The 144,179-nt window shown below is 41.2% G+C and overlaps 2 protein-coding genes and 1 long non-coding RNA gene across 10 annotated transcripts in view; 2 read left to right on the top strand and 1 right to left on the bottom strand.

Annotated features, from left to right (window-relative positions):
* Nucleotides 1-14,139, top strand: part of LOC111848089 (SH2 domain-containing adapter protein F) — a 111,224-nt gene extending 97,085 nt beyond the window's left edge. For 3 of the 4 annotated variants that reach the window (XM_023819832.2, XM_023819831.2, XM_023819833.2), the window contains one exon: nt 11,954-14,139. In XM_023819832.2, the coding sequence (XP_023675600.1) occupies nt 11,954-12,140 (187 nt within the window). In that variant the 3' untranslated portion in view covers nt 12,141-14,139. The remainder of the gene's footprint in view (nt 1-11,953) is intronic. The other variant, XM_023819834.2, reaches the window with a different exon arrangement.
* A 29,010-nt stretch (nt 14,140-43,149) lies between these two features.
* Nucleotides 43,150-113,270, top strand: LOC111848102 (CD276 antigen-like). Of its 5 annotated transcripts, none has more exons than XM_023819852.2 (8): nt 43,150-43,472; nt 44,995-45,041; nt 45,385-45,419; nt 49,571-49,656; nt 61,763-62,113; nt 62,446-62,742; nt 79,832-80,013; nt 110,354-113,270. In XM_023819852.2, the coding sequence occupies exons 4-7, from the start codon at nt 49,608-49,610 to the stop codon at nt 80,011-80,013; spliced, it is 879 nt and encodes a 292-aa protein (XP_023675620.1). In that variant the 5' UTR covers nt 43,150-43,472; nt 44,995-45,041; nt 45,385-45,419; nt 49,571-49,607; the 3' UTR covers nt 110,354-113,270. The 5 variants fall into 5 exon arrangements, with proteins under 5 accessions (XP_023675620.1, XP_023675622.1, XP_023675621.1 ...); XM_023819854.2 differs by having other exon boundaries at nt 45,390-45,419; XM_023819853.2 differs by lacking the exon at nt 45,385-45,419.
* On the bottom strand, nt 45,466-73,265 carry LOC111848103 (uncharacterized). Its single transcript, XR_002839215.2, has 4 exons — nt 73,060-73,265; nt 55,073-55,218; nt 51,419-51,597; nt 45,466-45,603 (listed from the first exon to the last, which is right to left on the bottom strand). It is a non-coding gene; the product is annotated as an uncharacterized lncRNA (long non-coding RNA).
* Nucleotides 113,271-144,179: the final 30,909 nt, after the last annotated feature.

The following is a 144,179-nucleotide window of genomic DNA, read 5'->3' on the forward strand; positions in this document are numbered from 1 at the left end:
ACTGCTGAAACTAGCACAAAAACAAGTAATGCGCAAAATGGGCAGCTTACTTCTAAGAACATTCTTCGAGCGCTACATCTGCATACTGCCTGCTAATAAGCCACCACTGCTTAGCTTGACAAAAGGTTGAAGGTCATGGAGGGCCTGTATACAGCACGTTTTTCTGGCTCTTCACATGTTCAACATGCTTAGCTTATTTTTATTTTTTGGAAACCTTCATTCCAGAGGCCCATCAGGAAGATCTGCCTGGAATGCTAAAACACTAATGGTGTCTTTAAATCACATTTCTGCTCTGCATGCAAAATAAGCCTGCCAATCGGCTCAGACTTTCAGCCCCGCTCTCCTCATGGGGAGAGATCTTTTATGTCCCACAGATAAACACCCTTTCTGGTCTTTAAACCTGTTTTAGCCTTTCATGAGCCCTTTTAAACCATTGCTGCTTCAGGGAGGGGCTTTCTCAGAGCTACGTGACTGAGGTAGAAAAGTATACGTTTGATGGAAGAACTGATTTCCGTTAAAATTTAGGCAACAAAAGTTCATTGAGATGGAGCTGTGGAAATGTGAATAGACTTTTTATATATGTGGAATTGGACCTCTCTGAGTCCACATTAAGACAGCAGTTAAATTTTATTGTGCTCATGTGTGTTTACTGTGTGAGATGTGCAGATGTGTTGTAGTGCTGATAGGAAAGGACATATTTAATAGGTTTTCTGTCAGATCGTGCTGCTAATATTTCTTCTTTATTATTAGTGCCTGTGTAGTGCTGATGATTGGTCAGAACACCTGAAAGAATACAAAGGTGCACTCACCCACTCTTGCATTCACATTCAACTTCTGACAGATATACAGTGACTTCTCTCTCTGTACGATTATTAAAATTACTTGGTCATTATTTTTTATAAATGAATGAATAGTAAAGCCTGTGCCTTTTAATGATCCATATGTTTACCGTAATAAACAAGGCAATTTGACGTACTCCATAAAGCCATAGAAAATATTTCTGCCACAGTAGATTTAATTTTATTATTTATTACCAGAAAACACTTGCTTTGAACATGATCAAATTGCAGATATTCTGTTTTAGTGGGTTTTGCAGCTGTTGTTCTGTTGGTGTCATTAAAACTGTGCTAGTATTATATAATTATATATAAGGTAAGTGTTTTACAAACCATTACCTCCATTGCAAGTGTTTAGCAGCTCTGCCGTAGTCTGTTGGAGGATGGAGGGGAAAAAAGCACTTTATAAAAAAATTGTGAATCAAATCAAGGAAATTCATTTAAAATTTTAATTGTAATCCATAAATCAAAGAGTGTGAATTGTAATCCGTAAATCAAAGAGTGTGTTTTTTCTATCTCCTGTGCCAGGAAGACATCTTTGGAAAAAATGATCTGTTAGTCACAGAACACATCAGTAAGCACGGATAGGGGTCGAGCCAGCTGTCCCCTCACCTGAATACTAATGAGCTGTTGTGGTCTCTGATTGCATGCCTCTACTCCATATTACACCATATTACAACTTAAGCCCTCTGCATGCTTGCCTTGTTGTGAAGTTGCGTCTCATTTTTGAGTTACAGTCTCAGCGTGGGTGTTGGCATTGGATTTCTCTGATGTTTGACCTCTTGCTTTACTTCTTTTTTGACTTCAGATTGTCCAGCATATTCTGTTTGTCCCTGGTCTACTGCAGCCCTGAAATCAGATAATGGCTTTTGGAATTAATCTCTGCACCTGGATCCTAACCTACATGTGTCTCTGTGACAGCAGAATTAGTTTTGGGACTGATGTCATTTGTAGTCGAGGGACCAATTAAAAAGTATTAGGCCCAATCCCAATTCTATTTTCTACCCCTTTGCCTACCCCTCACCCCTTCCCCTTGCCCCTTGAAATGAAGTGGAAAGGGGTAGGGTTAAAAAATTTCCCCTAAGAAATGGGACACCACTACTACACTGTTATACGTCATCATCCATTGTCACTACCTCCTAACGTTACGTCAGAGGACATGCTCCGATGTTTATCACAAATTCCAAGATGTCGCCGTCAGCATCGTAGCATGTAAAGATTACTCACTCCCAAAGTTTTTTTGCGCCGTATTTGGACTTTAAAAACAGATGTTCGTTTTCACCTTGAAAACGTATGAGCCTTCGGGTTTCCTCAGCTGTCCCTATACAGAATATAATTTACAAAAATGTTGTCATGTTGCAATAAGTACGAATAGTGTAAGCACCGTTCATTTACATGTACACATATGGCCGTAAGCAAAACAAAACAACGCGTTACAACATGCAGTCAGTTACCAGGTAATGTTATATGACATAAAAATATATTTCCTAATCAGTGCTATCCGCAAGCAAACTTTAGCGATTTTTTTTTCAAACGTTTCTTTACAGAACATCACCGTAAACACAAACACAAGATTGATGGTAATATACATGTAATGAAAAAATGTCATAAAAATCCTTATTAATGGCAAAAATTACTTAACATTTATGGGTCTGCTTGCTCGAGTGGGCAGCCATGTTGTAAATTTCTCTTAGCCCTTCGTTTGAAGTGAGGTCCTGAAAAATCTTCGTTTCGAGGGCTATCTAGCCCTTCCCCTCCAATCAAAAGAGAAGGGGTAAGTGTAGGGGTAAAGGGTAGAATTGGGATTGGGCCTAAGTGTACTTGCTGGAAACTAGGTTGTTTCGTATTGTTTGACATTGTATTTTTCTATAAATACTTGAAAAAGAAAACAGTACAATATATGGTAACATTTTTCTTCAGGGGGCACAAAAAACTTACTCAGTTACTACTCAACAAGAAATCATGAACTTAGGAAATATACTTCTTGCTTGAAATACATGAACCGGCATGATTGATTAATGATGAATGAACATGGGATCAGTACATAAATTAACACTTTGTTACTGGTTAATTAATGCATTAAGTAAGTGTATACTACTACATTATTTGTGCCCCCTCAATATTCAATATTGTAAACAACAATAATAATAATAATAATAATAATAATAATTGATACTTTATTGATCCCTGTGGGGAAATTGTCTTTACGCCTCCCTCAACTTGCTCTGTTTCATAGAGTAAATTGTCTGTGAAGGGCAGCCACCCGTAGCGGTGCCCAGGGAGCTGGGGGTCCTTGAGCAAGGCCATGTCTTTGGGGGGGGGGGTTCAGGTAGGTTACCAAATTGCCTGTAAGTGTGTTTGTGTGTGTGTGTGTGTGTGTGTGTGTGTGTGTCCTGTGATGGGTTGGCGCCCCATCCTGGGCTGTTTCCGAAGCCTCTGGCATAGGCTCTGGACTGAACAGGCAGTTACAGAAAATGGATGGATGGACAAAAGGTGAAACTTTATGGTGACTTCGATATTCAGCTGGGATTCAGATTGAAACAGGACACACTGTATTTGGACAGAAGCACTGAGAAGGGACCTTGGGAATGCCCATATTGATATTTGAGGTCTTTAAGTGAAGGCTCAAGTGCTGGCAACAAAGATCAGGTATCATTCACTGATAATAGCAGAAGCAGTAACTAGCAACAACTGTTACCATTTTTTTTTACTTTTCACAGCAACATAAAAAACTTGTACATTTTATTTAAGTTGACATTTTGTCAGGGGACACAAAATTTATATATACAGTACTGTGCAAAAGTCTTAGGCAGACAAAGAAAATGATGTTTAAATTATCCTCGTGTTGGTGTAAAACTATGATATTATTCCTGTCAAATTGTGTCAGCGTAGCCATTTCAGAACCTCTGCTAAGTATTTGCAGCAACCATCCAGTGCAGCCATGTATTTTTTGACTTGGCCACTAGCACACCCCATGCAACTAGTCAATCTGTCACTGACTTTTTAAACCAATTTATTTAATTATTTAATTGAGCTGTTGGTGAAATTTAACAAAATCATGGAATAGCTGAGGTGCCCCTGAGGAGAGGTTTGGGTGGAAGCGGTGTTCATCTAGCCATCCAACTAGATATCAGTAACTTTTTAGAAAACAGAAGAAATTATTACTAGTTTTAGTGTTAGTTTAGTGTTACTCTTAATTTCCATGTTCTAATGTTAAATTGTGTTTTTTTGTTTTAAGCCAAAGTACACTTGCTACCCAGATAAACAGCTTTAAACATTTCTTTGGATTGCCTAAGACTTTTGCACAGTACTGTAACTTTTTAGCTGGTATCTTAATGAATGTATTTAGACAGAAAACAACATAAGAATTTTCAAAACCAGCTACATTTCACTTTGCATATTTTCATTTGATGTGCTCTATTGAAATTTCACGTGTGTGTAATATAGGGTTGGGGCCTTTCCGGAATGCATTCATCAATTCCAGTCCAATCCAAAAAAAAAATCTATGGGGAACAGATTTGGAATTGAATTTGATTTTCAGGGAGATTTAAATTCCAACTCTGGTTACATTTCCTGATTTGGATTGGAATTGATGAATGCATTCTGGTCCCCAACCCTGGTAATAGTACATGTGGCTAGTACATTTCAGTGGTAAATTGTCAGCTCATCCAGAGGACACAACTTTACATCTGTATTTAACCTTCCGAAAGAAAACAATGCCCTGCTCAAATGTGAAGTCTTCTTTGCCAAGAACTTAGGGTGCTTTTCCACCGCACAAAGTACGCTACTTTCGCTTTTCCATTGACTTCCGGTCGAGTACCAGTACCGAAATCTCGAGTACCGAAAGTGCCAAACCAGTTGGGGTACTTCTTTGGTACTTCGGTACTTTGGGGTGGGACTTGCAAACGTATTTGCTGTCGATTGGTTATGCAAATAGCCTGCCGCTGAAACACAAAATACAACCGCCATCTTTTGAAATACACAGCGAGAAACAAAATAAAAAGCAGTAGAAACAAAAATATAAAAAAAGTAAAATGGAAGGATGGGCAAACGAGGAAACACAGGCTTTAATCGCCATATGGTCGGATGAACAGATCCAGTGGGATTTGGATGGCACGACTCGAAATAAAAAAGTTTTTGCCGTTCCGAGCAGTTCAGTTTCCCTATGTTTCCCCTGTCGCGCGCTGATTTGTACATGGTTTCGCTGTTGTTTTCATGTCTTTTTACGAGGTAAACAAGCCATATATTAATTTTATAACATCTCATTCCTTTTGTATGTTTTTTGTTTTTACAGATAATAAATGAAATGACTTAATTCGCTGGATAGAGGTGTTTCTTGATGAAAACGGTATAGTATTGCTTATAAGACTATATTATGTGTGACGATCTACTGTATTCACATGTAATAATGTACCGGAGTGATTTTCAGACATTTCACATACCTCTTTGCTTTAATATTAGGGGAAACATTATTTCCCGATAGACAGGAGAAATATAGGGAAACTGAATTGCCCGGAACACCGTAATACCAAGCCGCTTGAAAGAAATGGGGCACACGCGAAACACCGAACAATGCCGCTTGAAAATCAAAAAACATAATTAAATAATTTGTTTGCTTTCAAAAGACTGAATTAGCAGTAAGCTAATTCTTACTGCTTTGATCGGCTTAGCCAAAGTAAGTGTACCTACGTAAACGTAATTGATGGCAGCATGATTTGGATTTTACTGAATCTTATACTGTGATAGAAGCTGACATAACAATAAACCACATTTTCCAGCCTCAACTGTTAGTTTTAATTTTGGGCTGTCAGTCAGGGGCGATCACTGATGATGTCATTTGGCGCCGGTACCATTTTTTACGCCAGTGGAAAACCGACATGAAAGAAGTACCAAACTTTCGGCACTTTATGGAAGTACCGAAAGTACGGTACCTGGTGCGGTTTGAAAAACGCCCTTAGTGTGTCATTATCTTCAATACATCTAGGTTATGACTATGGCCCTTGACATCTTTCACCAGTTTGTATGCTAATTTAGCATAGCTTCTCCCAGAATTCAGTATGTCTCGGGTATCTCCTGGCCTCATCTCTGCTATGGTCTTGGATCCAACCTCTCAGCCCTTTGAAGGGCTGTCCATTGGTTATTCACAACTAAGTCCTGATAGTAACACAATGGCTGAGGCTTGATGAAGAGTATCACTTTGCCTGTTATACTCAGAGCACTGAGTACCTAGAGACCAGTCACACATTTTCTCATCAGCTTGCTCGCAGAGTACTATTCGTTGACTCCAGCATAACAGCTTGTGTTTTATGTGCAGATTTACTAGATTTTCAATGTTCTTCTGCACGTGTAATTATCAGGTTGTCACACCATGTTTCAACAGTTTGTTGACACCTCTCCCTGTGTGTACCCCATAGTACACATTAATTAGATAATCAACAGGCACATGAGTAATTTATAAAACTGATTAATTATACTGTCTAAAAATAGAATGTGTAATAAAAAGAACAAAACAACTTTTATACTCCAGGGATTTGTATTTATTTATTCCCCATACATTAGAATGTAATTCATTTTTTCACCTATCATATAAATGATAAGGTGATCATTAGCTTGAATAACCCACATGCACTCAAACACATATGGAGCCATGGCTGTATTCAAACCGATAACCTTGGCGGTTTTAGATGACAGTGTAATATCATGATCGTTATAGAGCAGGGCAGTTATCTAGGGCTTCAGCAGATCTGTTCCAAGTTAAACATGAACAAGCCTTCTGTGCACTTCATAAAATTATAAGGCACAATGTGGATTTGTTTCTTCATGAAGTACAAATTGATTGCCAACATTGCTGGACTCTGCAGAGTTCCATGCCTTCATTACTGTCTGTAAGGAACTGTCTGTGCATCACTCCTGTTCATCCACCCTCAACCTAGACTTGGATTTAACCTATCACATGAGCACATTATTATATTTCTACCAATATTGCAACCCTCTAAACTTTCTATTGCTAACATTGCTATTCCATCCTGTACTGTCATCCCATGGTCTCTATGTACCTTGGTCAGAATGTGTGGTACAGTTACATAGGTTGCCTATGTCGAATAAAGCTTTTTGCCAATCCAGTTACACAAAGATCTCCACAAACTATGTATACCTCCCAAAATCCTTAAGAATACTGTCCCTCTGAATCATAATTCCCACCAACTTCAACAAAATCAACTTATAGCAAAATCATTTTGTGGATATCAATCAATTATGTGTTTAAGTTCTTCAGATGGTATTTGGCACCATATCTTAAAAAGGACATTGCGGCCTTAGAAAAGGTGCAGCGTAGGGCCACCAGAATGATTCCTGGTCTTAGAGGAATGTCATACGAGGAAAGGTTAGTTGAGCTAAATCTGTTCAGCCTCAAGCAAAGGAGACTGAGGGGGGACATGATCCAGGTCTATAAGATTCTAACAGGTTTGGATGCTGTTCAACCGAATAGTTACTTTAGCATTAGTTCAAATACAAGAACTCGTGGCCATAGGTGGAAATTAGCGGGAGAACATTTCAAACTGGATTTAAGGAAGCACTTTTTTACACAGCGTGTAGTCAGAGTATGGAATAGTCTTCCTGATAATGTAGTGCAAGCTGAATCCTTGGGTTACTTTAAATCAGAGCTAGATAAGATTTTAACAACTCTGAGCTATTAGTCAAGTTCTCCCCAAGCGAGCTCGATGGGCCGAATGGCCTCCTCTTGTTTGTATAGTTCTTATGTTCTAGATCCTATTGCACAATAATATGGCTGTATGTTGTGGAAACAGAGATTATACAAATATCTAGAATATACCACATTCTAAGACAAACATTTATTTTTGATCCATTCTAAACCCAAGCTTACAGTCACACTTGTAGTTCCCCAAATGTATTAATGCAAATTTGGTTGACGTGCGAGGTGGTTTTTTTCATCCCATGTGGTCTGTAGAGCCCTGGCATTGTTCCAAGGAAGTTATCCCACTTATGGCACCGATGTGGCTGGTTACATTGTTGTTCCTGCACTGGACATATGCTTTTCCTTTGCTGTGTATGATGCATCTGTCCCCCTTGATCATTTCATCTGTTGTGCTGTGGTTTTCAGTGAGACTTGGCGTATGTAACCTGAAAAACATCAAGTGCATCATTCATTCTTATGTCAGGTTAACATCTTACATTCTGAATCAGTCTGTATTGGTCACCATGGAACCACTTCATTACTGGTCCATTCCTCTCTTTGATTCTAAGCTTAAGATTGCCCTCCCCACAGGTGTCCACAGCTTCATGTGGCCCTGTCCAATTTGCATTCCAAAGCCCTTTCTGGAGGCAATTTTTGACCAATACTTGTTCCCCTTTTGTAAATTTGGCAATGTTGTGTTTTACATCATCATCCCATTGACTTTTGTTCCGCTGGTAGGTATTTCCTATGGTGTGATTTTCAGACAGAAAATCATCTTCTAGAATTCTCTGGACATTTTTTGAGAACATGTCATGTTCTGCCCAATCTTGGATGAGTTGTGAAGTGCTTTGCTGTGTTTCAGTGACTGCAGGGCCCGTGTCTGCTAGCCACTTGACACAGTAGCCCCGAAGTGTAATTTCAACACTGGGTCTGGCAAAATCATCTGGTTTCACATCATCCAATTTTTTAACAGATGCCAGGTGCCCCTGTGACTTCAAATAAGCATTCCCCTTGCATTTGATACACGAATCAGTCTGAGTAGCACGCTAATGTGCTACCACTTCTTTAATTTCATGTAATCATTTGTTCATATCTTCATTAGTCATTGCTGGTACTGATGGGGTTGGTTCTTTCTTACATCTAGATTCCCCATCTCTTTGTATCCTTGGCCTGTGTCCTGCTGCACCTCCACCCTTTGACCAACAATCCTTCCTAAAATGACCTATCTTACCACAATTGTGACAAGCATCTTTCCTAGCAGATTTAAGCCTATCTTCCTTAGTGAGTACTGCTGAAACCTTTTTCACCTTTCCTAAGGGACTTCGGCTCGTCTCGTTCCAGCTACTGAGGAGATGACAGATGTAGGCAAAGGTCAAAGTACCTTCCTTTTGTTTCAAGTTCAACATTGGTCTTGCAGCATCATTTATTATTGGATCATACTGCTGCATGACCAATGCTAGGAATGCTGGGTCATTCCTCTGTGGGTTTGGAATTCCAGAATTCCTAGTGTATCACTTAAATAAGTGATTCACATAGGCCACAGGATTTCCCCCTCTCTCTGGCTTAGTCTCCAGAATTCTCCCCCAGTTTGACTGTGGATTGCCAATCATGGCTAATAATGCTGCCTCTCTCTGCTGTGCATTTGCCTATTCACCATCAACAGCTATTATGAGATTATCTGGGAGTGACTCCACTAGGTCTGCAGGTATGGTTAGCTGTATTTGGCAGCAGTCTTGATTGTCTAGACCATTTGCCCTGGCTTGTCTCTCTAACTCAGACAAATATGGCCGAGGATCAGACGCACCATCCCATTTACCTACATTTCTGCATAAATTATCCCAGCTCAGATGTAGATAGTAGGATATGCTTGTGTATCTCCTGATATTCATACTGTGCAGTGGCAGGCTGCCCGTCAACCTTGGCAGCTGCCCTTCTGCATGTCCTGCGCTCTCTCACATGAAATGGTGCAACTTTAACTGGGCTCACATTAGCTCCCTCATCGAAAGTGTCACTATCACTGTCACTATCACTGTCAGAATCCACCGGCAGACTAATGCCCAAAGGTGCAACATGTCCCTTAACCCGTTCTAATTTGCTCTTTAGAACAGTATCCTCATCCCCAGCATGCTTTTTATGCACTTCTGGGTTTTTAATGCTTCTGGACCAAAGTGCCTCATAAGCATTCTGACAGATCTCCAGTTCCTTTTGGAGGAATGCATTAGCTTCCTTAGCCGCTTCCAGGCCCTGCCTAAGAGAAGCTACTAGTTGCCTCAGTTCAATGCTGTTTTCTGCGGCTAGCCGACGCTCTGCTCGACTAGCAGAGTTCTGTTCGAGACTCTCTATTCTGTTCCTCAATTCACCGATTGTACTCCTATGCTGAGTACACTCAGACTGCGAACTTGCCAGTCTGCCCTTAATTTCTTGCTGTCCTTCCAGCAAGGCCTGTAACACATTGGCATGCCTCTGCTTTTTCTTGGAACATTTCATATTCCTCTCCCTGTATGCCTCCTCTAGCCATTCTAGAGGGTCTAGCTTATCTATGAGAGATCCATATGATCCCTCCTTGCAATGCTTTGCAACATATCCAATGACCCACTCCATCATTGTAGGTTCTGAGTATAAATTTAAACTCTCACAGTATAAACTTACACAATATACCTACAGTGGTGGTTTACCTCAAGGACACAGGGTTACAATGTGGGGAACCCTGCTGGTGCTTTCTTACCAAAGGCCAGTTCCTCTACAAACACACCTCCTATTTACTCTCTATTACTAATAAACAGGTCAAACCAGGAGAATTCTCATGCCTAAATCTTGAATTACTCCCTATTTCCTATATTACTTTACTGTTCGTCTCAGCGTATGTCTGATATCGCAAACCAGTTATACTCACAAGCGTGATTCTTTCTGGGTCCTTCGGTTTGCAGAAGAAGGTGGCGCGTCTGGAATGAAGCTTTCTGGTCAGTCTTCTCTCTTAGGTGAAGAAATCTTCTCTCTTCTTGAGGAAAATATCAGCCAAAAGGTTCCCAGATGACTCTTCCAGTTGTTAGCCCCTTCTCCTGGCTGGCTCGCCAATAAGATGTAAGGAATCCACTTGCAGAGTCTCCGCAGTTTCAGCAAAATGGTGGTTTATTGAACAGTAAAAATAATATAATGTGATACAGTGTAGACATACACCGGGTACTGAAAGGCAGCTCAAATACAAATTAAGGACAGTTCTTCGCCCTCCTTTATACTCCAAAAGACCCTCCCCAACAAGGTATTGTGTGTAGGTGTTGTGAGTGAATTTACATATAAAGAGTGACCCCCTGGAGTGTGAGGATCCTGAGACAGGGACGGGACAGGACAGGACGGAGATTTCCCGTGAGAGCAAATGGTAGCTCAGCCACTTCTCTGGCCACTGTCAATTGAATTATCTTCCTTATCACCCTAGTGGTGCCAAATGGAACCCCTTATTCTCTCCCTGACTTCCCCCATGCTCATAACTTGCTAACATTGTCTGTATTCAAATAAATCAACCAAGAACCTTGGGGCATCTTTGCTGCTTTTCCTTACACTGTCAAACCACCGATGTGATAAAGGCCTACCTCACCCTTTCCTTTCCAGATCTGTCAGTCAAAATTTCTGTTTCCCCAATTGCCCAAAGTGACTTTAGGGCAGCAGGTGTAATTAAAAGATAAATAAAAACCATTGCATCTTCTCACTTAAGATTTTCAGCTACTAGTGGTGTTTGGAGATGACAGTGGGCACATACATAAAAAAGATTTGTTTTAGATATTTTGTGTTTCTGATGACTGGACAAGGTCACATCTTTCACCTGAAAGTTAGAGTCTCCAGCCATCTTTATAAATGCATCTGGCTAATAAATGCTCACTCCCCTGATACCATTTTTCACTCACTATAAGATTGGCATCATCTTCTGTCTGACTATAGACAGGTTTTGGTTCTTTGTAGACTTGTCTTGATAGGTTTGTCAGTGAGCCGTGAGTAATAAGTGAAACTACAGCAGAATTGCAAATGCTTTGAATCCTCCAGCCAAAAACACATTGGCCATGTTAGGAGCTTGTAATTTTCTGTGCTAATGCAGCATATGATAAAGCCTAAAAATGTATTGCATTAGTCTTAACAATGTATTCTGTTCAAATGATAGCTGTCTGTACTGCTTGGATATTTGGAGGAAAGCTTCAGAGGATTCATTATAGTGATACCTGTAATACGGCTATCATCAGCAAGAAGATATTTGTTTTTTTTTCAGTAAAAAAATCGTATTGAAATATTAGTTTACCAATTGAATCACAATCCACTGAAAAATACTAAATTATTATCAAAGTGCTTTGCCTGTCGTCGTGAATCAATTCACTTGTTACATACATCCTTTTTTAATTTCATCACTCACTGTAACACTCTAATTCTGTTTCGCCAGGAGCAGCCAGGGGTTCATGCACATGAAGCTGTCCCGAACCAAAGAGAACAAGTTCGTCCTGGGCCAGAACAGCTGCCCCTTCGACAGTGTTCCCGAGATCATCCACTTCTACTCAAGCCGCAAACTGCCCATCAAAGGGGCAGAGCACATGTCCCTGCTGTACCCTGTGGCCATCAGAACGCTATAGTGCAGGTCCAGTCCAGTGATCGACTGGGCCAAATGTCCCCAATATCATTCTTTTTCCCTTCTTTTTTTTTCACGGCTGAACTACATCATCAGAAAACCAGGAAGGGGCCAGGACAGAATTCAAGATGGTCTGATAATCACGTCATCAAGTCGGGGCTCAAATCCAGCTTCTTGTTAGATCAACATGGGACCACGAATTTCTGCTTTGACTCATTCCACGATATGATGAACACAATGGTCCCTTCTCTGACCTAAGCTGTGCCAACCGTCTAAAGACTTTACTGACATGTTACATCACTGACCTTAGACCTGCACTGTTAAACCTAAAGGAGTGAGGTTAGATAAGTATCTGCTGTGAGAGCGCCATCTCCTGGACCTTCCCACTTTCTCTTCTTCTGTCTTGCAAAGCAAAGAATTCCATAACGGAGAGAACAGAAGCAGGGACTTGTAAAGTCAATCTGACTGCCTGCATCTTAGGTATTCTGTTTTCTATGACTTACATGAATGTCAGTGATTGTGAAGAACAGAGCAGCTTTAGATGATGATCCTCCTCACGCTGCCTGTGTAGGCTGGGCCAACAGGGGCCCTATCACCTATTATGAATTTATTACATTTGTTGTTTCAACAAATGTTTAATTTCCGCTAATTGCCTTTTGTCATGTGCGCACATAATGAAATATACATTTCATTTTTAAAAGAAAGGCATGACATTGAAATAACTTATGTTCCCTTTGGTTAGCTAGAATTTGTGGCCCAGAAGAAGATCCCCAATGCAGTCATGTATTTTACCAGAGCATACGTGCGGTTCTTTTTAGTTTACAGTTAATACCTTCAGCTAAAGATACTCCGCTGTACTGCAATAGGGTTTATGTAAGGCTTCATGGGAACCTGTGTCCAGCATCTGCCCAACCAGCCTTGTAATTTCCCTATCGGGCTGTCTCCCCACCTCTGTCTTGTGCTTCATTCTCAAGCTATGAAGCTCACGGTGGCACAGATAGCAACCTTTCCTGTCTATAATCAGTTTACTTTAAATATTCCTAAAATAGGTCAGTTTGAAGTAAGAGGGTGGCATTTTCTTGCATTGTCTACCTCAAAAAAAAAAAATTACCCCTTTTGATCAACAGGTATCACAAGGTTTCAAGAATTGACTTTCTAACCTTTTGTAATTGTAAATTAATCGAATTAACTTTATCTACTGGCATTGCTCTATGTAGTCAGTCCTGAAAACTTCTATGCCAGTAATAATAACATTGCATGGGTAAAATTACTATAATATATTCACAGATTTGAGTTTTCTGTGTGTGAGAACTTCTGGCTATTACATCACAGAGGCCACCTCTGCCGTCTCACTGTACTGTACTTTGCCATGATTTTTAGAAAGAGCTTGAAAGCCTTACCCACATCCATTTTACAGCCTTTCAATTTCCCTCCCTTCTTAGTGTCCTGTCTTTAATCCTCTTTGACTCTAGACATAACCTCCTGCTGACTGGATTATCTCAGAATCACATATGCACCACTTATCTCACTAAAACACTTGCTCTCTGACCTACATTTGAGTTCTTGCCCGCTAACTCGTCTCTAGTGGATCTCTGATAGCCTTATTCACTTGATATCAACCGTAACACCCTCTCACCTACACAGCAAACTTATTTTTTCTTTATTACTGCAAAATTACCCTATTTCAGTGACATGGCTCAATGCCAGTGAGCCTTTTCCTTGACAGTATAATTTACTTTGCCTTTTTTTTGCCCTGAGCGCGCTCTCTCTCCCCCTCTCCCCCCTTCCCGGTGTCTCAAAGCTAAACTATCCAACCTCAGCTACTAAAGATACAGAGGGGCCTCAGTGAACTTAAGACTTTTCACATGATTAGATGATCACAAGCTCCAAAGTATTTTCAGGGAATGTATTTTGACTTGGCATACTGTGTCTGTAGACAGCTACTGAGGGACTAGGCACTAATTTTCTGGGCATTCTGAGGTACTCTTTTTTTTTTTCCCCCCCCCCCCCCCCCCCCCCCAGATTTCAGAAAGAAATTTAGGACAAGAAACTGGAATAATGCTAACGAGTGCTGTCCTGACCAGATCTGAACTGAAACTGTACTTAACCTCGGATGTTTTTCTGCCTGTGAGTCCATTGCTCCATAATGTGTTTTAAAAATGCTGAATGTGGTATGATGGGTGCGGACTGAAATGTATTTGTGAAGCGGGACACACAGTGCCACTTCAGGAAGGGGACGACTGTCATTCAGAATCTGTCCTGTTCCTAGAAAACCATCCATGCGTTACGTGAAGTATTGTTGGTAGGGTACCCTCCTTGCTTCCAAACCATGTGCCCCTTACTGCTTGCTTGTTTGTGTGTAATGCCCTCCTACACATGTGCACTAATGTAACACATCCATGTGTCCCACCTCGCCAAATGTATATAACTGAATGTATTGTAATGGGTTCATGGCAAGATGCAATGATTATGGAAAATAAAATATAGATTATGAATCAAAGATGAGTCCCTTCCTTTTTGCTGCAATGCTGTTCAGGGACTTATGTTTCCATAATTATTTTGTCAAGGCCCTCTGATATTTGTCATGTGATGTTTGTATAACAATTCTGTGACTGTTTATATATGAGCCTGACAATGGGTGTTTTTTTTTTAACCTATGTGACATCATATTGGCTAAAGTCATTATGGGACTTTTATAGTTTAAATACAAATTAAAAACTTATAAAATTGTCAGTGTACAGTGCATGTGCTACATGAGTCATGCAAAGAAAAAGAGATAGAAAAGTCGAATAATAGCAGCTGTCTGTAAAATCTTACAGTGTCCATAAAAGACCTCAACAAACATTCAGAGGAGTACCGGTTTCCATGGTGAATCTTTAGCTGACAGTAAGCACGAGGCACTGGGGAGAGAATGAGAACTCAGGGACAGCCCTAGACACACTGATGCTTTAAAAGAAAAAAAGGCAGGTGTTCAGGGTTCAGTTCTCAGGAGGAATAGATTTCATCCCTCTGCAGAACAGAAGAAAGGGTACAGTATAGGACTGTCAGAAAAGACGCTGAAATATTCCTCTGCAACATGTACATCTAAAATCAAATTGGCACTGTTTGTTTCCCTCTGCCTTCAATCATCAGTGGCACTTTCTGTCACCCTCCACTCCAGCAATACAGATAAGGGCTGATGGTTACTTTTACCATACGTTACATTCTTCATCGGAGATCACTGAGTTGATTGTGCCAGATCCATACTGGAAAAGCTGCCTAAATGCTGTAAGGAGCTGACCTCCTTCAATTAGCTTTTAAAGAGCACACAATTAAATCATTAGTGAAGAGAACAATATGGAAATGAGCACAATAGTTCTGCACATGTCTACATCTGTAGTGAACTCCAACACAGGGTGCAGGTCACCCTAATTATCAGCAGGCAAAAGGAAGGTAGAGACGATACCCTGAATGAAGATGTGGTACTTCTCTCCTAGAATGCAAGCTGCTTGACTGCAGACATCTCCACCTCTTTAACCCTTACCCCCAACAGAGGACCGGTGACACCATGGCTGTCTCCGAATCCAGGAGCTGCACCCTTCTAAGGCTGCATTCTAAGACCGAATGCGTCAGAGCAGCGCGACAAGGCTGTCCCATTAGGAAGGCTAAACATGCGTCCATCTTTTGCTGAGTAATGAAGGATCCACCCGATGGGTCCTTCATAGCTCAACATTACCAATTCGCAATGATTCTTGGGATAAGTGGGCATGTCCTGACTAGTCGATAGGAGCGGCACTTTGTAACTCAATGGTAAGAATGGGATCAGAACGACCAGACGATGCCATTTGACAACGTTTTCAACTCAACCTTCAAAGAATGCAGCCTACAAAGGCTATGCCTTCTTAGTAAGCGTCCTTCAAATGATGCAGCCCCTGAATTCGATCACAGTCCATGAAAAGCAGATTTCCCTGATATGATTTCCTAGCATTAAATGCCAAGCAATGATACACCATTTTTAACGTCCGGGCAGTAGGAAACATAACCCTTCTATAATGGGTGCAGGCTTTTCACATCAGTACCCCCTTTGATTTCAAAGGATTCCATATACATTAATAAATCAGACCTACATATATTGTGAAAGGTTATGCCCATGGTAGGTATGAAATGATACAAAATGGGAGCAATGGTATGACAAAAGTAATGAAGCAAGTCTGGAACATTGCAGTTAAATAGAAATATATTTCAGTAAAAAGTTGACAGAAGCATTCAAACTTGACTGACAATCAAATAAAGAATACCCAGAACTGTCAGCCACAATGGTGGCAAAGGGACACAGATATGACATATGAGAGTGTAGCAGATGTTGGCATGAAGCCAGACATCAGCTTGAACAGCCTGCTTCCCACGAGGAGGATGCATTTGGCAGATATTCTGTAGGGAGGATAGATCAAATGAGCTTTTTTCCAAAAAGGAAAAACAACTTTAGGAATTTGTGTGGAAACCCTGGTGAGGTCTCCAGAGGTGAGATGATCTGAGGAGAGAGTGGGATTTAGCAGAGACTCTGGTGGATTAGTGTCCTGCGAGCAGATGGTGGCTTTTAATGGATAGAGGATAAGCATGTGCTGCAGTACAGTGGCAAAAAGTATGTGGATTCTTTGGAATTACCTGGTTTTCTGCATTAATTTCTTGTAAAATATATGATCTTCACAAATAAGTCACAAATACAGACAAACACAATGTACTTAAGCTAATAACACCGACAATTATAATCTTTCATGCCCTTATTAATTACAACCACTAAACATTTCAAGTGCTGTGGAGAATAGTAAGTGAACCCATGGATTTCATAAGTGGCAGAACCTCCTTTAGCAGCAATAACTTCAACCAACCACTTCCAGTAGCTGTGACTCGTATATGCACATTGTTCATGAGTTTTGAACCATTTACCTTACAGAACTGCTTCAGCTCAGCCATATTTTTAGGATGTTTGCTGTGCACCTCTCTATTGATGTCATTTTTCAACATCTCTATTTCGTTAAGGTCTGGGTTCTAATTGGGCCACTCCAAAAGGCAGATTTTCTTTTCTTTTGAAGCCATTGTGTAGTACAGAGGTTCCCAAATTGGGGGTGCATCCGCTAGGGGTAACATGAATTTACCTGGGGGGGTTGTCCTGATCCTGATGGCTGGACCAATGTTAATTTTGGTGACAAAACTATGACAAATTTTATTTGTCAACAAAAACTTGTCACTGATGGAAATGAAGCGATACTGAAATACAAATTAATATATGATGCCAAAAAACTATGAAGAATTCTACTTTCAGAAACCATGCAGTTTTGTCTGTGAAGTTTGTCTGTAAATTATTTTGCCATTATGTCTATGCCACTGTTTGCTTTGGACAGGAAAAAATGTACAAACATATGGAGAAGTTTCACCTTTGATGTGTAACAAAACAAACCTCAATACAAACCATGTGGGGGTATGTTTCCCAAACCCTCCCATTAGTAACTTACATAGCTGGAACCATTCGGTTGTATGGTTGCAACAATGCTTTTGGGAAACATACCCTGGAGTGGGAGTAAGGGTTAGAAACACCACAAACAGCAAAGTACTTTTTTCAAATGAACATTTCCTTTAATGTGAAAAGTTTCCTACTGAAATTCACTGCCACAAAATTAATTAAATGTAGAAATAAGCACAACACAGTTGGTTTTCACTAGTCTGTTACCTGAGAAAACACTTCTTTTCTTTATTCAAGTTCTATGCCCTGGCATTTTTTCATTTACAGTTTTTCTCAGTTGCTTTGGTACATTTTTCAGATCAGAAAATGAAATTCTCATAACTACCTATCCAACCTCCACATCATTGAATCACTTGTGCGTATCATAAATGCAAATTTTCATTCATTTGGTAAGATTGCAAATGCTTTGGCAAAGTCAAGCAAATGATTTTATACAGTAAAGTGCTGATTCCTACATTTTCACGTGTTTATGACATGTGAGTCAAAATTTATTATACTGGTGAATAGTCTTATCCCCCAAAACATTCATTGTATAAGTCATTACAAGCAAAATGGTTGAACCAGTTTTCATAATCAGTCAAGCATAATCTCCCTATTTTTTTGGACAGGGTAAACAGCCAGAAAGAAGAAGAGGAGTAGGGCTGTATGGTGGAAGGGTAGGGAGACAAAACAAAGGAAGAAGTAGAAGAGGCCAAGAACAGAGGCACGTTCCTTCATCAATGGCTGAGGCTGGTCAAAGGGTGCAGCTGAATGCTAGGAGAACAACAGTGTCCTCAATCATTCAGACGTTTGATAGAGACAACAGCTATGTAATCCAACAATGTGTACTGTCACTTTTGTAATACTGTATACTTACTACAGTGCTACAGTTACATGCTGGACATACACTCACCTAAAGGATTATTAAGAACACCATACTAATACGGTGTTTGACCCCCTTTCGCCTTCAGAACTGCCTTAATTCTACGTGGCATTGATTCAACAAGGTGCTGAAAGCATTCTTTAGAAATGTTGGCCCATATTGATAGGATAGCATCTTGCAGTTGATGGAGATTTGTGGGATGCACATCCAGGGCACGAAGCTCCCGTTCCACCACATCCCAAAGATGCTCTATTGGGTTGAGATCTGGTGACTGTGGGGGCCATTTTAGTACAGTGAACTCATTGTCATGTTCAAGAAACCAATTTGAAATGATTCGAGCTTTGTGACATGGTGCATTATCCTGCTGGAAGTAGCCATCAGAGGATGGGTACATGGTGGTCATAAAGGGATGGACATGGTCAGAAACAATGCTCAGGTAGGCCGTGGCATTTAAACGATGCCCAATTGGCACTAAGATGCCTAAAGTGTGCCAAGAAAACATCCCCCACACCATTACACCACCACCACCAGCCTGCACAGTGGTAACAAGGCATGATGGATCCATGTTCTCATTCTGTTTACGCCAAATTCTGACTCTACCATTTGAATGTCTCAACAGAAATCGAGACTCATCAGACCAGGCAACATTTTTCCAGTCTTCAACTGTCCAATTTTGGTGAGCTCGTGCAAATTGTAGCCTCTTTTTCCTATTTGTAGTGGAGATGAGTGGTACCCGGTGGGGTCTTCTGCTGTTGTAGCCCATCTGCCTCAAGGTTGTGCGTGTTGTGGCTTCACAAATGCTTTGCTGCATGCCTCGGTTGTAACGAGTGGTTATTTCAGTCAAAGTTGCTCTTCTATCAGCTTGAATCAGTCGGCCCATTCTCCTCTGACCTCTAGCATCAACAAGGCATTTTCGCCCACAGGACTGCCGCATACTGGATGTTTTTCCCTTTGCACACCATTCTTTGTAAACCCTAGAAATGGTTGTGCGTGAAAATCCCAGTAACTGAGCAGATTGTGAAATACTCAGACCGGCCCGTCTGGCACCAACAACCATGCCACGCTCAAAATTGCTTAAATCACCTTTCTTTCCCATTCTGACATTCAGTTTGGAGTTCAGGAGATTGTCTTGACCAGGACCACACCCCTAGATGCATTGAAGCAACTGCCATGTGATTGGTTGATTAGATAATTGCATTAATGAGAAATTGAACAGGTGTTCCTAATAATCCTTTAGGTGAGTGTATACTGTAGCACACACACATATATATTTACAGTGTATTCATATGTATTAATATGTGTTTGTATGTTGCAGTATGTGTACAGTATGTACAACCTTATATGGTTGAAACTGATATGTCATACAACAAAAGTACAACTTTGTGCATTTTCAGTCATTGTCATCAAAACCTTAGCCCTAGTTTACGTTGGAAAATACTTACCCAGTACACTGTTCTACTGACAACATGGCTAAGCATTTTGACCATTTTGATCGACGCAACACAAGGACTTGTCATTCTGGTGCAACTGACAAATTCATTGACATAAATATTTACTTTTGGTTTTAATTATATTTAACTTAATTATACAGTTCATATAAAGCCATTTTAGAATTTGCGCAATGCTTCATACTACAGCCTTTACAATAATTCATACTAAATAATATGTACTGTTCGTGAGACACCTGAACGCGGATAAGAACATAAGAACATAAGAAATTTACAAACAAGAGGAGGCTATTCGGCCCATCAAGCTCGTTTGGGGAGAACTTAACTAACAGCTCAGAGTTGTTAAAATCTTATCTAGTTCTGATTTAGCTTGCACTACACTAGCAGGAAGACTATTCCATACTCTAACTACACGCTGTGTAAAGAAGTGCTTCCTCAAATTCGTTTTAAAATGTTCTCCCACTAATTTCCACTTATGGCCACGAGTTCTATTATTTAAACTAATATTGAAATAGCCATTTGGCTGAACAGCATCCAGACCCATTAGAATCTTATAGACCTGAATCATATCCCCCCTTAGTCTCATTTGCTTGAGGCTAAACAGATTCAGCTCAGCTAACCTCTCCCCATAAGACATTCCTCTAAGACCAGGAATCATTCTCATGGCCGTCCGTTGCACCTTTTCTAAGGCAGCAATGCCCTTCTTAAGGTATGGTGACCAAACCTGCACACAATATTCAAGGTGGGGTCTTACCAAGGAATTATATAATTGTAGCATCACCTCCCTTGACTTAAACTCCACACACCTAGAGATATAACCCAACATTCTATTGGCCTTTTTTTATTGCTTCCCCACACTGGTGAGAGTGGGACATGGAAGCATCAACATACACACCAAGATCTTTCTCGTAATCAGGTACCTTTATTTCAGTGGAACACATAAAGTATCTGTACTTTATATTTCTGCTCCGTGCATGGATTACTTTACATTTATCTATGTTAAATTTCATCTGCCAAGTATCAACCCAGTCGCTAATTAAATCCAGATCCCATTGTAGCCTCTCTGCTGCTAGATCAGTATCTGCTGCACCACCCACCTTGGTGTCGTCTGCAAATTTAACCAGTTTACTGTATGTATTGGTGTCAATATCATTAATGTAAATTAGAAACAATAGTGGTTCTAAAATTGAACCCTGCGGTACCCCACTATGAACGCAGGCCCACAGCGACATTGTGCCTCTAATAACTACTCGCTGCTTCCTGTCAGTTAACCAGTTTTCAATCCAAGCTGCTACAGTTGCTAAAATCCCTGCAGCTTTGAGCTTAAGCAAAAGCCGTTTGTGGGGGACAACATGTGGAGGACAATTTCACTTGTAGCTTCCTCAAAGAACTGAAGTAGATTCATTAAACAGGATCTACCTCTCTTAAATCCATGTTGGCTATCCCTCAGAATGTTATTTGCATCCAGGTAATCTAACATTTTCACTTGGATTATAGCTTCTATTATTTTTCCAGTAATACTAGTTAAATTGATTGGTCTATAGTTTGCTGGATTACCTCTATCCCATTTTTTTTTAATATGGGTGCTATATTAGCATGCTTCCAATCTCAAGGTACCACACCCGCAGATAACGATTTCTGGAATATTAAAGTTAAAGGTTGGCTAATAATATCCCTCATCTATTTTAAAACTATAGATGAGATGCCATCAGGGCCCTGCGATTTATTTATTTTTAGCTTAGCTAGGCTTAGTATCACATCAACCTCAGTTATACATATATTGGTCATAGACAACGCTGTATTCGTACTAAATGGTGGTAAGTTACTCATGTTCTCTACTTTGAACACCCATGTAAAATAATCATTAAACTCATTTACTATATCAATTTCATTTTCAATTATAAGGCCCTTAACATCCTGCAAATTAGTGATTTCAGCTTTTAGAGCTCTTTTGGAGTTAAAATATTGGAAGAAACTTTTATTGTCATAATTTTTCTTTCTACATTCCTCTTGGAGAGTTTGATGTTATTTTTTAACTCAACCTGTAGACTTAGATACTCCTGCTTAATTTTGAAATCATTAGTTATTTTCCATTTGTGGAACAGAGCCCTTTTCCTCCTTACTTTATATTTAATTTCCTTAGTAAACCACCTTGGTTGTAATTTCCTAGATTTAGTTTTACTGGAAATAGGTATGAAGTTCTCTTGCACTTGCAACAATGTGCTTTTAAAAAATTCCCATGCCTTTTCAACCATTTTGCTCCATCCAGTTTACAGTTTTTAGTTTCAGTCTCATACCATTAAAGTTAGCCTTCCTAACAGTGTATACTTTATTTTGGACTTTGCTCTTCGGACACGGATGTAGTAGGACGTTAGCGAATGTATCTTTTAGTCTAACAGGTGTAGGAGAATGGGCAGCACTGCCTAAATATAACTTGTAATACAGTACACATAATGAACACAGTAATGTTTATGTGTTGGACCGCTACAATAAGCAGATACGATACAGATGCAGTACCTGCACCATTTCATTACATATACTTACTGTAGTGTACAATAAAATATTTTTCCGCAGGTTCAGTTGCCATCTTCTTTCTCAGCCCCTACTGTTCACTACAGTGCACATATTTTGATTTTCCAGTGTAATTTGTGCTTTTTGTGAGATTTAAGTGCAATATCTTTTTATCATAAGACATTGTGATATTTACATTATCATCATGCTATAGAATACTGTATGTATATTACAGTGCTATACTTAATGTCTTCTCTTCCCTGTTACTATGCCCAAACTGACTTGCGTCTGGTGGTCCCAGTGCCAAATGCGAAAACATGTCGAAGAATACCTGTATTCAGTATGCTCAAGAGCAATGCTATCATTTGTGTGGTATTTTTTGTTTATTATTGTACCTTAGATGAAGATCACCCATGTTCTAATACAAGTTTATACAGAAATGCATTTCATTCAAAGGGCCTTCAGCATCAGCTGGTAGCTTCACTACTGGGAATAAATGGAAAAGCAAAAGATTAAACTAAATATATTGAAACGATCAGCCTAGTAGGGCAATGGAGACAAAGTCTTTTTAAAATCATATTTTACACACTGATGCATTTTGCTTCCGTACAGTCGTTTTATGAATTTGCCCCAAACGGTATGAAATAAATTTGGAATACATAACTGTGGTTCTTAATGTATGTGCAAATTGCAGCTTTTCAAGTATGTCCTCATTGCTCACATCAGGATCATCTTCTCTAAAGGGGATTATATAACCTGGGTTAAAAAACACAGAGTGAAATAGGTAAAGGTATTCTGCCCCAACAATGGAGAGGAGACGGATTGGAGGAGAGCAGCAGCAACAAAAAATGACTCAAGTTAGGACCAGCTAATGCATCCCATTGGAGGGATGGAGGGTGGTAGTCAGGCCCACTAGCGGCTCACATTCCTCTTATAGCTTGCTGCTGTCGCTATAGGCGAATTCTGTAGAGTCGTGATGAACACCACGAAAAGCAATGGCCTTCGGCTGCGTCCAGTGAAGAAAAAGCTGCCAGAAAGAAGTGCAGTTGCAGATCTTTTTCTTAGATCCCAATAAAGGGCTACGGTTGATTGGGAATGATTTAAGATTTAATGATTAAAGGCCATCCTAAACACATGCAGAGGAGGAGTAGAGATAACAGTCAGGCTGCTAGCTCTGTTGAGGATTAATTCTGTCAGTGCTGTAATATAACTGCAGCGGGAGTTTGTAATTGGAGCAACACTATGTGGTGAATGACAGAAATGCTACATCATTTACGACTTATTTGTTTCCTTCTTCCTTTCCTACTACCAGTTTTTACAGCCTGAAGTCATGTTACAGTTAATATCATTCATTGTTGTTTTCATCATCTTCCGGTCTCATATTCTTCTCATCTGTGATGTTTCTATTGTGCTCATACTACTCTCCTGTCTGGTCTTAGGCTCTTTGTAGCCTTCCCCGCACAAGGAGTCATCTCACATCACAGTCCTGGGCCTTGGCCGCATTTTGACAGGCAATTTCAAATGAAACCAGAAGGGAGACAGGATTGCCAAAATCCATCAACACTTATCAGGCAGAAAGATATGTTTCTAACAGTTGCATTTATTTTGTAAAGCATGGTGAATGAACCAAACTTTTCCTTTTATTTTAGTGTAAGAAAGAAAACTAGATTCATACATTGCAATATTTATGCATATAAGCATGGATAGATATTACGTGTATTCTTTGACAAATATAAATATTTTGAAAATCTTGTTGTATACACCAGAAAATATGTCACCATAGCAACTTTTTGTTAAGGTAGTTGTGATAAATTCCATTGTAGCTCTTTTGTAAGAATAGAAATGTATAATATTGAGAGCTGAAGAACAACCCAGGATCTCCAGATGAAAAGGAAGATAGGAATAGGAAGCACCCATAACCTCGATGGTTGGATGGATGGATGGTGCAAGGTATGTTAATGTGCTAAGTCTAAGATGAAACACTACAAATAATTCCAACAATATTCTTTTAAGTGCACAGTGTAACAGGATCGCAGAGCATCTGGACTGAAAACTGGATATAATCACCAAAAATAGTGATTTATGTTAAAGCTTTTGATATGTATGTTCATGAACCACCAGCTCCACCAAGAATGGAGGAGGTTGATGACCAGTATAACAGAGAGGGGGCAGCAATCACAAGGTAGGCCCCTTTGGGGTAAAGAGGCATCACTCCACTGCCAAAGCCTGATCTGGAAAACCCATGAATGAGACTTAACAAGATACTTTAGCCACAATATGATGGAAGCGACTGGTACAAGTCTGTCCCCCAGTGGAACCTAGAACAACCTCAGTGCCAGGAAAACACATATAGATGGCAAGGAAGAGCATTGACTGGGAACTACAACCTGTAGATCCAGATTGGTAGCAATCCTGGAGGGAAACTTCAGCTATGCAGCAGTGATTCTGGGCCAACAGAATACTAAAACTCAGAGAGCAGTTCTGTCATTTGGGATCAGCAACAAAGAACAAAATCCATGGAAGACTTCAATCAAGCAACTACAAAAGATGTTCCAAAAAGTAAAGGAGGCAAAGGAACCTACCATCAGGAAAAACATGCCTCACATCCTGCAACTGAATCAAGAGGACTCTGACACGACAACAGACAAGATGCAACAAACACAGCCAGAAGAATGCTGTACCTCTGGATGCAGCATTTAAACTAAAAGTTCCCAAAAGCCCAAGCAACTAACAATTCTACCTCACAGAGGACCAAATTATTTGACAAAGGCCAAACATTCATACCCACAACTGGAATAGCAAAAAAGTAAAAAGAGCAGGTGAGAGGGGAATTGCAGGTCTACCACTAAAGGCTAAAGCTAGCATGCTTCTTTGAAGGAGAGGAACAACGCACAGAAACTCCAATCATGCTGAAATTACCCTGGGAACTGCAGGACAACCAGATCCCCAGGGAGGTGATGGACCTGATTAAAGAGGACAGAAGACTCATAAACCCAAGCTCACAAATGCACAGAGACACAAACAATGTCACAGCGGGGTAAAATACTGCTCTAAATGACTGGCAAAAAACAATCACATAGTCATCAAAACAGCAGATAAATACAGTGCAATAGTCATAATGGACCGCCACCAATACACCGAAGCAGAAAGAATTAAATAACCCTGAACACTACAAAAAACAAATAAATAATAATAAATCCAATTTATTTACACTCAGCAAAAGAAATTCAAAAAATCATAAAATCTCTACTGGAACAAAAGATAATCTCAAAAAAAGCAGAACTTCTAACTGAAAGGTACAGATACCCCCAGGAGGAGAACCTATTTATTACTAAAAATACACAAACACCCCTACTCATGGACCATTCAGTATGAAGTTACAGCGGGGAGACCCTTAGTATTGTACTGAAACTCTGAGTCCTATAAATCAGTAGAATATATTGATTATTTCCTAACCCCCCTCTCCACTAAACACAAAAGCTACATCAAAGACATATATGACTTTGTGGGCAAAATTGTACACACCATAGTTGAAAAATCAGCATTCTGTCACATCGGGACCTGGACCACGCCCCACAGCGGACGCAACTTGGAAGGGAACCGACCCTCCTAGTTAAAAGGACGGTCCTGGACCAGCATACCTCGCGAAGTATTGTTGCCATTGTTTAGATGTGCCTTGCTGAGCGATTGATAGTCTATTGTCTCTTTCTCCTGTCCCTCATATCCTGCCTGTCCTGTTTTCCTCACCTGCCCCACCTGCCCGTCCCAGACCTCCTGTCATCCTGCCTCCTGCCTGTTCCTGCCTCCTGTCCTGCCCTGCCCGTGTCCTGTGTGATCGTGTAGGACTGATCCCCTTGGCTCATGACCCTTCTGCTCCATCCCCGACTACGTCTCCAGTGCTGCCCTTTGGATTTGTTTGCTATCGGTTTAGTAATAAACCTAGTGTCTCCCGCATTCTGGGTCCCGACTCTGGTGTCCTGCCTGATCGTGACACATTCTTCTTCACAATAGACATCGATAGCCTTTACACAAACATAGATACCCCAGCAGGATTAAAGGCAATAAAAAATGGATGGAAAATATCCAGACAGTTGGAGACCAGACAAGGAACTGCTCCAGTTCTTGGAAAATAGCCTCACAAAAAATGACTTTGAATTTGACGGACAGACACACCTGCAAATTAAGGGCAGAGCAATGGATGGAAACATTTGCACCTTGTTATGCAAATATTTACATGGTGGATTGGGGAGGAATCTGTCTTTCAGAAGTGTGAAAAACTACCATTACACTATTTCAGATACGTGGATGACATTTGGGACACCTGGACACGTGGCTTAGAGGAGTTTCAAAAATCAATAGACGTCACAAATCTGTCACAGTTACATATAACATCCACAACACACACACAGGCTTCCTAGATACAACAATTTACATGGGGGCCACCTGTAACCTTACAAAGAAATTAAACACAAAAGGATACTTCGAGGACACAGACACACACTCATTGCTCCACAAGAAGAGTCTCCATCCCAGGCACACATTCAGAGGTCTAATAAAATCTCAGCTCCTTTGATTCCACAGAATCTGTAGAGAGAAAGATTCTGAGAAGGCAACAACCACACTGTGTCAGGTATGGAGCAGACACTCTCCACGAGGGGACATGAGATCTTTACTCAGAAATGCAAGGAAAATTTTCCTCAATCAAAAAGAAATGAGTAAGAGGCAAATAATCCTTATAATAACAAGCTACTCAGAACTAGGTCAGACTGAATTCAGAAATGAATGACAAATTCAGCAAAAAAACTAAAGGAAAGACACATATTAAACTACTGGGTCATATTAGCTAACAAGACTACAAAACTAAATTATACTCGAAAACAACGACTTGAACGTAAAAAGAAAACACTAAAAAACAAAAATACTAAATTAACATGCATAATCAAACAAAAACTAACAGAAAACACAACTGTTGGCATATATGCGATACAATGTGAAAAATATGAGGTCACATGCATTGGAAAAACATGGAAGGAAATAAAAACCAGATTAGCACAACACTTCAACAACATTAGAAATCAAAGACACAAATGCTGAGCTGGTGGGACATATAGACTGGACCTTCTCCAGATCACAGGAGTGGAATCCAAACAGAACAAAGTAGAAAAGAAAAATAATGGATTAAAAAAAATAAATTACATTTTTCAAACAGCCTTAGCTAAAAGCTTTGAAAATACTGATAACCTTAAATGCACCCCCTGACCCTAACCCTAAAGGCAACCCCCTAACTTTAGCTCTACTCCTTAAGGCAATCCTAACTCTCAGTCTAAACCTTAAAAGATCCCCATGCTAGCTCTAAGCCTTAAGGCAACCCTAACTCTAAGGATGAAAACATATAAAGCAGTTGTGCATTTATTATATAAAAGAAAAAACAGTGTTCAGTATGAAACTCTGGGTTTACGTTGAAGTTCAAACTGTGGCTTCACATTGCCATCTACTGGATACATTCAAACTCCCAGAATTTAATGCCTTGGATTTCAAATTTAACATGCTTTGCTTTAAAAGAAAAAACTTCACGTCATACCTCAACATACTTTTGTTACAGTTACGTTAAACTGAATGTACTTATAAACTTTAACCTTCACTGTACAGATACCCCCTGTATCCTTAGACTGGGCATGTTGTGGCAGACAGGTCTTCATTTCAAGGCAAATGCTCAAATTCCAGTTCCAAAATCAATGGTTGCTGCACATCAGAGGCCCAGCATGGGAGCTCGGGCAGTCACACCCAAGGACATCGGAAGGACATTGACATCAGGGGGGACCGAATTTGCTCCAACAGAGTATGAACAAAAGTACTGGGACACCTGGCTGTTATACCTACAGGAACTTTTATGACATCCATCAATCTATCCATTATCTTCTGCCTATCCGAAATCGGGTCCCGTGGGGCAGCAGTCTCAGCAGGGATACCCAGACTTCCCTCTCCCCGGCCACTTCATCCAGCTCCTCTGGGGAAATCCCGAGGCGTTCCCAGGCCAGCCAAGAGACATAGTCCCTCCAGCGTGTCCTGGGTCTTCCCCGGGGCCTCCTCCCAGTGGGACATGCCCGGAACACCTCACCAGGGAGGTGTCCAGTGTAATGTTTCTGTCGCCGTCACTCTTAGTGTCTAGCACCAAAAAACTTCGTCCCAGGCAGCAGGTTAAACCAACGTCTTTATTCCTCCGACCTCCATATTCCCATACGGCTAATCCTATACGCATGTTACGTCACCCGTACGTGCCTCTCGGATATTACATCTCCCTTCTTAAAACAAATGACAATACCTGACAGTGCCATCTAACATTCAAGGATTAGTAGAACATGTAACCAGTGGATGATATGGCAATTTCCTGGCTTGGCGGTTTGGACAGCACGTTCTGCCAGCCCATTACTTTGTGGGTATGACGGACTGGTCGTGACATGGGAGAAACCCCATGTCTGAGAAAAAACTGAAAACTCACATGAGCTGTAGCTATGGGGCGCCGTTTGTAAAGTTACGAAACATTTTTGTACTTGCCACTTTTTCAACATTTAGTGCAATTTTCTGACATTTAGCAAGAAGTCAATGGTGTTGTGGATCATCATATTTTTTGCTGTGTAGATTATTTGCACAATTGTTCATCATATGTAAATATAAATGGTATGTCTATATATAAATATTAAATGTAAATGTCAAATATAAATGTTAAATGTAAACGTAAATATAAAAGTTAAATGTAAATATTAAAGTTAAATGTAAATATAAATGTTAAATATAAATGTTAAATGTTAACTTATATCTAAATGTTAAATGTAAAAGTTAAATGTAAATATAAATCTAAATGTTAAATGTAAAAGTTAAATGTAAATCTAAATCTAAATGTTAAATGTAAATGTTAAATATAAATGTTAACATATCTAAATGTTAAATGTAAATCTAAATGTTAAATGTAAATGTTAAATGTAGACTCTAAATGTTGAGAACATATGCAAATTCGCCACGCCCATCTGCATAGAAATGGGCGGTAACGACTAAATTAGCCTGCTAAGTGGTTCGCTTGCAAAACGGCAGGTCCAATCGCGAGGACCGTAATCCATTGAGAATATCGTCACTGCTACGCGTCGACCGTTCGCATGTCGGTAAATACTGACGCGCGATATGTTTCATGTGATGCATGTTTTCACTTTTAAGGAAAGTGAAACTGTAAGGTGTGTCCCCCCCCCTTCGAATGACTTTTCCAGGGTGGGGGGTGCTTCTTCATTACATATGGTGTCCAGACAGGTATGCAGCTGGACACACTAAATGAGGGATCATACTTAAAAGAAATCTGACCCTCACAAATGAATTTGAATTCTTGTCCAGCTCAGAGAGGAAGGGGGTCATGATGGTTACACATACAGCAGGCCAGATGGGGTAACACGTCTTTCACACATTTCTTATGGTCTGTATGAACCCACAGTGTATCATCACAGGCAACACTTGCAAGGTCTTCAGCATATAACCAGAACTCAGCTAGCAAGAGCTAAAAATCACTGAGCAGCTCAGCAGAATGTGCCAAACCAGCCCCGTTATAGCTTGTTGGGTTATTAACTGAACGGGTAGAACAAAAAACAGTACAGGTCCTTCTCAAAAAATTAGCATATTGTGATAAAGTTCATTATTTTCTGTAATGGACTGATAAACATTAGACTTTCATATATGTTAGATTCATTACACACAACTGAAGTAGTTCAAGCCTTTTATTGTTTTAATATTGATGATTTTGGCATACAGCTCATGAAAACCCAAAATTCCTATCTCAAAAAATTAGCATATCATGAAAAGGTTCTCTAAACGAGCTATTAACCTAATCATCTGAATCAACTAATTAACTCTAAACACCTGCAAAAGATTCCTGAGGCTTTTAAAAACTCCCAGCCTGGTTCATTACTCAAAACCGCAATCATGGGTAAGACTGCCGACCTGACTGCTGTCCAGAAGGCCATCATTGACACCGTCAAGCAAGAGGGTAAGACACAGAAAGAAATTGCTGAACGAATAGGCTGTTCCCAGAGTGCTGTATCAAGGCACCTCAGTGGGAAGTCTGTGGGAAGGGAAAAGTGTGGCAGAAAACGCTGCACAACGAGAAGAGGTGACCGGACCCTGAGGAAGATTGTGGAGAAGGACCGATTCCAGACCTTGGGGGACCTGCGGAAGCAGTGGACTGAGTCTGGAGTAGAAACATCCAGAGCCACCGTGTACAGGCGTGTGCAGGAAATGGGCTACAGGTGCCGCATTCCCCAGGTCAAGCCACTTTTGAACCAGAAACAGCGGCAGAAGCGCCTGACCTGGGCTACAGAGAAGCAGCACTGGACTGTTGCTCAGTGGTCCAAAGTACTTTTTTCGGATGAAAGCAAATTTTGCATGTCATTCGGAAATCAAGGTGCCAGAGTCTGGAGGAAGACTGGGGAGAGGGAAATGCCAAAATGCCTGAAGTCCAGTGTCAAGTACCCACAGTCAGTGATGGTCTGGAGTGCCATGTCAGCTGCTGGTGTTGGTCCACTGTGTTTTATCAAGGGCAGGGTCAATGCAGCTAGCTATCAGGAGATTTTGGAGCACTTCATGCTTCCATCTGCTGAAAAGCTTTATGGAGATGAAGATTTCATTTTTCAGCACGACCTGGCACCTGCTCACAGTGCCAAAACCACTGGTAAATGGTTTACTGACCATGGTATTACTGTGCTCAATTGGCCTGCCAACTCTCCTGACCTGAACCCCATAGAGAATCTGTGGGATATTGTGAAGAGAAAGTTGAGAGACGCAAGACCCAACACTCTGGATGAGCTTAAGGCCGCTATCGAAGCATCCTGGGCCTCCATAACACCTCAGCAGTGCCAGAGGCTGATTGCCTCCATGCCACGCCGCATTGAAGCAGTCATTTCTGCAAAAGGATTCCCGACCAAGTATTGAGTGCATAACTGAACATAATTATTTGAAGGTTGACTTTTTTTGTATTAAAAACACTTTCCTTTTATTGGTCGGATGAAATATGCTAATTTTTTGAGATAGGAATTTTGGGTTTTCATGAGCTGTATGCCAAAATCATCAATATTAAAACAATAAAAGGCTTGAACTACTTCAGTTGTGTGTAATGAATCTAACATATATGAAAGTCTAATGTTTATCAGTCCATTACAGAAAATAATGAACTTTATCACAATATGCTAATTTTTTGAGAAGGACCTGTATATTTCCTTGCTGCTTACGTCCGTTTTCTGTTTGCCAGATGAACATCATTAAACACATAACATGAAACATATCGCACGTTCGCGCGTCAGTATTTACCGACATGCGAAAGAGCGACGCGTAGCAGTGACGATAATCTCAATGGATTACGATCCTCGCGATTGGACCTGCCGTTTTGCAAGCGATTTCTTGCCATTTCCGAACAAAATGTTCAGCAGCAGCATCTTACGAAATATTTAAGGCCAATTTATACGATACTACTGATCCCCTTCTCGGCCCATTAAACATTCATAATTTATCGATGTTACAGTGGAAAGTGCAGATGATGTTGCTCCCGGCTGTGAAGCAACGCCATGTAATGCAGCGTTCTATAGCATCTAAGTGAGCCGAATTCGCCATATTGTCCTCAATCGCCCCTAACCTGCAACCACTTAGCGGGCTAATTGTCGTTACCGCCCATTTCTATGGAGATGGGCGTGGCGAATTTGCATATGTTCTCAACATTTAGAGTCTACATTTAACATTTACTTTTAACATTTACTTTTAACATTTAGATTTACATTTACATTTAACATTTAGATATGTTAACATTTATATTTATATTTAACATTTACATTTAACATTTAGATTTAGATTTACATTTAACTTTTACATTTAACATTTAGATTTATATTTACATTTAACTTTTACATTTAACATTTAGATATAAGTTAACATTTAACATTTATATTTAACATTTATATTTACATTTAACTTTAATATTTACATTTAACTTTTATATTTACGTTTACATTTAACATTTATATTTGACATTTACATTTAATATTTATATATAGACATACCATTTATATTTACATATGATGAACAATTGTGCAAATAATCTACACAGCAAAAAATATGATGATCCACAACACCATTGACTTCTAGCTAAATGTCAGAAAATTGCACTAAATGTTGAAAAAGTGGCAAGTACAAAAATGTTTCGTAACTTTACAAACGGCGCCCCATATGTAGCAGGGCCCATTGTCACTTATAATAGTTTCGGGTATCCCAAATCGCACGAACATGGCTTTGCGCTTTGTGATGACTTCTGCAGACATCTGACTTGCTAACTTTTCCACCTCAAAAAAACGGCTATAGTAGTCCACGGCTACTATGTAGTCTGCACCATTCCAAATGAACAGGTCTGTGCCAATTGTCTGCCATGGCCTCTCAGTAACAGGGTGTGCGATCATAGGCTCTTTGGGGTTAGCATTACGCCACTCCAAACATATGCTACATGTCCTCACTAATTCTTCTATCTGTCTGCTCATTCCCGGCCAAAATAAAATGTCCCTGGCCCGCTGCTTACTCTTTTCCATGCCCAGGTGACCCGCGTTTAAGCGAGAAAGCATCTCTGCTCTAAGCAAATGCGGAATGATTATTTTCTCACCTTTAAGAAGGATGCTGTCTACCTCCGTGATCTCGTCCCGGTGGTTCCTGTACTCTGCTATCAAAGGGGGGCATTGCTTTCTTGATAAGGCCTAGCCTCGGTGGATGGTTTGTTGCAGTGCAGAGAGTTGCGTGTCCTGGGCAGTGGCAGCTCTTATCTCAGCCATTTTGCGGTCACTTACAGGTGCATTACTGATCACTGTATGGATCTGTGAGTCCATTGCATCGCTGACAGAAACATCACAGCATACAACTGATTTCCTGGACAATGCATCAGCAACTGGGATGTCTTTCCCAGGCCTATACCTGACGTTGATGTCATATTTTTGGAGTTGCAGCATCATACGCTGTAGACGGGGTGGAGCTGCTGCCAGCGGCTTGTGGTCCGATTCAACGATTACAGGTCGCCCATAAATATATTGATGGAAGCGCTTGCATCCGAAGAGTACTGCATAGAGCTCTTTCTCAATTTGGGCATCATTTTGCTCTGTGTCATTTAGGGCTTTTGAGGCATATGCTACTGGTCTTTCCTCCTGCAGTATCACGGCTCCTAAACCATTCATGGAGGCATCAACTTGGAGTGTCACTTTCTTAACAGGATCAAAGTAGGTGAGGATGCAACCTGGCTCCTGAGTGATGAGGTCTTTAACCTGCTGGAAGGCAGCATCATGGTTGGAGTCCCATACAATCTCAGCGTTGTCTTTCAGCAGCTGACGAAGTGGGGAAGTCGTGTCAGAAAGCCTGGGTGCAAACCTAGAAAGGTATGTGACCAACCCAAGGAAGGTCTGGAGCTCTGCCTTGCTGTGGGGTGGATCCATGTCCTTGATCCTTTTCTTGGGTCGGGTTTGAGTCCATCCTTTGTCAACTTGTGTCCGAAGTAGCACACTTCCTGCACACAGATGGTGCTTTTCTCCGGGTTAAGCTTTATGCCTCTTTCTCTGGTCCTCTGCAACATGGCTCGCAGGTTGGCATCATGCTCCTCCCTACTGCGGCCATATACCAGAATGTCATCAACAATGGCAGACACACCCTGGACCCCTTCATATGTTTCGTCAATGCACCTCTGGAATTCATCTTGGGCTGATATTATCCCAAATGTGAGCCTAAGGAAACGGTACCTCCCAAAGACAGTGTTAAACGTTGTTAACATCGACGACTCATGGCTCAATTTAATCGCGCAGTATCCAGACCTTGCATCCAGTACACTGAAGTACTGTGCTCCTGTTAATTTTGCTGTGATATCTTCTAATACTGGCAGTGGATAGTGTGGACGTTGGATGGCCTTATTAAGATCACGTGGGTCGAGGCATATTCTAAGCTTACCTGTCCTGGGTTTTTCTACAATCGCCAATGCATTTACCCAGTCTGTTGGCTCTGAGACTTTGCAGATAATAGCTGACCTTTCCATCTCGTTGAGTTCATCTTTGAGTCGGCTGCGGAGTGCATGTGGAGTGTGCCTGGGTGGGTATGCCACTGGTACTGCCGAGGGTTTAAGGCAAAAACTGCACTCACCAGGGAACAGCCCGATTCCTTTGAACACGTCAGCAAACTCGTCCATAATGCTCTCAGGTTTCTTTGGCTGCGCATTTATAACATGGACCAACTTGACCATGTTCAGGTCTAGGCATGCTCTCAAGCCTGGAACAGGGGGGGCCTTCGTGTAGACTATGTCAAAGTCCAGCATCACTGTGCTCCCTTTATATCTGCAGGTCAGCCTGCAGGATCCCTTTACATTGAGGATGTGCCCATCATATCCAAAGAGCGTGCTAGACGGTGGGCCTAAATTTACAGTGCCATACATTTGGTAAAATGTGCTTGCGGGAATTATATTAGCTTGTGCACCTGTGTCTATTTTAAATCTGAGTTTATGATTCTTTTGTCCCACCAGCACCTCAGCAAAAGCTTGTTTCAATCGCTTTTTCCAGAGTCAAGTCGGGGCCGTGGCTTAGCAGCTTCTCACGTACTTTTGGTGAATTTGTTGCAAAAATTATTCTGTCTCTGACCATCTCGTCGCTATTCCGGTAATCACAGTCTTTCACTAAGAGTTTTAATTCCGTCACAAACTGGTCAAAGGTTTCAGTTGGACCTTGCATTTTTTCATGGAACTTATAACGAGCGAAAATCGGGTTTGCTTTAGGCATTACATAGCCCTCAAATTTATCATAATAAGTTTTCAAAATTATCGCTTGTTCTTCAGCCAGCGACCATGTATTAAAAACAACCCTACTTTTCTCTCCAATCCATAGCATTAAATAACTACATTTCTCCTCTTCAGATTTCACATGGAGAGGACCGCTGAACATTAATTTGGTGTGTTGCCGAAACTTTCGCCATGCGTTGGGGAGGTTAGAAGAGTCCCAGTCCATTCGCAGTGTAGGTACTCCTAGGGATTCCATCCTCGCACCCAAATGCCGGTCTCTACCCTTCTTTTTTTTTTTTTTTTACAAACCAAGCCTTTCTGACACCATGTAATGTTTCTGTCGCCGTCACTCTTAGTGTCTAGCACCAAAAAACTTCGTCCCAGGCAGCAGGTTAAACCAACGTCTTTATTCCTCCGACCTCCATATTCCCATACGGCTAATCCTATACGCACGTTACGTCACCCGTACGTGCCTCTTGGATATTACATGGGAAAACTCCCACGAACCTTCCAAGTCCCTGCTGAGAGTATAGAGCTGGTTCACCGTTCCACGGCCAGGGTGAAAACCACACTGCTCCTCCTGAATCCGAGGTTCGACAATCCAGCGGACCCTCCTCTCCAGAACCCCCCAATAGACCTTACCAAGGAGGCTGAGGAGTGTGATCCCCCTATAGTTGGAGCACACCCTCCAGTCCCCCTTCTTAAAGAGGGGGACCACCACCCCGGTCTGCCAGTCCAGAGGCACTGCCCCCGATGTCCACGTGATGCTGCAGATGCGTGTCAACCAGGACAGCCCCACAGCATCCAGAGCCTTAAGGAACTCCGAGCGGATCTCATCCACCCCCGGGGCCCAGCCACCGAGGAGCTTTTTGATTGAGGAGGTCCTCGAAGTATTCCCTCCACCGACCCAAAACGTCCCGAGTTCAGCAGCGCCCCATCCCCACCATAAACAGTATTGATGTTGCACCGCCTTCTCGCCCTGAGACGCTGGATGGTGGACCAGAATCTCCTCAACGCTGTCCAAAAGTCGTTTTCCATGGCCTTGCCAAACTCCTCCCACACCTGCTTAGCCTGTCGGTATCTGCCGGTACCTGTCAGCTGCCTCTGGAGTCCCACGGGCCAAAAAGGCCCAATAGGACTCCTTCTTCAGATTGACGGCATCCCTCACCACCGGTGTCCACCAGCGGGTTCGGGGATTGCCGCTGCAACAGACACCGACCACCTTACAGCCACAGCTCCAGTCAGCTGCCTCCACAATGGAGGCATGGAACAAGGCCCATTCAGACTCAATGTCCCCCGCCTCCCCCAGGACATGGGAGAATCTCTGCCAGAGGTAGGAGTTGAAGCTCCTCCTGACATGGGATTCCGGCAGACGTTCCCAGCAGACCCTCTCTATACGCTTGGGCCTGCCATCCCATTCTAAAACCACAGGCACCACTATGGAGTTGGTCCTCCCTTGCCAGCTGTAACAGCTGCCACTCTTCTGGGAAGGCTTTCCACAAGATTTTAGAGTGTGTTTGTAGGAATTTTTGCCCAACCATCCAGAATTTGTGAGGTCAGGCACTCTGGCTCGCTGTGAAGGCTTGGTTCTCAGTCTCAATATAAGTTCATCCCAAAGGTGTTTGATGGGGTTCTGTGTCTTTATGCACTGGGGCACAATCATGCTGGAACAGAAAAGGGCCTTCCCCAAACTGTTCCCACAAAGCTGGAAGCATAAAATTGTCCAAAATATCTTGGTTTGCTTCACTGGAACTAAAGGGCCTAGACCAGCCCCTGAAAAACAACCCCATACCATTATCCCTCCACCAAACTTTACAGCTGGCACAATGCAGTCAGGCAGGTAACATTCTCCTGGCATCTGCCAAGCCCAGACACGTCCATCAGTCTGCCAGACAAATAAGCGTGATTCGTCACTCCATAGAATACATTTCCACTGCTCCAGAGTCAAGTGGCAGCATGCTATACACAAGTTCATTTGGCACTGGGCATTGAGCTTGGTGATGTGAGGCTTGCATGCAGCTGCTCAACCATGAAGCTCCCAGCACACAGTTTTTGTGCTGGGGTTAATGCCAGAGAAAGTTTGGAAGTCTGCAGTTACTGAATCAACAGAGCGTTGGCGACTTTTACACACTATGTGCCTCAGCACTCAGTGACCCCGTTCTGTTATTTTATGTGGTTTGCCACTTTGTGGCTGAGCTTCTGTTCTTTGCAATAATACCACTTACGCCTGTGAAATATCTAGCAAGGAAGAAATTTCACAGACTTACTTATTGCAAAGGTGACCGTACCAAATCGTACCGTACTATAACAGTACCGAGCTTGAATTCACTGAGCTCTTCAGAATGATCCATGTTTGTAAACCTGACTGTATGGCTATAGGTGCTTCATTTTATACACCTGTTGCAATGGGTCTGAATGAAACACCTGAATTCAGTGATTAAGAGATGTGTCCCGATGCTTTTGTTCTTATAGTGTATATTGCAACATCACAATTGGCACACATGCAATAGTTACATCATGAAAGAATGCGACGTGAGAGAGATTTTAAATAATTAAGGTCTCATCATTTAAAATATGACTAACAGTTTCACGGGGGGGGGGGGGGTTGGGTATCTGCTGACATTAGGGGGGGGGTGTCCCCGCTCACCCACTTAAGCTCAGTGCTGGTAGGCCAAATCTGAGCTCTCCTGATGTGGTGAATAATAAGGGGACTTACCAAGAGCTGACCCCAAAAATTCCCAGCTTTGTACATCAAGAGTTCACTTGACTAAAAATAGCCTTAGAGAACATTTTGTCTACTTACATCATGATCAGCTTTAAGCATCACGTTCTCAGAGATCACCTTTAAAAAAGCACATTGTTGACTTGAACAGCAATACTCTCCAACCAATCACAGATAGAATGGAGGCCCGTTTACATTTTATTTATTTAGCAGATGCTGTTCTACAAACAAACCTACAGTACCAGTCAAAAGTCTGGACACACCTGCTTTTAATGTATTTGTCTCTAGCTGTGTCTCCTTGTGTCCGTCAAAGCTATGGATTCCCCATTAGCAATGACACCCTTCATCACACTACTGACCCACTCTCCCTCACTATCCAGTCTCATTCCTCATCTTCTAACAGTCCCAGCATGCACTGGTCCTCGCAGACCCCTTACTCTGCACGTGCAACTAGGGGCGTGTGATTTGACAATATCAAAATGAACAACTAAAACATCTCCACAATCAGGCTTTGCGGAGAGATTGTTAGTATCGTGCTACAGTTAGGGTTACCACCTAATCCAAGTCAGAAAGCACACTTTGAGTTAGGACAGGATTTGAAGACTTCCATTTCAATGAAAAGGACTTGGATTTCACTGAAGCACCAAGTTCTTGCAGTGTACTGAATGGTCAGTTTTCTATAATCATGCATGCTCACCCAACCTGCCCACGCCTGGTCTCCTCAGTGTCAGCACTTCTGTCTCCATGTCCCCATGCACTCTACAGTCAAAAGTTAACTAGAGAGCCACACCAAAAATACCATCCGAGTATTGGGACCGCCACACATGTTGGCTGCCTTCGCCATATTGTGTCTCATTTTCATTGCATATTTTCCTCCTTACGCCAGTGATCTAAGGACCTATGGCAGACACTACTCCCAATGAGACACCCCCACCTGCACTCGATGATGGGGGTTCTGTTATATTTTGTGTACTATATTCATGTCTTCGGTCGTACTGAATTTAATAACGCAGACACCGCATTCTTTACAAAACGCCACTCATTACTTCTTCTTCTGAGTCACCTTAAACATGTTCCCCCACACTTTACCTGTTCAACATATGGTTCCTCTTAAAGTAACATCATACAATTCAGTACATGACAGGTTCCTCTGCTTGCCAAGTCTGGGTTCTCCTCAAAAACAGATGCCGGCCTTGGGGACATATGGAGTACCTTGCTGACTGGGAGGTGTATGGCCCGGAGGAGTGGTGGTGTCTTTTAACCAGAAAGCCTGCACTTAAACATGCTCAGAGCAGGTTAGCCGTGTACTGTAGCAATACACCCAGTTTAAAAGCGAACTACGATTCGTAATACCCAGGACTCGGGAGTAATGGTGCGTTCCATTTGTCTTCGGAAGCCTCAAGAAACCTCGCTAACGTAGTAAACCTTTGTAATGCACCCCTCAGGGCTGTGCCTGGTGATTTGGTTCTGTTTTATAACTTGATTAAAGGTGCCATAGAATGAAGATATGACTTTATTTCGGAATAGCTGAATCTCAAACACTGTTGTTCCCTCTTTCAAATATAATTCCTTGAATATGTAAAAGAAGGAAGTGAAACGGATTGTTTCGAAATTCCTACAGTTACACTGTTAGTCTTAACCACGTGGCTTTTCTCCAAACATGTCGGTTTTGATTGTGACCAAATAATTCTATGTTGGACTCGTCTGTCCAGAGAATAGTCTTCCAGAAGGCCTCTGGTTTGTCCAAGTGCTCTCTGGGCAAAGTTGAAACGGGCAGCTTTGTTCTTTTTTGAGAGCAGAGGCTTCCTTCTAGCAACCCTCCCATGGATGTCATGGCTTTTCAATTTTAGTCTGATTGTAGACGCATGCACATTTGTCCCAGATGCTGCCAGAGAGGTCTGCAACTCTCTAGAGGTGATGTGTGGGTTGGCCTTTACTTGATTTATTGTTTTTCTGGTGCTTCTGGGTGATATTTTTTATGGGCGTCCACTTCTAGGCAAAGTTACTGTCATGTTGAAGGCCCTCCATTTGTAAATTATCTGTCTTACAGTGGAGGGATGGACCTGGAATCTTTTGGAGATGGTCTTATAGCCCTCCCCAGACTGATGGGCTGTCACTGCCCTTTTCTTCATGTCCTCGGATATCTCCTATGCTCTTGGCATTGTTGATTTGTATGGGAACACAGTGGTTTGGTTGGTTTCCTCTCTCTTTTAATTAGTGCAGGCCAAACCCTTTCCCAAGGATGTCTCATTTCATTGGTCTGCTTAAATGATTAATTAAGCACCCAAATGTGTTTCACCTGAGTCTGTTACCTGCTTGACTTTTGCACATACACTAATTCCATGTTTCATGTAGTTTTTGGGCTACTTAAACAAGTCCCACTAAACAAGTACATGCAATTCTCTGAGCTATTAGTTAAGTTCTCCCCAGGCGAGCTCGATGGGCCGAATGGCCTCCTCTCGTTTGTATAGTTCTTATGTTCTTAATTGATAAACATATATCTGACATTTCATACATAAAAACTGATGATAAAATAAGAAAATCACAGTAAAACAACAGAAACATCTAAACTGCTCAAAAGATTCACATACTTTCAAGCAGCACTGTATGTATACCTTTTTTCAATAATTTTATTTGACATTTTATTTATTTTTGCATTCAAGAAAGTGTTTTCTTTAAAAAAAAACAAAACAAATATGTACATAAATGCATTAAAAGAGTTTAGTTCTTTTGTCAGTTGTTGTATGGAGTTCAATCATTAAAAATGTTCCTAAAAAGGAAACACATGAGTTGTTCATTTTAAGAGACCTGTCTATTTTTTTTCTTTTTTGAATAGTTACTATTGGTCTTTAATAAAACAAAAGTATTTCTTATCCGAATACTCAATTACTAAAATAATCGATAGCTGCAGCCCTAATTCACAGACACACTATGAGGAAAAGGAAAGAGACACTTTTTTGATGGTAAAAGAAGAGTAAGTAGGAAATGTTATTGTTAAAAGCTACAGAACATTACTCTAGAAGTATAGGTGCAGTTTTGCAAACTTAATGTGTATGAAGGAAAGTGGTGGTCAGCAGAAGGCTGGAGAGGCATAGGAGCAGGAAGATGGCAGGATGAGGACAGCGCCCAGGCAACAGGGAGATGGCAGGATCAGGACAGTGAGCAAGCAGCAGGAAGATGGCATGACTGTGTGTTGCATACATGTTAGTAAACACCCCTCGTGCATCTTGCACTCTTAACATTGATCATGGTGGCGACTATTCGTGTTGATGCAGTAGCGGACCATAATGGTCATACTGTAGAAGTGTTATGAAGGCAGTACTCCCCAATTATGGAGGGGTAATTCGCACTCTGATTCTATGGCACATTTAAGCCACCTACCATTTCATGCTGTCTCCTCGCTGGACCCGTGCACGTCATGACACAGCTAAATGTTTTGTCAATAGTTTCATAAATAAAATTCATAAATTAAATATGTAGTGAAAATGAAAGTGCCAAATCTTCAGGTAAGGATGTGTCCCAATAGCCATGTCTCAAAACCCGCTAAAGATAATGACTTAAATTTTTTGTGTATAGTATGAAAATATAACATTCTGACTCATGAAATCTAACCTGGGCCAATTATCAAATGATCATTTATTTATTTATTTATTTTAACTTTTGTCCTGTCTGGCAGCTTTAGCAAGCAGAATCATGGTCTGAATGCACTGCTGTGCCAAACATGTTTGCTTTACCATGAGGGGCTCTATAAACTCTGTATAGGCCCCTCATGCTGATCGATTTATTTTTACTTTGTTTATTTAATTTTTAGCACGTAAAATACTGCAGTGGCTGAGCTGGCCAAAGAGGAGTGACAGATTAGGAGGGGGAAGTAAAAGAAATGAAAGAAAAGAACAAAAAAAAAGAGAAAAAACGATATGAGTAAAGTAGAAAACATAATTCACAATCTCCAATTGCTGCACCTGTAAAGGAAAGGGAAGAAAAAGAAAAGGTAAAAGATCAACAGCATCTGAAAGAATTGCAAAAATTGATAAATTCATGAACACAAACAAAAATATAGAATAAAGAAAGTAACACAGTTATACAAACATACAAAATTGTGTGTGCATGGAGGAGTGCGTGCAAGTGTATGTACATGCATGCTCAATTGTGTAGGCGAGACGTGCGGGCTTCTGTGCGTGTGTTTTCAACATGGAACGTACTAAATAGCGAGGGTGGGAGGCCACAACCATACCCATAAGAGCCAGAGGTCGGCAGAGACAGGCCCAGGACAACCGCAGCCCCCAAAGAGCACAGAAGAGCCGGGGACCCATGTCCCAATGACAGCTGCGCCCCCACTACAGCTGGGGGAGGAGGGAGGTCCCAGACGCAGCCCCTGCAGCCAAAAGGGCATGAGCCCCAGAGAACCGGGGGTAACAGGCAGCTGCTCCTGTATGAGCCAAGGCCAGGGTCCCTAGGACCCCAATTTTTACCTACCCTTGTCTACTAATACTCCGCAACCTAGCTGTATGGAAAGATGTTAGGTGGGTCATTTAAAAATTAATTAAAAAAAAATTATGTAAAACTAAAAACAAAACTGAAAAAATAGATGATTACAAAAATAGACGATTGTAAATAGATGGATGGAGTTCTCTTGAACCGGGGGTGAGAGGTGATTATGATCAAAGTTGTCGACGGTGGGGAAGGGGAGTGGGTGGTGATGGTAACTTGTCGATCGTCATTTGTTTGATTTCGTCGAATGACAACCCATGATATTTGCGTCTCACATCCGTGAGATTGCAGAGTAGGCTCAAAAACGCAACAGCAAGGGATGCTACCTGGGAAAAATGTCACTGATATTCTATGGATTCCAATGACTATGTTTAATACATGTTAAAGTTTCTTAAAAGATTAGTACATTCAGCCAGTAAGACATAGTCATAGGAATTTTGACCAAAATTACAATATTTCGGAATATTTTTAGACTATTGTAATGTGATATTTCAATTCATCAAGCCAATGCAATATAAAACCGATGGGAGAATTCTGTATTATTTCGTATAATCTGTTTTAATGCATGTTTTAGATGTGTAACTTCGTATGCCTTTGAAGTGTCAGGAATATTTCCTTCCCGTTTTAGGGAGTGGCATCATCCTGCGTGTAGCCTACGTGGATGGATTTAAAAAGCAGTGAGATTGTGGAAGCTTATTCTTCCGATGCCCCTTCCGCTCTCCGTGACATCACATGGGACAAAGAGCCCCACGCTTCACCGCAGGGCGGTTCATTTTGCTGAGTCGTGAGAGTTAGAGATTGTCTAGAAGAGAAGCATATCTCTTTAAAAGTATGAAAATGAACAGAATTTAAGAACTGCATCTGCATCTGCACATCCAGAAGGATAATGATTTCCGCAATGCTAAATCTGAAATTATTTAATCTCTGAATACAGCCTCCGTCTAACTGGTGGTTTGCGGGTGGAGGAAAAGTCTGTTTTCCTGGCACGGTAAGTATACATATATAAGTTTATATTTAAAATAAAAGAAGTGATAGTTTTCTCCGCGAAACTGGAAGATTGGGGCCTTAAGCTGGTAAAACGAAAGTGTTGCTATAAAACGGGACATTCCTCGGTATCGCCTTTGTAAAGTATAACGGGACCGGCCGGGTAACGAAATTACAATCTAAGCTAACTGAAAATAAGGTGTAACGGAAAATACAGCAGTATGATCTTAAGATCCGCTCGGGAAGACTTTATTTATATACTTTTTGACCGTTTATCACGAAAATGTTCGCTGAAGTTTTAAATATTAGCTAGTAAAATATCACATTATACAGTATATCAAACTGCAATGCAAGGACTATTAACGCCCAGCTGTTCAAGTGGATTAGGTTTGCGGACAAAAATAAATAGGTATACATGCTCTGAATAAAAGGCGTCGGCTATGCTCCTGGCTAATGTAGCTATTTAGGACTGACTCGGTAAGAGAAGCAGAAGCTGGGGTCAGCAGGAATGGCAGGATTCGTAGCACGAACCAAGGTAGAGACGGCACATTTATTACTATTGTGTCTATATGCAAGCAGGCATTCATATAAAAGTTTTCAAGTAAAAGTGAGCATGGGTGTTCTGTGAATCTCTCCACACATCAGTTATGTCTCATGAATGAAAGATGTTAGCGCGGTGCTTGCAACATCCTTTTTCTTTAGGGCGTATCAGCCATAAGTCAAGTGTAAGGATCGGCTGTCGTTCTCTTTCATTCACGCAACCATGTTTTGACAGTTCTTTTGTGTACATTTTCTTGCATTAATTGTTTGTTTCTCCCTTGACATATACAGACCTGTAGTTAGACTGTTGGTTTGAGATCACCTGTTCATATGGGATTGAGTTGGCCTCATGAAAATTTCTCAGGGTGATGTTATGTGATAAGTGTGTGTGTGTGTGTGTGCGTGTGTGATTGAGTTACTTTGTTTTTCCCAGCAAGGGTTTCCTAGTATGTACTAATCTTTGTACTAACCTTTGATAAAGATCATTATTAACAAACAAAATGGTTAAGGTTTGTTTAAAACTTGATCAGCAGATGCTACACATCTTTCAAAATCATAGAAAATTAAGCTGTTTGAATGCTTTTTGTGTATGTTTGGTTTATCTTTAATGCCTGATCGCAAAACCATGTCCATCACTGCCTTTAAAAGCTGTGGTCTGTAAAACAACATCATCATGTAAAATAAGGTTTAAAATGGGTTTGTAATTGCTTTGTAGTTTTAGTTGAGATTAATATGTTTTGTTGCAGTGTTAGAGCTTTTTAAAGAACCACTTTTCTTTTGTGGTTGATTACTAGCTGCTACAAAAATAGACTGTTTTAACACTGACATTTGACAGACCAGTAATATAACAATGAATAAATTAGAAGTAAATAACTATCGTGTTGATTTACAATTTTAGAGTCAGATGCAAGAAGTTGTATGATAACCTAGTGTCTGTAATATTGGTGCCATATTGATGTCCTAATTGCCTCTTTGAAATTTAACAGGTCTGTGAGCTTGGGAAGAATCACTGGGAAGGAATCAGAATTTCAAGGTAAACAAAATAATGTTATTCTTAATTCAAATTTTTATGAATGTCAAAGTGCAGGGGTAGTATTACTGTTTTTTTTTCCCCCATTGTTGTAGTTGCTTAGAGATACGTTAATTTAACTTGAAGGTAACACTTAAGGCCATGTTTTTAGTAAATTCATATCAAATAGTTATGTGCACACAAAACATAAAAATTATCAAAAGACGACATATAGCCATGTGTATTATGCATTATGAATGCTTTACGAAGTTTTCATCTATAATGCTCATGCGCCATGTACTCATGATGTGATATCATGCAGCCCTATTAATGAACCTTTCCTTGTCATCCTTTGTTTGTTGTGAAGGTCAGAAGATAGATACTGACGCAGATCAGCTTCGGGTAAAGGTTCCCGGGGGGCAGAGCCGAAGACTGTGGTCGGTAATCCCAGCAGGGGTCGGGCGATCGGCATCGGTTCCAGGGGGGTTGAGGCAAAAGTCGAGGTCTGTGTTCCAGGCAAGGGTCTTCAGGTAAGGATGTGTCACGATCGGTGTCAGTACTGAGAGGGATGGGTGGAACACGGAATCTAGGAGGCGAAGCAGGAGTCGGAACATAGGTAACAGGACACAGGGAAAATTGCTCAAACTCAGGGCACACCATGAAGATCTCGCGTAGATCAACAAACCGGGTCACCAGAAATAGAGAACTGAACAAGAGAAACAGCTGGGATAGGTATGTCTTAAGAACATAAGAACATAAGAACTATACAAACGAGAGGAGGCCATTCGGCCCATCAAGCTCGCTTGGGGAGAACTTAACTAATAGCTCAGAGTTGTTAAAATCTTATCTAGCTCTGATTTAAAGGAACCCAAGGATTCAGCTTGCACTACGTTATCAGGAAGACTATTCCATACTCTGACTACACGCTGTGTAAAGAAGTGCTTCCTTAAATCCAGTTTGAAATGTTCTCCTGCTAATTTCCACCTATGAATATGAGTTTACTAATGCTGAAGTAACTATTTGGTTGAACAGCATCCAAACCTGTTAGAATCTTATAGACCTGGATCATGTCCCCCCTCAGTCTCCTTTGCTTGAGGCTGAACAGATTTAGCTCAACTAACCTTTCCTCGTATGACATTCCTCTAACACCAGGAATCATTCTAGTGTCCCTACGCTGCACCTTTTCTAAGGCTGCAATGTCCTTTTTAAGATATGGTTACCAAACCTGCACACAATATTCTAGGTTGGGTCTCACCAAGGAATGTATAATCTTAGCATCACCTCCCTTGACTTAAACTCCACACACCTGGAGATATACCCCAACATCCTATTGGCCTTTTTTATTGCTTCCCCACACTGGCGAGAATGGGACATGGAAGCATCAACATACACACCAAGGTCTTTCTCATAATCAGCTACCTTTATTTCAGTAGGACCCATAAAATACCTGTACTTTATATTTCTGCTCCCTACATGGAGTACCTTACATTTGTCTATGTTAAATTTCATCTGCCAGGTATCGGCCCAATCACTAATTAAATCAAGATCCCACTGTAGCTGCTGAGCCACTAGTTCAGTATCTGCTACACCACCCACCTTGGTGTCATCTGCAAATTTCACCAGTTTACTGTATATATTGGTGTCTATATCATTTATGTAAATTAGGAACAAAAGTGGTCCTAAAATTGCACCCTGCGGTACCCCACTATGAACGCAGGCCCACTGTGACATTGTGCCTCTTATAACTACTTGCTGCTTCCTATCTGTTAACCAGTTATCAATCCAGGTCGCTACTAGAGTTGAGCCGGATACTCGGCTGAAACGAGTATCCGGTACGGATAAAGCACTTTTGACGAGTACGAGTATCATACGAGTAATACAAGTCAATATCTGTGCTCGGATTGAATAAATATTCTCATTGGGTAGCTGACTGTGTCTGCGTTCTGTGATAGACTAGTCACAGCGCCCCTCCCCTACACACATACAGATTTATTGTGTTGCTGTGTCCCGCTCTGCTCACTCACACACAGAACACTGGGAAGAGAAGAGAACAGCGCTCTCTCTCTCTCTGTCGCTCCCTCAGTCACTCAGGATCGCGGGTTTTTTTCCGTTAACGTTTAGGGTTTCTTCAGCTTCAGGTTTGTTTGTAGAATGCGACTCGCGTCTCTGCCTGTCGGAGTTTTTTTTTTCTTTTTTAAACCGTCAGCTGGCTCTAGCCAGTTTTTTTTTTACTTCACGCACTGAGTGTCTGACACTTTCTTGCTGTATTTTATAAAAAAAAATAAAGGTAGTTGTGGTATAATTAATATTACAAATTAAGCTACACACACAAACACACACACACACACACACACTCCCCCCCCCTCTCTCTTTCTCTCTCTCTCTGTCTCTCTCTTACTCACTCACTCACTCACTCACACACACTCACACATACCTGGTGTGGAAATAAAAAAAATAAAAAAGAACCAAAAAAAAAAGAAATCACACTGATCATAAAAAAAATAAAAGTTAAAAAAAGAAAGTTATGTTGAGATGAAAACTCTTGTTCATTACATTTTACTTCATAATTGCAACCGCATGTGTTGTATTCATTGTTGCAAAACTTGTTCTGTATATAGTTCGTTTGTTATCGTGATCAAAACCACTGATCTGAAGCTCAATGCTGATGCTGTCATGTAAATAGTTTTCTAATCAGCAATAAATATAACAATTTCTGATCAACCCATATCAATTGCATGCTTAAAATAACATACCGGTTAAAGCCCCACCCATTTAAAGACAACCCGACCCACTTCCAGGTCAAACTCCGCCCACTTCCGGGTTAGGCCCCGCCCATTCCTAGTACAGATACAGATACAGATAATTCATATGGTTAACAGATACGGATACAGATACAGATAATGCTGTACTCGCTCATCCCTAGTCGCTACAGTTCCTGAAATACCTGTCGCTTTGAGTTTAAGTAGGAGCCTCTTGTGGGGGACAACATCAAAAGCCTTTTGGAAATCTAAGTAGATGACACCATAGGCCTTCTTATCATCAACTCCCTGAGTAGCTTCCTCAAAAAACTCCCAACAGATTTGTTAAATAGGATCTACCTCTCCTAAATTCATGCTGACTATCCCTCAAAATGTTATTTGAGTCCAGGTAATCTACCATTTTCTCTTTGATTATAGCCTCCATAACTTTGCCAGTTATACAAGTTAGACTGATGGGCCTATAGTTTGACAAATTACTTCTATCCCCCTTTTTTAAGCCGGAGCAACTGGTAAAACCAGAAAACGGGGCGATAGGGCTTCCCTGAGGTGACAAGCCCTATCGGTCGGAATCCCCGGAGGGCGTGGCTGGGATAACCATAAGGATTCCCCGGGGCGATTCATGACAATCTTTTGGGAATTCAGATCAGTTCTGATGTCACAGATCCATGCACCTTAATAATAGATTCATCCTTACATCAGCAGCATGCTGCAAGCAACATATTCAGTGAAGTGAAATTTATAGTAAACCTGCTTTCAGGTTTATGATGTTATATATCAGGATACAACAAAAAATTGTTCCTTTCAGCATCATAATATTATATGACTAGTCTCATTCTACTGTGTCATTATTTTATTTAAAAAAGGCCAAAACACTGAAGCCATGTCTCAGTACACCATGATTCATTAACTTGTAGCTTCTTTCCTCCCATGGCTACTCCTGATTGGCTTGTATTTTGTTGAGTAATGACCAGGGGTGGAATAAATATCGATGTTATGATTAGTTGCAGTGTTAGTTTTGAATAAACGCAAGCATATACACGCAAGCATAATAGGCAAACATTGTCGTCATTTCTATGGCATGCTTTTTGGGTGATATACACTCAATGCCACTTTATTACATACATCAACATAAACATGAATGTATACAGCATGCAGACAAAGTTAATAGGTTTAGTTAGTGTGCTGCAGAGCAGAGGTTTATGAACTAAGTGACAGTAAATGAGGTACGATTGCTAGTGTCAGACACGGTGTTTCCAGCATGTCATAAATGATCATCCACTTCAGATTATTACATACTACAGAAGGTAGTTCACAAAAAGACATCCAGTTAGCCTGCTGAAAACAACTCGTTGAGGAGAAAGGTCAGAGGAGCATGACCAGAATTGTTGAAGATAACCAGAACAGCACAAGAGCGTGCTGAAAGCAATCTCCAAACACACAGCTTGTCAACCTGTGAAGCTGTTCTGTAGATGCAAGGTCCTAACTACACTGGTACTATATAGTGGTACCTAATGAAATACCCATTGAGTAAAGTATTCTAAGTTGTCTGTATTTTGTTTGCTAAGTGGCTTATACACGTGCCCTTGGCAAACTTACCAGTACTTTATAGGTATTATAGGGAGAGTGAAACATACAAGAAATACAATTAATAATTTTAAAATCTGAATAACTTTTAGACTTGAATAAATTTGATTTTCTTTTTTTTTCTTGGTCAGTATATCATCAGTGTATTTTGATATCCTGACATTTTGCATGTGGATTAAACTACAAAGATTGTTTGTTTTTCTTTTTCAGTGCTAAACCTGAGGAGAGTTTTCCTGCGGTCTTCAGAATGACAACGCTGGTGCCTTTGATAGCTGTGCTGGTCATCAGTGCTGTTGGTGAGTACTGTCAACCTTGGTACAGCCGCTGAGGAGGGCCGTCACCGTCTGTTCATGTCAGTAGTTTTGATCTCAAGCTTGTGAAACATGAAAATATCCCCTCTGTGTTGACAGGCCTCAGTTGGTCTCATTGAGTTCACATTCCCATTGGTTCTGCCCTTTGCCCTCCTTTCCAGTGGTAGCATTGCTGCTACCAGCTTTCTCAGTTGGTCACTGTAGCGAATGATTCAATCGCACCCTTTTTGTTTTGGTGCAGCATGCCACTGAATAGTTGTCCTAATTTGCATATCCTGGTTTTTGTATTGATGTAAGACTGACAGTGACTCAAGACTTGACATACCGCCTTCACATTAGTGTGGTTAGGGGTGTCAGATCTCCACAGATGTGACAATTTGCAAACAATACTTTAATTATAAATAAAAGCAACCCTAACCACTACCCATAACAGCCTGCTAGCCTGAACGAAAACATGTCTGCTTATTACCAGTTTCTAAACAAACAGTACTGCACATGTTGCATGTCAAATAACTTTTTCTATTAAGGCATTTGTATATACACACCATCTAAATTATGCCCCTGTATGTATGAGTTACTACTGTGTGCACTGGAAGCACTATATTTTGGACTCATTATTAAAAATGTCAAATTAACATCAAAGAAAAGTTAAGAAGTTACTGTGAAAAATGCGAGATTCCATGGTCACAAAGACAGCTATGTGAATGAGGCAGGTTACCGAGACAGATGCATGAAGTACCCAAGCCAAGACTTTTAGTATGCCCTTAAACAAACAAATATTATGCATTACTAATATTTATATATTATATGATTTTATGCAACCCAAATCATTTTCAACATTGTTTTTATCTATTGTTTTTCGGCAAGCTCCAAAAATATCCCTGTTTAATTTGCCAACTCCCAAATAACTGAATCACATGAATGTCAAATGTGTGGATGTGACACACTGAACCACTGAACCAGGAAAAAAGAAAAAAAAATGTTCAAATCACAATTCATTAACACAGTACCCGTGCAGGAGCAAAACATCCTAACGATTACACTGGTAAACAAAGATTTTGTCCCATAATAGAGAAAGAGAAATCTAAAAACATATCTGAAATCAGCACAACAAATACTACTGGGGTCACCTATTCTGCATTTTGGGACCAAAGGTCAGACAAATTTTGTTAAACAGTGTTATCATACACCGGCACAGATCTGATCAAGTGAAATTTTAACTTTCAGATTGCACATTTTTCCTAAATTCTTGGTGAGAGTCTTTATTACAGTTATTATGTTTTTTTCCCATTGTCTTTATTATTATTATTATTACAATAAAGTTGACTTTTACTTTGAATTTGACAAAAACACTCAATAGAAGTTTGCATGTGTGACCATTTTGGTCGCCGTCTAGAGCCTTATATGTGTCTTTGTAGCAATTGATTTTTAGTGGCATGCTGCCTGACTATTGGGAATAAAGGTTCAGGTTCCCATGTTGTATGGAATTGATAACGTATAAGCAGTAATGGATTTAGTTACCTCAAGCAGCGACATCTGCTTTAACATTTATTCTGCAATTACCAGACAAAATGTCTGACAGAGGTATTCAGAATGCTTAGAAGTGGAAGTATTAGCCTAGCTGTAGACACAAATGATGGCCCTTTGGTCAGCAGGATATATAACTTTCATAATCGCCTTTGTATTACTCAGAGGCGGTGTTGGTTCAGGTTTTAATTTCACCCTAAGCTCTGGTTCTTTGTTTTACCTTAAATCTAACTCTCCGGCTTCTGCCAGGCCTCTCCAGACGGACTCTCTGTTCCGGCAATTGTGATGCCCTTATCACTTAAGCCCCTTAGCACCTTGTTTCTTATCCGGCCACTGGAGTGTATTACCAGGTTTGTGACTTGATATGAGACAGCAGGCCTCCCAGATAATGACCTTTTTCTGCAGAGAGAGGGAGCAGAGAGGAAGACAGTGAGAAAGCCAAGAAAAGCAAAAGTAGGTTGGGTGACATAAATATGCATTGTACTGATTTATCATGCTTCTGAAAATGGAAATCCTCAGACTTCTGTCACATTCCTTTTTGCATTCAATAAATTCGGAGAAAGTTCAGGAGTAGGTGCAGCCTGACAGGAGTGATTTTATTAATGAAGTGCGGCACTAGTGACATATTCAAAGTGTGACCTAGCACCGTAGTAATGTGGTTTACCAGTGGGGGTCGGAGCGTGGCTCTGCAGATTAGTGCCTATGATCGGAAGGTCATTGGGTCAAATCCTGTGTGGTAGAGTGATGATATGATTGAACCCTTGAGCATGGTCCCTTAACCTGAATTGCTTGAGGAATACTGACCTTCTTCTCTCGTGTCTATCATTCTCTACAAATAAGCTTTTGATAAATAAATTTGAACCTTCAGGTATTTAGGAAGTGTGACCTGATAACTAAGTGCCTGACCTCAGGTATATGTAAAGAGTGACCCGTTAATAAGGCATCTGAGGTGGCTTAGCAGAAGTGTAGCATCTGATCTTCCAAACTGCATGTATTAGAGGCCATCATGCGACAGGAAGGATTCAAAGTGTTATGTAGTAATGATATATGCATTTTGAGTTATGATTATAAGAATTGTTCTGGTCAGGACAGCAAACAAAACCATATAACAACTATGAGACAGAGAAGGGGGAGTTTATAAGGGAGAGAATTCCAGTGACAAGGCAGGAATAGGGTTAATACACAACGAAAAGTGAAGGAAAATTACATTTTAAAAGCTTATCTTGAGAATGGGCATTATGGAAAAGAATCATTGTCACATGAAAAATGATTGTCATTGGGATTTCGGCCATCTGATGCCATCCCTGTCACCTGACACCATCTTGCCAACTAGTTAGTTGCATCAGTCATTTAATTAGACTTTATGAAAACCAGGGAACGCTCTACTTGCAAGGTCCCAGAGTTGCGCCCACATGAACTGCAATGATACATTACAACCAGGTGGTGTCAGTATGGTTCCAGTGCTGTGTCACTGCAACACCATGGAAGACTTAGCACTAAATGTGTGCCTCTGATTTGTGGTTCCCAGCCTTCATCATTATGTCTTTGTGTGTGTTGACAGGAGGAGGTGCAGCTGAGTATTTTCTGGAACCAATGTTGTACTGTGAGGTATAAAACACACCCACAGAGCTGTGTGCTTTATTGTGTGTTAAGTAGCATTCAGGCCTAACACACCCGTCTCCTGACCTATAATCCTTGTTGTTGCACATTTTGCTTTTCATGTAGGTAAAGCCCTGAACATGCTGGGCATGTAATTCTCTGTCCATTTTTTTATTTATCATCAGTCATACAAGGACACCCCTGAAAGAAGGGGGTGGGTCATCTCTCAGGGGCTTTAACAAAATCATCTCCCACTGGCCATAAAAATGAATTTCAAATAGGGTCGGGGTGATATAAGTACTTATCCTCTGATATTTATACAAAGTTCAAGGAACTAAAATTTTAAATAACTAATAATACTTGATGATACTTGGTGATATTATTTTCTATGTTCGAAAATTTAAATGGACACAAATACTTTTAAACTGTGCCTTACTGAATCTGAAACAAATAGGAGAAACTCAGTCTTCATATAAATAAATCCAACTTATAGCTTAAACTATTAGCCTACTTCAAAACAAGCAAACATGAACTCTCAAACAAGAGCAAATTTGAAGTACACTGTCTGTTCTGCTTAGCAAAAGATCCTTTCAAATTTGCACTCTTTTCACACACACGCACACACATACACACAGTGTTACGATCCAGTCTAGGGTTGGACCGCAACAAAGTGAAAGGGAAGGAGGGATTGGGGAGGACAGGACAACTAGGGCTAGGAGAAGGGAACACGGGACACAGAGGGAGTCTTTTTTTATAGTTTTTTTATAGTTTTTCACAAACGCAGTACAAACACTAGGTGTAACGAACGTCAGGAGTGACAAAGGCCAAAGAAACAAACAAAAACACATCTACCGAGTAACCCAAGCTGAGCTATCTAAGTGAACACAAAGAAAAATGGTGAAACGAAACAACAATGCCTAAATCTATCTCCCTGACCAAACAAACAATAATCCCCACGTTAACGAATAAACAAAAAGGCAGACACTCCCTACACACCTAGTGAAACACGAAACACCAAGCCGAGGCAAAGGTATCAAAAGGGAAAACCGAGAGGCGAAGTCGAAACACAGGCGAAAGTCCAAAACCAATCAAGCAATCAGAAACCAAGGCGAAAGTACAAATAAGGGCGAGGCGAGAATCGGAAGTCAAGGGCAAAACAGTCATACACGATCAATCAAACAAAGCAAAAGCGAACAGAGAGCGAGCTAGCAGGCGAGAAGCAAGTAGCGGGCAACGAAGGGACGAAGCGGCGAACTCTTCAGCCGGTGAACCGGAAACGGCTCCGAGGGCAAGGGAGGCGGGGTCAGGTCCTGAGGGCGGTGTCGAGGGGGCGGGCGACCAATCGGCGAGTGGGCAGGACGTCCGGAGGACCTGCAGGCATCCTCCTAAACTTACGGCACGTAACACTTACGGCACGTACCCGAAACTTACGGCACAAATTCCTTACGGCACGTAACCCGAACTTACGGCACGTAACAACAGACACATACAAACAATTAGTTTCAGTCTTAAAGTTTTTGTTTGGTATAATGCAATATTTCCATTCTCAGTTGTTCACTAACAACTCTTGTATTATGTTTGACTGTACATGACTGGGAGTTTGCCTAGCCATTCTGAAATCTGGGTATTTGTTTTTCACCCTTCATTGAATATTAATTGTTGCTTGCACCCCCGCCCACTCCATGACAGAATGGGGATGACTTTTATTTTTCGGTCTTTGTGTCTTGTGCCTAGGCGTGGGCGATATGACGATATGAGATCGTGAAGACGATCTATGTGTTGACGATCTGCCAAAGCAGAGAGAACGTAGAATCGTCTATATAGATTGCATTCCATCTGTCTATTGCAGCTCTATGCTCTTCCTATTTTTTTTCCTCAGCAAATGTGCACTGTTTGCTAGTCCGCTTAATGCCCGCCTTATAGAAACAGCGCTCAGCCAACCAAAGTGCTCCACCACTCTCTTTGATTCTGAGTGTAGCGGGAAGCAATGGCTGAAAGTGAGAATGTAATGGATGAGTTGGTCCCTAAAAAAACTCTACATAGGTGACATTGAATTGATTTGGCTTTTACCCAAACGATAAGGAACAAACAGTTGTTATTTGCAAAGTCTGCAGAGAAAAGGTTTGCGCGTTGGACGGCAACACGACGAACCTTTTCAATCACTTAAACAGAGGCAACAGTTACCAAAACAAACCACTGTGACACAAACTTTTGAGAAAGGCGCTCCATATGACAGGACAAGCAAGCGATGGAAAGACATAACAGAAGCACTTACCTTTTACCTCGGAAAAGATATGGTTCCCATCAAAACTGTAGAAAAGGGGTTTAAAAGTCTGCCGAAAGTAATTGATCCGCGATATGAGCTGCCCAGCTGAAAATATTTCTCCAGCACTGCCATTCCACGTCTGTACTCCGAATGCCCTGAAAAAACGGAACGCGAGGTTCAGAGGTATTGTCATGTCATGTTAAAATGACAATGTTGAATAATTAAGTAATAGTTTAAGAATTGCATTAGCCCATAATAAGAGTTGCCATTTTTATTGTTTACCATTTGTAAGTTTTTGTTCTTGTTGATATTTTGTTCTGAAGTAACTTTAAGTATTTATTTAGCTTTAAATAAACTTGTTGGCAAAATTGCTGATTAAAATCTGTTCAGAAATGTTATTTGGCTAAAATCCTGTTTTTGTTCTTTAGGACTATATTTTTACAAAGGAAAATAGTTTAGTTGTACTGTTCAGTAATTTGCAAAATAGTAAAATCTATATCATTCAAATCAGTATAAATATTGTGATAAAATCGAAATCGTGATTAAACTGTAAAAAAAATGTGATATAATATTTTTGCCATATCGCCCACCCCTACTTGTGCCTGATTTTTTTGGTTAGTTAGGGAGCTTTTTCAGTATTAAAGAGGTAGACAGTTTGTATGTTTTGCTTGGTTTCAGTTTTTAATTTGTCATTTTTGAAGAAATCCACTTCCGACAGTGCTCGTCTCTCACAGTGCGGATATCTAACACTATAGATATATAACATTACCATATATAACAACATATACATTCTGTCAGAGCTAAACCCTGAATTGTAAGATTAACAATCACACAGTGAGAGTGGTACGTTATAGCTCAGGAAGCATAGCTATACTCTCCAGTGACAGAGCTCCTTTTGCAATCGTAAATGTTTCAAGAGGTACTATCAGTACTTTTTTAGTGGGTTTTTCATTCATAACACCGATTGTTCTTGGCCAGCTGATATCAGATCAGTCCTAATCTGACGGCCAATGGGCAAAAGAACTGCAAGTTCTGGTGTTTGCACCCCTATTGGAATGACTCTCCACGCTGCTTCCTATATGGTCTTGTTTGGGGCCAGGTGGAGGTGTTTTGTCATAATAGCATCTCGCAGTGAGTAAGAGAGACTGGCTATGAATCTTCTGCTTTGCTAGACACTACCTCTGATTTGCATATTCATGAATGAAATAACATGCTGCAGCAGGAAATAACATCCAGAAAGATCTGATGTGCTCCATGCTCCCAAATAATGACAAAAATGCAGAGATCTATAGATATTAATTTCAAGTGCCAGTATTTCTTTAAAACAGCCTTATCCAGTTAAATGGTTGAGAGTTGTCAAGATTGTCCAATGTATAGCAGTCTGAGAGTTAACATTGTCCGACGTACAGCAGTATAGCTGTATTTTATGTTCTAATCTTTAGTGTCTTATCTGAAAGTACCACATAAATCTGAAGCACATACTAATGAAAATTAGGTTGTGGGAGTTTATGGATCTTTTTCACAAAATTTCAATCTTATTCTTTCAGTTATTTCATTCTCTGCAGTTTATTTGCCTTTGCTGACTGAACCAAATGCAGCAAATCGCTCATAGCTTTCCTTGGAGTGTCTTCATGCTTAGTGGTAAAATGGAAACCTTGAAGAACAAATCAAGGAGGTTACAAGAACAAATTACATTGAAAAGTCTGTGGGGTGATTGTTTCTTGCATGCCGTAACATAGCTGTCCCCTTAATGATGCTATGAGGGCTAGAGAGTGGTTCTGTTATTGTATTCCCTGGATGACAGATGGAAAACGAAATATCGATCTGCAGGCCAGATTTAATAATGAATTATAATAATGTTATGGGCTGGTACTATGTGCTCTCTTATAAGTGATAAATGAGCCATCGTAATCCCTTGTCCTCCACTACAGAAGATTGCTGATTGTCCAGTGCAGTCATCACATTATTTTACTAATTGGATCTCTACTTCTGGTGCTGCTAACTTTGAACGTTGATAGAGTTTACATATTATCAGACCGGTGCTGATATCATCATTTTTAACAAGTCTCGACCGACAGAGATATGTTAACCAATATGTTGTGCATCGCTAAGGCTAACATTATTTTTTTACTTAGCTAGCTAATTATCTACCTCAGGGTCTTGACTATTGCTATGGTAGCTTTAATAAGTAGTTAAATAAGTAGTTTTGTGCTACAAAACAGAAGTGTTTCTCAAAATTCTTGCAGCACGAAGATTATCTTAACAATTAGAGAGAGTGTTCTGTGCTATAATACAGGCGAGTTACGAATATAGCACGAAGATCATCAGGTAGTGCTTTTGCATATTAATTAACCTTTCCATGCCATTCTGTGTTTCAGAAATTTGCTTGCCACAGTGTACCTTCTTGTGTGATCTTATATTGGAGTAAAAGGAACTATTTCCATAATTGGTACACACTATCTCTTTTCGTATAAAAGCCCAATAGTACATGTTGTCGAAAACACACACCGCAGTAACGGGTACTGTGCTGATCAATTCTGAGGGTACAGCTTGATGCACTGAATTGCCACCTTAATAATCAACTTATTGTAATGTGTCTGTGCACCTTTAATTGCTAGAAAGACTTTGGCTCAAAGATGGACTGCTAGATTATGGCAAAAATCATAAACATGATTATTTTGGTCGGTATTGAGATCACAATAATTTAACATGATTTCTCATTGACTTTGGAAATACAGTGGTACTTCAGTTCTCAAACTCATTAGAACTTGAATTTCTTAAAAGTCGAACCAACCAGTTCGAAAAAAAAATTACCTAGAGCTCGATCTGAATCTCAGAAGTCAAACCGGCATGTCTTAGCGGAAACAAAGGGTAAAGCTTCAGTCTCAGCCTCGCATTAGCTGTGATAGCACCGTGCATGTTTACACTAACTGAATACATATATTTAGACAGTAAAAATACATTTAGACAATGATAGACAGTAACAGTAATTATTATTATATAATAAAATACATTTGAAAATAAAGATTTCTTATTAATTATTTTAATATTAATAATAAACCATGAATACGTTTAATTATAATAATATTGTTGTGCCGAGCGGGGACAGAACGGAGACAAAGGGGCAGACGTCAGGGTATCGGGGAATACGGGGTTTAATTACAGGTAAGGCAGGCAAAACGCAGACGGACAATACAATAACCGGACTGGGGAAACAAACTGAAACACGGACGAAATACAGAGGACTGACAACAACCAGAAACCGCTGATCACACAGGGTTAATAAGGGGGCGTGGCACACGGAAGGAGTGGACGATCGGGGCAGGACACATTGTTTGGATACATTTATTTTCTTACTTTACAAATTACTGTCTTGATAAATGTGCTTAGATGTGTTTAGTACAGTATATGCTCTTCTTGTTTTATGCTGTTCATTTTGTGTTTAAATGCTAAAAAAACATATTTAGGTGTAATTTTTTGGGGCCGGGAATCAATTAATTGGTTTTCCATTATTTCTTATGGGGAAAATTCTATCACAACTCAAACTTTTTAGGATTCGATCCGGAGTTCTGAATGGATTAAATTTGAGTTCTGAGGTACCACTGCATCATGCATTTATTGAACTTTTTTTTTTTTTTAAGAAAATGGATTTCCTTGAACTCTAAATATAATGCAACAGAGAAATAAATAAAAATTGGCTTGAAAGGGGTGCACTACATTAATAACAGAAGACAAAACTGGGAGAATCACTGAGAAATTAAATGTGGCACAATAAACATTTTATTTTAATTATTTTGTTTTGATAATCATTAGAAGCCAAAATTGTAATTGAAATTAAAATGATTAATTGCCCAGTCCTCAGATGTATGTTTGTACTCAGAAATGTATACATACAGTATCTTGGTTATCATCATGTGCAGTATTAAGAATCAAGTGACCGTAACCCCTAATTTACACGATAGAATTGGTTGAAACTTTGTGGCAGGTCTATGAGAATAACACAGTCGGAATGGGAGACATACTAATAAAATAGTGGGTTGGTCCATGTCTGGGTGTCCGGCCTGTGCAGCATTGGGGGTGGGGGTGACAGACAACGATGCATACTGATTATTTTTGTGCTTCAAACCATTTCATGATTTGTGCAAAATCGTGTTAATAACTAATATAATAGGTCCTGTCAGCTGTAATGACATTTAGCATTTTGGGCTCATGGCGACTGTTGCACACCCATTTGTTTCCCAGATTGCTTTACGTACGATTTTTAGTTTAATTTTTGAATGTTCGAAGGTATCCGTATAATGTGCAATGGGACAATACATGAATGAGTTAATAACTTTAAAACTAGACAAGACAGGCACATCTAGTGGAGTGTGCTTTGATCAGTGGACTACAGGGAACAATGCACACCCCTTGGAATTTCAGATTATTTTTCTCTGTAATAGTTATTAATTATTATATTGCATCCATTTAAAGTGCAATGGGGCAACACACTAAGGGGTTAACAGCTCTGAAACAAAATAGGACAGCCATGTCCTATGTAGTGTGCCTTGATCAGGGGGACTTAGGTTACAATGCACACCCCTTAGATTTTCAGAATAACTTTTTCTCTAACAGTTATTAATTAATACATTGTATGCATATTACATGCCATTGGGGCAACGCACTAAAGCTTAATGCTAATGTATTAAATGTGACGAAACACGTAATCAAGCAATTCAGCTGCAGTACATTTGGTTTGTCCCACGATACACTGCCCAAATCACACATTACAACTTATTCATGGATTAATATGTATTATCGACTAACTGTCAATATGTATGAAATGGAGCAATGACATGTAATGGCATGTTGGCATCGTTGTCTGCCTTGAGCTCTTCTATGAAGACCATACAGGTGTGCGAAGCCAACATGGTAACCCCTCATTAGACTACTGATATTAAAGTCAGGATTTCAACAGTTTTGCTAAAAATATTGGTTCATTTTACCCTCCAATTTTTTCATTCATAGAAGCCTACAAAAAACAGTAAACTAGGTACAAAAATAAAACTTGAAAAACAAAGGTTTTCAGGCTATTCATAGTGAAATCCCTCAATAAATGGCAGAATCCCACCATGATAATGAAAGTGTTGTTCCCACTCATCAGGTTAATATCCATAGCTCAAACATTGTTCAACATTTGATTTTGTGAGTGTATGTATGTCTTTATTTTTTTATTATTTTATTATTTTTTATTATTTTAATATAACGTTGAACACTTACAGTACTAAATCTAACCTAGGTGAGTTCTCAGTTTTTATCTGCTAGTACCTTGTGATTAAGAATGTTCACCTCAGTGGCTATGTCCTCTATACACTGCACCATTTATATAAGGTAGACAAAATAATGGAAGCTGCACATGGAAAAGACTAAATAAAAAACAGCTGCAAGGTAAATCATTTTAGATTAAATGTCATTTAGTAGTGTTTGTCAGCTTTAAAATAAGTATAACAATCAGTACTTTGACATGAGACTATCAGTTTCAAAAGCATTCAGTGTCTGATTTGCAGGTATCTCATGCATAAAAAAAGTCAACACTCTCACAAAGGAAGAGTAACTGAAAGCCAAAGCTCGATAATAGACACTTGTACTTAACATACAACTGAATAATTACCCCTGTCTCAAAAGAACTGTATGTTGTCAGCTTCAGAAAGCTGGAATTTTTGGCAGGACCTGTTTGGAAATTTTGTATTCAAGTTCAATATGCAAAGACACATAAGTGTAGTATAAGCACAAAGACTGAACAAAGGAAAAAAATATGATCTAATGAGTCATCTTACACCCTTTTGTATAGATGTGGACAGGTTTATGTTTGGAAAAAGCCAATGGATGTCTTCAATCCACAAAGAGGGGGATATACATTGTATGAGCAGCCATATCAGTGTCATTAGGTCCAGTAATTGGTCTGCATGCTCATATAATGGCTACAGGGTATGAGGCCATTTCACAGGACCAGGGGCACCTCATTGTGCAAACATGCTTCCGCCATAATTTTCTCATATTCTGAGATAATGTCACCATACACACTGTTAAACAAATTCAAGAGTTGTCTAAGAAACAACTGGATAAACTCAGGCTCATTTCATGGCTTCTCCAGCCACAAAACAGAAACATCATTGAACCTCAATAGGAACCGTCTTTCATCCCTCTGTATCCCACTGCACACCATTTATGACTCGTATAACAGCATCCTGAGAAGGACTGAAACTGATCAGAAGGCAAAGAGTGGTCTTACTCATCAAAATTATAATCCATTTTTTTCACCATGTACAAAAAAAGTAGGACAAATTTATTTTTGTGGTGGCACAGGTATACAATTTAAACATACTGCTCAAGACAAAAAATACACAAATATACAGGTACACAAAACAATAAATAAAATGAAAATACAGCTAGAGATAGAGAATAAGATGATGTGCTATAAACAAACATGTAGGCATATAAATAAGGGTGAGATGAAAAGATGAGGGGTACAAACAGTTTGAGGGATTTGCACATAAGCTTAAGAGTATAAGTACATTGAGTATTAAGTGTGGGACCTTGTTTAACTGGGCACTGGCTTGAAGGAAGAAGCTGTAATTGGATCATTGATATTAATATATTTTAATAGTTTCTATTATTCTGTCCATATCCCATATGTTTGGTAACCTTTCTTTTCATCAGCTGCCCTTGATGTACACGTCCCAGAGGTGCCAGTGGTGGCACTCTATGGTCAGGATGTCACTCTCCATTGCACCTTCAATGCCTCCAGTCCCGTCAACTTGTCGGAGCTGAGCGTCTACTGGGAGCTGGCTGACACCAAGCGCAGCATCCACAGCTTCTCGGCTGGCCGTGATCAGCTGACAGAGCAGGCCGATACCTTCGCAAACCGCACCAGCCTATTCAATGCCCAGCTGGGCTCTGGAAATGCCTCTCTGCTCCTGCGTAACGTGCGGATTGCTGATGATGGGGTCTTCTCCTGCTTCGTGAGCTTGGGGACTTTTGGCAGTGGTGCCTTGGTGCTGCAGGTTGCAGGTGAGTTGGATGTTTTGGTAGGACACTCTGAGAGACCTGTCATTGCTGATACTCTAAAATGGGGCTTCATGGATCTCCAAATGCTAAAATAGGCCTCAATTTCTTATTCCCAGAATTATTATCTTTATAATATGTTTATTTATAATGTTTATTTTTATCAACAGATACTGTGGAATTAAACTGAAAATTCACCATCCCCCCAAACCTTACCAGTTATTGCTGAGAACTTTATATTACTAAAGAGTAAATGCTCTGGACTGTTAAAAATCAATCGTAAATGACATTCAGAATCTATTTTCTGCCTTACCGCTTCTCTGTCGTCCTGATGTTAGCCCCATACACCAAGCCCCAGGTGACGCTTGCCCCGGATTTGAACCTGCGGCCTGGAGACGAGGTGTCCCTCACCTGTGTGGCATATGGGGGCTTTCCCCAGGCTCAGGTGCAGTGGCAGGATGGGATGGGGCGCAACATGACAGACAATGTGACCACATCCCAGGTGGCTAGCGAAGAGGGCTTGTTCAACGTGCGCAGTGTACTGAGGGTGGTGCTGGAGCCCAACAGCACCTACAGCTGCAGGCTACACAACCCGCTGCTGGGGGAGGAAGGACATGCCTCTGTCACCATCACAGGTGGGTGTGGCCAACCAGGTACTAAATATTCAAAGGCAGAAAGAGGCCAGCTTTAGTTCCCATGTATGTTTCACATGTAGTACAAGTGTTGGACCTTCAGGTAATGAAGCTTTGAAAACTATTTGCAATCTATTTCATTGTGTGGAACTTATAGCTTAATGGTTTCAAATGCTCAACTTAAACCCTCTCTCAGGAGCTGCTTAAGCTATGGATGCTTGGTGGGTGGAGACGTTCTGATCTTGCCTGGTGTCTGTGGGGTGGAGCATGGGCATCGTTGCTGGGAGTGGGAGATGTTGTTCTGCTTGTATGGTGCTTTGTTGCACCATCAGCAGAGTTTGAACAGTACTTTAAAGGAGACTTCCACTGAAATTTGGCCACTCTCATTTCATCGTTTTTGTTTTGTGTAGTAGAATACTCCAAATAGATTTTTCTTTACTTAACTGATGAATTTGCATTTTTGTGTGTTGCTTTCTGGTATCAACTGCAACCAGCAGTGGGCAGTACAATACTCTTATACTAATGGTACAGTGCAAAACTGGAACGTAGTACACTGTATTAAAGAATGAGAACGTGTTAGATACTGAAAATTAGGTTTTATTTTAATTTTATTAATTGAGAAAAGACAATCTGGTAATATAAAAAAAACAAACAGCAATTGTATTTACAATGCACATTTCAGAGGTATTCTAAGTCAGTTCAAGTATTCTTTATTTGTAGAGTGCATTTCACACAACTCTAGTTGCAACAAAGTGCTGCACATAGCTAGAAAAAAAACACGCAAAGTCAAAGACCAAAGAATAGAAATGTTTGTTTTTTTTTAACCTAACTTTAAAAACTTTAAAAACTTGTGGCTGACCTAACATCTGAAGGGAAAGCATTCCAAAGTTTGGGTGGAGCTACGGAAAAGGCATGATTACCTCTCAACTTAAGTCTAGATCTTGGCTACATCTAACAATAACTTATCTAAGGACCTGAGGCAGGGCTATTCAACTCATGATGCTCAAGAGCCAAGCACTGCTGATTTTCCAGCCTTCCTTTACCCATGAGCCAGGTGTGAAGCCTCTGTGACCAATCAGGATCAGAAATTATTAAACTAACTTCCTGGGAGAACTGAAAACAAGGTCTGGATTTGGAATCGAGGTCCAGATTTGAAGACCCCTGCCCTAAGGCCACGATGATAGGAATAAGCATGACTTACATTAGCCAGGTAGCTTGGGGCCAAAATGTGGACTTTCTATAATTAAGATATGTTTGCTAAACAAGGCTGAAATAATCACTGCGTATTAAACATGTTTAAAAACAGTTCCTTTAACAAATTAGATTTATGAATACTGATTTAGAACATAAGAACCTAAGAAATTTACAAACGAGGGGGGGCCATTTGGGCCATCAAGCTCGTTTGGGGAGAACTTAACTAATAGCTCAGAGTTGTTAAAATCTTATCTAGCTCTGATATAAAGGAACCCAGGGTTTTAGCTTGCACTACACTAGCAGGAAAACTATTCCATACTGTAACTACATGCTGTGTAAAGAAGTGCTTCCTCAAATTTGTTTTAAAATGTTCTCCTGCTAATTTCTACTTATGGCCACGAGTTCTAGTATTTAGACTAATATTGAAATAGCCATTTGGCTGAACAGCATCCAGACCCGTTTTCTTATAGACCTGGATCATGTCCCCCCTTAGTCTCCTTTGCTCAAGGCTAAACAGATTCAAACCTCTCCTCATAAGACATTCCTCTAAGACCAGGAATCATTCTCGTAGCCCTCCGTTGCACCTTTCCTAAGGCATCAATGTCCTTCTTAAGGTATGGTGACCTAACCTGCACACAATATTCTAGCTGGGGTCTTACCAAGGAATTATATAAATGTAGCATCACCTCCCTTGACTTAAACTCCACACACCTAGAGATATAACCCAACATTCTATTGGCCTTTTTTATTGCTTCCCCACACTGGCGAGAGTGGGACATGGAAGCATCAACATACATACCTAGATCTTTCTCGTAATTAGCTGCCTTTATTTCAGTGGAACCCGTAAAATATCTGTACTTTATATTTCTGCTCCCTGCATGGATTACCTTACATTTCTCTGTGTTAAATTTCATCTGCCAAGTATCAGCCCATTCGCTAATTAAATCCAGATCCCGTTGTAGCCTCTCTGCTGCTAGATCAGTATCTGCTACACCACCCACCTTGGTGTCGTCTGCAAATTTAACTAATTTACTGTATGTATTGGTGTCAATATCATTAATGCAAATTAGGAACAATAGTGGTCCTAAAATTGAACCCTGCGGTACCCCACTACTACTCGCTTTTTTTCTATCCAAGCTGCCACAGTTCCTAAAATCCCAGCAGCTTTGAGCTTTAGCAAGAGCCGTTTGTGGGGGACAACATCAAAGGCCTTCTGGAAATCTAAGTAGATCACATCGTAGGCCTTTTTGTGATCAATTTCACTTGTAGCTTCCTCAATGAACTCAAGTAGATTCGTTAAACAGGATCTACCTCCCCTAAATCCATGTTGGCTATCCCTGAGAATGTTATTTGCATCCAGGTAATCTACCATTTTCACTTGGATTATAGCTTCCATTATTTTTCCAGTAATGCTAGTTAAACTGATTGGCCTATAGTTTGCTGGATTACTTCTATCCCCTTTTTTGAATATGGGCGTTATATTAGCATGCTTCCAATCTGAAGGCACCACACCCAGAGATAACGATTTCTGGAATATTAAAGTTAAAGGTTGGCTAGTAATATCCCTCATCTCCTGCAATTTCTTTATTTTGAGTTTAGCTAGGCTTAGTACCACATCAGCCTCAGCTATACATATATTGGTCATAGACAACGCTGTATTCATACTAATTGGTGGTAAGTTACTCATGTTCTCTACTGTGAACACCCGTGAAAAATAATCATTAAACTCATTTACTATATCAATTTAATTTTCAATTATAAGGCCCTTACTATCCTGCAAATTAGTGATTTCAGCTTTTAGAGCTCTTTTGGAGTTAAAATATTGGAAGAAACTTTTATTGTCATCCTTAGCCTCCAATGCAATTTTTCTTTCTACATCCCTCTTGGACAGTCTACTGTTATTTTTTAACTCTACCTGTAGGCTTAGATACTTCTGCTTAATTTTGAAATCATTAGTTATTTTCCAATTGTGTAACAGAGCCCTTTTCCTCCTGACTTTATTCTTAATTTCCTTAGTAAACCACCCTGGTTGTCGTTTCCTAGATTTAGTTTTGCTGGAAACAGGTATGAAGTCCTCTTGCACTTACAACAATGTGCTTTAAAAAATTGCATATTGTTAGTGCTCATTTAGATGCAATTGTACCAGATGTTGCAGGTTTACTGGTGAAAGATTTATTTAGTTAATACAGTAGAAACCACTTATAGTGATCACAGTTATAGTGATCAACTGCTTATATGGATCAAAAAGCTTGGGACAGAATCATTTATGTACAAATTCTGTTTAAAAATTCACTTGTAGTAATCAAGTAGTCTGCTTACAGTGTTTTGGGTATTTTTAAACATGAAAACATGGAAAAAATTAAAACTGTGGTACATATTTATTAACTTTACTTTGATCGTCCTACTTTGCCTTGCAGTAATCCATCTGCTTCTGGCTACCGACCTGTGGCTAAATCTGTGTGCATAGAAAATATGACGGGAATGACACATATAGTCTCATCAAAGATTATTACAAACCTCCAAAAATGAGACACCAATATGCAGCAGTGAAACTACAATAAGCGCTTTGATACAATGTAACGTTGGGAAAATGCATGTATAAATAAAATTAATTGAATTTAATATAATGTATGGATATATATATACTCAGCAAAAAAAGAAACGTCCCTTTTTCAGGACTGTGTATTTCAACAATAATGTTGTAAAAATCCAAATAACTTTACAGATCTTCATTGTAAAGGGTCTAAACAATGTTTTCCATGCATGTTCAATTAACCATAATCAATTAATTAACATGCACATCCGAATATCACACCTATGTGACAGGTACAGGATGGCCACAACAACTGCCCGAGTCACACCAGGAATACACAAGCCCTCAGTCCAGCCTCTCTCAGCCTATTGCGGACAGTCTGAGCACTGATGGAGGGATTGTGTGTTCCTGGTGTGACTCGGGCAGTTGTTGTGGCCATCCTGTACCTGTCACGCAGGTGTGATATTCGGATGTACTGATCCTGTGCAGGTGTTGTTACACGTGGTCTTCCACTGCGAGGATGATCAGCTATCCTTCCTGTCTCCCTGTAGTCTTAGGCGTCTCACAGTGCGGACATGGCAATTTATTGCCCTAGCCACATCAGCAGTCCTCATGCCTCCCTGCAACATGCCTAATGCACGTTCACGCAGATGAGCAGGGACCCTGGGCATCTTTCTTTGGGTGTTTTTCACAGTCGGTAGACAAGTCTCTTTAGTGTCCTGCGTTTTTAGAACTGTGACCTTAAATGCCTACTTTCTGTAAATGCCTACTTTCTGGAGTTTAAGTCAAGGGAGGTGATGTTACATTTATATAATTCCTTGGTAAGACCCCACCTAGAATACTGTGTGCAGGTTTGGTCACCATACCTCAAGAAGGACATTGCTGCCTTAGAAAAGGTGCAACGAAGAGCTACGAGAATGATTCCTGGTCTTAGAGGAATGTCTTATGAGGAGAGGTTAGCGGAACTGAATCTGTTTAGCCTTGAGCAAAGGAGACTAAGGGGGGATATGATTCAGGTCTATAAGATTCTAACGGGTCTGGATGCTGTTCAGCCAAATGACTATTTCAATATTAGTCTAAATACTAGAACTCGTGGCCATAAGTGGAAATTAGCGGGAGAACATTTTAAAACAAATTTGAGGAAGCACTTCTTTACACAGCGTGTAGTTAGAGTATGGAATAGTCTTCCTGCTAGTGTAGTGGAAGCTAAAACCCTGGGTTCCTTTAAATCAGAGCTAGATAAGATTTTAACAACTCTGAGCTATTAGTTAAGTTCTCCCCAAACGAGCTTGATGGGCCGAATGGCCTCCTCTCGTTTGTAAATTTCTTATGTTCTTATGTTCTTAAGCTGTTAAGGTCTTAACGACCATTCCACAGGTGCATGTTAATTAATTGATTATGGTTAATTGAACATGCATGGAAAACATTGTTTAAACCCTTTACAATGAAGATCTGTAAAGTTATTTGGATTTTTACAACATTATTGTTGAAATACACAGTCCTGAAAAAGGGACGTTTCTTTTTTTGCTGAGTATATATATATGGGCTGTGCATTGATTAAAAAAATTGAACTAATTAATCACAGAGATTTCTGTATTTAATCGTGATTAATCGCACGGAATTCTTAACATTTACAAATGTAAACTTACACAATAGCAATTGAATACATTTTCTGGAACATAAACCCAGGAGCATCATATTTTACATTTTAATGAATGAACCTGTGGAAAAACTCAAATTATTTACTTACACTTGTTGCAAACAAGTATCAAGCTGAGTTATAACTAGATAAACAGACTTCACTGAGAAGAGATGCCATTGTATTACCCATCGAAACACACAATTAAATTACCGTAATATCCGGACTATAAGCTGCTACTATTTTCACTTGCTTTGGACCCTGCGGCTTATACAACGGTGCGGCTTATCTATGGGTTTTTACAGCTAATGGTCACCAGGGGCAAACTATCAAGGAAGCGCAAGAGCGAGACAGACAGTTCGCGCCAAGGAAGTGTTCATGCACACACCCTCATTATGGAAAACAAACGGAGAAGTGCATATGATGCTGCTTTTAAGTTAAAGGCAATCGATCTGGCTGTCAAAGAAGGAAATAGAGCTGCTGCACGTACCCTTGGCATCAATGAATCAATGGTGAGACGTTGGAGGCGGCTGCGTGAAGAACTGAGTCAATGCAAAAAGACAAAAAAATCCTTCAGAGGTAATAAAAGCAGATGGCCGGAACTTGAAAACTTTCTTGAAGACTGGGTGAACACACAGAGAGCAGACAGCCGGGGTGTTTCCACCGTGCAGATCCGACTGAAAGCCAAAACAACCGCCAAAGAAATGAAAATTGAAGATTTTAGAGGTGGACCATCATGGTGTCTCAGATTTATGAGACGAAAAGGACTGTCCATCAGGGCACGGACGACTCTGTGTCAGCAACTCCCTCCAGACCACGAGGAGAAAATAACAAACTTCCACGAATTCACACAAAGAAAGATAGACGAATATTCCATTGGACCGGACGAGATCATAAACATGGATGAAGTGCCTCTGTCCTTTGACCTGCCTCTCACAAGGACTGTTAACAAGAAAGGTGAATCGTCCATCACACTGAGAACAACTGGCCATGAGAGAACAAATTTCACTTGTGTTCTGGGCTGCACAGCATCCAGACTAAAGCTTCCACCGATGGTGATTTTTTAACGGATGACTATGCCAAATGAAAAATTCCCGAAAGACATCTCCGTAAAAGTCAACCAGAAAGGGTGGATGATGGAAAGCGTAATGAAGGAATGGCTGAATGAGTGCTATGGCAAGCGACCTGGGGGATTTTTTCGCCAAAAAAAAGCATTGCTTGTTTTGGACAGCATGAGGGCCCATATAACAGAGTCTGTGAAAGCAGTAATCAAGAGCACAAACTCAATTCCAGCTGTGATTCCTGTGGGCACAACGAAGCATTTGCAGCCACTTGACATCAGTGTGAATCGTGCTTTTAAAGTGGCACTACGAGTTCAGTGGGAGGCATGGATGACTAGCGGCGAGAAGTCATTCACCAAAACTGGTCGCATGCGAAGAGCAACTTTTGCTCAAGTCTACCAGTGGATCCTGACAGCATGGAGAAGTGTGAAAATATCCACGATCACCAACGGGTTTCGAAAAGCTGGACTGCTGCGTGATGATGGAGAAGCCGTTCGGAGGCTGTTCGATTCCGACACTGACGAAGAGGAAGAGGAGTCAATTGGTTTTGAGAGCGACAACAAAGGAGAGAGTGGCTGACGAGGCCATTCTGGGCCTGTTCGTTTCCGACACTGACGAAGAGGACTTCAGTGGTTTTAGAACGCAGGAGGAAGACGATGACACGAGGATTAATGACTGACTTTTCTGGTATAGTAGGCTGGTTATTTTGATACAGTAAACGGCCGCGTTACTGCACCTTTACTGCTGTGTTGACACTTTTCGGAAAAGATGCTGGTTATTTTGTTAAGCGGCCGTGTTACTGCACCTTTACTGCCGTGTTACAGGCAAGCACTTTTAAAAACGAATGAAATTTAGCCATTTAACGTTATTGCCTCATCAATTGCTGTAAGCTTTGTTTTTTGTTATACTGCACTACTACGGTACTATGACTACAGGACGTGCGCTGGGAGCGCACCATTGTATTATTTGTGCACTGCACGAATGCTGTTCGTCATGTCAAAGATGTGAAAGTTTGATTGATTGAAAGATTTAATGTGTTTGTCAAATGTTAATAAATGGGACGCTTTGTGTTCCCAAACAGTCAGGTCCTTAACGGACCTCGTCCGTTAAGGACGATATTCCGTTATAAGCGAGTTCACTATAACAGGATTTTGCTGTAATAGTTCTTCTGGATGAATCTCCTGACTATCCTGACTATCCATTTAGCTAAAGCCTCTATTAGTTTATCATTAGTTTCCTTCACCAAAGGTCTGCTTTGAGTAGCACACTCAAACAAAGTGGACTGGCGAAGAGTCCCTAATCTCGGAAACTTCACTCGGGTGTTTCGCTCTCAGATGATAAGCCAGTGATGAATTACTAGGATGTGAACTAAATTCAGCTTTGCAAATTGAACATACTACTTTTGTTTTTTTCTAAAGTGCCATCTGGTAACATTTTAAAGTAGAACTTTCCACCTAAAAGTTTTCTTGCCTCTATAACTAGCGTAAACAAATGCGTAATAGCAAAATTGGACGTAAGCAAAAATAAATGTATCCAAACGATGTGTAAAGTTTAAAAAAAACAATGTGTCCTGCCCCGATCGTCTGCTCCTTCCGTGTGCCACGCCCCCTCGTTAACCCCGTGTGGAATCCCAGTGTGATCAGCTGTTTCTGGTTGTTGTCATTAGCCCTCTGTAGATTGTAGATGGTTTATTGTTTAACATTAAAATAATGAATAAGAAATCTTTATTTTTAAATGTATTTTATTATATAATAATAATTACTGTTATTGTCTATCATTGTCTAAATATATTTTTACTGTCTAAATACATGTATTCAGCTAGTGTAAACATGCACGATGCTATCACAGCGAATGCGAGGCTGAGACTGAAGCGTTACCCTTTGTTTCCGTTGAGAGACGTACCGTGTGACTCATTTCCCCGTGCGTACCAGTTATCTTAGGTCGGCGTACACGGTTTGACTTCTGAGATTCAGATCGAGCTCTAGGTAAAAATTTTTTCGAACTGGTTGGTTTGACTTTAATATTTTGGATAAAAAGGTAGCCTAGAAATGGGCGTAAAATTAGGAAAAATTTGTGGCATCCAAATTAGGTTTCTTTAATAATCGCTGAACCAGATGCAACAGAAGAAGTTGTAATAAATAAACAATGAGAGTTTTATCAAACAAAATAGAACAAAACTCAAAACAAACAGGATTGCTGGGGATCCTAACTGGGAAAGCGGATAAAGGCAGGGTATAGACAACGCAAGGTTATGACGTTAATGACAGGTCTGGGGAGCCCAGCTCTGGGAAGTACTTAAATATAAGACTAACGAGGAGCCACGGACGTCGCCACCATTAAATCTGAGGGGGACCTGTCCCCCTCACATTTAATAATTATTCATTTGGACCCCCCCCCCCCACATTTAACATAAAGTATTAGTTTTATGCCAGTGTGTGTCCCCCACATTCAAAATGCATCTGACACCCCTGTGAGGGGCAGACAGGAGGTAGCTGGGAGTGATTAACATGAGGGCAGGAATGAGAAGGGAGACTAACTCTACCAGGTGTGGCTTGTTTAGGGCTACACCAGGGAGGAAGCAGAAGGATCAGGCAGACATAGTGGGAAGGGTGTGACAGTAATGAGTTAGTTTGTTTAATATATACAATATTTTACATATTATAATAACTAAGTTTATTATTATATTGTTACAAGCAGTGTTTCTTTTTGCTGAGAATACAAATGTAAAAACAAGAGTAAAAATGAACAAAGGTTTAGTTGTGGTGATCAGAAATCTGTTTTGGGTACTCACTGATAGCATTTTGCAGTCTGCTTTATTTCTCTTACAGACAGATTTATGCTTGAGTAGGACAGAAGACGAGAGATTTTAAGAATTTGCATTTGTTATGACAGCTGCTGTATTCTTCACAATTCTGTGATTAAAGTTGACCCAGGTTGAGTCTTTACCTGAAGTTGCCAAGGGCATGGAGTATACAGCATCCCCAGCTAATATGCTCAATCCTGAGAGCTGTTTAGAGACATCTTGAATTCTAGGCTCACTGCTCATGGGAAAATGCAATGACATTAATTAAAATGTCGCCCTTCTACATTCTTGATGCAATAATTGTGGTAGTATGTAACTCTGGCACCAGAATGGGTCTTGTTTGATGAGGCCAATTTCACACTTAAAAGGAAAAAAATGAATGACCAATATTGTGAATGAAGCTTTTTTGGGAATTTTATGTCAACCTTTTCAATGGCTTAATGCTGGTTTAAGCTTGAGGTTTTATCTTTGTGTTGATTACAGTGTGTGGGTTGTTGTTATCATTTGTTTGTTTCTGTGTGTGGGGGGGGGGGGGTATGTACATATTACATTGTGCGGACCAAATGTCTTCAAAACCTGTTATTTTGACCTTTTGGAGATATTGTTTTGGTCCCCAAAAGGGTTAAGTCAGTTTTATAAAAATCTGTGAATGCAATCAAAAAACTAAAAATGGCAAATGTTTTGTATTTTGTTTGGTTGGGTTAAAGTTGTCATAGCTGGGATTAGAGTTATGCCCACAGAAATGAATGGACAGTCCCTACAAAGATTTCAATACAAATGTGTGTGTGTTTGTATTTACCACATTATATGTGTCTGTGAGCCTGAATTTTGTGGGGTGATCAGTTGAGTATACACAACTTTGGGGGGCGGTGTGTGGCTCAGCGGATTGGGCCTTGTGCTCAGGATTGAAGGTCACCCGTTTGGCTCTGTGCTGTGACACCCCACCTCCCCCACCCTCTCAAGCTTACTCACACCTGTATGTGTCTCATGGAAAGCGAGAGGAAATAGGCAATAAAGTATCAAGCTCTGATTCTTGCACATGCACAGACAGCTCATATAGCTGCACATCCAACAAGCTGAAAACGCTTACCTGACATTCCACCAAAAGTGTTGTGTGGGAGCAGACAGTGGTTGGTTGACTCCCTGTCGCAGAATATCACTTGTCCCAAAGTTCTTCTGCTCTCTCCTTGCCGTCTGCCATTGCTTTATTAATATGCTTTCACTGCTTGTGCCTGACCTGCGTGTCTAAATTGGTACCTGCATATAATGGCCAGTCTTACTAGGGAGTCGAGAAAAGCAGAGGCAGCTAAAAACAAACCCACACAGCACACTGTGTTCCCTGAGCAGCTTGTCCCCAGGCCTAGTTTAAATGCAATTAGCCAGAGCTTTGGAGGCGTCAGGCAGCAGGCTAAATGAAGCCGGCGGCAATGATGCGGTAGCCAGCCGGCCTCCCCGGTGGAGCCGAGTATTAATTAGTGTCCAAAGCAGAGCCATGACTTTAAAGCTTTCATTATATGAAAGGATGGACACTGACAATGTGGCAAGCATTACACCAACCCCTTTGAAAGTCTTTTTTTTGATGAGGCCATGTGAACTTTCATTATTGTCTTTTCCACTTGTCACGTTGTCTTTTGAGGTTGTTAAAAAGAATCTTTACTATTTTTCACCTGGTCACTGGAGTCACCCAGTAGAATAAAATGATTCCACAGTTACTTCAGAGGTGACATCGAAGAAGAACATCTACAGGATGTCTGTATGTGTAAAACACGCAATTTGTGACAACTGAAACATTTGTTCCTCAGCCTAAATTCACTGACTTATGCTGTAACAATGGCTTTGGTATATCATGGGGTGGGGGGCAGGGGGTGCTGAACCCGTTTTAATGTTTTCTTCCAGTACTGAACATCAGGGGAGCAGAAACACAGAAATGGTACACTTTTCATTTTGAGAGACACCTAGTGGGTGTGTGTTAGTTGTGGTCAGCAGGGAAGGACAGATGGATAGATCTTCAAAGGTTATGTGAATACATTTTTTCTCAGTGCAAGATAAGCTTAAAAATGATTGTTCCACAAAGGATGTTTATATCCTTTTGAAATGACTGTTGTTTCTGCTGTTGATACGTTAAAATCCATTTCAGTCCATACACAAAAGACTATTGTCTCACCGTTCAATGTATTTTCAATTAGAAGCCTCTGAAGAATTTCGCACCTCAGGAAGAGCTGGCCTTTCTCTTGATAGCTTGGAGGGGCCTTCTCCCAGGATACATCATGTGTCCAGTGAATTTGTGTCTAAACGCAAGACTCATGGAAACTACTTCATTTAAACATATTTACTTCATTGCTGTTTGAGTGCCTTTTAAATTATGCTTGCTGTATTTTGTCGTTTTAAATGCAGATGTTGCCATTTAGTAACAGGAGGTCCAGATGCAACTGAGTCATTAATCCACTGCCAAAACAACCCACAGGGTTAAATTTAAGCAAGTGTATGTGTGTCCATCATGAATATCTAAAGAAATGGCAGTCATGAATGTGTTTAATGGTGTGCGTGAACACAAGAGACACGGCTGGATCGATGCAATCTTTGAAGAAGTTCCCTCAAGTTCTCCGCTGACAGCGTGACGACTTTTCTCAATTGCTCTTTAATGCACAGTAACCATCTGGCCATTATGACTAAATTGTTTGAAAAACAGCAAAGACTATTTGATTTTGTTGTTAATGATAACAGCCAGTGTCTATGGAGATGACAATGTGACTCTTGATCCCTGAAATATGATCATTCGGAGACCACCCTTGGATAGCTCAGGTCCAGAAAGTGTAAATTTAGACCAAGATTTTGTTTCAACCAACCAGTTGAGTATTCTGTGGCTGCAATTATACTCAACTGGTTGGCTGATGCAAATCTTGTCTAGATTTTTACTTTCTGGACCTGAACTATCCCCCTCTCCCCTTCTCGCTCTCCAAGGGAGATAGACATGCATGTGTATACCTGTGGGATCTAGTTTTTTGGGTTCAGAGAAGCTGAATCAGTCAGCATTCTGCACCCTTGGAGCAGTTGGGGCTACTGGCCTTGTTTAAGGGCCCAGTGATGATATGATTACTCTGCCAGCCAAAGGGACTTGAACTTATGACATTGCGGACACCGATCCATAACCTGCTGAGCTGCACACAGCCTTCAAAATATAGTTCTATATTTTTCTGACTATCTGTACTATCTATCAAATCGAAACCTTTTTTTTCCTCAAAATGTGAAGCAAGCAATGGCATCACATGGCCACATTCTGTTGATTAAACCAAGGGCGGGTAATCTCATCCAGAAAGGGCCATTGTGAATGCGGGTTTTCTCTGCAACTCCCTAATCAGATTACTGATTAGAGGACTGATTGGCTGAAGAGCCCTCACATCTGGGTTTGAACAGCTGACCTAAAGGTTATCCCAAAATCCTGCGTACACTCTGGCCCTTTGCAGATAAGATTGCTCACCCATAGATTAAACTGAGGTTATACGGAGGTAGTTTTATGCTGTCAGCTGGAACAACCTGAATCACTTGTGATCAGACAAGAAAACCTGAAGATAGTCTAGGTTTAAATATTGGCAGAGTGTGTGACTGCCATGCAAACCGAGGAGAGAGATCTGCTTGTTGGGGGCTTTTAGCTGAAGGATTGTTTCCTGTAGTCTGTTTGCATTTCACATCTTTTAAACTGACAGTATTTTTGAAAATATTTAAGATAATAAAATTAATAGAACAGGATTATTTATGACTCTTGAAAAGCCTTATACCAACTCTAAATTTCATAAGCTTCACATTATGCTGTAATTGTTTCTCTCTCTCTAAATTGTGGCTTTTGCTGTTATCTCCAATGAGCAAAATGTTTCCTCTTATACAATCTGAAATCTGTCTCCTCAAGCACTGTTTGTACACCAGTGTGTCTTCATTTGATGAGGGGGCTATTTTCTTGCACGAGATTATAGGGCTCAGCTGACTTTACTTTTCATAACTTTTCATTCAGGAATGCTGTTCTGTGCACTATAAATAATGAGTGAGGACAATTTTTGTAAATTAGTTTTTAAAATGCTGATGCAGATTGAAAACGACAAACTTGGCATACTGACACGTGATTGCTTTTTCATCTATGATAAATTGGTGTCGATCTGAATGGAATCAGAATTAATTTGTTTACACCAAATTCCTTCCAAAAAATATTAATAATTGCTGATCTTGATTTGAGTTTTGTTTTATATAGCTCCCTGTCCCAAGAATCTTCATCCCAGGCCAATTCTGCCTTGCAGCCTTACAGTATTATTGTTATTTTATAATTTGAATATCCTCTGAGATCTTCCAGCTGGTGTTCTGAGGAAACTAATAATGAGGTTTATTTAATCTGAAAAATGTCAGAAAGCAGCATTTGGATGTGATGCAGGATAAGTGCTGGGCTGCTTCTTCCTAACCAGCTGTTGGAATTGCTAACGGTGCATAAGCACACGCACCAGGCAGATGTCAGGGAGTGGTTTTTGATTAAGATTAATGGCAATGGCTTGTCCCTCCTTACTCCTGTAGGTTGTACACTTCCTGCCTTGTCTGTGAGTTTCTGCAGTTTTATTCACTGCTTGTATTTGATACATGGGACAGCGTGTACTTTTGGGGTATTGCAATTAGTCCCGCATGCATTGAAGGGTAGGTGGAAGACTAGGACCATGAAGAGCCAAGTGAACACTGCGCTGACTTATGGAGAATACCTGCTCTGCCTCGGTGCCTGATAAGTTGTTCACAATGGGTGTTTTACAGACAAGCAGCAGTCAGAGAGAGTATGCTGATGATCAGCTCTGAGAATCACTTGAGCTTGTTATATCCCTGAACCAGCACATGATGTCATAATATAATATTGCCTTGGCAATAATTTCCAAATGCTTAATATTTTTCATCATGCTGCCATTAATGTAATCTCATAGGCACATTTAATAAAGCCTTTGTTTGCTGCTTAGCTGATTCCTTCATTACAAGGGAACACTTCTGCATATGCATCTTTTCTCCATTCTGTTTTTGATAAGTTACAGGCTTTACTGGCTGACACGGTGGTTCCACTGACATCTCAAACCTACCTGGGTTGCAGGTTTGAACTTTGCCCTGGCTTTTTTTGAGCAGTTCTCCCTGTGTTTTTGTCTTGGATCACTCTGGATAATTTGTTTTACTCTCACACTGCAAAGATTTCCCTTTGCTTGTTTGTGTGTCTCATTGTCCTGTGATCTGTGATGGAGTAATATACCCTGATAAATTCCCTGTGATTCTTGGGATGCATTTAGGATAATTGCGGCACTGATTGATTATTGATTAAGAGGTTTTTAAAAATGCGCATAGTAAACAAAAATATTGAGCTAAGTTAAGGACGTTTTGTTTGTTACAATTCATTACTCTTCACATTGTAATGGACTTTCATTAATGATAGACCTGGATCATGTCCCCCCTCAGTCTCCTTTGCTTGAGGCTGAACAGATTTAGCTCAACTAACCTTTCCTCGTATGACATTCCTCTAAGACCAGGAATCATTCTTGTGGCCCTACGCTGCACCTTTTCTAAGGCTGCAATGTCCTTTTTAAGATATGGTGACCAAACCTGCACACAATATTCTAGGTGAGGTCTCAATAAGGAATTGTATAATCTTAGCATTACCTCCCTTGACTTAAAATCCACACACCTGGAGATATACCCCAACATCCTATTGGCCTTTTTTATTGCTTCTCCGCACTGGCGAGAATGAGACATGGAAGCATCAACATTCACACCAAGGTCTTTCTCATAATCAGCTACCTTTATTTCAGTACTGTAGGTCCCATAAAATACCTGTACTTTATATGTCTGCTCCCTACATGGAGTACCTTACATTTGTCTATGTTAAATGTCATCTGCCAGGTATCGGCCCAGTGACTAATTATATCAAGATCCCGCTGTAGCTGCTGAGCCACTAGTTCAGTATCTGCTACACCACCCACCTTGGTGTCATCTGCAAATTTCACCAGTTTACTGTATATATTGGTGTCTATATCATTTATGTAAATTAGGAACAATAGTGGTCCTAAAATTGAACCCTGCGGTACCCCACTATGAACGCAGGCCCACTGTGACATTGTGCCTCTTATAACTACTTGCTGCTTCCTATCTGTTAACCAGTTATCAATCCAGGTCGCTACAGTTCCTAAAATACTTGTCGCTTTGAGTTTAAGTAAGAACACAGTGCTAAGTAAGTACTCTTCTGGGAAAGCTGTCCACAAGGGTACAAGTGTTTTTATTGGAATTTCTGACCATTCTTTCAGGAGAACATTTGTGATGTCTGGCACTGATGTTGGACAAGAAGGCCTGGCTCACAGTCTCCGCTCTAATTCATCCCAAAGGTGTTCTGTCGGGTTGAGGTCAGGGCTCTGTGCAGGCCAGACTCACTCATCCATGTCCTTATGGACCTTGCTTTGCGCACTGGAGCACAGTCATGTTGGAACAGGGAAGGGCCTTCTTTTCGGTTATATTGTCTTTTTCCCCAAACTGAATAGAACAGTGATACTTTATTAATCCCTGTTTGCCCCATCTTACTCTCCATGACATGCATAAAATAGTGATACTTTATTAATCTGACATGTACATATGCAGGTGATAGCAAGCTTGGGGGTCACAGCAAAACGGTCAGCCACCTTGTGGGGCCCAGGGAGCTGGGGGTTAAAGGCCTTGGTCAAGGGCCCATGACCATGTGGCTATTCTTTGGAGGCCGGGCTCAAACTAGTGGCTTTCTGATCACGGGCACAGAAGCTTAGCCTGCTGAGCTACACACTGCACAAACGTCTGCGCATAACCAAAATGGCCTACACAAAGGTTCATCTGCATCGTCCTTCCCAGAATTTGACCAGGAGCTTTCACATTCATTTATGCATGCTGTGATGAAAATTGGGTTGAAAATGCAATAGATGACTTTCTATATTAAGACCAGTATGGGGGGGGCCGGAACTGCAAATGTTGATTATGAAATGTGTCAGACAGCACTGTGGACCTTTGTAAAGGTTAAAGCTGAGGAGCATGACAGACAGCGTGACTTTTCTGCATTCAGCAACTGGAATCTAATGTACTCATGATTAGTGTAAATGCAATACAGAATACTGGGTGTAAATTGGATCTGGGGATGTTTGGAATTATTTGCCATAGTTCAGTGCAAATATCAGTCTGCTTGTGTAATGTTTTTCTTGTGTGAGTTCACAAATGGTCGTTAAACTGGGCTAGAAGTCGGCACTATGAGATCGTCCCTTTTTTCATAAGGTCATGGCTGATTCTCTCTCAAAGTTATGGTTGATTCAGTCCCACATACAGTATAATGAGTTCCAATGCATTGCATATTCTTTAAAGATAAATGGCATTTAGATTTTAAAAAGCAAAGACAAGGCAACTTTATAATTCCATTATCACATTATTAGTATGATTTAGTTTAGTTTACATGTTCAGTTTTTAGTTTACATGTGATGCTTGTCTGTTGCTGTTTTAATTTTATTTAACTAGACATGGTGTTCTGCAGAATTCTCTCAGCTGTAGGTTCTGCAGCAAAGGTTATGTTACTTTGAAATATATCTGGCTAAGCAGTTCTTGTTTTAAGAAATATTGTTATTTTTGAGATTTAACTCTCAAAAAACTCTAAAGGCTGTCCAGACAGCTGTATGACGCATCATCCCTGGTGAAGGAGACTCTGGTCCTACAACTGATGAAATACAGGTGGCTGTCGATACATGAATGTTTATATATTAAAGTGGACGGTGTGATTATAAGGTTAAAGGTTATTGATGTGAACGTAATCATTGGTCTTTCCCTACACCTCCTCCATCCCTCTACCTCCACAGGCCAGAACACGACTTTCCCAGCGGTGGCCCTTTGGGTGACAGTGGGTCTGGCCATCTGCCTTCTGGGCCTGCTCATTGCTCTGGCTGTTGTATGCCGCAGGAAGATCAAAGAGAGCTGTGAAGAAGCTGCTGCAGGTGAGGCCTGTGCTGAAAATGGGCTAAGAGTGGTGCAGTCTGAATAGGTATGTTGATGTCAGTTGTCTGTCCGGCCCCCATATCAGTGCTCTAAGCTGTATTGAATAGTAGGATCAGATAACACTTTACTTGACGGGGTACAAGTTATGTATTATTAGGCTATAACTTTTGTATTAATTAACCTCAAAATAAGTCATAGATACATACTGATCTAATCTTAGTTCATCATTAATGATTCATGACACATCTTTTATCTCAAGCAATTAAAAAATTTGTTACTGTATTTGTAAATCGTTGTGAACTACTGAAAGAACTACTAAGGAACTACTGAAGGAACAAGAAATGAATAACATAAGTGAAATACTGATGCCATGTTTGTTTATTCATGAATCATAATGCATCTTTTATCTCCAAGTGGCTCCAATATTTGTTCATGATTTATACTTACAGTAAGTAGTAACTAAGTTATTACTAAGTATTTGGGCCCCCTCAAGTACAGTGTTACTGTAGAATTATATCCAAAATTTCCAGTTATATCCAGAATTTCTGAATAGAATTTTGGTAGAATAACTGATTTGTGTGTAGTCAGGGGATCATTTGTCTAATGTTCCCTCAGATTTTGACATTCATTTTCATTGATTGACCGATTTCTTTTGTATGTGTTAAGTATTCATACTCACATGACATTTCTACAGATTGATAAGTGGGATATCTAAAATAATAAACATTTGGCTTTTGTGTTCTAGGTCTTGCAGTTAATACGCCTTTTATCTTGTTTATGTGTATAGTTTGTGTAGGAACTCATTATAAAGGTTAGTCCAGGCTTTGTACTTTATTTAGCAGAATGTCTTAAGGTATGCAGCTCTGAGTATACAAGTTGTGGAAATCCTTTAATGTCTGTCTGTAATTGGTTGAGAACATCCCTCTGGCTGCATTCTTTTGTTATTCATTATGCACTCTGATGCCACCTTATTCTGTCCAGGCATTTAATTGCTCACTAACTTCATGATGTGTTGCTCCAAACCTCTAGCTACTGTATCACATGCACTGGTGATGTCTCTGAATTAAGTCGATCTTTAACTTTTTTTCTGGATGTCACCTGTCAAATTTAACTATGCATCCGAGCGTTCCTCTTGGCTCTGAACCCGTCCTTTCTTCTTTGTTCTGGATTTCATTCGCTTAACCTGCTTGGTTTCCCTCTCCAGTGTTATGTTCACTTTTGATGGACTTACAGCCCTTTGGTTGTTGCTGGTCTTCCTCTGCCTCAGGCGCTACCCTGGAGTTGCTATTAATTGGTCATTTTTTTCATCCAGTCCTTTGTGATCTGCAGTCAAGTGTCCTCTTTCATTCCGTTTGTGTAGATTTAGCAGTGTCATCTTCTGTTGAGTCACTGCTGGCGTTTCCTGACTCTGGGGGTATTTTTTGCCTTCAATTTCCTAGCTGCCTGTTAAGTTTCCTACTCCTGCCATCCCATATTTTCTCTGCTTCCTGAGTCAACTGTCACCCCAGGCTATAAGCAGGATTTCCCCTACCACCAGCTGATGTGCTCACTGTGGCTATGGGACAGGGCCAAAACTGTCCGATATGTCATTTCATAATTGCTTGGAGAAGAGATCTGTCTAGACCTGAGTAATAATTAGGTTTCAGACCTTCTTCTGTGTCTGCCTATATTGAAATCAACCCTATTGATTGGGTGGGTGGGTGGGGGGGTGTCATTAATACCTCACTGTCCCTTTGCTTTGGCATGTTATGCCGAGCAGCTGTCTTCACTCTGTCATGTCTCCCTTCCTTCTTAGGTTTTCTGAGGGGCTTGAATAAAAATATTGCTAAGGAGAAGCAACATGTGCAAATAACCAAACTGAACTTTACTTTATTTCTTACTTCATGTCAGTATTTATATCAGTTCTCTATTGATATCAGGGCAAGGGAATTGAGATGATGAATAATGAATGATCTCTGCTGCCTTGAGTCCCCATTGGAGGTCAACACAGTTGTTATCTATTCAACCTTCACAGAATGCGACCAAAGCGAAATTCCTATCTGAGCCACTGGCTGGCTAATCGCATACTGCTCCGTTGGGGAGGGATTGTTGGCATCAACAGTGCATTAATGTGCGATGTCAGGGACCGCAGCGTCTGTAAGGAATGTTAAGGCCCCAGACAATGAGCGTGCCACTTTCGCTGTGGGAGGTTCATTAAGTGAGTTGCTATAATTAGCTACACCTAATGATGGCAGAATGTGGGAGGTGAAATAGCTGGGTCATAAGGACAGTTCCTTATGACCCAGCTATTTCACCTCCCACATTCCTCCCAAGTGCTTTGTAATGGGGTCTGCTCTGGTTACAGACATTTAAGTTAAATGTTGTGTGCTTGCTGGTATAGAATTGTTCAGATTTTCAATGAAAAGGAAAATAACTGTGTATAAAACGTTTAAATAAAAAAGCAGCCTGCCCCAGATTTTCAACCTTGACCGTGATATGCTGGTTGTGATTGAGATACAGTTATGTTTCCATTGTACTGAAAACCATATTTTTCTCTGTTAACACTACCAAAAGCTATAGGAAGTGTGAGGGAATCCAGTCTTATGGATAAGCCTTCTGATTGAACCGGAAGCACTGGTTTTCGTTTTCTCTCGCGTCTCTAGAATTTGTGCTAAAATTTGTTGTTGCAGTCTTTCTCTGCTAGCATTAGCAATCTCTGTGTACTCTGCACTACAGTGCCTCTTTAGATGTTTGATCAAATTGCTTGAGTTAAATGTCATGCTGTCCCTTTAATCCTTATCTGAAGGTGTGGTACCTTCTGATTGGAAGCATGCCAACATAACACCCATTTTCAAAAAAGGGGATAGAAGTAATTTGTCAAACTATAGGCCAATCAGTCTAACTTGTATAACTGGTAAAGTTATGGAGGCTATAATCAAAGAGAAAATGGTAGATTACCTGGACTCAAATAACATTTTGAGGGATAGCCAGCATGGATTTAGGAGAGGTAGATCCTGTTTAACAAATCTGTTGGAGTTTTTTGAGGAAGCTACTCAGGAAGTTGATGATAAGAAGGCCTATGATGTCATCTACTTAGATTTCCAAAAGGCTTTTGATGTTGTTCCCCACAAGAGGCTCTCACTTAAACTCAAAGCGACAGGTATTTTAGGAACTGTAGCGACCTGGATTGATAACTGGTTAACGGATAGGAAGCAGCGAGTAGTTATAAGAGGCACAATGTCACAGTGGGCCTGCATTCATAGTGGGGTACCGCAGGGTTCAAGTTTAGGACCACTATTGTTCCTAATTTACATAAATGATATAGACACCAATATATACAGTAAACTGGTGAAATTTGCAGATGACACCAAGGTGGGTGGTGTAGCAGATACTGAACTAGCGGCTCAGCAGCTACAGCGGGATCTTAATTTAATTAGTGACTGGGCTGACACCTGGCAGATGAAATGTAACATAGACAAATGTAAGGTACTCCATGTAGGGAGCAGAAATATAAAGTACAGGTATTTTATGGGACCTACTGAAATAAAGGTAGCTGATTATGAGAAAGACCTTGGTGTGTATGTTGATGCTTCCATGTCTCATTCTCGCCAGTGCGGGGAAGCAATAAAAAAGGCCAATAGGATGTTGGGGTATATCTCCAGGTGTATGGAGTTTATGTCAAGGGAGGTAATGCTAAGATTATACAATTCCTTGGTGAGACCTCACCTAGAATATTGTGTACAGGTTTGGTCACCATATCTTAAAAAGGACATAGCGGCCTTAGAAAAGGTGCAGCGTAGGGCCACAAGAATGATTCCTGGTCTTAGAGGAATGTCATACGAGGAAAGGTTAGTTGAGCTAAATCTGTTCAGCCTCAAGCAAAGGAGACTGAGGGGGGACATGATCCAGGTCTATAAGATTCTAACAGGTTTGGATGCTGTTCAACCGAATAGTTACTTCAGCATTAGTTCAAATACAAGAACTCGTGGCCATAGGTGGAAATTAGCGGGAGAACATTTCAAACTGGATTTAAGGAAGCACTTCTTTATGGCCTCCTCTCGTTTGTATAGTTCTTATGTTCTTATGTTCCTCCTCTTGACACTTTAGCAGAATAGAACTTGCAGTCTGCTTAACTTCTGTCATTGTCCCTTATCTTCTAATAAGTCCAAACTGCTGACATCCTCCGCATATACTCGGCAATTTTCCATGTGCCAGTGTTCTCTGTATTTATCCTTCTCAAATGTTTCCGGTTGACAAAATTTGATATGGCAGCAAAAACTGAAAAAATGCAGCGGCTTTGAGTTTTAATGTAATGTTGCAATTAAGTGGTTTCAGTTCTTGGTATCGGACAATTATTACGAGTACGAACATGAGCATATGAGCTGCCTACCTGCACCCTGACATATTGATGAGGGTACCACTGGATGGTGAGGAGAACCCCTTTGTATATCCTGTTTGTTGGCCAAAAGGATAATTAGATAAGTCAAAGATGAAAGCATTGATGACACGTGGGCTAAAGAGGATTACAAAGCATGATTTAAAAAAAAAATATGAAACTGGAGTACATCATGCAAAATATGTTTTTCTGGGAATTTAATGTTTTGATCATTAAACATTCTGAATACATCTAAATGTGCATACAATGTTTATTTTTTAAATGCCTTTTTGTATTCACTGAAATAAATAGTAGCAGTTGTTCCCTCTACAAGTTAAATGGATTGAGTTGAGTGGTTAATGTATTTCGTTAGTTCCTTGTTACAAACCTTGTCTGGTCAGCATGAACTAAATTAGGAACGACATTTTCCAATCTCTAGGTAAGAAGGCCAAACAGCAATTTAGAACTCTGAATTAGAAACTGAATAAGGAGATGGATTTCTTCAGTGTGTCGCTACAGAAAGTGATGTTAGTGGTGGAGCTTGCTTTTCTGCTGGCTGGTCCATGAACATGTTGGCCATTGGGCTGGGCGATATAACCTCAAATCAACATCACGATAAATTGAACATTTTACTTCGATTATGATTAATGAAGGATTATTTTGTTTTCTTGCCCTCATATTTAATTGACAAGGTTTGTGCTGTAAATATGTTCAACTATTAAAGCTGGGATATTTTTCTAATGAAAATCTGTATATCTTTATGACACCCACACACAGATTAACCATCTGTGGTTATTTATTGAATATTTCAAACAACTGAAATCAAACCACAAATCGCTTGAAATGAAAACATCTTATGAAAAAGGTCACATTTTTGTTTTAATTAATGTATAGAGCAAGTTCCCTAAAAAAGTAGAAAATTAATAGTTTGCATTTCTTGCTAACAAAATAAACCGTTTATAGTGATCACATCTGTCTGGGTGAAATTGATCATTATAAGTGGATGATCATTATAAACAATTTTTTCTTTATGTCTCAGGCAGACTACCATGTAATTGACATTTGAATATTTATAACATGAATATGTAAGGGATAATGTACAGGCAGCCGGTAGTTATCGCAGAAATAAGCCCCGACAGTGTGATCAGGACCCGACGCGAAGCGGAGGGTCTTGTATCACACTGAAGGGGCTTATTTCGCGATAACTACCGGCTGCCTGTACATTATCCCGCTTATTACACGGCTACTTGCCACATAAGGAAAAAAACTGGACATGAATATGAATTTGAAACATTTTATTGGCATATTTATTTTAAATTAACATTTTTAAACGGTAATCTTTGTTGGCGCGGAGAGATTTTAAACATACAAGTAGTACTGGCTATGCGTTATTACTTTGGAGCGGTTATTATTTGAAAAGAACGAACCTGCAAATGTCTCAACTGACCAATCAGAATCAAGCATTCCAGAGAGCCGTGTAATAAAAGGTAATAAAACAGACAGTGTCGCTATTTACTGAATTTTATTGACTTTCAAAATACAATTCAATTCAAATACAATTCAAATGCTTTTCAAATTACAATACTGTGCAAATTAAATTACTGAACTGTATACAATTCAAGTACGCTATAATACAGTACAATACTGTACATAAAATATAGCTTATTGTAGTTTAATTTCTGCATCTTGCTACCTTGTTTTTGGCAGTTTATCATAAACTTTAAGGCTATATTTGTAATGTCCCCTCTGTCATGACGTAGCTGGGTGCACAGAACAGGGAAGCAAGAGAACACGACAGATCGGGGAAAACGGGATTTAATGGGAAAAAGGAGCTGGGACATGGAACAGGCAAAAACAGGCAGCACTACACAATTAGAATTCACAAGACTTCAATGACAGACTTAGGGAAGCAAACTCGAATGCGGACTGATATTCAATTTATTTTTATATAGCACCTTTCACAACAAAGTTGTCCCAAAGTGCTTTACAGGGTTGTGTTGTGATACATAAAACAGAACTAGAGGGAGATACAGAACGGGGGAAAAAAGGAAAGAAAGAAATTGAATAAACAAAGCCAGAACACAACAGAGGAGAGGAACCAAAAACTCCCAAGTAGGGAGAAAAAAACCTCTGGGGCTTCCAAGGTCAACTGGCTGCCCAACCCCCCTGGGCATACCAACATCACCGAAAACAGAAAAGAGTGGACATGCTAGGGCTCGATTTTTAAAGAAAAATTTGAGTTTCGATTCGATTTTCGATTTTTTTTTCCAATGCACTTAAAAAATGGCTGCAGACATCAGATATAGTGTCAAAAGTGCAACTTTATTGCTATGATTGTCCTCAAGAGTTAAAATGCGTAGAATCCCAAAACAAAAAGTAAATGAGGCTCTGTCATTCAACAATTTCAAGCTTTAACCCAGGTTTAAGCAAAAGTGCAACAGCTTCACAGTAGCTAAAATTTTCTGTTCAAGAAATCATATAATTACAAATTTTGTAACATATAACATTACAATTAAAAAAAATAAACTCTTCTCAGTATAGTGTGAATATAAAAAATGAAACATGCCTGTGGCAGACATATAGCCTGCTCAAAGAATGAACAAATGTAAACTTTTATCTATAACAACAAAACACGTGCTTGTTAGATCTCTGAAACATTGTGCATGCTCATTCTAAACATTTTTTGCAAGAAAGATGAGCCTGTCCACAACCTCTGGCTTAAGGCAGGCCCGGTTGCAGGTAACTATTCCCCCACCCACACTAAATACCCTCTCTGAGGGGGCACTAGTGGCTGGATTAGAAAGATATTTTTTAGCCAGTAAGCTTAGCCTTGGAAAGTTGGGCTGATGCAGCTTCCACCATTCAAGAGGATCTGTGTCTGGCTCTATGTCTGGAATAAGGAAATACGTTGTAAGCTCAGTCTCAATTTTTGTTTTCTCAGATTGTGGGTGTGGCGTGGTGGATGGTGCACTGTTTTTAAAGAAGGCACCCAGAGTCATTTTCGTTTTTGGTGGGGTGTTCTCTTGAACAGCTGAGGGACCAGCTTCCTCTGTGGTAGAGTTGCAGAGAGCAGAGATCTCAGACACCGCTCTTTTTTTGACAACTTCCAGTTTGCTTGCATCAATGTAGGTTGTACGGAACCTCGGGTCTAAAAGTGTGGCCATGTCCAAAAGTTCCTCTTTCTCCAAATCACAGTATTTACTTTCGAGGTAACGCATGATGTTAGCTTTGATTGTTTTTGTTAGCTCCAAATCTTCCTCCTCTGGCAGGAGGAGACTTGTTTTAATCAAATGCAGCACTGGTTTGATGCATGACACACTGACATATGATTCCCCTGACAGTGCATCAGTGAAGTTCTGGAGAGGTTTCACTGCTTTGTTGGTGGCTTCTAATACTTCCAAATCTTGCCACGTGGGAACAAGATGACGCGTTTTCTTGTCCGCACCCAGGACACGAGTTATTGCCTTCTCTTGCTCAAGAAAGCGCTCAATCATCTTTTGACGAGACCCCCAACGTGTTGGGGATTCTGAGATCAAAAGATGCTGGGGAAGTCCAAGCTCAGCCTGCACCTCTGTCATGTCTCGCCTTTTTTTCCAGCTGTAGGAGAAGGCTGATACAGCTTTTTTGCAGACCCCTATGGCCCGATCGATCCTTGGATCCTTCACACCATTCTCTGTAATAAATGTGAAAAGATATTTAGTATATTTTTTGTCACTCCAAGCTTAAACTATATATTTGATTACGTGAGTTTTCAAAATTGTTTTGTACTTTTATCACAATTTTAATAGCTGTAACACAGTTTAATACATAATGTATAATGAATGCAGATTAAGGAAAAGTCAGGTTTATTTATGTAACCCAGTCTATGTGTGTAAACCAGTTGAAATATATACCATGTTCTGGCTATTAAATTATAAGCAAACAGTACTTTACAATGTGCAAGTATGTGCACCTATTTATTCTTACACCAACTCTTACCTATAGCGTTGTGGAGTCTGTGGCCAAAACACTGCAAGCTGGGCCAGTTGTTGCCCTTAAGGGCTTTTATGATGTTGGTGCCACTATCAGTTGTCATGCAGACGAGTCGTTCCTCCGAAAGTCCCCAGGAGCTTTTAAGCCATGGGCAATTATGTCACCAGTGTGGTTGTCGGGGAAATATGCTGTCTGAAGGCAGATGCTGCGCAGAGTCCAACTAGTGTTGATGTAGTGAACCGTCAGACTCAGATATGGCTGCATCGTCCGGCTGGACCACAGGTCCATTGTGGCTGAGTAAAACTGCATCTCCTCCAGCTCACTGCGGATCTTTTCCCGAGTTGTATTGTACAGGTGAGGCAACGCTACATCGGCGAAATACTTGCGACTGGGGACAACGTACCTCGCATCTAATACTTTCAGCATGTGATTAAAGCCTCGCTTTTCGACAGAATAAATTGGCAGCATGTCTGTGGCAATATAAAACGTGATCGCCTCTGTAATCGCTTTCCATCGCGCTCCATTCTTATCATAAGGTACACAGTTTGTAAAGCTCTCAGGAAGTGTAGTTTGCTTTTTAGCAGGTGTGCTAGAGGAGCTGTTTTCGCTACGGAGCTGGCTGCACTTCTCCCATTCTTCGGGATGTTTATTCCTCAGGTGCTGGAAAAGATTTGCTGTACTGCTGCTTCCAGTAGCAACAGCCTTGAAACATATTTTGCAGCAAGGCTTCGTCTGTGTTTCGTCTGCTGCATCAAAACCAAACCAGTTCCAAATTACGGAATTACCTGTGCCTTTCTTTGGAAGTAGTTCTCTGCTACATGCTGCCATGTTGTTTTGACTGTGTTAGGCGGGGCGGGGGCTGGCTCATATCGCGCTACGGTAACCAACAAGGACGAAACGCGGAAAAGTCTGAAAAAACTATTGTGGCAAAAAACTCGACTTTGCAAAATAAAAATCGTTTTAAACTACAAAATCGATAAATCGATGAAATCGATTTTTTGCCCAGCCCTAGGACATGCTTGCTAAAAGGGAGGTATATGCTGGGATTAAGAATGGATGCAAAGTCCATCAGTGAGTCCGTTATCCATGTTGGCCTGTGAAGGGTGGCCAAGGTCTTTTCTCCATGTTGGGCTGTGCTGGGTGGCACTGAAGGCTGCACCCATGATGATATAGTTTGTATGGCCCATTTGCGATGTCACCCCTCCGTGGGACTGAACCAGGACTCTAGCTCATGTGGGAAGGCAAAGAGCATGGATGGTCAGAACATGCATTGACACATAAACGGACAAGCACAGTTGATAAAAATGACATGTACAGCAGCACCAACAGCCATAGTTATGGTGTGGTAAGGTCGCGGGTAAGCTAAACTGAAGTAATGGGTCTTCAGTCGCAATTTAAAGACCGAGACTGAATCGACATCCCAAACAAAGGCTGGTAAACCATTCCACAATATAGGGGCACTGTAGCAGAATGCTTTAGCGCCCAATCTCATTTTGTTTATATGTGGAACGACAAGGAAACCCGCATTCTGTGACCTGAGTGGACGACGCAGCTTGTAAACTTGAAGTAATTCTGTCAGGTACTGTAGGCAGGAGCTATACCATTAAGTGCCTTATATGTAAGTAGGAGAAGTCAGCTCTAAACCTAACAGGGAGCCAGTGCAGGGAACTAAGAACAGGGGTTATGTGTTCAAACTTACTGCTGCATTTTGAATACGCTGCAAGGTATTTAGTAGTGTTGTAGTCAAGACCACCTAAACCGAGACCAAGGCATTGCCGAGACTGGAGGGTACCAAGACCAAGACACTGCCGAGACTTGAGGGTACCAAGACCAAGTTCAAGACCAAGACACACTAAGGCGAGACCAAGACCAAGACTGGTCAAGACCAAGACCGAAAACAGACTTGGGCTAGAATCGACATCACATTACTCAGATCAACTGTAGAGAAAAAAGGCATTGCTGTAAAGTGTCATTACTCGTTAAATCAAATTCATTTTATCTTTTCAATTATATTGTCCATATGTCTCTCATTTAAAATCTCCCAGATTTGTCATAGTTACGTGGCCTGATGGAAAAATATCCTCAGCAATCCTCTCCTATAACCATTTTATCAGACCTCGTCAAGGGAAAGAGATGGGATGTACCAGAAAGATGTTCATATTAAGTGTCTCATACCAGGGAGAGAGGCCTCGGATAAGCTATGAATACGGGTATGTAATGATCCTATGCTTTGAATTGAAGAGAATGAGCCTCCAGATTGACTTGTACCTCCAAGACTGTGCTTTCTAATGAATGTAAAATACCTAATTTAATTGAATTATAACTATGCTATTAGTGCTGGGTGATAAAACGATCTCGATTTTTTATCGATAAAAAATAAGGATCACGATACACACAAACTATAAAACTCGATCAACCAAATTTGCTCCGTTTTAGAGAATGTGCTGAGACAGACAACTCGATGGCCTATCGAGCAGAGGTTTACTGAACGTCAGCACAACAGCCAATCACCGATGACGTTGTAATTTTGCCCATCCTCCCTGAAAGAAGCAATGGGTGCGTTCGACTTGGGCTTAGGTCTGTCTGCAGCTGACGCAACGTGGAGCGCGATCTGCCGGCGGCTGCAGGGGTGGAGTATAAACTGACTGCAGCCAAGTCGGACAACTTCTACTCCTCGTAGTCTGTGAGACCTGACTGCAATGGCAGCACTGCCAGAAGGGTGTAGATCAGGGTTCTTCAACTCTGGACCTCGATTCCAAACCCAAGGCCGTGTTTTCAGTTTTCCCAGGTAGTTGTTTAATAATTACTGATTCTGATTGGTCAGAGGCTTCACACCTGACTGACAGGTAAAGGAAGGCTGGAAAATCAGCAGTGCTCGGACCTTGAGGACCATGAGTTGAATAACCCTGGTGTAGATAAATCTATACCGAAGGCGCACCAGGGGGCAGGGCGGGAGGGACATGACCTCGGTACAGGTGTCCCCTCCCTTTCCAGCAGACTAAGAGGCGGGGACTCGCCTGGGATTTGTCCTGCTGTGGTGGTGGTGGAGGAGTCACTCCCCCAGAGGAGTCCAGCGGGGCCATCAGGGAAATCCTCGAGGGATCCCATTCGAGCTCCTCTTCCCCCAAGGGGACAGGAGCAGTGGTCAGACAATCTGGGACCTCCTTGGGGACAGAGACTGGGGTCATGGGAGCTGGTGTTGTGGGAGCAGGGTCAAGAACCGGGGGGACTGGAGGTGGAGGATCAGGAATCACGAGTGGAGCAGGAACAAGTGGAGCAGGAACCTCAGGGAGCTGAGCGGGAATAGGCGGAGCAGGAACCTCAGGGAGCTGAGCAGGAATGGGCGGAGCAGGAACCTCAGTGGACTGAGCAGGAACGGGCGGAGCAGGAACCTCAGGGGACTGAACAGGAACAGGCGGAGCAGGAAGCTCAGCGGACTGAACAGGAACAGGCGGAGCAGGAAGCTCAGGGGACTGAGCATCGTCCACCGGCGCAGAAACCACAGGGGGCACATCAACCTCGGGCGGAGCAGGGGTTTGCACCTCTGCAGCGGCGCCATCTGTTTGGGGATCTTGGGGACCCATGGTATAGCATCCCCAACCGACCTGGCCCCTTTAAGAGCCAGGCATGTTCTCCAGAAGGGGTGAGCTGCCGGTGAGCTGGCAGCTGAGCGGCAGCGATGTGGGCTTCAGGTATGTCCTGTTGTGAACACCGCTGGGTCCAGAATTGAGAGGGGCATCTCCCGACACCCGGCAGTGGAAGCAGCATAAATCAGGGTAGCCCCTAGGAAGATCCCCGGTGGGTCTTCCTGCTTTCGGAGACTCTGCATTTTCTTCCTTTTCCCAGCTTTCAGCGAGCTCTGGGGCCATGTCCACCTGTCGCATCATCGCTTCAGCTGCTACTCCTCTAAGCCACCTGGAGGTTTTTGCGCACATCGTCTGCCAGGTGTGTCTCCGGGCAGGGACATGTCCCTGCTCTGGTTGGCTAAAGCCTAAACCTCAGGATTGTCTCAGATCTCGGACTGTCGCAGCCAATATATTACCTCGTCGGTCAAGACGAGGTACTCCTCTTCTATGAGGTGAGGCACCTTTTCTTGGAGGTCTGTCATTCTGTCGTGATGTAGCTGGGTGCACGGAAAGAGGAAGCAGGAGAAGAATACGACGGATCAGGGAGAACGGAATTTAATGGGAAAAAGGAGCCTGGGAGATGGAACAGGAATAAACAGGCAGCATTACACAATTAGACTTCATAAGACTTCAATGACAGACCTAGAGAAACGTGCTCGAACACGGACTGAAATACATAGGACTAATCGGAAATAACACGAAACAGCTGGTAAACACAACGTGATGTAAACCTTTTTTTTAAACTTATGGGTTTCCTGGTACCTATATGGGAAAACTATTTTATAAAAATCTTTGACTGCAATGAAAAAACTAAAAATGCAAAAACTACTTATGGCTATGGTTAGGGCTAGGTAGGGGTTAAGGTTGTCATAGTTAGCATTAGCATTTGTCCCATAGAAATGAATGAGCGGTCCCCAAAAAGATATGATTACATGACTGTGTGTGTGTATGTGTGTGTGTTTGTCTGAACATCAGATTTGGGAAAATGCAGTGTAAGTGGTTATTGGTCCCATATGGGGTGGTTTGACTATTTTAGAAACTGTTGTTCTGACATACAACAGTATCTAGAGTTTACAGAGACTGGTGTAAAGAACATCCAGTGAATTCCAGTTTGTTGATGAGAAAGGTCAGAGGGGAATGGCCAAACTAGTTCAAATGACAGCAAGGCTGTTCACAGTAATGGTGACCAGAAAGCCATATCTGAATTCAATGCATAACATGTTGAATCTTGAGATTGATGGGCTACAATAGCCGAAGGCCACATCGGGTTCTACTCCTCAGCAAAGGACAGGAAATGAGGCTACAGTGTCACAAACTCAAGGAAGCTAGACAGTTGAAGGTTGGAAAAATGTCACTTGGTCTGATGAATTTTGATTTGTGCTGTCTAATGCAGATGGTGAGGTCAGGATTTTGCATAAACAGCATGAATCCATGGACCCAACCTGCCTTGTGTCAACAGTTCAGGCTGGTGGTGATGGTATAATGATATAGGGAATGATTTCTAGGCACACATTGTGTCCCCCAATACCAATAAAGCATTTAAATACCACAGCCTGTCTGAGTTGGGCAATTGTTGCTGACCAAGTGCATCCCTTGGTGACCACAATTTACGCTTCTTTTAATGGCTACTTCCAGCAGGAAAACACGCCATGTCAGAAAACTCATATCTCAAACTGCGTCTATGACCATGACTGAGAGCTCAGTGAACTTCCGTGGCCTCCATGGTCACCAGAACTGAGTCCAACAGAGCATCTTTTGATTGATGGGAGATTTGCAGCTTGAAAGTGCAACCAGCAAATTGTTCAGCAAATTCATGATGCAATCATGTCTACATGAACCAGTATCTCAGGATCAAGAAAGAGTCCAGCACATTGTTGAGTCCATTTCATGAACAATTCACATTCTGAGAGCAAAGGTGGCGCCTGAGCAGAATAAGAAACGTGTTCCTAATGAAGTGGTCAGTGAGCGTACATTTTAATTAACCGATATTTCCATTTTTCTTTCAGCAACGACACCACTAAAAAGCTAAAGCAGGACTAGGTAACAATATTATGTAAATGCATGTAAATGCATGGGTTCATTCATCGATGTACTGGGTGTTGACACTGAATCCGTTAGTGCAGTTAACCCTCACAGCTGTGCACTGCTGTGCCATGGAGAAAGCAGCAGAACGGATTTTGTCAGCTGTCCTATTGGTGCTTCCAGAGGACAGATGCTCTATTGAGGCATGCCTCAATTAATTTTTTACTACAGATTCAAGGATTTTGTAAGTCTTGGCATTTAAATTTTTAAAGTCAGTAGTGAATTTCCATTTCATGTTAAGCATTCTTTTGAATTCCCTTAACTCTGATTAACCATAATCACCTGATATATTAATCGTTAAACTGCTATGAACAGGTATTAAATAAAAGACAGGCAAGAATAATTAAGACCAGCAAAATCTATGTTTTTGAGGACCTTTTGTCTCATTTTGCCTTGCGTGGAATATCTACTTATTGCCAGTACAGGTCAGAAGGAACCAGCAGTATTTCTTTTGATTTTTTATCTTTGTTTTCAATAGCAGGTGTGAAGTATTGGTGTTTGTGATTCTGTCCAGATATATTGCATCAGTTCAGCATGCTTCAGCAATAATGAATGGCAATTCAGAGAACCAATGTGTTCTCTTTATACCAATTCAAGCACTTTGTCATTGTGTAACACAACAAAATTGTTTATTACAACCCCAAAGGTGCATTAATAAATACAAAATGAATACAAAACAGAAGCTATAAATAATATAATTGTACAAATATGTTTAAATGGCCCTTCGATAGACAGTGTTGTTAAAAAAAAGTGCACAGTGGCAGTGGTTATTATTGCACATATTAGCAAGAAGTGTGTTACTCTGGGTTTCACGCGGAGCAGCTTTTAGCCTAGCTAGCAAACTCACTCGTTTGTCCCCCTTCTGCTTCCTCTCCCTGCGCCCCAGTGATCTGAGAATCTCCTGCGGTATTGCTTCCAAGTTACAATACTGATCTGTACAGTTCAAGCGACTTTAGTAAATGTTCACCTTTGTTTGTAGAAAACACCTGTTGGGGGAGCATGAAGCCGCTGCATCCGTGCGTGCCGCCATCTTTCTGTTTTCTCTTGCAATTACTTTTGCAATTTCAATATATTTGACACTTCATGCGTGAACCATTTTAACCATTCAGGAAATAATTCCTGTCAAAAACTATATCAACAAATTAATTTAATGGCATTTTAAAACATCATTGGAGTGCAGGTGGAAACCTGACCTTTGTGACATCATTTGTTAAATTTAATTTAGATTTCACTACATTACTGAGTGCACAGACATACAGTCTTATGCAAAAGTTTGGCCACCCCTTGATAAATAACAGATTTTGGTGATTTTGTAATTGAAAAGATGTTAACAGTCTCTCTAGGAAATGGAAAAACATGCACAATATTTTCAGCAAACATTGATGCATAGTTACTTTTTATGCCATAAATTGAACAAAAATAAAAACATTATTATGGCACCGTGCAAAAGTCTGGGCACCCTAAGAGTTCCAGAGTCTCAGATTCTTTTTACAAGGTTTCAGACCTTAATCAGCTCTTTAGATCTGATGCATGGCAACAGCTGTCATTAGTAAATGTCAGCTGGTGCCAATTTCAAAGCTTTACAAATACTCTGACTCTTCAAACTTTGTGCACACACTTGTGGACACTCAACAACCATGGGTTCCTCTAAGCAGCTGTGTAAGACTCTGAAAATGAAAGTTATTGATGCCCACAATGCAGGAGAAGGCTACAAGAAGATAGCAAAGCATTGTCAGCTTGCAGTTTCCACAGTGATAAAAGTAATTAAGATATGGCAGTTCTGGGGAACTGTGGAGGTCAAGATGAGATCTGGTAGACCAAGAAAACTCTCGGAGAGAACTGCTCGTATGCTGGTCAGAAAGACAAATAAAAACCCCCATTTGACTGCAAAAAACCTGCAGGAACATTTAGCAGACTCAGTAGTGGTGGTGCACCGTTCCACTCTGCAGCAATGCTTGGACAGACAAGACCTTCATGGAAGAGTCAGCAGAAGAAAACCTTACTTGTGTCCCCATCATAAAATGCAACGTCATAAATATGCAACAGAACATTTACAGAAGCCTGATGGGTTTTGGAAACAAGTGCTGTGGACTGATGAAGTTAAAATAGAACTTTTTGGCCACAATCAGCAAAGGCATGTTTGGAGAAAAAAAGGAGCAGCATTTCATGAAAAGAACACCTTGCCAACTGTTAAGCATGGGGGTGGATCTATGGGTGTTTTTCCACCGCACCAGGTACCGTACTTTCGGTACTTCCATAAAGTGCCGAAAGTTTGGTACTTCTTTCATGTCGGTTTTCCACTGGCGTAAAAAATGGTACCGGCGCCAAATGACATCAGTGATCGCCCCTGACTGACAGCCCAAAATTAAAACTAACAGTTGAGGCTGGAAAATGTGGTTTATTGTTATGTCAGCTTCTATCACAGTATAAGATTCAGTAAAATCCAAATCATGCTGCCATCAATTACGTTTATGTAGGTACACTTACTTTGGCTAAGCCGATCAAAGCAGTAAGAATTAGCTTACTGCTAATTCAGTCTTTTGAAAGCAAACAAATTATTTAATTATGTTTTTTGATTTTCAAGCGGCATTGTTCGGTGTTTCGCGTGTGCCCCATTTCTTCCAAGCGGCTTGGTATTACAGTGTTCCGGGCAATTCAGTTTCCCTATATTTCTCCTGTCTATCGGGAAATAATGTTTCCCCTAATATTAAAGCAAAGAGGTATGTGAAATGTCTGAAAATCACTCCGGTACATTATTACATGTGAATACAGTAGATCGTCACGCATAATATAGTCTTATAAGCAATACTATACCGTTTTCATCAAGAAATACCTCTATCCAGCGAATTAAGTCATTTCATTTATTATCTGTAAAAACAAAAAACATACAAAAGGCATGTGATGTCTTAAAATTAATATATGGCTTGTTTACCTCGTAAAAAGACATGAAAACAACAGCGAAACCATGTACAAATCAGCGCGCGACAGGGGAAACATAGGGAAACTGAACTGCTCGGAACGGCAAAAACTTTTTTATTTCGATTCGTGCCATCCAAATCCCACTGGATCTGTTCATCCGACCATATGGCGATTAAAGCCTGTGTTTCCTCGTTTGTCCATCCTTCCATTTTACTTTTTTATATTTTTGTTTCTACTGCTTTTCATTTTGTTTCTCACTGTGTATTTCAAAAGATGGCGGTTGTATTTTGTGTTTCAGCGGCAGGCTATTTGCATAACCAATCGACAGCAAATACGTTTGCAAGTCCCACCCCAAAGTACCGAAGTACCAAAGAAGTACCCCAACTGGTTTGGCACTTTTGGTACTCGAGATTTCGGTACTGGTACTCGACCGGAAGTCAATGGAAAAGCGAAAGTACCGTACTTTGTGCGGTGGAAAAGCGCCCTATCATGTTTTGGGGTTGTGTTGCAGCCAGTGTCACAGGAAACATTGCACAGGTGGAGGGAAGAATGAATTCCACTAAATACCAGCAAATTCTGGAAGCAAACATCACACCATCTGTAAAAAAGCTGAAGCTGAAAAGAGGATGGCTTCTACAACAGGACAATGATCCTAAACATACCTTGAAATCCACCATGGACTACCTCAAGAGACACAAGCTGAAGGTTTTGGAATGGCCATCACAGTCCCGTGATTTAAACATTGAAAATTTGTGGGTAGATCTTAAGAGCTATGCATGCAAGACGACCAAAGAATATTACAGAACTAGAAGGCTTTTGCAAGGAAGAATGGGAGAAAATCCCAAGTACAAGAATTGAAAGACTTTTAGCTGGCTATAAAAAGTGTTTGCAAGCTGTGATATCTGCCAGAGGAGGTCTTACTAAGTACTGATTATGTAGGGTGCCCAAACTTTTACACAGTGTCATAATAATGTTTTTATTTTTGTTCAATTTATGGATTAAAAAGTAACTATGCATCAATGTTTGCTGAAAATATTGTGTTTTTTCCCCATTTCCTAAGGAGACTGTGTTAACATCTTTTCAATTACAAAATCACCAAAATCTCTTATCAAGGGGTGGCCAAACTTTTGCATAAGACTGTACACACTCAGTGTCTGTCACAACTAGAGGTTTTAGTTCACTCAGCATCGTATACCTGTTTTAGCTGACCAGTCACAACTTTTGCCCTGGCACCTCTCCTATGCTCCATAATGCTGTTCAAGTAAATTTGTGACCCTGAATTATTGTACTGGCTTTACTCCTCCTATCATGCACTTCCAGGATATAGATCCCTGCAAACCTGTTTGCATAAATGCACATTGACAATGTTAAGGATGAATGGACAATATTTTTATATGTGTAAGCATGTCTGTGCATCAGATGTTCATGTACCAAACATATATACTTTTGTATTTTCTTTCCTTTTTTATACATTATTATAGTCCATGAATTGGTGATTAAGGCATTTTCAAAAACAAATGGCATACAAAGAGCCAAGAACAAGGGCTAATTGCAATAGCTGCCAGGATACACAAAGTCATGGCATTACTAGGAACAGCTCAAACGTATGTTATAATGTGGATCTGTTTGCTCCATGTTACAAAGCATTAAGGGTGCTTTGGCGGATGTCACCTTTGTGGTTGTTTTCTGGAAAACTTACAAACGAGTCAAAGGTGGTTGTCTGCAGAGTAGTTCATGTTCAGAAAATATTACTCTCTCCTTTCATATAGGGAAGACCCAAGTACTGTAAGACAGTACTATGTTACTGCTTGTTTTGCTGTGTTAGTTAAATAATGAAAATAATGTGCAGAAGACAACACAGTACTATGCCTTACAGTTTAGGGGGAAAGGAACTAATGTCTTCAGATCACATTGGAACTCGTCAAAATGAAAAATGTTCACATGGTTTTCAAAAGGTGAACAACATACATTTTGGCTAGTGGGAAATATCTAAAGTTGATTTAGATACATTCAAACAAACAGAAGTATTGTGTGACGTTATAATTATAAAAAAAGACTGCCCACCCAAGACTGCCATAAAAGAGTTTTGGATGTTTTATCTGAACTGAAACCGTAACATGAAGAAACCAATTGGATCCTAAAGTTACATCGTCATCACATACCCATTTACTTCACCTAGGCCTAGGTCACTAACACCAGTTTCATTCCCCCAAATACATACGAAATTAGTAGAATACAATTATTTCCAACTGGATAGCTAGCATGACGAATGCAGTGTCTTACTGTCCTTTTAGGCAACGTGGTTGAGACAAGATTCTTGCGAGTGTTCTCGGCATCACGCAAACCGTTCGTCTGCCGGTGCGGCTTTTGGAAAATCCACATGTCCCATTAACACTCCAATTTCCATCCGTGGAATAAATCCTCCAAGAATCCCGTGGAGAAAAACAAACAACCAAAAAAACATTAATTATATCCAAGGGGAACCCAGACTTCCGCGCTGCAAAAGTTATCCAGAAAAAAAAAAAAGATGGCGCGTCTCCCTCGCATGTGCCTGGCGTGCCTTGTTCTTCCCAGACTCCTTTTCATCTCCAGTTCATGTGACCACTGCCTTACTAAGGAGCCACTCACAATGTTTGACCCACCTCTTTGGGAAGGGGGGGGGGGCACCTGAGTGTTCGGGACTCTGCATCGGTTGGTAATTCTCTTTTTCGTTTTCTATAAATTACTTCTACCTCTGCCGCACACTTTTTACCAGCGTCCCATATTATAAATTATAAATGCAGGCTTCTGGCACAATCAAATCCATACCAAAACAAATAATGTCTATATTACCCAGCTGCATACAACACCATCAAAATGAAATTGTGCACAAAATAAACATAGGTTGCAACTATGTCAAAAAAACATCCATGCTTGGCCATCACAGTATAAAGAATGAACTGAACTAAAATTGGGGTTTGGAGAAGGCAGTAGAGGAACATAGAGTATTATCAAACTTACTATAACGGATGACGTGTTAAATAGATTTTGTTATATAGTGCATGGATGTATTTTTTAGTTGGTAAATAATGCTTGATCTTTGAGAGCTTTAGGTTAGTATTGTGAGTGCAACAGTATTGCAATGCCCTTGAGCTGGGAATGCAATGGTGCCAGAGACACGTTGAACCTGGAACCTGAATTACATTAGTAAATAAACTGCCAATGGGCAGGATGTAAAGTCAGGGACAGGGCCAACCTTCAAACTAATGGTGTGGTATTATTTATTGCAGCTGGCTGAAATAACATTCAGGCTGTACGCTGTTATTCAAAATGGTTACTAATTAATGATGAAAGGTATTTGTTGGACTGTGAAAATAACCAAGGCTTAGTGGGAAGCATGTTGCTTCGAGGTTGGAAATTTTTGTCAAATGAATGTCCTGCTGACCTTCACTCTGAGTGCAGATTCTGGATGTGTTCTTAAGCTGTGCTCCAGTGCTGAATAACAAGGAATCAGTGCCTCTGATTTTGTATGGCAGTTCAAAGTATTGATTTTTTTAAATTTATACATACAATTGTATATTTATTTTTTTTAGCTGTTCTGTATTCTAATTATTAGGTTATTTAGACTCATCTTCAAGAATCTGTTCTTTTTTGTTTTTGTAAGTTCCTGTTATATATGATATGACGGTCCATGTATTTGTACCGAAAATTTTCGGTATGGGTCTTTCAGTTTGGTTTGCATATGTGCATAACGAAAGCAACAAATGCGGAACCTTTGTGTGTTTTTGTGTTTCCCCCCCGTGACATTCAGAAAGGGGCAGACAAAGTCACACCACTACACATGAACGCATAGTTATGGCGAACATAGATAAAGCAGCACTTGAAGACCCTCCACCATGACTAGTACAGTACAGGTATTTTTTTAATGCCGCACCATAGTGGATATTTATTTTGTTATTCTTTGTATTTTTTGAGACAATATTTATGCTGCACATTTGTAACATGAAGCTAAAAGCCTCTATTTTCTAAATGTGCACCTTAATGGATCTGACTTTACTTGAGGGAATATTTATTGATGCAGTTTTAATTAAAATGTAACTTTTTTATTAGTAGGTTGCAGCAGTATTGACAGAGTTTTTTTTTTATTTAAAAAAGACCATCATACTTTGTTCAGTAAGCCACTGTTTAATAAAGAAAGAAAAGAAGCAATCTATGTTTTGTTTCTTTTACTTCTGCTATACCAAAAACTTAGTAACCCGTGACTTCAAAACCGAGGTACGTATCGAACCAGGATTTTTGTGTACTGTTACACCCCTAGACAGTACAGGTAAAAGCTAAACATTTATCATAGAAGGTCATATTAATATTATACCCATAACCAAAATTGTATTTGGAATGATGTCACTGAGATGTCACTCATATTGGCTTGTGAACAATAGGTTGGGAAATTGTAGTGAATGTGGACTGTTTTCTCTCTTCTTTAGGAAAGAACTACTTATTACACATTTCACAGTTTGAAACTGACAGCATAGGTGGTCCAATACTTGGATGTTTCTAGGATAGCTATCAGCCAGTCTATTACATGGGAAACTTGCTTCTGTGGGGGGCCTTGAGATGGTGTAAGTGTTCTGCCTGATTTGTTATTTTCGTGAGGGTTTCATATCTCCTAAATCTCCTGCTGATACCTGAAAATCACTCTTAATTATGTGTCAGTGTTGTTTCTTGGTTGAACAATGGCCAGACTGCTGTAGTGAATGTTGAATCACCATTCTGTGTGATAATGCCCTGTCTACTTGCCAAGGGTGTTTTTCTTATATTTACCTTTTCTAAATATTATCTCTTTTTAGCTCTATGTTACTGTATATGTTTGTACATGTAAGAGCGAGGGGTAAAAGAATCAGGGCTGAACATGAGAACGCCAGTATGCAAAGAACAGCACATTTGTTGCCGGACAAAGGCGTGCCAACATCTTACCATTATACTATCAGGAAGAAGAAATCAACCAAGCTTTGTTAAGCTCTTACTATTTTCATTGCAAAATGAAACAGAGATGCTTTAGATACTGCATAGATATCATTTAGGAATCACTGATCATGATCAAACATAAACTCCTGGACTTCATCTCTGTTGGCCGTCTTTAAAAGAGCATGACGTCTTCATGGGGAAGTCAGCTGCCTGAGGGCTCAGTTACTTTGGGGGTGGTTTGGTGGATTGAGGACGTGCATCTCACCCCTTCCTTGCACGTGTGGAGTTTGCATGTTCTTCCTGTTGTTATTGTGGTTTTACCCCACGGCCCAAAGTCATGCATTTAAGCCAATAGACATTTCTTAATTGCCTCACCCAGTGTATTCCCCTACTGTCTGAGGTAGGCTTCCCCCCCCCCCCCTTCCAGTAGGTGAAAGACTGACGTTTCCAGTAAGTTGCTAAAAATGTAGAATGTGGAATTTTATAAATACTGTACATGTAGACATGACACATTAATTTTTTTTCCCCAATGGCACTAAGGTGGATGCCTTGAATATGCATGGCTCTCTTTAATGTGGATCTTTTAGAAATTTCTGTTGCTGATCTATGAAAGATGATCCATCCCAGATAGTGAAAGAAATGTTTTTTTTTTTTGTTCTTTGACAAATTGAGCCGCATGTCATGATTGATAAAAACCAGACAATGATGTAATAATCAACCATTCTACAGAACAAGTGAGCAATATCAATGGGATAATGCTTTTTGACTGTAATGACAGAAATGGTCATCATGAAGCAGCAAAGTAAGCAAGATGCAAAGCAGACAATGGTAGCTTTCTGAAGTTTCGCAGACCAGTGCCCCCTACAACAAATAATTTGTAATTATTACACAATGACAGTCAAGGCCAGACAGCAATTTAATATTCCTTTATTAACACCTTTTATACTGAAATGTATTTGACTTTATTATGAACTTGTTTCACTTGTATTTTAAAGTGTATGATATGTGTAGACTCATTGTTCATGGTAAGCAATTAGAAAACTCATAGATGGATGGGAATGTGCAAAAATACGAGGTATATTGCCTATCTGCAAAAGCTTTTTTCAAAGCATTATGGGCTGTGTATGGAAGGTCTGTGAGATCTCTTAAATTCAAGGTCATTGTTTGGTTGATTAAAAAAATCTCTAAAATGAATCAGCAGTCCAGCCCCTGCTGAGTGTTTTTGGGCAAAGCAGGAGATGATGATGATTGTATGTTGGGGAAAAATATTCTTCACATTTTGGATTAAGACACCAGTCAGCTTTTTGTGTGAGTGGGACAGTAGCCAGCATGGAAGCAGAGCCTGGCATTGCTGTCACAGGTGCATGCGCTCTTCCCTCACTCATTGCCCTGCCAGACCCAGCTTACAATGCACAGGGACATTCTACATGTGCTGTATGTCATGTGATAAAGCAATTTTGAGGCCTTCACTTTAGTAGCAAATCAGTCACATTTAAGAGTTTGTTTAAAATATTGTCTGCTGAGGGGAATGTTGTAACGTAGGGTTGTGCGATATGCCATAAAATTCATATTGTGGTATACTTAGACGGTAGATGGCATATATTGCGGTAGGCCTATATAATATGATCTGTAAATTTCAATATAACTGTTTTTGAAAGGGTAACATATGTCCATAGCAAAGGCATTGCAGCAGGAAGTTGTATAATAAACTGTTAACACATTTCAAAGTAGTCGTGAACGTAGAATATTTATTATGCAAATCTGCAATTATAGAAAAAATATGAAAACATTTCAAGTAACTTCCCTCGTTTTACAGTATCTTACTGTATATTAAAAACAGGTTGGTTTTGTAAACTGTAGGTAAGCAGAAAAGACACAGAACCAAAAGCTACAAAACTAATACAATTAGACTAGTGTCACAACTCCATCTATATTACAATGATCATCTCTCCCATATAGGTCCTGCCAGGCAGAGTCCTGCACGGGTTCGGGTACCCGACAGATGACCCACAAATTTGGATGAAACGGGTGAAAAATATTCTGTCGGATACGGGTTCGGGTTGGGTCGGGTCGGACGCAGGGGAGCGCGGGACTAAATTGCGGTTTTCAAAACATCAACAAACGCCAACAAAAAATACCCTAGAGCTATATTTTAATGACACAGAAAAAATCCATACATTCAAGATGATAAAACGTAAAACAGTTTATGCCTGCACGCGCATTCCCGGAAACCTCTCCCACTTTCATTTTCAAAAAGAGCATGCGATCTCCTGCAGCTGTCTGAAATGGATGCTGAGGAGTTGAAAAGAAAACTAGCAAGTGGAGAGTTTAAAGTTGTGGCAAATATCTCCACTAAAATCAAGTCCAACGCATGGGAGAATTTCGGCATTATCTTAGATAACGAAAACAACTCTTTTGACGTCTTGTCTTGGTGGAGAGAGCATGAGCGTTTGTTTCCCAATATTGCTCAAATTGCGAGATCTACTCTCGCCACCCTGGTATCCAGCGCCACAAGTGAGCGAGATTTCTCATGCGCCAGATACGTCATCCAGGAGCGAAGGAGTCAGCTGAGGCCATCAACTGTGGACGACATCCTTTTTTACACAGTAATATAAAGCACCGCACCTTACGCTAGTCTATGCCTTCGCGTAGGAATTCCAATCAGGTAATCAAAGGAAAATGGACAGTGCACGTAGGTAGCCTATAAAACCCTAATAATATGCAGAGTACCCTAGTGTGCATTTTATATAATTTTAGTTTTATTTGATTGTAAGCTGGTAAGGCTATGTATGGGCATGGCAATATCAAACGTTATTTGAGTTTGGAGGTAAGCTACTACCGTTTGTTTTGCTTATTATTAGGGTGACTCCTGTTTTGGGCCACATATTCATGTCCTCATGTTTAACTGGCTCTTATTCTTTTATAAAATTAGACGAATCTTCATAACAAACCTATTTTATTATGTGTTTAGGTGTTTTCTATTGCTTTAACAAAGATAAATTATTATTTTTATCTTTTTACATCTCTTTAAAGCACCATTTCTCTGGAATATGCGCTCATTTTAGCATGTCCCAAATGCAATGTATTCAACTTCCTCAGTAAATATAAACTATAAAATTATAAAAACCAAAATTTATTCTTTATTATTTTGATAGACTAGGGTATACTACCTTTAGAGAAAGAAACAAATCCAGTACAACTTATTTTGTTTTCTGTAATTATATAATATATTATATGTCCCTGCATTCATTTTCCACCCTGTGAACCTCTAGTTTCTTGGCTCCCTAAAAAGATTACAAATCCATACAGCCATTTCCACAAAGTGACATAATTTGTTTTTGGGGGGAAATTCAACTGGAAGACTAAGGTAAGCTTTAATTGTCTCTCCTGTATTTCTCTCAATTTTATATTACACACCGGTTTGAGGCACCCTTAAAGTTCCACCCTGTTAGTATATATTATGGGAAATATTTACTGGAAAAAATGTTTTTTAAAACATGTTAAAAATAGCTATTTAAATGCTGATCAGCTGTAGAGTTTGTGTGTTGCTCATTCAGAGAGCTGGAGCTAAATTAGCTAGAAATATTCCACCCTGTTAGGTTCCACCCTGTTAGGCTATGTATGGGATATGCAGCCTACTGAGTAGAAATTGTATAAGAATATTTATTATTTTCATTAAAATGACTTGTAGATTTATTATTTGAGTGTATTTCTTGTGTATGATAATGAATAATAATGGTATAATCAAAAAGTATTATTATTATTATGATTATTTTATGAGTGTATTTCTTTATGTTACTACAGTGGTATTATTATTATTATTATTATAATAATTATTATTATTATTACTATTATTATTAGTTGTAGTAGTAGTATTGTTGTTGTGATTCTGAATCTACTTGTTAAGAGACCTACTCAGTTCCACCCTGTTATATTCTATTCCCTGTTAGGCAAAGATTACAAAAAAATATTCTAATAACAACAGTAAATGTTTGGTATATTTGTATATTGTTTTGTTAAATGAGGTACATATAATGCATCTACATATACTTTTATTTCTAATTAATAAAATTCCTCATACAAGACAACAAAATGGGGACAAAAAATGCACAGATTCCATTATTCTGACATTGTACTCTTCATAAAATTAAAACTGCTAATGCTAAAAGAATTATATCATAGCAAAAGGGACACATTGTATCCCAGAAAAGTTCAGTATTCAGTATTATTTGACTTGTACATTAGTTAAACTCTGTGATTACCATGTACATGTCCCTAATAGGGTGGCAAACGTCTGGAGAAATATATACAAAAAACATCCCATAATTATAATATTTTCAACCCCTGAGCTTGGCAAACATGCATTCCTCATAAGTATGGTATAGTCCTGACAAAATGTTTAAACCATCTTTCAGAAAACAGACAGCCAAATATGTGGTCCAAAACAGGAATCACCCATTATGCTGTTATTAAGAAACGTTTTCATTTAGCTATGCCTTTTCAACTGATGTTGCACATGTCACTGGTCGTTTGTTGTGGCAATAAACTTTTGTCTTTGATTTTGGCTATCTGACTGATTTTCATTCAGGTGCGGGTCAGGTGTCGGTATTTAGAGCGGATTGGATCCGGAATTTTATTTTATTTCTGTCGGATAGCGGTTCGGATACGGGTTTAAGTATGACGGTACGGGCGGGTGCGGTTTGTCAAAATCAGACCCGTGCCAGGAGCAGCGATAATTATCTGATAATTATAAATTATTTTCATATAAATCATATAAATAATAATTTATTATTTGACGCGACTTGATTACGTCAGTTTTGCGGGCGAGGATCGGAAATTTCTGCGGTAGGGCGGTATAATCAAAATGTCTCCCGTTGTCCAAATTTATATCGTATACCGTTTATACCGCACAGTACTATTGTAACGGATGTCAGGATCTTTTAGGGTCAGTGTTTTCCATCCAGGTTCTTAGGGACTCCCAAACAGTCCACTTTTTTTGCTCCCTCCCAGCTCACTGGCAGGTCCACATTTTTGCTCCCTGCCCGTCCCTGAGGACTGGGTTGGGAAACACTGCCTTATGTCATAAGTATAGGATCTTTTTAATCCCCGGGGCTTCCTCCTACCTACCTCATGGGTGGTATTTTATTTAATGCCTGCAGGTTTAACCCTGGGGTGCCTCAGAACTCCTTGCCCTTGTATTTCGGTATTTACCCGGAAGCTCAGCCTCGCCACATTAATGCCTAGCGATCTCCTTTTCAGTTATTTGTTAGTAATGTGCTACAGTATTTCCCTCACTTGTATGCCGCTTTAGACAAAGTATCTGCTAAATAGTTAATGTAAATCTGCATTACTTATTAGAAAATGAAGCCTGCAAAATATTCTTTGACCTTAGATATAGTTTTAAATGTGGTTTCAAAAGCATCTACCATAAGATCTGCTGTAAATAGTGTGGTAGTGCTATGGAAACAGGGAGAGCAAAATCACAGTAAAAAAACAAAATGGGGGTTCCATGCAAGTTACGCTTCTTTCAGCAGGTCTTACATGTCTGTCATATGGAGGACTCGACCTATATATATGACTTTGTATCTTTTAACCTTAAATTAACTGGACACAGTAAGTTGATAACCAATGCAATTGTTTCATATTTTAAAAGTTATCCCTGGCTAGAAGTTAGACCATATACTCCTGTTATAGTTTAGTTGAATATGGGTAATAAAACATACCGTTTATGTTCCTATAGCATATATTCACAACTACTACTTATGAGTCTGCTGCCTGTAGGGTTTACTGCATAATTGTCTTTGAACAAATTTTACGCTGAAGTGGAGAATCAAGATTTATGTTTGTCATGGTTCTGCATGGGAAAGAGCACTTTTAATTGACACCATTGTGCCTTGAAGGAGCTGGGGCAACTTTAAAAATAAAAAAAAAAGGTTAAATAAGTAAATTAAATTTCACGCAATATATGATACAGGGATTCAATGAAAGTTCAGCTGAAGTAGGACTTACGGATGCCTCCATCTATGTAAGCCCAGGGCCATACAAAGGTTTTGTGGCTTTATCTCCCCAATCAGCTGTTTTTTAATGGATTTACTTGTAAAGGTGTAAGTTGTCCCTACTCTGTATTTTTCATGCAAATTTCTGTCACTGCCATTAGGCTTTATGCGTGCGCTCATGTCATAAGTGGCTGTCTGTTCAGTACTATGCCCAGCAGATATCCAAATTGGAGACTGGTAAATAGGGAGGAGAATGTAATGTGGGACTTCCATCTCAGTGTAAATTAGAGGCAAAATAAGAGCAAGGTGGATTTGCAGTCCCTCATTACAGTGGGCCGTCCTTGCCACTGTTTATTTTAGAGTGTGTGATCTGCTTTAGCTGGTGGAAATTAGTGCCCAATCTCCCGTCTGCATTTTAAATGAGCTGTCAGCATTCCTCCTTCTGCTGCCGTGATGGGCTGGATCTGTTCTGCTTTTTGGATACATCTTTTTAAAAATATCTTAAAAGGGACTCTATGTGTAAAATAAATTGAATTGAAGTTTTAATCTCAAGTCTAAGTCAAGAACTACATTAAAACTTTTCACTATTAGGTGGGGTAATGAAGACTGTAAAACTAAAAGTAATTGAAATGGAGGGCTCTAACTAATAGCTGTAAAACAAATGCTATCCTGAGTATTATGGGAAGATGGGACTGGACTTGACAGGAAGACATATACCAAGGACACATTACTCTCACTTAGTGTGCAGTGGATATCAAAATCTACATACCACAAATCTACAACCTTTCAGATTTTGTTAATATCTTAATAGATTTTGTTTTCCACAATCTTTGCAGTGCAGTTCACTCTCAGTTAAATTGCAGGATGATTTCCTGTGGTCAGGAATGGTCCTGTTTTCAATACAATTGAAGTCTCAGCTCTGACTGGGCCATTCCAGGACATTGATCTTTCTTCTCCTAGTCTATTCCTAGGTTGAGTTTGCTTTGTGTTTTGGATTGTTGTCGTATTGAAAGACTAAATTATCATTCTGCTTTCTAGCAGAGGGCAACAGGATTTGCACCAAAATATCTTGTTTTTTTTAGAGCTATTTATTTTCTCCTCAGTGTGAACTAGAGCTGCACCGTGAGAGAGTACAAGCTGAAGAAAAACAGCATTTAAGGAACCTCACATTTCAATATATTTTAAATTAAGGATTATTTAAGGAGTATTTGTAACTGTGGGGTATTCTAATTTCTCATAGACTTCTCTTACTTATAACTACGCTTGCCCATTTGCGACTGTGATTTATTTTGGCTGATTATGAACTTCCCATGGACATAATTGAAACCATTTTGAATTTGATTCAGGGACTACAGGGTAGCTACTATCACAATTGCAGCATGTTTGGTTAATCAAACTCAGTAACTGCCCTGTTTTTAATATTTCTAATTGATTCAACTCAGAGAGTGCAAGGTAATTTTCAGCATGTTTGTTTGATGCAGCTCTGGGAGTGGTTCACTCGCAGTATGTCTGATTGACTTAAGTGTGGGACTTCTGGCTATAGAGTTTCTCCCTGACCATTTTGTGATGGATATTCATACTGAATAGGGAAAAAACAACATTAAGCTGGGTAGATAAGTTTCTTTGTGCACCAAGGGGGTAGATCCAAATCTGACAGCTGGACCCAGCTGGGGCAATCTTTTTTAGCACCTTTGAAGATTACTGTATTTTTTGGGGGGCACAGGTGGTCATTTGGGCCCCCCTCCACCAATGCCCCCTGTGGCACAGACACTGCCAACCACCAAGGCCAGATATCACCGACTTTGCATTCAGCACAGAGTGATGAGCTGTGCTGGCTTTGTGCCAGCCATACCTTTTGGAATTATGAACAAAACGTTTGATCTTGATCTCATCACTATACCATGTTTCCCAGAAAATAAGACCTAGCATGATTTTTCAGCATGCTCGTAATATAAGCCCTACTCCAAAAATAAGCCCTAGTTACTATCCCATGGATTGTACGGTAACTAGAATGAGATGCGAGTATATGTAAACAGGAAACAGGAAATAATATTTATTTATTTAAAATTTGAATAAATGTATACACAGTAGATTTTTGACATGATGTCTGTATTTGAATAAATGTGGATTTTTGTTAACGAATTCCGGTAAATGTACTGTAGTTTTTGTACATGGGAAAATAAAACATCCCCTGAAAATAAGCCCTAATGCATCTTTTGGAGCAAAAATTAATATAAGACCCTATCTTATTTTCAGGGAAACACGGTAGTATAACATGTAGTGGTTCTGTGGGCCCCATAGTTGCCATGGTGCTATGATGGGAGCAGTCATGGAAGTGAAGGCCTGGATCCATGAGGCAAAATCTGGTTGAGTTTAAAGAGCACAGTGTGAAGACTGTGTTAGAACGATTAATTATTTGTGTTTTACATGGACATCAGGGCATATTTGTATTGTATGCAGGCTTCTCACCATCCTGATTTGCTTCTGTTTCAGGAACATTGGACAGGACAACGTGCCACTAGACTTTCACCTTGACCACATCTATTGCTAATAGGAGACTGAATGTGGATTAATGAAGACCAAGTGACAGAGGGTTTGGCTTCTTATCACGGTCTGACCTTAAAGGGCTTTACCGGACCACTGTACTTGCTCTGATGGTTTCATTTTCATTTTATTGCTTTTGTTTGTGTTTACAAAAGAAATTAAGGCTTACATGTGTAACGACCACCTGGTTTGTAATAAACAAACAATCTTGCATTGAGCTTCACATTGTGCTGTTAATCAGGCACAATCTTGGTTTCCTCCTCATTGGCCCGTGTACAGGATATTAATAATGTCAAGATCTCCCTGGAGGAGGCGCTCTTCATGCCAAGCTTTATAGTCCTCAGTGCCTTATACTTTCTAACATGGACAAATGCAATCTGAAGTCAAAGACATTGCTAAGTGCCCACAGACTGTGTATTTCTTTGAACATAATATAATACAAAACAAAGTATCTTACAGTAAATTGGTACATAATATTTATTTTCAATAAGAAAAGTTTCCATATTTTGAGACTTCTGTTTTTTATAGAGGTGGGAATGCAGGACAAACTCCCCCCCCCCCCCCCCCTCAAAAAAATTGATTTCTTTATACATGCTTTATGTCTTGAATGTTTCTTGTACAAAGTGTCTGTACCTTAAACGGCATATTGGCAGCCTCCTGTCATGCATTTTCAGCACATCTAATTAAATGGAAGAGCATTTTCTTTTCTTTTTACATTAAACTCCATTTAAAAAGCCTGCTTACTGCTTCTGATTACCTCACTAAATCCCTTGGTTCATATCAGTGTCATTGCGCTACTGTTTAGTTGCATTTTATGTATCTGCTTTTCACAGCAAGTGTAAGCCGGGCTTATAATCATACTTCCTGCACTAATTCAGTTCACTCTAATCTGAAAACTGAATCCACATAGTTGCAATACAGAAATTCCAATGTCAGTGCCTCTCGTATGGGTAAAACTGCACTGTGCTCTATTTTGTGTACTTGCCGGAACCAGGCTTTATTGTCATATTAAGAATGTGTCTATCTACTGTTTTTTTCCCCCACTCATCATATAGGTGCCAAACTGAAACAGTTTTCTTACCCCACTGGCACCATTTGAATAGAGCATCTGATTCCAAGACTAAATACAGTATTGTGCTGCACAGGATCACAATGGGAACTGGAATTTCTGAGTCTCTCCATGTAAAGCTGTTAGGAATACAATCAAGAAGTGTCAAATCAAGAAGCCATATTGAGTGATTCCCAGGTTTATTTCATTAGCCACTATAGTTAGTTTGTTCATTCATTCATTCATTCATTCATCATCTTCTATACCTCTTATACAGGCAGGGAATAACCCAGGAAAGAGTGCCAACCTATTGCAGGGCACCAGCACATTCACACCTACTGTATGGGCAATTTGGCAACTCCAGCTCAGGTTGGCATGTTTTTGGACTGTGTGGGAAAACAGAGAACTCGATCAAAGGAAACCCCATAACGACACGGGAAGAACATGCAAACTCCACACAAACGGAACTGTATTTATACCTGTTAAATAGGGTAGTTAGTTATGTTAACATTAGTACAGTGGTACCTCGGTTCTCAAACTCACTAGAACTTGAATTTCTTGAAAGTCGAAGAAACCGGTTTGACCTAGAACTCGATCTGAATATCAGAAGTTGAACCGTGAATGCTGACCTAATATAAATTGTACGCGCCAGGGAATGAGTCATACTACAATGCAATTCTTACTTGAATGCCTTCTTCACAGACTGGACAATTAACCAAATAAAGCAGCGCAACATTACAGTAACTAACAATAAATAAACCACTAACTTACGTGTACTATTAGAGCATTTATGTAATTTATTTAAACTTTATTTTAACAGGTAAATTAACTGAAAACCAGTTCTCACTGCTTTACATGATATTCGGGAGAAATAACAGATTACGCATTGGAACTGCCTGGGATACAAACGTCATGCATGTAACTAAACTCTTCAACCAATAAGGGCAAAGGTGTGTCGTCACGGAGGCGGTTCCAGTTTGTGCAGCTGGGTGAGAGGTCGCAATGCATCTAACCGTAATGCATTGCGTCAGGATCAGGCCCTCATTCAGTACAAGCACCCTGAATGGCGATGCAGGGGAGCACCTAGAATGGGATGCCAGTTCATCGCAGGGCACGATACAGGGGAACTACCTGAATGGGATGCCAGTCCATCGCAGGGCATGATGCAGGGGAACTCCCTGAATGGGATGCCAGTCCATCGTAGGGCATGATGCAGGGGAACTCCCTGAATGGGATGCCAGTCCATCTCAGGGCATGATGCAGGGAAACGCCTTGAAAGTTCAAGCTTTGTAAACACAATGTCTAGGTGATTAAATGGAACTGAGCAAATTTTGAAATAGCAATATTTAAACAGTGTCACAAAGTGATAGCAAAGAAATGGGGACTTTTAAAATTTGATCCTGTTAGTACAATAACTGAAAATAATTTAAAGGATCTTTCTCCAGCTTTGCAGACACATTGTATGGGTGAACAACTGGAACTGATCAAATTTTGAGACAAATTTTTAAACTGAAGTAACATCATTTAATGACAGCAAAAGGAAGGATGAAAGCAGATGACATGTCACATTGTGATTGTGATAAGTCAAAAAGTATTTAGTGGATTTTATTACTCCTTCTGAAAAGGAGTACATGGATGAATATCTGTTGGCAGCTGCTCTGCTTGGCAAATTCTGTGTGTGATATACTCTATGTGAAAGAGCCAAAAAATAACTTTTATTTTTAAATACTGCTCTTGATTTGTAGCTAATCCCATGTATTTATTGTAGATAAGAACATTCATTTTATAAAATAAAATGCTGTGTCCCGTTTGAACCTATATGATTTGTCTCATTTTCAGTGGATAAATATTTTCTGAAAAGGTGGATAAATGTATGGCATAGTCTTTTGTAGGTATAACTATGGGTTTCTATTTTGCTGCTTAATGCATTTGGAGAGCCAAGACAATGCAGCATAGCTCATAAACCACACTGATGTTGTCACTATCAATAAAAAATTATTAAGGTTTCCAGAATGGGCTGAAAAATTGACAAACCAATTTACCAAGACAGAGAAATACTTGTTTCACATATGGCAGTGTCCTCACAGATCTAACATTATGCAAAGGCAATGATTTGCATTACAGAGAAAGATATATTACAATTACACAGATTAAGAATCACCTAGGCACTGTGTTCCTTGCTAACCAATTTGCGTATGCCCAGCTCTGGAGCTGAATGAGATTTGCATTTGCAATTTTTTGGCAGTCCTGGCAACTTTGAAAGTATACAAGCTTGCAACTTAAGAAGTATCCTTTAACTTTGGGCTATTTGTTTACCTCAACTGTGGCACCAGTCTGTGATAGAGTATAATGAAGCCTGTAGGACAGGGGTCTCCAACTCCGGTCCTGGATAGCTACTAACCAGTAGGTTTTCTATCATACCCGGCTTCTGATGAGCCACACATGCTCTCAGGTAAATACCAGGGCCAGGTGTGGCTCATCAGAAGCCAGGTAGGATAGAAAACGTACTGGATAGTAGCTCTCCAGGACTGGAGTTGGAGACCCCTGCTGTAGGAGGAGATGGCCATCTTGTTTTGTTAAAGAGTTATGTATGGTGGAGTAAAAACTCAATCATTTGCTTTTGACTCAAAAGGTTAAAATGTCTTTTTTGTATGCATCTCTGCAAGAAATAAATAAAACAAGTCCGGCTCATTTAGAGACAAAGCTAACGTCAAAGGGCCTTCTGTGCAGTTTTACAAAGTGTGATGTGATTAATAATTGATGCTGAGCTGCCTGTTTCAGTCTTGCTCTAGAGGGAACACATTAAGATTACAGAATGTGCAGACTGTTGTTGTGCAAACTAATTTCCAGAAAAATATTGATTTCCTGAGTCTGTGAGTGAGTATATAATGTGGGGGATTATCTGAATATATGTCAGGTTTGTATCTTTGAAACTGGAAATGCCAGTTTGGAAACTGGAAAAGCAGAAAAATCCCAATACAAAACTACCCCTGTGTTCATGCTTTCACACTATGCTTGTTGTCTTTTATTTACTTATTTTTTCCCCCTTTAAATCCATGGACTTAACAGTTCAGGTATATTTCCTATTTTATTATTTTTTTCTGTGCAGATTTCAAATAAGGAGAGAATAAATTTGTCTCAAGGGCTCTTTGCTGCTTCAGTGTGTGCGCATCAGTTACTTTATGATTTTGTAGCAAAATAGGCAATGGGGGGGAGGGGGTGCAGGAATTTTCAAATACTACTAAGGGACCTGATTTCTGGGGAACTGTCACCTAATATTCCAAAAAGCTGGAAAAAAATCAGCAATTGTTGGCAAGATAATCATCAAAAAAGGGACAGTCTGAACCTTGTCTGACAAAATGAGAAGAGGAGAGCTTGGGGGAGGATGAAGAACGTGGCCGTGTACTGATGCCTGGAATATTGATGGACAGAGTGAGGCCAGCTCACTGTCATGTCATTTTGGGCTATCAGACGGGCTATCATATGAGCTATCAGACGAGCTCCTGCGGACTTCAGTGACAGCAGACTGCTGTCCTCTTGGTATCATCTCCCTTCCTACTGTCATTCTGAGAGCTTCTCGGGATTAAATAACGTAACCTGGAATATCACTGTGGAATCCAAATCTGCTGTATTTTCTCCATAAAAGCCTAAAATTTTTAAGTACATTAACATCCATATAGAAAAGACATTATTAATATTATAGTGTTATCATTAAATTATAAATCGTTTGTGTTTTGTTGTGATGTTTTGTAGCAGATAAAACTAGTATTATATGTTATTATCCTAAGATGCTAAGCAGCATACTGTACAAAAATGCAATCTCGTCCAGAAGGCATAGCTAACTGCTCAAAGGATAAATTGTTACAGACATTGAAGGTTCTAGAAGCTTTTCACACTTGCTTTTCACACTTATTAATAGTAGCCTCATTTGAGTATGTGTCACACTATTGTAACTCAAGAGGTTTTCATGGGTGTTGCATTTTTGTATTTATAAGTTTAAGAGTCATACCATATTGACAAACAATGTGTTTTCCTAACAGGTGTCAAATTATCACCATAAGTTCCTATTGGGTATTTTCACTGGCTCACTGGAAGTGGACAGTTGAGATGAAGTTGCTGCCAGTGTTCATGATAAACAACACTTATAAAAACCATATCCTACAGTTGAAGCCCTTATCAGCCTGATGGATGTGGCAAAGGGGCCACACTTGAATGCCAAGTTTGCTTTCTGCACAGAACTAGTTACTTTTTCCAATTCCTGTGGAATAACAGCATGATTATTTCAGTTTTTTGTTCCTCATCCTCGGCAATAGTTGTGGTGCGCTCTCACCTTATTAAACTGTTATGCTCCACAGCACTTCAAACTGGTTTGTAGAAGGAAAAACCATCTTGTTGCTGCAATTGATCCCTCATGCTTTTATCCATTTTATTTACACTGAATAAACTACTCTTGCTTCAATTAAAACTTATCGAGGAGATAACTCATACCCAAATGAAGTGACATCACCACCATCCTTCCAAATGCAGATGAATTATATCATATACAGCTGAATAGTTTGGAAAATGGGGCGGTGGGGCATGGAAAATTATGCAGAAAAATTACCACAGTCCCGTGAAGCACTGGAAGCATTTTCTTGAAGTCCTGCCTTACACTTGTTTTTCTTCTTTCTCAGAAGGTGATGCACAATGAGTGTTCTTTACTTCATTTTGCAATTGCTAAGCACATTAAATACAAAAGATTTTTTTTTCCTGATGTTACACCTAGAATCGTAGACTAATAATCAATACAGAGTTTGATTTACAATACAGAGAAACTTACATAAATGCACAGGCCACCTTATTAGGAACAGGCCAGTTTATTAGCTGTTCACCGGCTAATTCATGCAAAAATCTAATCAGCCAATCATATGACAGCCACTCAGGGCATAAAATCATGCAGACATGGGTGAAGAGCTTCAGTTAATGGTCAGATGAAACAATCTGGAAGAAATGTACTTGGGCAGTCTTCTTGATGCACTATAGCAGTGTTTCCCGGTCCGGTCCTCGAGGACCTCCAGACAGTCCACGTTTTTGCTCCCTCCCAGGTTCCTATAGGGAGCAAAAATCTGGACTGACTGCCAGGGTGAAAGTGAGAACTGGGTTGGAAAACCCTGACTCAAGGGATCCTAACATCCATTACAATATTCTCCTCAGCAGACAATATTTTAAACAAGACTATCTGGGGGGCCCTGAGGACCGGGTTGGGAAACACAGCACTATAGCAGTCTGCCTGGTCTGTGCAGCATACCAGAGCTGGTGTACACCATTTACCAGTCTGCAGCAGGATCTGATAATCGTGTGTGCTTTGGTGTTCCAGATGCTGATGTCAGATCAGTTAACTGTCGGAACACAGTGTAAAAGATGACATTTCGCACATTGTGCATCATTTCTTTTGGGGCAGAAAAGGCTGCTGTATCTGCTTGCACTGTCATATTGGGTCTTTGCTGCCATGTGTTCTCTGCAAATTTGAGACGTTTGACATGATTTGTACCTTAAATATGTCTAGAGATAAATACAGAAAGTTTTTGTTATTTAGGAATATCTTGATTGATTTTTAAACATCTGCAGTCTTCCAGTTAATGGAAACCGGCACTGCAGCTGTTGCCCTGTCTGCTCTTCAGGTCCTTTGCTGCAGCGACAGCCTGTGGAGCTGAAATTTTGTCCGTTGTCCACAGTACTGTATGTCAGTATATGAGCACTGCACTACCAAAACCATTGCCACACAAAATGAAATTGTCATCAGAGACAATAAACTCCAGACAGTCCACGTTTTTGCTCCTGTCTCTGCTCTCTTGCTCTGTCAAGTCACAGGTAAACTTGTCTTAGCCCCTGATCATTTTAGTAGCTAGAGACGCCCCTGGGCAGATGTCTTTGGTGACTGCAGTTTTTTTTGGCACTGAGGAGGTCTGTGAAACAGGAGTGTAATTGATGCTTCTGCTTTACAGTGCAATTTAGCTGCTTTGAAATAGCACTGCTGCTCCTTCGGATCAAGGAGAGTCAGTTGAAGTGCTTCAGACATTTTATAAGGATGATGCCACCTAGATGCCTCCCAAGGAATCTGTCCCACAGGCCCCACTGGACTCGCTTGCGGGATTATATTTCCCAGCTGGCTTGGGAAGCAGGGACTCTCCAGAATATGCTAGCTCTGATCTGACCTGCTTGGTATGCTGCTACTGTGCCCCTCACCCAAAAAACAGTGGAAAAATAAGACCAAGGTCATTTGGTCATTACTTTCGAAGAATGAACAACAGAACAACAGAGTTTTTGGTTCACCCTCATTTAATACACCTGATTCAACCCTTTGTGCTAATTACCACACAGCTCTTGAGCTGAATCATTTGTGGTGGAGGGGGAAAGAACTAAGCTACACAGGGCTCCGGCCCACCAGGACTGTAGTTTGAGACCCCTGGTTTAATGCCTTCCTGGTGAGGATTTACTTGTGGTAATGTAATGAATATACATTACTTTTATCGTACCATATAACACTTGGAGGTGGAAACTAGTACACCTTAAAAATTATTTATAATTTTAATATTTTAATTGTTATATTTACAAAATTCAATAACTATTTTTGATAAATTACTTGAATATACTCAGTAGTTTACATTCTGAATGCAAGCTGACAGCCATTAAAATGGTCACTCAGTCAAATCTACTTGGTCTGATAGATTAAAATGGTATCGAAGCTGCTCAGTGTTGAGCTGGTTACTCGCTGTACTTCTGAGTGACTTTGACTTATGTCTCAACTCTCATCTGTTTTTTGGCCCCATTTTCTGAACTTAATTTGAACATGACCCTCATTCTTAGCTTTTGCTCTGACCCTTAATCCTTCATTACATTTTAGTACTGACCATTACACACTGTGAATAATTATACCCACTTGTGCTGCACTTGCATCTACTTCTTTTTTTTGTGCCTATTATTAGTATACTAGATTCAGATTCAGTCTTCCTTGTTATTATACAAGTACAATGAGATTATGCATGGCAAGTTCATGCGATAAGTAAAAAGTTTAAAAGAAAATGTTCAATAACACTGCACAATAAATGGTGCAGATGTGATCGTAAAGTAGTGATAATTCAGTAAGGGATACATACAGGGTATTAATATTATTGGGTGAGTATTACACGTAGAAAAAAAATCTTGCATTGCAGTGACCATTATTATTGTACATTGAAATGAATTTCACTTCCAGGTTAATGAGCAGTAATTATTAACAGTTGGGTAATTGAGGTCTAAGTAAATATAAGAGCTTTAATAGACACTGGTTTTGTAAGATTAGTTAAGTGTTCGGCCATGTGATTGTCATAGGGAACAAACTGTTTCTGAGTCTGTTAATGTGAGTGTGTATGGTCCTGTGGTGTTTGCCAGATGGTACAGGAGCAAACAGACAGGTTGGAGTGGTTTGAGTCTGTGAAAATGTTTAGGGGTTTCCAGAGGCAGCAGTTGTCATAGATGTTCACCATATTTGGTAACTACATCCTGATGATGTTTTCAATAGTTCTTTGCAGAGCTTTTCAGTCTGCAGTGGTGCAGCTGTTGTACAATAGGTAAGGATGCTCGCAGTGGAGTTTTGATACATTTTGACCAGGACCTGCAGAGGTAGGCTGACTCTCTTCAGTCTTAAGGATGTTCAGCTGCTGCTGTTGCCTCTTAACTAGTTAGCAAATCTTGAGAGTCCTTGAAAGGTCCTCTGAGATCTGGGCACCAAGGAACTCGAATCTGGAGACCACATCTTGATTAATGTAGATGAGAGAATGTACACTTCTTCTAGATTTCTTGAAGTCCATAAGAAGTGTGTAGCATCAGGTTTTTGGTAGTGCACCAGCTTAGCAGGTACCTCGTCCCTGAAAGCTGCCTCATCTTTGTCAGCCGTGCTTAATTTGTAAATCAGAAGATGCCTACTCAAATGCCCACTTACTTCACTGTGAGACTTACATCAACAATTCATTTCTCAACAGGTGTAACATATATACAATAGTATTTCCCATACTTCAAAGAATCACACTGAGCTGTATAAAATATTAATAGACAAATATATGCTTACTTTATCTAGCTGTTTTCTTTTAAAAAGAAAAACAAAACTTTGTTTTTGACATATTTACTTTGCACTTCTGATCCCCTGCTTCGGGTTTTGGCAGAAATGAAAGTGAATACGAAAGTTCAAACAAGGAGACCTAATGAATGCAAACGTGTCCAATCACATCGATCCAGGTTTTATATAAAGAGTAAGTCTAACCCACTACTTTGCCATTACAGCTATTCGGTTCGCCCACCTCCTCCCCTCCACCACCTTCGGCTCCCCGTCCTGGTTCGGGATTGGCTCCTTTGCCTCCTACCTGGTCGCCCAGCCAGATCTGTCAGCTTCAGAGTCGATGGAACCGACAACCAAGAGACGGGCTTCGCCAAATCACTCTTCTCATACTCATTTAAATTGTTTAACCAAATAAACACTCATGTCAAGTATCTATTGAGGTCTCCTTGGTTGAATTCAGTTTCTTTTTGTCTGTGTCATGACACAGAAAGGAGAGACTTGAGAACTGGCATAAGGTTAAATGTGTGGGGCTTTATTAGGCTAAACACAATGGATCAAGGAACAAAACAAAACAGGACCATGGTTATCCAATAGGGAGCACAGGAAACAGCGGGGGGAGAGGCTTAGGATCAGACAGAGACTAGCACAGGGACAAGCACATGCAACAGGAGGGATGACATCAATGGCCAGACTGGGGCTGACGGGACAGACAATGCTGAAGGGTAACTGAATCATAGATTTCTATTAGCAGGATTGCAGTTGAGGCAGAAGAAAATTGAAGGAGAAACTGGTTCTCCAATTAGGTCTAGATTCTTAGCAAACAGCTAGCTTATGGTAGCCTTCTAGTAGAAGAATATCAGTTATGTACAATCAGTCATCTTGCCAGTGAGGCCCCGTGCTGTCTGGGATGTTATGCTGGTATTTTGTGTTGGAACACTTAAGGTTCATAAAAGAGATTTACAATACAGATTAGTCAGGAATACAGTCGTCCCTCATTTATCGCGGTTAATCCGTTCCAGACTCTACCGTGTTAAATGAATTTCCGTGAAGTAGGATTCTTTATTTCTTTATTATTCGGCTGCACCAGGCATTGAAGGATTTGCAGGGGTGCTCGAACACATAGGCCTACAGTCCATCCATCCATCCATTTTCCAACCCGCTTATGCTACTGGGTCGTGGGGGGTCCGGAGCCTATCCTGGAAGCAATGGGCACAAGGCAGGGAACAACGCTGGACAGGGGGCCAGCCTATCACAGGGCACACTCACACACCATTCACTCACACAAGCAATTTAGTAACTCCAATTAGCCTCAGCATGTTTTAGGACTGTGGGGGGAAACCGGAGTGCCCGGAGGAAACCCCACGACGACACGGGGAGAACATGCAAACTCCACACACATGTAACCCTGGCGGACACTTGAACCCAGGTCCCAGAGGTGTGAGGCAACAGTGCTAACCACTGCACCACCATGCCGCGCCTACAGTCCATACATACAGTAATTTTAATTTTAATTGTAATACAGAGGTGTATAATTGACTCAGACAACCGAGCGTGCGCTGTATCATTTTCACTGTCTATCAACTTTTTAATGAATAAATGTATTTGAAAAAAACACAATAGAGTGAAGCCGCGAAAGTCAAAGTGCGAAATGGTGAGGGATGACTGTATAGCAATTAACAATACCTGATGAATTAGAAGAGGAGGTTAAACTGACAGGCAGTTTAAAGTGCTGTAGGCATGAATAGTATCACCTTTTCTATGTTCTATTGGTTAATGCCAACAGAAAAAAAAGTCAGGACAAATTTTAAGTGCTTGCTGGTTCCACTCTAATTCATGCTTCATTGATTCTGATTCAGGATGTCCTAACTGCTCCAGTCACTTGCATTACTGGAAGGTGAGACTGCAGCTAAATGACACTGTATATTGAAATTGAATCTTTACTGGCCTTGAAAATATGTACAGATCGCATATACAGCACAAGTGGCATGGTGGTGCAGAGGTAGACACTGCTGCTTCACACACTTCTGGAGTCCAGGGTTTGAGTCTCTGCTGCAGCTGTGTGTGAGTGGGTATACCTTACCTTATAGGGACACAATGTCCCCACAACATGATGAATACCCATTGTTTTCCCTTATGGGGACCAGGGAAAACTCAATTTAATAAAAATCTGTGACCGCAATGAAAAAACTAAAATTACAAAAACTCTTGTATTTTGCTTGGTACTTATAGTTATGATTAGGGCTGGGTAGGGGTTAAGGTTGTCAGAGTGTTAGGATTTTTCCCATAGAAATGAATGAGCGGTCCCCATAAAGATATGTGTACCCGACATGTGTGTGTGTACATGCGTGTGTGTGTATGTGTGTGTGTGTGTGTGAGCATGCCTGCCTGATTGTGGATGGGTACCCTTTCCTTGTGTCCGGGATCGGTGCTCCTGGGATAGGCTCTGTCTGCTTGTGGAAAGCTGGAACATATGTAGCCAACAGCTATGATTTGGGTATGAGCTAACATGCTTGGAATGGCTCTTTCAGCAGAAATCCATGCCTCATATCAATTCTATTCATTAATTACAAAATTAATTTACTATGTCTCAAAAACACTTGAGACTTCATTTGTGTTTGAGTCAAAAATACTCAAAAATAACCTCCAAACAATTTAATGGGGATATTTTGTGCCGAATCGGAAGAAAAGTGAGTGGGCTTTAACAATGGCAGCTTGAGTGGGAAGCACCTATCAAAGCATTTAAATGCAAATGCAAATTAGTCTCAGGAATTGTGCAAAGGCACCGGTATGCCCAGAGGGCTGTGTTTAATGGTGCTGGCTGCATAAGCCATACTGTTGGGTTTCCTAGAAAAAAATTCAAAATGACTTCTATTAACAATATGTTTTATGCAGCAGGAACGCACAGTCATGTAGATGCACAGGGAACTCTATTGTCTAGTTATCCTTCTGACCCCCACCTATGGAGTTTTGTCTGTGCTGCTTGGCTAACCTAGGATGTGGATCAGCACCATATTGCTGAAATGCTGCTTCCTTTGGGATAATTCCGTCCCTTCACATTTACTTAAAGTATAAAATCTAATAGCAGTGTGCCCATCACACAGTTATTTGGCACAAGTTTGTTCTGTAGTGTAGTGAAATGGTAGTTTCATTATAATTTGAGTTATGTTACATCTAAAGATAATTTAACTCTGTTTTGCAAAAGTCATTACATGTAACAAAACAATCCTATTACATATTCATGCTATATGTTAATACTCATACGGTGTATCACATCACCTTACTTCACTTCTCCTGCCTTGTGAGGAATTCTGGGGATGAAGGAGATCCTATGCCTTATCCCCTGCAATGTTTGCTCTATTTCCTCTGAAAAGGAAATAAAAATCACGTCTGGTCCAGCCCCATGTCACATGGTTCTGTTGGCTGCTGAGTTATGGATGGGAAAGGGGGGGAGATTATGGAAGTGGTATAGCAACGTTTTGCCCAGGGGCCCACACAACTCATAATCCGTCCCTGGAGTGGGGTGGAATGCTTGCCTGGCCCGAAAGAGGAGGGCAGGGCAGGGTGGGATGCTGCATTTTATTCTTTACTATAATATACAGGAAGAGTGCCATTTCTATTCAGAACAGAAGAAAAACTGTGCTCCACTAACTCAATCAACCTTGCTCAGCATTTGGGCATAGGTTGTCTGTTCTTAAAAGACTACAGTATGATTGGTTCTCATTGTGTTCATTTCTGTGATGTGTACAATCAAGCAATGTTCCTTCTCAACAGTGTATTGAAGTTTCTCATTTTTATATTGTTTAAATTTTATGTGACTAGAAGTTGGGATATCGTTTATATTGTTCTTTGGTGAAAAAAAATTGGTCTTGTGTCTCGCTCGAAAATTCCATACCATAGTTGCTGTAGTCCGAGACCAATTCAAGACTGAGAAGAAAGATACGAGATATAACAAAACCCAGAACTCCTCAAAGCTCTGGAGACATGGTTCCTCATCAGTTTCTTTAACTACTGAACTGCAGCGAAAGGCTTTGACAGCGTGAAGATGATATGCAGACACATGGCCGCTCACACTAATGCCTATGCTTACTGATTCCGTCAGCAGGCAGGAATGACAGTGATGCTTTCATACAATACAAATGAACATCTGCAGAGAGACACAAGGCCCATTTTAAGCAAGGTACGGTCTCATTAATACCAGAAATGTTGTTGTTTTCCAAGTGAGCTAGCAATCACTCTGTAGCAACCATGTTACAGCTGTTTGTCCAGTTCTGTGGATTGAGTCTCCCACAAACATTTATCCAAGGATAACCATACTGTATATACGTTAGAAAGCTTCTATTCAGGGATTTGGGAGGGCAGTGAGATTTTGATGGCAAGGTTACTGCTCCCTGTAAGTGGATCCCTCCAGTTCTTTACAGTTATTCCAGTACTTTCCAGATCATTTAAGAGTCATTCTTTTTAGCCATGATAAGGGCTAAAATGAGAAGGTGTGTTATCATATGTACTCTTAAGATGCAGATTAAACCATTAGATAACAGTGATAATTAATTCATTGTGATAGTGAAGCAGAGCAGATGACTATCATCACTGAACAGGAAATGGAAAAAGTTACTCCAGTGCTATTTCTGTTAAACAGGAAACACTGGAAAATTAAGAAGTGCACCTATCAAGGATTTAAAAGAAATGCCCTTAAAGACAATTTAGATTGGGCATGTATATCAAAATTGTATTCTCATATTTTATCTCATTGTTGGTCTACATCCAAATATTTCACTAATTTTTAAACATGTTGCCTGAATCCTGTTCATTACCTTCCTATCCTATTCATTTATAACTTTTAATGACTTCTGGTAATGTAGAAATATACCTTTACCCTGAGGCGCTATTTAATTTTTACTGCGGGCAGAAGCTTAGGTTTTACAGACACGTCATAAATGGTTCGACAGCTGTGAGAAAAGATGTGTTGTGGACAAAGAATGGAAAAAGTATTGTGGAAACAGATGTACGGAAAAGAATGTTAGAGCATAATGGAATACTGAGAAATGATGTGGTCATACTTACCCTTGTCTGCTGAGCTGGGCATGATGACACTGTGCAGATCTTAGATCAGGGAGCTCACATATATAACAAGCAAAAATTCCAACCAGTTGTAGATATGCAGCTGTGCATAGGTGCTGTGACTTAACAGGTGGCCATGTTTTACCAACAATCAGGGACGTTACATGACCAATACCACACAGGTAATTGGAAGAACATGATGAGGGCATATTCTTCTGTTTTCTAATGGGACCACACAGAGGATGTAGCATACCTAACACAGCCAATGAGCAGCCAATAAATGGCATCTATTCAAAATGAAAGCATGAGATCAGTAAGGAATTATTGCTGCTTACTCTCTTCTTAGAATTAAGCAAGATGAAGAATGCTTCTTTATAATATGTTTGCAGTTCTTTTGTGTAAATTGGGTTATATCATCAAAAAGGCAAAATACACAATATATCTTTTCCAGCCATTCAGAGACCATTCCCTGTATAATTAATGCATTGCCTTGAACACTATAGTATTCAGCCCTGGCTTTTAAGTTTATTTGGCTAAATTTGACTGAAAGGAATGGTTTCTTTTCATTAGATTTCATATTTCACATAATCTGTCCGCCTGCCTAGGGAGTTTTATTAATTGTACTTTTTAACAAGCAAATAACTACACATCCGCAACCGGGTTTTGGATTGTGCCCAATTGTGGTGTGACTTTATCGATGAGATTTTGTTTTGTGAAGACATACATAGATGTTAGTTGTCTATGTTCAAATACTCTAGGATGGCTTAGAGAAATATAAGGAAGACCTTTGAAGTGTCAACACATTTATCATTGGTTCAACCCTTTCATACCATCGTGCCCTTAGGCAGGAACATGTCAGGCTGTCGGTGAAAGCCAGTTGCTGCCCGTCAGGTTGGTGTGTGTTGGACATGGCTGGTCCCTGTTGGTGCTGTTTTGGCCCATTTAGCATGTTGAATCATCATCAGAGCTAATCGGCGAAACTGAGCTCTCTGATTGGGTTGTATGTCAAGCATCGCCTCTAGTTGTGCTGGTGTGCTCCAGAGCAAATTTTCACAATCAATGGCAGTCAACAGGTGCTGACCATTTGTCTGCCTTGGTCAGTGATAATCTTTTGCTGTCAACTTGCTGTGAATACCCAACTTAACACACACACACACAATGCGTAAATTCCCAGTTCAATATGCACTAAATCTATAACGGACACTGTCTCCACTGGAAGAAATGACCATTAAATGTTATCCATCATCATTAATTAAGACATACATCACCTTCTTCACAAGGGCCATTAAATCAGATGGTTCTGCTCTTCCTGCCCAGTGTTTGAAATGGTTTTTAGGTGCATTATGACCTGACTATCATTGTTGTTGCCCCTGTCTGTATCAGCGCAGGGTACTCATGTGATATGGCGGGGACAGTAAGTTTCAATGTCAGATTTTGGTGTGTGCTTTGGGCTAGTTCACTTTAAATTCATGCTGTACCAAAACATCAATATTGTTTAGCATTCTGGAACCTACCAAGATGACAAAGCCTGGGAATTTAGCTTCTTTTAACTGAAGGGAAGGGGGAGAGACTATACATGGTGATTTTGATCCACACGGTGACCACATTTGAGTATAGGTCCATGTTTAATTGCAATTTATTTGAGACTGTTCAGAAAACATTGCTGAAATATCCAACAATTGCATCTATATATCTTTATTTAATCAGCCTATTTAAGCAACTCAGAGTTAAGATAAAAAACAAATGTAGTACAACAGTGTTAGAAATTTACATTTCTGCAGTAGTTATGCAACACCTCATGCATAAAAGACAAGGGGTTCTTCTATTCTATTCTTAAGAACCAAATGGAATCTTTAGGTAGATAAGTTTTAAACCTCTGTTTCCCCTCTGTGTTTCTGTTTTAATTTTTTCATTCTAACTAAAAATCACCACAGTTTCCATACCATGTTATACTGAGGCATGCAGATTACTACATCGGTACTGTGCAGTTACAATACAGTATAGTAATATGTTACAGGTGTGCTTACAGTAGTATGCCTAGAATGTTACATCTTGTATTATAACCAATCAAAAAAAGAGAGACAACCTTCTTTGCTTTAGGGTCTGTTTAAATATGTAAAGTTCCTGGCAATTAAAAAACAATACCAGTAAATAAGTCCCATCAGAACATTGCTGGTGATCGAACAAAGAGATAATGCAGCTTAGGAGAATGACAGTAAATTTGCTTTCTGCCAAGACTGATCTGTACCTTGGAATTCTGGGTGGATTTTCTGGCTCACAGAGCTCTTCTGAGTGGTGTTGCTTCCAAGCATCAATTTTTCACAAGGACGTTCAATGAAGTGTGAGGTTCAGCCTGATTACAGGGAGGGGTCTGCAGTATGCCATAAATGGAGCCTGAAATGATACTAAGTTCTCAGAATGCTAACACTAAAATTTGAAAGAGTCATCAACGGTTATTTCAGAAATAACATTCTAAAAGCATTCTTTGATGTGCTGAGAAAGAGCTATATAAATGATTAAAAAGGTGATTATATACCTGAAATATATACCTATTTATATTTAAGTGGGATGCATTTACAAATTTATATTTTAAGGGTATTTATGGATATAAGTGTTTAAAAACAAAATTACAGTAACAAAAAAGGTTAGACAATAATTCATAACCCTAGAGTGTAGGAGGTTCTGTTTAATTCTTTGAAATTATTCACCTACAGAGGTAAATTACAGATCCATTAAAATTGGAAAATCAATACATCTATTTGCTTTTCTCTTGACAATAGCATGAGGCCCTGACCTGTGAGGGGCCCCTAAATAATCTTAATGGGCAATTTTTTTGTATATTTGTATATTGTATTTGTATGTTATTCTTTGCTGCTCTGCAAGTGTCACAATTGTCAGGAGAGGCATGACCCAGAGGCTACATTGGAACGAGCCGACAAGGGTTTTACTGGACAAAACAACTGTAAACAGAAAGCAAAGGGCCATGAAGGGATAGAAGGACAAGACTGGAGTAGGATAAACTGGAACACAGGGAGCACTGCAAGAAAGGGACTGGGAACAGCCAGCAATGACAGCAATGTCAACCACAACAATGGCAGTGACTAAACTGGGGATCACAGTGAGGGCAGGCACATATACAGCACACAAACCACTAATGAGGAATTAACAGGGGCAGGTGTGGGTGATCGACAGACGGCTTGGTGCAGCGATGGCAGCAATGCATATGCTGTACCATTCTGTTGTGGTAAAGAGGGAGCCGAGTCAGAAGGCAAAGCTTTCAATTTACTGGTCGATCTACGTTTTTACCCTCATCTATGGCAATGAATTTTGGGTAGTGACCGAATGAATTATGGGGGGGTGGAGAGGTTGCAATCCCCCTAATAATCAAAACCAGCCAATACTCATTAAAACTTTTCACAGTTGTGGTTGTTTATGGTTATTTATGGATTGATTTTTAAATATATTTTTAAATATATACATGCCGGATTACTAAAGGCCCAAGGTATTTATTAGTGCTTCCTGAAGGTAATATACAGTATGCCCTATGCAATATTTGATGTTCCTGCTTTTGTATGCTTTTGCAATAAGATCTTATAGTTGATTGTTTTCTAGAACTCGGTTAGTGAGGGTACTTGGTCATTCTGTAAACCACACAGCGTTAAAACAATGTGTGATGGATGGCTTGCTGCATTAAAACAGATTGTTGCTGTTTTCCGGCTTGTCATTATGCTGTCTTTTCACCTTTGACTCTCATTGTAATTTCACTTCCATAACACATGGTTAATGAAAAACATGCACACTTTGTTGTAGACTTTGTAATGGTGTGACAGCTCTGGGCCACTTGTGGTCCATGCAGCAATGGCTAATTAAAGATACCAGCTTTGATACAGCTTACTTTGTCTCTCATAATTTCAGATAGTAGCTATATTTTTTCTATGCTTAAGATTTTAGCCATTTGTTTTAAAGTTAAAACTCTGTAGTAGTCCTTTACTCTGGTTGAATCTTGATATGTATTGCACTTAGTATTTTGTATAGGTAGGGTCATATGTGGGCAACTTTTATGAGAAATATAATTAATTATTTAATTGCCTCATGTGTCCAAATGTTACTGCAAAATATTTTTTCATACGGTAGGCATATGGAATCCATTATATCTTCAAATATTAGCCTCCACTAAGAATTCAATAAAATAAAAAATTGTAAACCCTCCCCCCCCATAATAGATAATGGTGGTGGTGGTGGGGGGGTGTTGACAACTCAGATAGCCCAGGGGTTTCTGACCATGTGCCTCCTCTGGCATTATGCTTTGAATAATTCAGTGCTTCACAACAGTAAAACTTTTCCCCAAGTTTTCAAAGCTTTGCTTTACTCTTATGAGCTACAAAATAATTTCTTCTACCACAAAAACGTTTTAAAAGCAAAAGTTTTCTTCCTGATTCATGTGCTCTTCTTCAGCATGCTGACTCAAAAAGCAGCATCTATCTAATGATATCCATCTGGAGGATGAATGTTTCATAGAAGAGTACGGAACCCAGAAAATACATGTAAAATCATCAATGAATTTTATTAAAAGGAGGCACTTATTTTTAGATTAAAACAAAATAGATTAAGAAATATATCTAGTACTTATTTTTATTTTCTTATTCTTTTCAGCATGATACACCCTTAGCAGTACTAATAGACCCTATCTTTACACAGCCTTCAGTGAATGATTTCATGTTTTAAATTGACATGGATTGCTGTCAGCAAGGCAAATATGTCACTGTTGCTAATCTTGCTTTATATTCAAATTAATGATGATGTTAGTTATCCAGCTAATATTGTTGTTAAAAGTAACAATATGAAATAATCTATACAAATGACCATCACGAATACAAATATTAACCAGTACAGTCATAAATACTAGTTTGTCACTTCCACATGGACAGGATCAAGCACCAGCAGGTGATCAACAGCTGATCGCTCCGCTACTCAAGATCTGCGGATCCAATATGCATTGTGAAGTATTGTTGCCATTCCTGAATGTGCTTTACTAAGCACTGTCTCTGTCTTTTGTCCTCCCGGTTTGTCATGCCTGCTGTCTCCTGCGCAGTCTGGGAGAACGTCTGGTAGATCCTGGACAGTGGCTGAATTCTCCTTAGAGTTCCGGACCATAGCGGCCGGGTTAGGCTGGCCAAAGGACTGCCTCTGAATCCTACAGTATATCGACATGCCCTTAACCCTGAGATTAAGGACGAATTCTCATGTCCAGAGGCTCCACACTTCCATTCGAGGATTTCATCGGGCTGTCCGTCACGCTGGACAACAGCTTCCGAGAATACCGTTGCCAGCGCTCCCTTCAGCCGGTACTGCCGGCCCCAGTCCCTGTCGAGGGTCCCAAACCAATGCAGCTCGAAAGATCCCCTCTCACCCCGACCGAGCGGAGGTGCGGCACCGTCCAAGGGCTATGCCTGTACTGCAGCGAGCCTGGATACACCCTGTCCGACTCGCTCATCTCGCTCCAAACCGTCCACCAAGGTAGGCCATTTGAAATTTCTGGGAATCTCACAGGCTCAACTAACGGTACCCATCAAAGTCACTTTCACAGGAGAATCACAATCACGGGCTCTGATAGATTCCAGAGCCACCAGGAACTTCATGGACCTGGCTCTAGCGCAGAAGTTGCAGCTTCCACTGCACCTCCTCACTAATCCTATCTCAATACTGAGGGTTAGCGGGGAACCCCTGTCTAAAGGGAGAATCACCCATGGAATGGGCCCTGTCACCCTGCGAGTCGGAATCCTTCATACCGAAACACTGACCTTTCTGATTCTTCCTAGTACCAAAGATCCCGTAATTCTGGGTCTTCTGTGGCTACAGGAACACGATCCCCGAATCTGCTGGTCCTCTGGGGAACTCGTTGCCTGGTCTCCCCGATGCTATTCTCAATGCTTTGCTGTACCCTGTTGTGCATCCTTAGTAGAAAGCCTAGACCCAGAGGACCTTACCGTTATTCCAGAGGAATACATGGACTTCCACGACGTCTTCAGCAAGACCCTGGCCTTCCGGCTGCCACCACACCAGGACTGTGACTGTGCGACTGATCTCATCAAAGGAGCACCTCTCCCGAAAGGGAGGCTCTATCCCTTGTATATCACAGAGGAAGCAGTGATGGAAGAGTATATCCGAGAAGCCCTTGCACAACGTATCATCCGACCATCAACCTCTCTCACTACTGTGAGGTTCTTCTTTGTAAAGAAGAAAGACGGGGGATTACGCCCCTGTATTGATTATCGAGCCCTTAACGCAATAATGGTCAAGCGGAGAGAACCGCTGCCTCTGATTCCCTCTGCATTGGAGCAACTGCGAAAAGCAGCAATCTTCACCAAGCTCGATCTCTGCAGTGCCTACAACTTGATCTGGATCCGGAGGGGAGACGAATGGAAGACGTCGTTCGTCACCCACACTGGACAATATGAATACCGGGTTATGCCTTATGGTTTGGTGAATAGTCCCTCTATCTTTCAGTCATTCATGTATACCATGTTCCGGGATATGATTAACCAGTTCGTGATCGTCTATATACAGTAGATGACATTTTAATATATTCCTCTTCCCTCTCTCAGCACATAACCCATGGTCGCCATGTACTCCAAAGGCTACGCAACTACCATCTGCTCGTGAAGGGTGAAAAATGCAAATTTCACCGAACGCAGGTTCACTGTACTAAAATGGCCCCCACAGCCACCAGATCTCAACCCAATAGAGCATCTTTGGGATGTGGTGGAACGGGAGCTTCGTGCCCTGGATGTGCATCCCACAAATCTCCATCAACTGCAAGATGCTATCCTATCAATATGGGCCAACATTTCTAAAGAATGCTTTCAGCACCTTGTTGAATCAATGCCACATAGAATTAAGGCAGTTCTGAAGGCGAAAGGGGGTCAAACACCGTATTAATATGGTGTTCCTAATAATCCTTTAGGTGAGTGTATGTCTGGTGTTTTTTGATTCAGTTTGATTATCAAACTCTAAAGGCCAGCCCTTGGGTACACGCTTGTGCGCATGTCTGGGGCTTTGCTGTGTGTGTGTGTGTGTGTGCGTTAGAAGTGTAACGATACGCGTATTCATATTGAACCGTTCGGTGTGAGGTTTTCGGTTCGGTACGCATTACAAACCGAACGATTCAGAAAAATACTTTTATCCCTCTGGAGTCCACGGCATCGTCAGCGATGCCGAGTATCTTTCTTGTCTATTTCAGTTTATAACTCGCTGAAATCTTATTATAGAAACATGAAAAAAACGCTGACTAAATCCGTAATCGGTCTTCTTTTCAAAACGTCCATTGTCGGAAGTATTAAAGTTTTTAAAATTAGGTTAAATCAGCAAGAAAGTAAACCATGTCACCTTACTTTGTTTTACCTGCATCGGGGGCGTGTAGTACCGCTCTCACCCAAAGATCGCTATTCACATTCTAAATACGCATTAGCGCATATTCAAATCGCATTCGCATGATAATTTTATTAACAGCGCAACGGTGACACGCGATCCAGAAATGTTCCAGTCAGAGCCATAAAAGGGGAGGGGGGGGGGACGTGGCCAGGTGACAATGGCTCATTCATACACATTAAAGTTGCTACATATTCAATGAATGGAGCCAGAAATAGTGACATGAGTTCGGTTTTTCTTATTTATTTATCCAACTGAATGTTGCAACTATACCATTTAGTCATCTTCATGTAGCCAAGACTTTGTTGATAAGATATCTTGGATCAAAACAAACTGCCAGCATTGCTTACTATGTACTTTTATTATGTGTCTGCAATTATTCCAAGCTGCATTTTGCAATGTCTATACTTTGATGTCATATTACAAACTTAACATAAATCTGACATATTTACAAAGTACACTAAGATAAAGATGAGTTTAATGCCAAAACAAATATATAAGAAATAATTTATTTGCCATGAATTAAGTTTAGGATATTGAATGAAATGTGTGATCATGCCCCAATCAGTGAAAGTGTGTTCCCTACCCCTAGACTCCAGAGGGTTATATTTGAAAAAAATAAAAGAGAATAAAGTGTGTAAAATACAACAAGGCAGCCCAAACGACGTGACAGGCAACGTGCTGACTGCCCCTCCCACCCCCAAACACTACTCCAGTCAGTCAGGCATTTGCTGCACTAGCTCGTTGCAAAATGGCTAGTAACGTTAATGCAATTATCAGACCAGAAATAGAGGATCCTCCTATAACCAACAGGTCTGGAGTTTGGGAGCACTTTGGTTTCCCTGTAAGTTATGAGGGTGATGGCAAGAGAGTGGTGGATAAAATGTGGACACACTCATCTTTCTGGAAAAAAATCTTAAAAATTGATTGAAACTGAGTTCCATATAAAAACAAAATTGTTCTTTTCTTTCTATTAGTTTATAACTACTACAAAATTACATAAAAAATTTTTATCAGGAGCTTTTTGGTTTTGGTTATACTGTAATGGAGGTTTTGTTTTATTTGCTGCTAAAAATAAACCTCAGAAGATGGGTGAAGAATAGCTTCATCATTGTTTAAAGTAAAAGAAAAAAACAAGATCATACTTTTTTGATGTTTTAATAAATAAAAAAGTGAAAAAAATCAAAGAAATTATCTGGCATTTTTTTGCCGTATCGAAAACATACCGAACCGTGACACCACTGTGTCGTATCGAACCGAACCGTGATTTTTGTGAACCGTTACACCCCTAGTGTGCGTGTGTGTGTGTATGTGTGAGTGTGTGTGTGTAGGGTGTACATCTTGCGTCTAAAGTTAAGGTTATATTTTATACTAATTTAAAATAACACATTTTTGTTTGCCTATTTAACAAATACATCTAAAGTTTATATACCTTTAAACATTAACAAAAGCCGTTAATGACTTTTCTTTAAAATTTATGTCTATTTTTGCCTGTTTTTTCACGATAAGTTAGTGAACGACTAAGTTAGGGTGCGTTGGGGCTTGGGTACACATCGCGATCACCAACTTAAAGTTAAACTCTAAAGCCCCTGACCACCGGTGTGTGTGTGTGTGTGTATGTTTGTGAGCATGAGCATGAACAAACATTCACTCAGAAAAGCGTGTTTATTAAAATAACGAAGTCTTTATTCTGTCAAAGTTTTTTTTTAAATGTGTTTTTGATGCTTGTTACTAAATGCTGCTTACTAGTTCCTATTCGGGGCTGCTCCCCCCAGAGACAGCGGGCAAGGTTGGTGACAATCTCCTGACATAATCATGTTGCGAGAATACGTTACCCCGTCTGCAGGCCTGAGTCACCATGTAACAGCTAAACTATTAAAATAACTAAGGTATTATTCTACCAAAGTTTAAAAAATGTTTTTGAAGTATGTAGCTAAATAACTGTCACGCCCTGCTCCGTCCGCTCCTAGTGTGTGCCACGCCCCCTCATTATCCACGTGTGCTTCCCTGATTGTGCCCAGCTGTTTCCTGTTTCGTTTGCCTAGTCTTGTGTATATGAGTCTGCGTCTCCCCATGTATGCCAGATCCGTCATTGTATTGTCCGTGGATGTCCGTCTGTTGTGGAATAAACCGCATTTACCTGACTTCCTGGCTGCTTTCGCCTGCTTCCCTGCTCGCCTTACGCCCGAACGTGACAGAATGACGGATCTCCACAAGAAAGGATCCCCCCTAGCTGAGGAGGAGTACCTCGGCTTGGTAGAAGAGGTCCTATACTGGCTGACCCAGCCCGAGATCCAGGAGGATCCCGCGGCTCGCCGGTTAGCTCATCGAAGCCGGGATATCCTGGAGGGGATGTCTTTACGCTCGCTTGGTGCGCGAACACCTCCAGCAACTTCGGGAGGTAGCGGCTGCAGCCATGCAGAGGCAGGTAGAACATGACTGCGGGCTGATGTACAGCTCGCCACCCGCCGATGCGGCCGCGCTGCCTCCTACCGGTTCCGGAAGGCGAAAAAAGAAGAGGCGAAGGGGAAAGGTGGAAGAAGCCGCCCCGACTCTCTTCTTGGGAGCGTGCTCCCTTCTCCCCGCCTTGGAGGACGCCTGTGTGACAGGTGAGCCCCATGACGAGGAGGACCTGCCTCCTTTGGAGACTGGGGATGACTGGCCAGAGCGCTGTCCCGGGAGAGGGATCAGCGCTGTCAGAGACGCCAGTCCCCGGGTCCCTAAAGCGCGGATCGGGAGGGCGCATACGCGCTCAGCACCCCTCCTTCCTGCACCGGACCAGTCCAATCCGGACCTTCCGGCGGCGCTGCCTGCTGCCGCCGCCGATCTGCCCGCGGCAACGCCCGCTGCTGATGCCGCCGCCGATCAGCCCGCCGCTGCCGATCAGCCCGCCGCTGCCGCACTGCCCGCGGCACCGCCAGTTGCTGATGCCGCCGCTCTGCCCGCGGCACCGCCTGCTGCCGCCGCCGATCTGCCCGCGGCACCGCCTGCTGCCGCTGCCGATCTGCCCGCGGCACCGCCTGTTGCTGCTGCAGCGATGCTCGCGGCACCGCCTGATCCGCCTGTCCAGCCTGCTCCGCCTGTCCTGCTTGACCCGCCTGTCCTGCCTGCAGTCCCTGCAGCTGCCACCACTCTGGCTGCGGCACCCGCCGCGGCGCCCCCTGCTGGCCGCGTGATGGCGGCGCCCGCTGTGGCGCCCCCTGCTGGCCGCGTGATGGCGGCGCCTGCTGTGGCGCCCCCTGCTGGCCGCATGATGGTGGCGCCCGCGACGGCGCCCCCTGCTGGCCGCGTGATGGAGGTGCCTGCGACGGCGCCCCCTGCTGGCCACGTGATGGCGGCGCCCATCCTGCCGGCACCTGAACTGCCTGTCTTGCCTGTCCTGCCGGCACCTGAACTGCCTCTCTCGCCTGTCCTGCCGGCACCTGAACTGCCTGTCTCGCCTGTCCTGCCGGCTCCTGAACTGCCTGTCCTGCCTGCGCCTGAGCTGCGTGAGGTGGCCGCGGTTGCGCCCCCTGCTGGTCGCGTGCTGGCGGCACCCGCCGAGGCGCCCCCTGCTGACCGGACGCCAGAGGCGCCCGCCGAGGCGCCCCCTGCTGACTGTATGCCCGAGGCGCCTACCCAGGCGACCCCTGCTGACCACGTGACGGCGGCGCCCGCTGAGGCACCCCCTGCTGGTCGCACGCCTACAGCCGCCTCAGCTCTGCCCGCCGAGGCGCCCCCTGCTGGCCGCACGACTGACGTGCCCGCCGAGGCGCCCCCTGCTGGCCGCACGACTGACGTGCCCGCCGGGGCGCCCCCTGCTGGCCAAGTGACTGCGGCGCCCGCGTCCGAGGCCACATCTCCCGTCCTGCCCGAGGCCACCTCTCCCGTCCTGCCCGCGGCCCTGTCCGAGGCCGCCTCTTCCAACCTGCCCGCGGCCCTGGCTGCCCCGCCTACAGCCACGCCTGTTGCCCCCAGGGAGGCTCTGACTCCCTCGCCCTTACCCCGGCAAGGCCAACGCCCCCCAGGACCCCGCCTGTCGGTGTCCCGTAAGGGACGGGGACATAGGCATCGGGCTCGGGTCCCGCCCGCCCTGCCCCCTGGCTCGCCCGTTCGCCCCCTGGCTGTGGCTCGGTGGCTGCCTGCGGGTCCTCCGGCTTGGGGTCGGCGGTCGCCGCCGGGTCCCCCCCTGGATCCTCGGTGCCGGTCCTCGGTCCCGCCTCCGGGTCCATGTCGGCCGCCTCCGGGCCCCCCTGCTCCGGCTGAGCGTCGGACGGCGCCTTTGCCGGCTCTGGCTGCGCCTCCGCCTGCCGCGGCTTCCCCCTCCTGCCTGCCTTCACTGGGTTTCCCTCCTGCTCCCTCCGTGTCCCCTCCGTCACTCCCTCGTCCCGTTCCCTTGGCCCCTGGGTGGTCCCCTCCTGCTCCCTTCTCCCTCTCCCCTGCGGCCCCTCCGGCCGCTGCCTGTCGCCCGCCTGGGCTCCCTCGTGCTCCCCTTGCTCCTCCTCCCTTTCCCTTTCTGCCTCCTGTCTCTGCTCCTCTGCCCTCTGTGTATCCTCTGTTCACTCCTGGCCCCTTCGTGTCACCTGTGGGTGTTCCCTCTGTGTCCCCCTTCTCTGTTTGCCTGTCTGCGTTTCCTGTTCTTTGTCATGTCTTGTCGTTCTTCTGGTCCCTGTTCCTGTTTTGTTCCTCTGTCCTGTTTCCGGTCCCCGCCTTTGGTTGATGTTTTGCCTTTTGTCTTCCAGGTCCTGTTCCCCGGTTTCGTCCCGTCCGTCGCCTCCTCTCGGGCGCGCCCGGTGTGCGCGCCTTTGGGGGGGGGTTATGTCACGCCCCGCTCCGTCCGCTCCTAGTGTGTGCCACGCCCCCTCATTATCCACGTGTGCTTCCCGATTGTGCCCAGCTGTTTCCTGTTTCGTTTGCCTAGTCTTGTGTATATGAGTCCGCGTCTCCCCATGTATGCCAGATCCGTCATTGTATTGTCCGTGGATGTCCGTCTGTCGTGGAATAAACCCCATTTACCTGACTTCCTGGCTGCTTTCGCCTGCTTCCCTGCTCGCCTTACGCCCGAACGTGACAATAACACTCACTATAGTTCTTATCCAGGACTTGTTGTGAAGGCAAGAAGACGGACACTGAAGCGGCACTGCTGTAAGTCTCGTTGTTTTATTAATACTCTCCACAGAGAAGTACCCGGGGCTGAGCCCAAAAACGTAGCCGAAACTCTGGCGGGGAGATTAGGTGATCGGCTTCGGTACAGATGAGGGAGAGGCACAAAACACAGTTGGGAATCCAGGCAGGGGTCGGGCGATTGGCGTCGGTCCGAAAAGAGTCAGAGGCGAAAAACACGGTCGAGAGTCCAGGCAGAGGTCAGGCGATTGGCGTCGGTCCAGATGGGGGGCAGGCAGAAACTCGGAGTCTAGGAAACATAGCAGAGGTCAGAACACAGATAAACACACACCGGAGAAAACGCTCGAAGTCAGGACACACCATGAAGATCTTGCACCGATCGGGGAGCCGAGTTGCCTGATATAGGGAAACCGAAACCAGGGAAAACAAGACACAGCTGGGAGAGGAGTGTCCGGAACGGGAGCAACCGGTACGGCCAGAAAAACTGGTTGACAGGACGCGGAACCTCGGGGAAGCCCTATCGATCGGAACCCCCGGAGGGGCGTGGCTGAGACGACGATGGGGATTCCTCAGTGCTATCCATGACAGGACTACGGTGCCATCTCTGGATCGAACGCACTCCTTGCAGTGTCTTGTTTTATGAAATCTGCAAAACTTTGTCGGTTACCTTCCATATTGTAATCTTGAAGATGTTTTTGATATATGTTGCTAAATACCGCTCACTAGTTCCTACAGCTATTAAATATAATTAAATAAATCGGGTGCATCATATTTAAAATAAATACAACTAAATTGTTTTATTCCTTAAATCTTATTGGTTTCAAAATTTACACCGTCATACTACCGTTTAAGTTATGCCACTTTATTCCACTGATTAAACAATTGTAGTTAGATACTTTATCCAACCCCCAGGCCTGCAGCGGGGCCCCAGAGTTGTGGTGTTAGAGATCGAGTTTTATTTAAATTAGAAATATAGATCAATAAATAGAGGTAATGTGCTTTCTGCCAGGATGGGGCTGCTGACTGTGTGCTTCTCACACCCATGGGCCATAGGTTAAACAGGGTGTTAGCCTCGCGACAACAATTTGACTGCTGGTAGCCATTTTGTTTCCAATTTGACAGCCACGAGTCGGTAGAGATGGCAATTTCGGCACCCAGGATCGATCTATTCCTACAGTAAGACGTCTGAAACTGGATGTTTTGAAACACCAGTCACGTGCCTGCTGTGTCATTGTTCACAGCGAAAGAAAAAACCTATAAAAAAAACCCAGAAAAAAATCAGTGCGTATTGGGTGTTTGTGGCGTTGTTGGTTTGAGCGAGTAGTTTGCCGATTATTATTATTTGAAATCCAGTTGTATTAGTGAAACTAGTTAGCAGTTAGTGTGATTTAGGCATAAGTATAGTGAGGGACATATAATTATAGTAGGTGTAATATCAAGGTTTAGATTCAGTTATAAATATAAATCAAAAAGCTAGAGTATGCATAGACACATAGATTACATATACATATATTAACAATGCTAACATAGACAAAGACTGTTGTCTGAAACTGCGTTTTTTTCACTGTTCTATTCTATACAAATTAATTTAAACTAAACCATTCCTATAACCTGCTCAACATACACAAACCTAGATAGGATGAGTATTCTAATCTCAATAGCCAATTAATTACTATGTACACTCTACTCAGATGGTATGTAAATACAGAAATTATGTTTTAACAATACACAACCATGGGAACAAATAATCTCTATAAATGATATAAGACCCAATTTAGGTTTTGATTGACTATATGGAAATTCTGGTGCATACAAACATGCAAATAATGCAGATAATGCCAAACAGACAAGGTACAAATACTGTACACATGGTGCGAGCAAAGAAAACATACTGCAGCAGATTTAAAAAGTACATAGTACACAAATGGATGTAAAATCTTGAGGAGCAGAATGTGAGACTAAACGTGAATATTTAAAGATGAGAATTATAATCACCTGCAAATAAATTATGTGCAGTTAGAACACAAGACACCGGATTGTATTATAACAAGAGAGGATGGTTCCTGACGTATTATGGGTATGGGTGGGGAGTGTAACATCTAGAGAAAATGTGATGTCGGTCACCAGTTGTCTGATGGCTTCGGGATGCGATAATGCCCAGTAGCATTTTTAGCACAGCATGGTGGAATGAGCCGGTGGCTAAATATGCTCTATTATAGAGGCAACTGAAGTGGACGTGCAGACTTGTTCATAATATTGCTAACATCCTCTTCTCTGCTTCTGATATTAGTGCAAGAGAGGTTTCGCGACCATACATAAGAGACATTAATAATCTAACATTTTCATGATTCGTACTAGTTGAATTATGGTTGGCAAAAAGTTATCACACACTAATTGCAGATATAGGATACCTATGACAATATAAAAATAATCAATAAGAGATTATATTGTATTATACACATTTTTGACAGTTCGAGCTTCGTGACATTCGAAACTTGCAGCAATGGGTTTTTATTCTGCCGTATTTGCTATAGCTGCAGTTCTGGTTTTTGCCAGCAGGTTGTGCACAACTAGTGTTTTGAAACTTTTCGAACTGTTTCCAAACATTGTTTGTTTTGAATGTTTCGAAATTGTTTTGATGATTTGAAATTGCCATCTCTACGAGTCGGCTCTTTAAAGAAAATACTGTGTGTCTCTACAAGCATGCGTTACAGGAGAGCGAGAGAGAGAGAGAGAGCGCGCATGCGCTACAGGCTGAATGCAGTGCGCTCATTTTAACAAGGATTACCCACGTTATTCCGTGATTCTTGTTGTCGAAATGCTTAGGATGTTTTATTTTATTATTCACATTGGCAGAAAAGTGTTTCATTACTTAAAAAACGTTATGGTTAAAGGGGTTTATTTGAAATAATAGGTGCACCGTTGGTGTTGCCATTTTGAAATGTGTGTCTGCGTGAGTGCGCATGCGCGCACGTGCAGCCACCTAGGAAATCATTATAGATAGGAAGTTTGACTCAACTGATTCGATTCTTTCAAACTGTCCGTTGTAATGAATCGATTCTAAAATCGATTCTATGATTCACTTTTTTTTTCGTCTTTTTTTGCGCCTGACCGTATGACTCAACGAATCATCCATCCATCCATTATCTACCGCTTGTCCGGGGTTCGGGTCGTGGGGGTAGCAGCTTCAGGTGAGATACCCAGACCTCCCTCTCCCCAGCTACCTCTACCAGCTCCTCAGGGAGGACGCCGAGAGATATAATCCCTCCAGCGAGTCCTCGGTCTGCCCCAGGGCCTCCTCGTTGTAATACATGCATGGAAAACCTCTCCGGGTAGCCACCCAGGAGGCGTCCGCACCAAGTGTCCAAACCACCTCAACTGGCTCCTTTTGACGTGAAGAAGCAGCGGTTCTACTCTGAGGCCCACCCGGATATCCAAACTTCTCACCCTATCCCCAAGGGAGAGCCCAGGCACCCTGCGGAGAAACCTCATTTCGGCCGCCTGTATTTGCGATCTCATTCTTTCGGTCATTACCCATAGCTCATGACCATAGGTGAGAGTAGGGACGAAGATGGACCAATAGATCGAGAGCTTTGCTTTTTGGCTCAGTTCTTTCTTAGCCACGACGGACTGGTTAAGCGCCTGCAAAACTGTAGACGCCGCTCCGATTCGTGTATCCAGCTCCCGATCTCGCCTACCCTCACTCGTGAACAAGACCCCGAGATACTTGAACTCCTCCACTTGAGGCAGTATGTCTTCCCTGACCTGAAGAGGGCAATCCATCCGTTTCCGGCTGAGAACCATGGTCTCGGACTTGGAGGTGCTAATCCTCATCCCCGCCGCTTCGCACTTGACTGCAAACCGCCTGGACGAAAAACGCATTTTTCCTCCTGAATCTGAGATTTGACTATCGATTTCACCCTCCTCTCCAGTACCCCGGAATAGACTTTCCCAGGAAGGCTGAGAAGTGTGATCCCCCTGTAGTTGGAACACACCCTCTGGTCCCCATTGTTAAATAAGGGGACCACCACCCCGGTCTGCCAATCCAGCGGCACTGTCCCTGACCTCCACGCACCGTTGAGAAGGCGTGTCAGCCACGACAGCCCCACAACATCCAGAACCTTCAGGTACTCTGGGCGGATCTCGTCCACCCCTGGGGCCTGGCCACCACGTAGCTCTTTAACCACCCTGGCCACCTCAGCCCCAGGGGCAAGCGCCCCCCTGTGCCCTCAGATGTCTCAAAGGCAGTGTGCGTAGATGTATCTGAGGCAGGGTTGAGGAGGTCCTCAAAGTATTCCTTCCACCTCCGGGTGATGTCCCCAGGTGAGGTCAACAGCACCCCCTCCCCACTATAAATAGTAGGAACCAGGAGCTGCTTCCCCCTCCTGATATTCCGGATGGTTTGCCAGAACCTTTTTGAGGCCGACCGAAAGTCACTTTCCATGGCCTCACTGAACTCCTTCCATGCCCGGGTTTTTGCTTCTGCGACCTCCCAATCACCCCCTTCCAGGTCACACTGTCATTGCCCATGTGAGCATTGAAGTCCCCCAGCAAAACGATGGAATCCCCTCATGGCACGCCAACCAGCATACCACTAAGGGAATCCAAGAAGGCCGGGTACTCTAAAAACCAACATTCGGCACATAAGTGCAGATGACAGTCAGAGACCTATCCCCGACCCGAAGGCGTAGGGAGACAGCCCTCTCGTTCACCAGGGTAAACTCCGTTGTTAATGCACCGAGCTGTGGGGCCACCAGTAGCCCCACCCCAGCCCGGCGTCGCTCACCCACCGCAACTCCAGAAGAAAAGAGTGTTCAGCCCCTCTCCAGGAGATTGGTTCCAGAACCAAAGCTATGTGTTGAGGTGAGCCCAACTATATCTAGTCGATATCTCTCAACCTCACGCACAAGCTCAGGTTCCTTCCCCACCAGAGAGGTGACATTCCATGTCCCGAAAGCCAGTTTTGTCAGCCGGGGATCGGACCGCCAGGGCCTCCCTTGGCCGTCACCCGATCCACAAAGCACCGAACCCCTGACATTCCCCTTGCGGGTGGTGGGCCCACCTGGGGACAGTCCCGTGTGCCTCTTTCGGGCCGGGCCCCACGGGCTAAGGCCCGGCCACCAGGCGCTTGCCAACGGGCCCCTCCCCCAGGTCTGGCTGCCTTGAGAGACCCTACCAGGGGCTATTGCCCCCGACAACATAGCCCCCAGGGTCACTGAGGCACGCAAACCCCTCCACCACGATAAGGTGGCAATCCAAGGAGGTGTCAACGAATCATGAGATCGGATAATAAATCGAACGGGGTCTCAAGGTTACGTTATTTGACTGAAAGATGGTGCTGGTGTTCAACAAAAATGTTCAACTTGACTATTCACAATAAAAAAACATATAAGACATGTAAAACATACCAACTATCAACCAACTATCAAACAGCAGGGTTTGAAAACTGAGCGCCTGGCTGGTGCTAATCATTTCTTATGTAGGCAAATGTACAGAATCCTGTTACTACCTATACTTCTGTTATTATCAATGGAGTGGAGACCATGATGGACAACATGTGATCTTGATTAACATTATTAGCCCTTAAAAATTAGAGTAGCCTCTGCTTCCATACAGTATGTCTAGGAATCACTCAACATGTGAGACTGGGGAGCGCTGAAGATACATCTTTCACACGTCATGTCACACTTACCAGAGATGAGAATTTTTTTTCTTTTTTGAAAATTGTCATTTTACATAAGGAAAATACAGCCTGCCTGCTGTAAATAATAAGAGAGCTTATTTAACATTTCCAACTGGTGTTCTGGAAGAACTTAATTTCTCAGTCAGCCTCAGGTCCAATTAAAAAAGACATCTTGCCGTCATGCAATGGCAAAATATTCAAATACTACATTTATAGAGCTGTGTAAAACAACCACATTGCCTACAAAAGAAGGGAAAACTTTAAGGGACATTAATCTATAGTGGACCCTGTTGGATGTATATAGACATCAGAGAAGCTTGCAGTATGTATCTAGAAAGAGATTCAGGACTTTGTTTTACTTTAGTGCTAGAGCAGTTCAGGACAATTTTCAAAATGCAATACAAATCATTCTGTGATGGCACACATCATAGAACCAATGAGTTACTGGTGACAAGAATTGTTCTCATTTCTTATGTGGATGACTGAATTCTGTAATTCTCCAGATACTTAGGGTATAACATTTTATGCCAAAAACGAGAAATACCGCACATGTCCTGCATGGAATCCTTGGATAACCACTGCTTCCTATCTGACCCCCGTTTTGCATATATTTTGCACTTTGTTCTACAATAATCTTAACCCCTCAAAGGGTATTGGTCTGCATCTGGTGCCTCATTGCCAGACACACCATTTGTCTAGTATATAGAGATGTATTTGTAATACCAGTTTGTATCTTTAGTCCAGTGTCAAAGGTCACCCACTGATTCATATTCTGCTCCCTGGATAAATACTATCCCAGTTCTAGCCCAAGAACATTCATCACCTGCAAGTACAAATTGAAGCAGCTCTAGGAGTCTTTTGGATTTTACACAGCATACTTCATAGTGAACGGAGTAGGACAGCAGACATGGTTTATCACTGACAGTCCATGGCTGGGGACCATGGTGACATTCATCTGTGCACCTTCAGCGTCACACAGTCTCTCTCTCGATAGATGAAGACTTAGTGAAGGTTGCAAGATGCATAATAATAGTAAAAGAGTACTTCCCTCTTTAGGACAGAAACAAATACAATTTACAGTATCTACAAATAAGACAGTGGTCAGAAGCCCCAGAGTATGTATTTTGGTGGGATGCGAAAAGTAAACACTGGCAGTATGCAAATAGATAAAAAGAATACCTACTGCAGAGGGCAGGCTTTCTAAACAACAATATGCTGACTGCTCATTCTTTTTTCAAGAATTTGGCCTGAGATATGCAGCCACAAATCGATTACTGTGTCTAATGCCACCTCAAAAGCAATAATTATTGTATTCTAGAGTCATATTTTCATTTTCCGCTTTACTTTTCCTCATGCCTGGTTCTTCCCTGTCTATGGAGAG

This window comes from Paramormyrops kingsleyae, chromosome 11 (assembly GCF_048594095.1).
Source record: "Paramormyrops kingsleyae isolate MSU_618 chromosome 11, PKINGS_0.4, whole genome shotgun sequence".
Lineage (NCBI taxonomy): Eukaryota > Metazoa > Chordata > Actinopteri > Osteoglossiformes > Mormyridae > Paramormyrops > Paramormyrops kingsleyae.

Coding starts and splice junctions, on each gene's coding strand:
- LOC111848102 (XM_023819852.2), top strand. CDS start 49,608: ATGACAACGCTGGTGCCTTTGATAGCTGTGCTGGTCATCAGTGCTGTT. Junction 49,657..61,762: donor GCTGGTCATCAGTGCTGTTG/GTGAGTACTGTC, acceptor TCTTTTCATCAG/CTGCCCTTGATGTACACGTC. Junction 62,743..79,831: donor TGCCTCTGTCACCATCACAG/GTGGGTGTGGCC, acceptor CTACCTCCACAG/GCCAGAACACGACTTTCCCA.